The sequence below is a fragment of the Oncorhynchus tshawytscha genome, linkage group LG01, assembly GCF_018296145.1.
Source record: "Oncorhynchus tshawytscha isolate Ot180627B linkage group LG01, Otsh_v2.0, whole genome shotgun sequence".
NCBI lineage: Eukaryota > Metazoa > Chordata > Actinopteri > Salmoniformes > Salmonidae > Oncorhynchus > Oncorhynchus tshawytscha.
The window spans coordinates 46,734,051-46,878,229 of record NC_056429.1 but is presented as its reverse complement, the minus strand read 5'-3'; the positions used below and the strand labels follow the sequence as shown (position 1 = coordinate 46,878,229).

Below are 144,179 nucleotides of genomic sequence, written 5' to 3'. Positions count from 1 at the left end.
TGGGTGACCTATTCAGAGACCAGAGAGAAAGGGAAAAAAGAGAGAAGAAAGAAGACTGGAAAATGATGTATACATTATGACAAGAGAGAAGAGGAAGTTGATAGAAGATCTGCAAGTGCTAATAAGATTAAAGAGACACAGACGAGGTGGACGAAAGTAAAAAGCTAAAAGAGGAAGTCAGAAAAGCCACGGATATGGTAAGACAATACCAGAGGGAGGTAGAAGAGTGTGAAGAGGAACTGAGAGATTTAGGGAGAGATAGAAAGGGAGAGGCATATTCCATGATACCCTTGGTGCATTGTACAGGTCCTGGGGGGACAGGTGACTCGGGAATACAAGGCTTGGGGTTTTGGAGACCTGAAAACAGCAGTAAAAGGCATGCCCAGGATCTCAAAAGGAGCGGATGGGTGGATACAGACTGTTGAGCATTTACACGGGCACAACGAAAAGCAGCGCCTGGGGGACATCAAGGCGCTGCTGGTGAGGATGATGATACCAGGGCAATTGGAGACACTATTGTTGAGAGCCCTCATCGATGATGCTCCACCTGAAACAGTATTGCATGAAGTCCGAGCACCCCTATGGAGGACTCTAAGATATGAATACCCCACTGTAAGAGATATGACCAGACTAAGCCATGTGGCCCTCGACGAAAACACAGATTTCGCAGAATGGCTTGAAAAGTTTAAAGCAATATGGAATGAGGAACTCAGAGAAAAATATGACAAGAATGACACTGGAGAATGCATGTTCTATGATTATACTTCCAAGAATTTCCCTGAACCCATCAGAAAAAAGGTTGAAGATGAAACAGTCACATCTGGCACCCGTGAACCTGGTGCCTGCAGGGAATGTGCCTTTCCCCATTCAGCCTTATGGCGACTTAAAAATATGGTTTGGAAGAGGATATGGGCCCGCCAGAGCTCCTCGTGACTGGAACAGTCAATGCTGGACCTGTGGGCAGTTGGGACATATGAATTTGCAGTGTGTGGGACATGGAAGAGGAAGGGGTTACAGCAGGGGCAGAGGAAACCTTGGGCCTGGCAGAGGAAATTTTGCTAATGCACATTCTGAAGTGTACTACCCACCATGGCAACAGTATGCTCCTCAGCCACAGTACCAGTCGCCCGGAGCTGAAAATGCTCCCCAGGGGCCACCTATGCCCTATGGACAAGGAGGACAAGTTCATGACAGAGGACAGCCATGGCCAATGGGAAATCAGAACATCAACCGTTCTTATTTCCCTCAGAATCAACAATGAAGGTGCCTAACTCCCCTGCTCCAGTGTCACCGGTACGAATTCAATGATGGAAGAGAAGAGCCAATGGTTACTCTTAATGTTAATGGACATGACCTACCATTTCTAATAAACACTGGAGCTCACTGTTCCTGTTTCGGCAAACCTGGACAGGTTGTTTGGGCTTCTCTGAGCAAATCATCAGTAACAATAACAGGGACATCTGGACAGCCCAGGAATGTGTACTGGACAAAGACTTGTTTGATGAACCTCTTCTTGAATCTGACATGGTGCTGTTCGTTGTTGGTTCTGCTTACATAGATCAAAGCACAGGGAAGAAACATGTAGGATTTGCTGTAGTAAATGTGGAAGGTGATATTGAGGTTATACAGCCCCTACCAGAACATTTATTAGCGCATCAGGCAGATTTATTAGCTCTGAACACAGCTTGTGAATTGGGGGAAGGGAAGGCCCTTACTGTCTACTCAGATTCAGCACATGCTATTGGGGTTTGGAGAGCAGGACGGTTTACTTATACAACGGGCACACCTATTAAAAACAGACCTTACATTGAACAGTTGATTGAGACTGAAAACCTACCAAATTGGCTATTGTTAAGGTTGAGGCACACACAGGTTGGTGTGATTATGCTAGTATCAGTAACAGTATAGCTAATGAGGCAGCCACATTTGCTGCTTCCTGTTGTCACACACATGCATTCTATTTTTAGTCGTTTGTGTCCATCTGAAACTACTGATCTTGAGAAACAGCATCAGGCTGATATTCTCAATCACCATGTGTGGAGGGAGAGAGTGTGCTCTCTGTCCTAGGTCTGGCTTATGGCTACATATTTTGTCTGTCATGCCCTGTTTACCATCAACCATGATCTTTAATATTTGCCGATTGGCTAATGGATTGAGCCATTCGTCAAGGGGGATATGGAGGAGGAGAAGATTTAGGAGGAGAAGAGTTCAGCTCAATGGTTTTGCCAAAATTTGAATCAGCACATAAAAAAGTGAATTTTTCATTGCGTGACATATCTGTTATATAACATAGACAAGGGAACTCCACTGCAACCAGGGAAGTTCCCCACTCCAAAATGACTTTTGTCCACCTTGCTATGACTTTCATAGACATGGCAGAGCGAACAGAAAGCAAGAGATACTGCCTGGTGATAATTGACAGGTTCACCAGGTAGTTTGGAAGTATTTCCCACCACCAACTGTGTTGTGCGAACAGTTGCAAAATTGCTAGTCAGGGAAATCATACCCAGGTTCGGAATGCCTGAGGTTTTGTCTGCAGACAATGGGACCCATCCCATAGATGTGGTTGCCCAAGTGGTTTTCTTTGCTAGGATCACTTAAGGGTACGAGCAAAATACCAGCCTTGGTAAAGTTTAAAATGTACCCTGAGGCCTTTGGCTCTACAGCTACCGAAATCACCAGTTTCTCCCCAGAGGTCCATAGGTCATCCCTGTAGACTGTCCGAAGCTGGATCTTTAAAACGTATAATTTATTTATCAACTTAGGATAGTGCCCTAAGCACCACACAGCTAATTAGGAACATCCTAGTTATGACATTAGACACAGTGCCATGACCTTGGACATATATAGAATACAATCCAATTAGACAATCAAGGTGTGGTAACTATATTTTGTATATCTTTTGTTTATGCTTTTATTCATTCTTTTTTTCTTTAACACTTAGGAAGTGATAGAGCCATAAACAAGTTTCCCATACAACCATCAGTTAGTGCCACAATGCCACTCATTTGGGTAAGAAATGTAATTATGTATTTCGAGATCTACCCGCCTGAACGACCAGACGACGGGTTCGGAATGGCGATCCCCAACCCGGACATCCGATTCCCATTCTTGTGGTGGACTGCTCCGTTGGCAGAAACCCTACCAGGGTAAACCACCAGAGGGGGATCGCAATAGCGATCACCAACCAGGACATCCCCTGGCCATTCTTGTGATGGTTTGCAGCTTTGCAGTTAATTGTTACATGATTAATTTCATTGAGTAATAATTAAAGGTAGTAGGTAATTATTCGATGAATAGCAGTCATCACATTAATGATAGTCACGTCACTGCTGATGATGATGCCCCTGAAAATGCCGCTGATGCGGTGGCACTGGACTCTGACCCTAATTAATAGTCTGGTTCAGCACAGAGACTGGTCTGTGTGCAGCTGAAACCACCTCTGAATACTCGCTCTGCTTAACACAAAGTTAACATTAGTTGGATATAGAGACAAGGGAAAAGCATTAACCGACTTGATCAAATTTGAATGTCTCTAGTTTAAATAGACAGGTAGTCCAGGACATTTAGCTAAGGGTAATTCAGATACAGATATGTATGACTAGTTTGAACGTATGCTTTCCGTAAACCAAGTAGCTGTAAGAGTCTTGTCATTGTGGATACATGTAACGTTGCCTACAGCTAGCTAACTGGAGACATTCGTGATGTGATTTTAGTCCTAATGGCCTATTTCAGCGTGACTTGGTTTAATAAAAACATACCGACAACCCTACGGCTGGCAATGGCTAGCCACAGGCTGGCTGCGACCATGTAGTGTCTTGCGATTCATTCCATTTCGCTAGCTAGTCAGACAACTTAAGGCCGCCGACTAAACAATATAGTTAAGTAACGTACGTCAATAGTCACAGATCAAAATACACTGAACAAAAATATAAAGCGCAACATGTTGGTACCATGTTTCATGAGCTGAACTAAAAGGTCCCAGAAATGTGTTTACATACCTGTTAATGAGCATTTCTCCTATGCCAAGATAATCCATCCACCTGACAGGTATGGCATATCAAAAAGCTGTTTAAACATCATGATCATTACACAGGTGCACCTTGTGCTGGGGACAATAAAAGGCCACTAAATGTGCAGATTTCTCACACAATGCCACAGATGTCTCAAGTTGAGGGAGCATGCAATTGGCATGCTGACTGCAGGAATGTCCACCAGATCTGTTGCCAGAGAATTTAATGTTAATTTCTCTACCATAATCCGCTTCCAACGTCGTTTTAGGGAATTTGGCAGTACTTCCAACCGGCCTCACAACCGCAGACTATGTGTATGGGATTGTGTGAAATCAGTAAAATTGTTACATGTTGCGTTTATATTTTTCTTCAGTATATTAAGTGTCTCGTTCTACAATTTAGTGGATGGTATCAGGCAAGATTGTGTCTAGACTTCAGTTATTGTTATGTGTATAGCTATTTAGGGTTGTGGCTGTTTAATCTCACTCTCACACTCCAGGCAAACTTTTCACTATGGCTAGCAGTGGCTTGCTGTAATGTTACAGGCATGCAGTTTTGCGATTCATTCCATTTGGCTAGTTTGACGCCAAAGTCAGCCAACAAAGCTAACGTACTTCAAAATTGTCAGTCACGTAATATATGGATATTAGAAGCGTGTCTAATACATTTAATAACAAACCATGTACCTACTTAGGTAAAGATATGAATTACCTGTTGCCCAAAGTTCGCGCAACTGTTAGTAAGTGGTTCGCCATGTTCAGAACATGCGGCCACAGGGGGAAAGATGTGGCGTGTAGTGGTGACGTCAGACCGTCTGGTTAAGTAGCCCAAAAAATTTGTGGACCAATCATTGTCTACACCTCCCTCTAAACCCTGCCCATCACAACAACAAAAAGCCAAAACTCACAAAAAAAACTGACAGTGAAAACAAAGAAATCGAGAGCCAAGACATGAGTAGCATAACCAAAAGGTAGTAATTGCAGCCAAGAGCATAGTGGAAATGGATTCAATAGGATTGGTTGTTGGGGAAGTTGAACTGAAAACATTTTTGCATTGGTTTTCAAATACGTTTTTCAATCATTTCAAGAGTTTTTGCTCTCGCTTTAAAATTGTCTTTGCAAGTTTTGGGGTTTTGCTTTTGATATACACTGCTCAAAAAAATAAAGGGAACACTTAAACAACACAATGTAACTCCAAGTCAATCACACTTCTGTGAAATCAAACTGTCCACTTAGAAAGCAACACTGATTGACAATAAATGTCACATGCTGTTGTGCAAATGGAATAGACAACAGGTGGAAATTATAGGAAATTAGCAAGACACCCCCAATAAGGAGTGGTTCTGCAGGTGGGGACCACAGACCACTTCTCAGTTCCTATGCTTCCTGGCTGATGTTTTGGTCACTTTTGAATGCTGGCGGTGCTTTCACTCTAGTGGTAGCATGAGACGGAGTCTACAACCCGCACAAGTGGCTCAGGTAGTGCAGCTCATCCAGGATGGCACATCAATGCAAGCTGTGGCAAGAAGGTTTGCTGTGTCTGTCAGCGTAGTGTCCAGAGCATGGAGGTGCTACCAGGAGACAGGCCAGTACATCAGGAGACGTGGAGGAGGCCAACAACCCAGCAGCAGGACCGCTACCTCCATCTTTGTGCAAGGAGGAGCAGGAGGAGCACTGCCAGAGCCCTGCAAAATGACCTCCAGCAGGTCACAAATGTGCATGTGTCTGCTCAAACGGTCAGAAACAGACTCGATGAGGGTGGTATGAGGGCCCAATGTCCACCGGTGGGGGTTGTGCTTACAGCTCAACACCGTGCAGGACGTTTGGCATTTGCCAGAGAACACCAAGATTGGCAAATTCGCCACTGGCGCCCTGTGCTCTTCACAGATGAAAGCAGGTTCACACTGAGCACATGTGACAGACGTGACAGTCTGGAGACGCCGTGGAGAACGTTCTGCTGCCTGCAACATCCTCCAGCATGACCAGTTTGGCGGTGGGTCAGTCATGGTGTGGGGTGGCATTTCTTTGGGTGGCCGCACAGCCCTCCGGAGGTAGCCTGACTGCCATTAGGTACCGAGATGAGATCCTCAGACCCCTTGTGAGACCATATGCTGGTGCAGTTGGCCCTGGGTTCCTCCTAATGCAAGACAATGCTAGACCTCATGTGGCTGGAGTGTCAGCAGTTCCTGCAAGAGGAAGGCATTGATGCTATGGACTGGCCCGCCCGTTCCCCAGACCTGAATCCAATTGAGCACATCTGGGAGATCATGTCTCTCTCCATCCACTAACGCCACGTTGCACAACAGACTGTCCAGAAGTTGTCGGATGCTTTAGTCCAGGTCTGGGAGGAGATCCCTCAGGAAACCATCCGCAACCTCATCAGGAGCATGCCCAGGCGTTGTAGGGAGGTCATACAGGCACATGGAGGCCACACACACTGAGCCTCATTTTGACTTGTTTTAAGGACATTACATCAAAGTTGGATCAGTCTGTAGTGTGGTTTTCCACTTTAATTTTGAGTGTGACTCCAAATCCAGACCTCGATGGGTTGATAAATTTCATTTCCATTGATAATTTGTGTGATTTTGTCAGCACATTCAACTATGTAAAGAAAAAAGTATAAGAATATTTCATTCAGATCTAGGATGTGTTATTTTAGTGTTCCCTTTATTTTTTTGAACAGTGTAGTTTACAATTCTATACATTTAGCTTCAAATCATTTGGTTTTTGATTAATATCAATTTCACTCCTCCTCAAAATAATGTTACATTAGTAACTTTTATGTTTACGATGCATTTCAATTCAATGGCGTGAAATTGGCCACATAAGGTACGATTGATTTAGTTTCTCCCAGTTGCTGACCCACAATCCAGTACAGTAGGTGGCAGTAATGCACCATAAGGTTGGATGCCAACCAATGATGAACCTGGTAATTTAGATTATTAAACAGGATGACACTAAATGTTTAAAAACAAAACTTTATTTCAGGAGAATCAGAACAATTCCATTGAGGGTTCCCCAGTCTTGCTTTAAAGAATAAAAATGAGCAATATTTGCCAACTCTTGGACATGCACTTTGCAACACATTTCCTTACTCCCGCAAACATTTTCAATAACCAGGTTTCCAGCCAACCTTTATGTGAGTAAAGGACATCAGATACAAAAAAGTAATGACAGGCCGTAGACATTTTTGGGGTAAATTATCCAAATGTCAAAACAAAAAAAACACACTAGACAAATTGGAATATTGTAAGTAAAATTAATTAGAAAAACAGTGGAAATGCTTTTATGCGCAAATATTGATACAATAACAATCATATTGAAGTAAACTTGGAGTCATGTGGTCCTCCCACAACAACTAGTCGGGAAAGCATGCTGTTCATTAAACTACAGATGAAATAAGTGAACTTCACAGGGTGGTGAAAGTGCAAGGTAATTAGCTTGATGCTACTAACCAATAAATATCTAGGGTCTTCGTCTGGTGACATGATAATCTATGCTTGGTTGTTAAAAAAACTATTGTCCATATGATGTCATCTAGGCAATATATGTGTTCTAGCCAACAGCACACAGATCGTGCTATTGGTTAGAGCACACATGCCAATACCAAAGTGAGCACACTCACTATAACGCAATCAGTGGAGTTGAAAATGTGATGAAACCCATTTACCTAGTTTTTCATTTTGATACATGGGAATTTAACCACAAAATGCTTTTAATTTGCACTACATCACACAGCCTTTTATTTGCAACAAGTCAATAGGATGGAAACATGCGCATAATGTTTTTAGGCAGATTCAAGAATATGTGCATGAAAATCTGTCGCCAATTGAATGGAAACCTAGCTGTTGCTGTACATTTTCTTGAGGGTAGACATGTGTGTCCAGACAGTTGAGTAAGATGTTCTCACTTAAAGTAAAAGGAACATGAAGGCTCCAAAATTATGAAGGAAAAAAAATAATCTAACAATAGGTTAGGGTACTGCTTTGTGGGATCATGGACTCATACAAATCACATGGGGGGGAAATGTTAAATAAAACCAAAACGTAACCCCAATTTAAAAAAAACAACAACCCAAAACAACCCTGGTTGAATAAAGAAAAATACACCAACTGAGATTAAGAAAAAGAGAAACAAATATTTCACCCTAACTACGCCATCTCTGCCTCGCTCGTGAAAGGATTGTAAATCAGACAATTAAGTACTTTACAGAGCAGAATGTGAGATTAAAGTTCCGGTTGGGGGAGAGCGTGAATGTTAAGGGACAGTGAGCACCGTTCTCAGTTTGGTACCGAGGGACGGGTTTGAAATAATTGTGGTGTGGACCTCGTCCTTGGGGTTCAAATACAGAAGAAACAAAACCCTACATAACCCATAAAACGGACAGTTTGTTTCTTATGCCTACACTGCGCCGTTGTGGTTTCTAACAGGGCAGCAGCTCATTACAATATCCTTCACACTATAACAGGGAAGGGGTATGTGGGTTTGTGTTGGATACATTTATTTTTTTAAAGAAAATTAGTAAAGATGGCAAAGCCCCTCTTAATACTCTTCTGCCTGGGTCTCTACCTTGTAGCCGTTCTCATTGGAAACGTAACCCTCCCCCGATTGCACCGACTCTTGGTCCATCATCAACCCATCCTGGCTGTTCTCCTCTGGCTGGGGCGGCGCGTCGCCCTCCTCCCCGTTACCCACGTCGTTCTGCTCGGCCGAGGGGAGCAGGAGAGAGCCATGCCGGTCCTCCCTGCGCTCCCCGCCACCCCGCTCCCTGTCTCTCTTATGCTCCCTGTCTTTCTCCCTGTCGCCCCTGTGCCTCTCACGGTCCCTCTCACGGTCCTTGTCCCTGTGGCTGCGCCTCCGGTCACGGTCCCGCTCCCTGTCTCTGTCACGCTCCCTCCCGCCGCGCTCCTCTCCCACTTCCTCACCCACACTAGGCTCTTCAGGCATCCTCTCTCCTCCCTCCCCTATCATACCATCTCCTAGCACCAAGCCCTCATCACCTTCGCCACCCTTGCCCCTCTCCCGGTCTCGCTTGCGCTCTCGACTGCGGCTCCTCCTCTTCCTTTCACCTTTGTCTCTGCTCCTCTCCCTGCTATGACTGTCTCCCCCTGGCCCTCCTCCCCCCCGCTCCCTCTCTCGGTCTCGTCTCCTGCCACCCCCTACGCTCTCCTCTGCGGGCCCAGCCTGGACCAGACCCCTGTCACCCCTCTCCCTGGAGCGAGAGCTGCGCCTGCGTCTTTCCCGGGACCGGGACCTCCGTCTCTCGCCACCGCGCTCTTTCTCCACCCCCCGTTCGCGCTCACGGCTGCGCTCTCTGCGTTCCCCTCTGGGCTCGGGTCCACGTTCGCGCTCACGTTCCCTGAGGTGAAGAGAAGGGCAAAAATAAGTCAACTGTCAAACCTCTATACAGAAATATCAAGTCAGTCAAACAACAAAATGTCCAATCCCAAATCTACCACTTGCCCATACACTCTACACAGATCTAAAATAAATTGGATTGATGTAACTAGGGAATATGGTAATAAATCTCTCGCCTTCAGATTATCCAATTCTTTCAGGTCTAATGGGTAGGGCCTATTTAAAATAGGGTGACAACCCTCCCTTAGCAAACCACCCCAAGGGCCCAGTGTAGGTACTCACCCTCCAATTGGGGGGTGGTCATCATAACGTGAGGTGTCGTCTCTTCCAGAGTGCTTGATGTTGACGTCAGCCCCACCTCTCCTTGTCCCACCAAGACCACCGCCTGGTTGGGGACAGAAAACAGGGCTCATTGTGATACCAAAATCATTCACAGGAAATGAAAGCATTTAAAAACTGACAAAATATTTAAAAAGGATTCAGAAAATGACCAATGTCAATATGAGAATCATCCATTCCAAAACACTCAGTGAATTCAGTGTTAAGATTTTAAATGGCATGACTGTAGTGTGGATAATTATGCACCGTTACAGAGATCATGTGCAGTTCCTCACCTAGCCTGCGGGGATGCCATCCCTTCACAGTGCGGCCTCTCTCCACATCCACCAGCACTCTCCTTCCGTCGATCTTCTTCCCGTCTGCATGCTTGTAGGCAGCTGGGGGAGGGGGGTGAGAATAAGGTAGAGAAGGGTAAGTTGGAGATCTGCGGTTTTAAAGGTAAGGTTAACAAAGAGTGCATGAATATACTGACCAGGAGCAGGTGAGGTAGTGTGGGGCTGCTCTCTGGGCAGACAGACCATGTAGTAGTAGACCTTTTTCCACCACTAAATGCTGCATTTACCTGCACATCGCTCTTTTTCGAAGATGCACCACAGTTTAAGTATTTTGTTGTGCAAGCACTTTACTTCAGTAAATCTTTATTTTGAAATGCTAAAGAGGGATAGAATAAAGAAATTCATTCTAGCCTAAAATCACAAGTGAGCCGGTATAGCAGATAAGGTTGACAAAACCTGGGGCCTCCTGGGTGGCACAGTGGTCTAATGCACTGCATCGCAGCGCTAGCTGTGCCACCAGACACCCTGGGTCGAGTCCAGGCTCTGTCGCAGCCGGCAGCGTCCGGGAGGTCCATGCGGCGACGCACAATTGGCCCAGCGTCATCCGGGTTAGGGAGGGCTTGGCCGCACTAGCAAATCCTGTGGCTGGCCGGGCGCAGTGCACGCCGACCAGGTCGCCAGGTGCACTGTGTTTCCTCCGACACATTGGTGCGGCTGGTTGGAAGTGTGTTGTGTCAAGAAGCAGTGCGGTTGGGTTGCAATTTCAGAGGACGCATGGCTCTCGACCTTCGCCTCTCCGTACGGGAGTTACAGCGATGAGACAAGACTAACTATTACCAATTGGATACCACGAAATTGGGGAGAAGTTGACAACTTCCATTGAAAGCATTTATTATTAAAATCTCAAACCTTATATTTTATTATATTAAGTTTGCCATATAATATATTCAAACAAAACATTGAAGTTTGGCATATAATGATTGCTCTCTATTCAGGTGTGGTTTCTGTGGAGCACTAGAGACCGATAATTTAAATCTTAAATCGGTTAAGAGCGTTGGGCTAGTAACCGAAAGGTCGGTGGTTCAAATCAGAGTAGACTAGGTGACAAATCTGTCAATGTGCCCTTGAGCAAACCCTAATGGCTCCTGTAAGTCGCTCTGGATAAGTGTGTCTGCTAAATGAATAAAATGTAAACAAAGTAGTCCAAGCAGTTGACAGAGTGCGTTGTGGAGTGCGTTTGAGAGCCTGCTGTGAAAAATGCTTGCGCACTTGAAATTAAAATCAGATGACAGTAATTCATGTCGCACAATATTTATGTATTTCCGCATTTTCACATCAACCTCTTACCCAGAAGGAACAGTGAATACGCGTCACCATGCGTCAAATCAGACACCCACCTCACTTACCAAAGCACGTCTAACCACTTACAGGTGGAATTGGGGATTTTTCTACCAGTAGCTATGTTTCCATCCAATTGGCGACAGATATGAATGCAAATATTCTCAAATCCAAAGTAATTGCAATTTTTCCCACCAAACTGACTTGTTGAGGATTTAAAAAAAGGTGCGTGACGTAGTGCACACAACTTAATTTTTCGCTTAAGTTCTGATGTATAAAAATGTAAATTGAGTGGTCACAAACCTGCGTTTTAATAGCAAATGTGCCTACACTGGTATTGGCATGTGTGCTCTAGCCAACAGATTGCATATACAATACGGATAGGCTAGTCTACACGAGATAATGGATGAGAGAATATTTTGTCACGGCAGTCAAACATCGATCATCATGTCACAAGCATAAGACCCTCGATATTTATTGGAAAGGAAAATCAAGCTTATCACGTGCACTTTTCACCACACATATTTTATCGGTAGCCTATTAAACTGCATGGTTTCCCCAAGTCGTAATGGGAGGACCACACACACACTATATAGTCATTTGATAAGATTATAATTACAATCAATATTTTGCACAAAAGGCATTTACACTGCTATTTCGCACATAATTCAATTTTATAGACACAAAGATCCCACCATGCCAAACTAACAAATTCTGTGACACATTGGTTTGAGTTCCTGAATATTTACTCTGATTGCCAGAGTACACAACCTTGTAAGGCAATGCTGCAATCTTCTTACCCAATATATGTTGTGCTTCAGACTATATCGAGACTAGAGTAAATTAGGTTGCCTTACATACAACCTCTGACCTTGTAATACTGGTCTAGAGGGGGAGATATAGGGGAGGGGTCATCTCAATACGAGCAAATGTTAAATGTGACCATGTTCACATACCTTAGTGGGAGTTTTATGGGCTGCTGTGTTTGTTTTTCACCAACTATCTTACCACCGCCTGGACACGAGCGCAGTGTCGGACTCAGAACCTCCCAGAGCATAGGGCTTCCAGTTGCAAGTCAACATGGCAGGCTCCTGCCAGATTTACCACCACATAGAAGCTGCAGCTTCTGAATCAAACTCAGAACACACACAAATATATACTCCCTTGGCCCAGACAGTCTTGGGATCAGTCTATTATGACCGAAGAATTCGGCGAGATCCATGATGACCCATCCTGGCCTCTACACTGGTCTGCTCTGCTGTGGTAGACGATCCAATGGGAAACGGCACAGAGGACTCTTTCCTCTTTATATCCAATCAGAGGGCCTTACCAGAACCACTCACTTTCATAGCCAATCTGAGGGCCTTACCAGAACCCTCTCTAGATCATGGCAAATTATCACTGTACTTTAATGACATCTCACACGTTTATACTACCAGGGGGCCTTACCACAACCCCTCACTAACCTAACCAATCCAGGTTTGTCTTACCACAAACCATAACCTTCTCAACCAATCAGACAGGACTTTACTCAAAGGGGGGTTGCCTTACCTCGACCCCAAAAACGACTCGAAAACATGGCCTAAATATAATCTTACTATACAAGCACACATACGGTGCATATCAAAAAAAAAAAAATTTAAGAAACAGAAAGGTATGTATCTAGAGAAAATTGGATGTGTTTGGTGTAGGCTAGAATAAATGTAGGCTAGTAACAGTGGTGACATGTTTCCTCACTAGACTGGTTCTATTAGCTGTATACACCGGATCCTTGCTATCAGCTGTGCTAAAGAGATCTGGGGGTGAGATGACTGCCATGTCTGAATGAGCTACCGCTATGCTCTTGTTGGCATCTGCTCTTGCCTAGTTATATAGTAGGGACAAAGCTACATGTGCGCATAAGTATGTGCCTTGCTGTAAAAGTGTTTAGAGTCCCTTCGTAACCCTATTCCATTAAAGCCAGCTCAACGCACACAAGAAAGGACCTTAACTTACAATCCTAGGGGATTTTGTTTTGGACGTGTGGCCTTTGATGCAATGTTATGCAAAATATTGCCCGTTTCTTAATGATTATGCAAGAGACAACTTGATAAAATGACGTTTCAGACAACTAAAATACTCAAATAGTAAAAGCACTTCAGTCTATTTGTAAAAAAAAAAGGTGCTAAAATGGATACATCTGAGGTGGCTTTAACACAAAAGGAAAACTCATAGGGCACCCATTAACTGACTAATGGCCTGGGGGGTGCATTCAATGGTCAAAGCACCAGCCATCTTATCAATGTTAATATTGTTCAAGCAACATAAGCAGCTTCAAACAAAAATGTGCTTTGCCCATTGAACGTAGCTCCTCTTCCCTAAATAGGATGGAGGGTGGAAAGAAAGCTTACCCATCATACAAACCCATCATACCAACCATATACTGAGCTGTGGTAGTAGGGTGTAGATGTATCATAACCATCATCATCATCATCATCATCATCTGCAAGCCAGCTCTGGCCAATAGCCATCACAGATAGGCGGCTGCAGTGGCAATGAGAACAACAAACAATTAATACACTGCAGAGCCAGCATAGACATCCCCTCAAGTCAACCCTCACCTGAGTCACATCATACCAAGGGTGGGCGACCCTGGTCCCAGGGAACACTACTCCCTGCCTGTTCATTGCACCATGGGTGCATGAAACTAAGTGCTCCAATTAATCAGTGGCTGCGTTTCAGGCCAGCTACATTGCAGTCGCTCTGTGTGGATACTTGCCTCATCACCAACTAGCAGTCAGGCTTCAGATTCTTATTTTATATGATTAGCTGATATGTAAAACACCTACCCAGGGGATGTGATATCTGGCAAGTGACTGCAATGTAGCCGGCCTGGAAGGTAGCCAGTAAGTAGCAATCTTAGAGGCCAGATTTAGACCGGGAACACCTGTCTGCCTGATCATTTAAATACGATAATTTAAATACGATAAATGACAATAATAACAGCAGGCATGGTAGCTCGCCAGGACCAGGGTGGAGGACCACTGATATGAGCTGATAGAAATGGCCTAGTGTCACACAAAAGCACAGAGAGGAGGGTACCCAAGTTAACCAGACAAGTTGGGAGGGGGGGGTACTAGCCTGTTGGTGGCCTGTAGCTTACCGTTGGTGGTCCAACCAGGGAACCCACCCGTTCCACAGAGGACTTAACACTAACCATTACAGGCCTAACCTAATGCAAGCAAAGGCATTCAAGGTGACCAGAAGAACAAGGCTTAGAAGTTGTTTATACATACAAGACATAGGCCAAATCTTCCCACCGAATGGCACCGCCACATAGAAGTGCCATGGCTGGACTAACTGCACTCACTCAGACAAGTGCAGTACAGAAACCCTTTCTTGAGTTAGTCAAGAGGTCATCATGCTCCACAAACACAAGACAGACGTCACACAAACCTCACTCAGCACCTTGTTTCCCCTAATTAATAACATAGCCATTCTAAACTCAAAGTTCTGAAAATAAAAAGGATGGATGGATTTTGGTGACCCTTGTGTTCAGAGTTATACCTTCAACTTGTATGGACTGTGGATCCATATTTGTAACCCCCTTGCCAGTAGGCTTGGGCGTTATACCGGGGTATTTGGAAAAAGACAAGGATGGTTTTTCCATACTGTTGAAACAAATTCCTTGAAATTTGATAAATTTTAACATTTGTAGCTACTTAAGTAAATACCTGCAGTCAACTTGTACAATACGTTAGGAGATAAACATTGAGTTCTTAATTTCACCAGTTACATTATAATGAAGCTTACTGTAGTCCCCTGTCATGTGGTGTTTGTTTACAAGCACACAACTACGAGAGACCGGAGCCTTGGGAGTCATTCACTGTTGTGCCGCATGAGCCAGGTGATCTAATTACAGTAAGTCTAAAAGTTCTCCTCTATGTTTGGTTGGCTAATTTAGTAGCTAGTTAGCCATCTAGCTAAGTGGTTAGCTTCTTCCAAAAACAAGCATTCGCTTGGTAACAGCAGAGAATCCCCTCCTGGATCAAGAGCCTTGTTGGCATATATTGGTTTTGTGCATGCAGCAAACTGTGTAGCATTTGAGTTACTTGTATAGTTTAGGTCAGAAACTGTACAAAATGTTCACAATGCGTTTAGCATTCTATGGAATTTTACATGTACTTGTTAGCAATGCTAACCTTCAGATTAGAGTATCAGTGGGTTTTGAAAACAGCACCGCTTGGGTTCAGTGCCAGTATTACCGAATATCCCAGTATGACAAGGTCGGTATGAAAGCATGACAATCTGGATACCGCCCAAGCCTACTTGCCAGCTAGTTCTTGTCCGACTCTTTTCATACCATTGTTCCAAACCATACTCTGGATACTTTCCATTCAACATGTCCTTGCAGTATAATCAGACCAGCGCAGAACAGCTCAGTGTGCCTCAGCAGTGTGAACATTTTTAAATTTTTTATATTTGGCAGATATTAAGAGTGGGCCTAGACCTATGGATAAATGTAAAACCAACACCCATCCTGGCCCGTCAATGGGAAATCACACCAGGGACAGCATAAGCTGCTAGTGCAGTACAGAAAGAAAAAAAAAAAAAAACATTTTAAAAAACGGAGCCTAGTCAGTTTGCACCATAAAAAAGGTGCTATTCAGTCAAGAGGCTTCCTCGTACACTGGGCAAGAGTACAAGGTGCTGATGTTAACTAATAGTCAGCAACACCAACTGCTACAACTTCTAAAGCTATAGTGAAATTACAACCATTTGTAAGCTGCCACAATCTGGTGCCTTTGTCATTTCTCACTTACACAAGTCCTTCAACAAATACTATCCCACCTACGTACCCTCCCAGCATTCAGACTCCCATTTGAGATGAGGTGGGTTATAAGGGGGTTGGTCTCTCGTGGTACTCACAGTGCATGTCTCTCTCGTGCTCGTACTCTATGAAGGCGTAGCCTCTGGGCTTCCCTGACCGCTTGTTGTAGACTATGTAGATCTGGAAGAGAGAGCGACTATAATAAAGCTAGCTGAACAAGCTGGGGGGGCAAGAGGACCAACTGCCACTAACAAATGTCCAATAAGTTGTATTGTAAAACCAATGGGTGGTTTGGGAGACAAAACTTACCCTTTTGATGGGTCCATAGACCTCAAACTCACGGCGAAGCTTGGATTCCGTTGTGTCATAATTCTGCAGCAATGATAACAGTTAACATCGATCACATGTGCCAAATACAAAAGGTGTAAACTTCACTGGCAGCCTGGTCTTAGAATTGTCCTCAGAACACACTTCTGTCTTTCATACCATTCGATAACAAAGCATCTGCATTTTCTTTCATTATATTGTGGTGTATGTGTGCTTCATTTGTTATTAATCACTACCCGGTTTAAGTATCAATGGCCAAAACAGGATGGAAGGCAAAGATGCCATGGAAGAGCCTGCATAATGCACACTTACAACACGAGCCACAAACAGGGTCTTGAAGGCATCCCCCTGAGCATTGGGGTCATTGTGTGGATCCCCTAGAAGGCAGAAGCCAATATTACAACATGACTTCAACTTTCAGTAAATCCTATAAATGTCACAAGCTCATCATGTCAACTTACAGAGTTTTAGTTCTGTCTCCACAACCGTCTGCCTCCTCTCGATCTTCTCCCTCCTCTGTAAAACAGAAACAGGTTAGCTAGGCCCCTCAGACGCAAACCCCAAATGGGTACTGTACATGTACATTAAAGCCATGTACTAGTACAACCTACTGAAGATTCGTTATCCAATCTCATTCAGATACGCATTGAGGTTTCAGAGACTAAAAGTGAAAGAAAATGTCTAAAACAAAGTAACCCCTCTTCCAATTGTCTCACCTTTCTCTCCAACCTCTCATCACGAGTTTCTGCCCTAGTAGGGGGAGGGGCATCTCTGGGATCCTATCAAAACAGTCCAAAAGTTAGGCTAAGAAAAGCTAGAGGGCCAAAGGCATTCAATCAAATAGCCAACTATCCATCTCATTCATGAAGAGTAATTGCACAAGAACTAGGTAGGTTTGCCTTACTTCAAAGTGCCTGATGAAGGGAGCAATTCCACAGTATGGCTGGTTGTGGTGTTTCTCATGTGGAAGCTTCTCCAACTGGGTCAGAAATGGTATGGGGTCCCGCGGCGCAAATAGGGCCAGCAGATTGGGGGGTAAAAACTGGGTCATCTTTCACCTGCAGCGAGAAAAATACATGTTTAGTTTACAAACTACATAGTAACTAATAATATGCAGACATGGAGTTGGTTGCATCAGTGTTGTCATTAGGCAGTGTGGACAGAGCCACAAAGGCTTGGAAGACCATTGCGATAACCATGTGCAGCTCAATTTCTTCTGCAAAGCTAGCTAAATTATTTCCATGTATCTAGCAAGGTAAGGCAACATCTTATTTTGATGTGTGGAACTAGCTTCGAAGCTAGTGTCGAAAACTGATCAATGTTGCCGAACAATGATCAAATCTTCCCATTTTCAAGGAAAATGAAGGCCGCAAAGTCACAGGTTAACGTTAACTCGCCAAAATGAGATTTCTCCACCAAAAACATTTACAAGGATAGCTAGCTAGCAGAAATAGTGAATGCTTTAGGCTGATACACCAAAAATAAAAACACAACAACTTAAGATTTTACTGAGTTACAGTTCATATTAAGGAAATCAGTCAATTGAAATTTAAAAAAGCATTAGGACGTAATCTTTGGATTTCACAACTGGAAATACAGATGTAGCTGTTAGCGATACCACGCAAAGAAGGGCGTGGATCAGAAAACCAGTCAGTATCTGGCATGACCATTTGCCTCATGCAGTGCAGTTGATTGTGGCCTGTGGAATATTGTCCCACTCCTCAATGGCTGTGCGAAGTTGCTGGATATTGGCGGGAACTGGAACACACTGTCGTACACGTCGATCCAGAGCATTCCGAACATGATCAATGGGTGACATGTCTGGTGAGTATGCAGGCCATGGAAGAACTGCGACATGTTCAGCTTCCTGGAATTGTGTACAGATCCTTGCGACATGGGGCCGTGCATTATCATGTCGTGCCATTCATCCATCACTTCATGTTTCGACAATGGGCCTCAGCATCTCATCACTGTATCTCTGTGCATTCAATTTGCCATCGATAAAATGCAATTGTGTTAGTTGTCCGTAGCGAATGCCAGCTCGTACCATTAACCCACCGCTATCATGGGGCACCCTATTCACAATGTTGACGAACCGCTCACCCACACATGCTGTCTGCAATCTGCCCATTACAGTTGAAACAGGGATTAATCCATGAAGGGCACACTTCTCCAGCATGCCAGTGGCCATCGAAAGGGTGCATTTGCCCACTGAAGTCAGTTACAATTTGGACATGTTGCAGCAGTATATAAAATGGAGATCGCACAATATGAGAAATGTACAGGAGGGCATAGTCAGTGTACAGTTAGGATAGAGAAAGCACTGTGGGGGTGCCCATGCACTTGGGGATCAAAAGTGCCCCGAGAGACAGGTTGAGATTGCCAGAGTTCGAGTGGTGCAAAAAGCAGCCTATGTTGAGGCAGCGAATAGAGCAGAGAATAGCCCGAGGGTGAGAGATTCGACTGGGAGCCCCCGAGTGAGTAGGATTTCTTGCATTTAGAGCCATGGTGATCAACTACACTGATTAGAGGTCGACCAATTATGATTTTTCAATGCCGATACCGATTATTGGAAGACCAAAAAAAGCCGATGCCGATTAATCTGCCAATTTTATTGATATACACACACACACACACACACACACACACACACATACATAAGTGGGGCAAAAAAGTATTTAGTCAGCCACCAATTGTGCAAGTATGCACGACAAAATGAGGGGGGAAAAAAAATAAAAATCTAGAAAAATCACATTGTAGGATTTATGAATTTATTTGCAAATTATGGTGGAAAATAAGTATTTGGTCAATAACAAAGGTATATCTCAATACTTTGTTATATACCCTTTGTTGGCAATGACAGAGGTCAAATGTTTTCTGTAAGTCTTCACAAGGTTTTCACACACTGTTGCTGGTATTTTGGCCCATTCCTCCATGTAGATCTCCTCTAGAGCAGTGATGTTTTGGGGCTGTTGCTGGGCAACACAGACTTTCAACTCCCTCCAAAGATTTTCTATGGGGTTGAGATCTGGAGACTGGCTAGGCCACTCCAGGACCTTGAAAGGCTTCTTACGAAGCCACTCCGTTGCCCGGGCGGTGTGTTTGGGATCATTGTCATGCTGAAAGACCCGTTTCATCTCCAATGCCCTTGCTGATGGAAGGAGGTTTTCACTCAAAATCTCATGATACATGGCCCCATTCATTCTTTCCTTTACACGGATCAGTCGTCCTGGTCCCTTTGCAGAAAAACAGCCCCAAAGCATGATGTTTCCACCCCCATGCTTCACAGTAGGTATGGTGTTCTTTGGATGCAACTCAGCATTCTTTGTCCTCCAAACGCAACGAGTTGAGATTTTACCAAAAAGTTCTATTTTGGTTTCATCTGACCATATGACATATTCCCAATCTTCTTCTGGATCATCCAAAAGCTCTCTAGCAAAACTTCAGATGGGCCTGGACATGTACTGGCTTAAGCAGGGGTACACGTCTGGCACTGCAGGATTTGAGTCCCTGGCGGCGTAGTGTGTTACTAATGGTAGGCTTTGTTACTTTGGTCCCAGCTCTCTACAGGTCATTCACTAGATCCCCACGTGTGGTTCTGGGATTTTTGCTCACCATTCTTGTGATCATTTTGACCCCACGGGGTGAGATCTTGCGTGGAGCCCCAGATCGAGGGAGATTATCAGTGGTCTTGTATGTCTTCCATTTCCTAATAATTGCTCCCACAGTTGATTTCTTCAAACCAAGCTGCTTACCTATTGCAGATTCAGTCTTCCCAGCCTTGTGCAGGTCTACAATTTTGTTTCTGGTGTCCTTTGACAGCTCTTTGGTCTTGGCCATAGTAGAGTTTGGAGTGTGACTGTTTGAAGTTGTGGACAGGTGTCTTTTATACTGATAACAAGTTCAAACAGGTGCCATTAATACAGGTAACGAGTGGAGGACAAAGGAGCCTCTTAAAGAAGAAGTTACAGGTGAGAGCCAGAAATCTTGCTTGTTTGTAGGTGACCAAATACTTATTTTCCACCATAATTTGCAAATAAATTCATTAAAAATCCTACAGTGTAATTTTCTGGATTTCTCATTTTGTCTGTCATAGTTGAAGTGTACCTATGATGAAAATTACAGGCCTCTCATCTTTTTTAAGTGGGAGAACTTGCACAATTGGTGGCTGACTAAATACTTTTTTGCCCCACAGTACATACACACAAAATAATGACAATTACAACAATACTGAATGAACACTTATTTGAACTAAATATAATACATCAATAAAATCAATTTAGTCTCAAATAAATAATGAAACACATTAAATTTGGTTTAAATAATGCAAAAGCAAAGTGTTGGAGAAGAAAGTAAAAGTGCAATATGTGCCATGTAAAAAAGCTAACGTTTAAGTTCCTTGCTCAGAACATGAGAAAGCTGGTGGTTCCTTTTAACATGAGTCCAATATTCCCAGGTAAGAAGTTTTAGGTTGTAGTTATTATAGGACTATTTCTCTCTATACCATTTGTATTTCATATACCTTTGACTATTGGATGTTCTTATAGGCACTTCAGTATGGCCAGCCGAATCTCGGGAGTTGATAGTCTTGAAGTCATAAAAGTCAGGAAGTCATAAACAGAAGTCAAACAGCACAAATGTTTGAAGCATTGAGAAGAGCTGCTGGCAAACACAGTAAAGTACCACATATACCCTGACTCTGTTGCACAGAATGCAAGAGAAGTGACAATTTCCCTAGTTAAAATAAATTAATGTTAGCAAGTAAATATTAACTAAATATGCAGGTTTAAAATGTTTTACTTGTGTATTGATTTTAAGAAAGACATTGATGTTTAGGTACACATTGGTGCTTTTTTCACAAATGCGCTTGTTAAATCACGCATTTGGAGAAGAAGACTGTGATTCAATGATAATCAATGCGGTGCCTGTGAATTTATATGCCAGACAGGACAAGCTAGATAAACTAGTAATATCAACCATGTATAGTTAACTAGTGATTATGTTAAGATTGGTTGTTTTTTTTATAAGATACATTTAATGCTAGCTAGCACCTTACCTTGGCTCCTTGCTGCACTCGCATAACAGGTAGTCAGCCTGCCACGCAGTCGCCGCAATGTAATCGGCCATGATCGGTGTCCAAAAATGCAGATTACCGATTGTTATAATAGGCCCTAATTGAATCAGCCATTCCGATTAATCGGTCAACCTCTAATACTGATGGAGCAGAAATCACAGAAGATACATGGTAGTTGCAGCAGCAGATAAATATTTGGGTGTAAGATTTTAACACAGAAGATCTGCAGGACGTTGAGAGAAGGGGTTCCATTCTCCCAGGCCTAGTGTAGGATAATTTAGGGTCAAAGTAGTGGGATGGGTTGGTCAGTTTTGGGGGATAGTTTTTTAGGTGTAAGGTAAGGTTAAACAGTGGTGCAATTGAAGTTCCATTCGCTTTTTATTATATTTTCTCGGTGACCAAAATGTGCAATCCACACTGACCTGTGAAAGCAGACAGTCTACTTCTGCTGGAAAGCCACACAATGAGAACCCGCTATTACACAAACAGTTAATTTTAGAATCCCTACTGTTGACCAATGAGCAACGAAGGGGCGTTGACTTTGGCCCTGAACTTCGGCTTGTATTGTGAAAAACAAATGTTCGCACGAACAGCCTAAAAAATTAAATAACGGGATGCCCCCCCCCCCTCCCTCAAGCATCCCATTCATCTCTGCGTGTACATAGCGCAGGGAGAGTCCTTCGAATTGCACCTTCAAGACTAAAATGAACAAAAATGTCACAAAATTCCGTAATATATGCACCAACTGTTCCGGATAAGGACGCCTTTAGAACAAACATTTCGTTACACATGGTTAGCAAATGATATTGCGAGTGTATGTGACCAATACAATTTGATTAGATTAGTCTGGCTTCCGACGAGACACCTCAGTGGGCCAACTGAGGCTAACAACGCAGTCAAACAATGGACCTTAGCCAATCCACCAAAGCTTTAAGCTAGTTAATTACAGAAAGACCAGATACCTAAAATAAAATATGGTGCAAATGTGGTACATTTTAATAGGTCTAGTTCGGTTAACTAAACGGGAATATTTAACGTTATCTACCAAAACGCTAACCACTGTCCAGCGTAGGCCTCGTGCCTCCACTCAGGGACACTACACATTTCTGGCCCACTCACCTTAACTCTTCATTCAATCCCTTTAAAACTCAGAGAGCCCGAATCAGGCAACGTGGAATAAGAGCGTGCACTCTAATTGTTCCACGCAAGATGTTTCCCCACAGTTGAATATACTTGAGCTTCAGCTTGGTTAGGTTCTTGCCAGGAATAAATATTTGTCCTCAACTTAAAATGGCGGGATGACGTAAAGCGACAACACTGTCGCGACAGTTCCTCTAATGTTTCACGAAGCTTCGGGCTAATTTACGTGAGACCTGGTTTCCACAGAGAGGATGGGGAAGAGAGAGGCCCAACTCCGCGGAAAATCTGTCTCCCTCCAGCAGATGGCGATTTTTCGTTGTTTCTCCGATCAAGCAAAGACTTTCTGTATGGAGGTCAATGAAAGTGTTGAAATATGGCTTATTTGCTACGTGAGGTTTATTTGATTGAATAGATGTTTCATACTGCTTACGTTGTTACGAATGTACTGATATAAATAGGACAGGTAAAACCCTGGCAGCTTTGTGAAAAATCGGAATGGTCTCGAGATGGATATGCATATTCATGGTATGAGGCTAGTAGCATAGCATCTCTCTCCATTAAATACAGGTCGTTGATATCAAAAACCCTGAGTGATTATTCAAAAAAGATTACAATAATGAGATGTATCAGGAGACTGAAAAGATTTGGCATGTGTCCTCAGATCCTCAAAAAGTTGTACAGCAGCACCATCAAGAGCATCCTGACTAGTTGCATCACTGCCTGGTATAGCAACTGCTCGGCCTCTGACGGCCCAGTACATCACGGGGGCCAAGCTTCCTGCCATCCAGGATCTCTATACCTGGCGGTGTCAGAAGAAGGCCCGAAAAATGTTCAAAGACTCCAGCCACCCTAATCATATACTGTTCTCTCTGCTTGCGCACGGCAAGAGGTACCGGAGCACCAAGTCTAGGTCCAAAAGGCTTCTTAACAGCTTCTACCCTTGAGCCACAAGACTCCTGAACAGCTAATCAAATGGCTACCCCCCGTTGCTACTCTCTGTTTATTATCTACTTTAACTCTACCAACATGTACACTACCGGTCAAACGTTTTAGAACACATACTCATTCAAGGGTTTTTCTTTATTTTTACTATTTTCCACATTGTAGAATAATAGTGAAGACATCAAAGCTAATAAATAACACATATGGAATCATATAGTATTAAAAAAAAGTGTTAAACAAATCAAAATCTATTTTATATTTCAGATTCTTCAAACAGCCACCCTTTGCCTTGATGACAGCTTTGCACACTCTTGGCATTGTTGGCACAATAAAATAACAATAATGAGGCTATATACAGGGGTTATGTGCAGGTTAGTCGAGGTAATTGAGAAGATGTAGGTTCGGGTAAAGTGACTATGCATAGAAAATAAACAAAAGGGACTAAAGGGAAAATGTATAGCTCTCATAGTCGATAAACTATATTGATACCCAAATGTTTCCGAGACACCAAAACGACACCATGGCTACTCTAAATATTACAAAGTTGCCATAGAGGAGTCGAATAATGGAACACTCAGTAATATCCATGGTGAGGATTTAAAAAAATATATTTAAAAAATAAATATATATATAGGAAAACAATAAAATAGTACACTATAACAATCAAGACAGGGAATGTTGTAAAATGATTAGTATTCAACTTTCAATTTATAAAATTGTATAAATAGATAAGATAGTATTAGAAGAAAGGATCATTATCGAAATAATACATCTTCAAATATAAGGAACTGGAACAACAAAGGTACTCAGAATCAACATGGTAGGGATAAAAACACAGCAAACAGAGGACTTAGAAAGCACAATATGTGGGTATGTACATGTGTATTGTGATGGAAGGTGGGGTGTGTGTTTTTGTGTTTGGAAAAGTGTGGAGTTAAGGTTTGAAAAAAGAATGGATGCGAATAACAGAGCCCATGTGTATCTGAGCAGGGGTTGTGAGAGAGCTTTCAATTTTGTGCAGATATGGGATATACATTTTAAAATAAATTATAAATATAGTTTAGTTATTTATTGTCCTATCATGATGGAACGGTCCCCAACCCTATAAAACTAGACACCCACCTGAGTGACCCGTACACTAAGGAGAAGTCTTTATCTGTTTTATGGGTCTACCATAAGTAGCCTATACGCAGCCAAAACAGGAAGATAAATGCGGTCAGAGACCAACTAATGCAGCACCGCCCCCTCAAGATTCTGAGCCTGCCTGGCAGTGTTGGGCCTACAAAGCCAAAGTGCCCTGATGGGTGAGCATAATATACAAGGAATTTCTCAAAGCTGTTAATGAGAACCTTGACAACCTTGTACCTAGCCAGTGGGGATTTGGGTGGGGTGCCCCCACCAAGGTAGTGGCAGTGCTGGCAACACTAGCTGCAGTAACCCATGGGGAGGGGGTCACACTCAGACAATCAGAGAGAGGATAAATTACTGTGGCCCTGGTGGCACGGAATAGTCAAAGGTCTGACTGCACAGAGATACTTGGGGAAATGATCACAACGGGGGACCAGCGTGTGTGTGTTTCAGGGGAACGGGGTGTACCTGATCTCCAACAGCTAGGACTTGACATTGATTAATACAATTGACATATTTTTGCCAATTTTTTTGCTAAATTCTGCATGCCTTCTCAAACAACTGCAACTCTATTCACACATCAAGGCCTTTCTTGAGTTGGGCTCGGGGATGGAACAACTGTTGAATATCTGAGCTTGTGGTTGTTTGTGGGGGAGAGGGGTCGAGTTTGTACGAGTACGTGTGTGTGTGTATGTATCCCACATCTGTTGCTATGGGGTTATGATGTTAGGGACAATATAGGATGAATCACAATAATTGTTTCCTAAAATAATAATTGCTTGCCAAAAATGTAACCTTTGTAATGGCAATAGTGCTTATAGGTAACAAACCTTTGCATGAACTGCCTGTCACGCCCTGACCTTAGATAGCCTTTTTATGTCTCTATTTGGTTTGGTCAGGGTGTGATTTTGGTGGGCATTCTATGTTCTGTTTTCTATGTTTTTGTATTTTTATGTTTTGGCCGGGTATGGTTCTCAATCAGGGACAGCTGTCTATTGTTGTCTCTGATTGGGAATCATACTTAGGCAGCTTTTTCCCTTCTGCCATTGTGGGAGGTTGTCTTTGTTAGGGGCACTATAGCCTTTGTAGCCTCCCACCACCAAGGGACCAAGCAGCGTGGCCAGGAGGAGCATGGATCCTGGGCCCGGAAGAAGAGCGAGTGGAGGACATCTTGGACATGGGAGCAGGTTATGGCAGGGGACAAGACCCTGCCATGGAAACAGGCGGAAGTAGCAAGGGAGGAACGGCAATGATACCAGGAGTCACTGCAATGTAGCAGGCACGAGAGGCAGCCCCTCAAAATATTTTTGGGGGGCACACAGGGAGATTGGTGGAGTCAGGTTATAGACCTGAGCCAACTCCCCGTGTTTACCGTGGGGAGAAGCGTGGTACTGGTCAGGCACCTTGTTATGCGGTGAAGCGCACGGTGTCTGCAGTGCGCGATCACAGCCCGGTGCGCTACATCCCAGCTCCCCGCATCTGCTGGGCTAGGGTGAGCATCCAGGACAGATGGTGCCTGCTCAGCGCGCCTGGTCTCCAGTGCGTCTCTTCGGCCCAGGATATCCTGCGACGACTCTGCGCACTGTGTCTCCGGTGCGTCTACACAGCCCAGTGCGTCCTGTGCCAGCACCCCGCATTTGCAGGGCGAAGATAACCATCCAGCCAGGACGGGTTGTGCAGGCTCTACGCTCGAGACCTCCAGTGCGCCTCCACGGCCCAGTGTATCCGGTGCCTAAGCCAAGAACCAAGCCTCCAGTATGTCTCCCCAGCCTGGTGAGTCCTGTGCCTCCTCCCAGAACCAGGAATCCTGTGTGTCTCCCCAGCCTGGTAAGCCCTGTGGCAGCTCCACGCACCAGGCTGCCCATACGTCTCCTCACTCCAGTGATGATCCATGGCACGAAGCCTCCAGTGATGATCCATGGCACGAAGCCTCCAGTGATGATCCATGGCACGAAGCCTCCAGTTAAGAGTCATAGCACGAAGGCTCCAACGACGGCCACCACTCCAGAGTCCCCCAGCGACGGCCTCCAGTCCGGGGCCCGCAACGAGGGTCCCCAGTCCGGGGCCCGCAACGAGGGTCCCCGCACCAGAGGTGCCACCAAAGTGGGGTGAGCCAGAGGTGGAGCGGGGTCTACGTCCCGCACCAGAGCCGCCACCGCGGATAGATGCCCATCCGGACCCTCCCCTATAGGTTCAGGTTTTGCGGCCAGAGTCTGCACCTTTGGGGGGGGGTACTACTGTCACGGCCTGACCTTAGAGTGCCTTTTTTTGTCTATTTGGTTTGGTCAGGGTGTGATTTGGGTGGGCATTCTATGTTTTATTTTCTATGTTTTTGTATTTCTATGTTTTGGCAGGGTAAGGTTCTCAAACAGGGACAGCTGTCTATCGTTGTCTGTGATTGGCAATCATATTTAGGCAGCCTTTTTCCCTTCTGTCATTGTGGGAAGTTGTCTTGTTAGGGGCACTATAGCCTTTGTAAGCTTCACGGTCGTTTTTATTATTTCTTGTTTTGTTGGCGACATTTTAACAAATAAAAGAAAATGTACGCTCACCACGCTGTACCTTGGTCTCATTCCGACAACGGCCATGACGCTGCCTACATTATTACGCATATTATTTGTGAATTGTGGAAATTAAGATAAGCAAAAAAATTATTATATATACACTACAGTTCAAAAGTCAACTGGCAGCTTCATTAAATAGTACCCGCAAAGCACCAGTCTCAGTGTCAGAGGCGACTCCGGGATGCTGGCCATCTAGGCAGAGTTCCTCTGTACAGTGTCTGTTCTTTTGCCCACCTTAATCTTTTCTTTTTATTGGCCTGTCTGAGATATGGCTTTTTCTTTGCAACTCTGCCTAGAAGGCCAGCATCCCGGAGTCGCCTCTTCACTGCTGACGTTGAGACTGGTGTTTTGCGGGTACTATTTAATGAAGCTGCCAGTTGAGGACATGTGAGGAGTCTGTTTCTCAAACTAGGCACTCTAATGTTCTTGTCCTCTTGTGCAGTTGTGCACCGGGGCCTCCCACTCTTTCAATTCTGGTTACAGCCAGTTTGCACTGTTCTATAAAGGGAGTAGTACACAGCGTTGTACGAGATCTTCGATTTCTCTGCAATTTCTCACAAGAAATAGACGAGTTTCAATAGAAAGTTCTTTGTTTCTGGCCATTTTGAGCCTGTAATCGAACCCACAAATGCTGATGCTCCAGACACTCAACTAGTCTAAAGAAGGCCAGTTGTATTGCTCCTTTAATCAGAACAACAGTTTTCAGCTGTACTAACATAATTGCAAAAAGGTTTTCTCATGATTAACTAGTCTTTTAAAATGATAAACTTGGATTAGCTAACACAACGTTCCATTGGAACACAGGAGTGATGGTTGCTGATAATGGGTCTCTGTACGCCTATGTAGATATTCCATGAAAAAAATCTGCCGTTTCCAGCTACAATAGTCATTTACAACGTTAACCATGTCTACACAGTATTTCTAATGTATTTGTTATTTTAATGGGCAAAAAAGTGTTTTTCTTTAAAAAATAAGGCCATTTCTAAGGGACCCCAAACATTTGAACGGAAGTGTATGTATTGATAACTATATAAACTTAGCAAAAAACGAAACGTCCCTTTTTCAGGACCCTGTCTTTCAAAGATCATTCATAAAAATCACAAAACACTGTTTCCAATGCTTGTTCAATGAACTACAAACAATTAATGAACATTCTCCCGTGGAATGTTCGTTAAGACACTAACAGCTTACAGACTGTCCGCAATAGGCTGAGAGAGGCTGGACTGAGGGCTTGTAGGCAGGTCCTCACCAGACATCACCGGCAACAAGTCGCGTTTGGGCACAAACCCACCGTCACTGGACTAGACAGGACTGGCAAAAAATGCTCTTCACTGACGAGTCGCGGTTTTGTCTCTACATGGGTGATAATCGGATTCGCGTTCATTGTCAAAGGAATGTGCGTTACACCGAGGCCTGTACTCTGGAGCAGGATCGATTTGGAGGTGGAGGGTCCATCATGGTCTGGTGCAGTGTGTCACAGCATCATCGGACTGAGCTTATTGTCATTGTAGGTAATCTCAACGCTGTGCTTTACAGGGAAGACATCCTCCTCCCTCATGTGGTACCCTTCCTGCAGGCTCATCCTGACATGACCCTCCAGCATGACAATGCCACCAGCCATACTGCTCGTTCTGTGCGTGATTTCCTGCTAGACAGGAATGTCAGTGTTCTCCCATGGCCAGCGAAGAGCCCGGACCTCAATCCCATTGAGCACGTCTGGGACCTGTTGGATTGGAGGGTGAGGGCTAGGACCATTCCCCCCAGAAATGTCCGGGAACTTGCAGGTGCCTTGGTGAAAGAGTGGGGTAACATCTCACAGCAAGAACTAGCAAATCTGGTGCAGTCCATGAAGAGGAGATGCACTGCAGTACTTGATGCAGCTGGTGGCCACACCAGATACTGACTGTTACTTTTGATTTTGACCCCCCTTTGTTCAGGGACACATTATTCCATTTATGTTAGTCACATGTCTGTGGAACTTGCTCAGTTTATGTCTCAGTTGTTGAACCTTATGTTCATACAAACATTTACACGTTAAGTTTGCTGAAAATAAACGCAGTTGACAGTGAGAGGATATTTCTTTTTTTGCTGAGTTCATAATACAAATCGAGGTGAGGGCGTTGGAAATGCTTTGGCAGTTGATCTGCTTCTGATCTGTGGGTGGCACTGTGTGCTCTTTTCAAAGTTTGGGTCCCGGTGTCTCGGGGGCCCTGGGACCTCATGGCTTGGTTTTTGCTCTGACATGCACTGTCAACTGTAGACAGGTGTCTGCCTTTCCAAATCATGTCCAATCAATTGAATGTACCACAGGTGGACTCAAATCAAGTTTTAGAAACATTTCAAGGATGATCAATGGAAACAGGATGCAATTGAGCTCAATTTCCGAGTCTCATAGCAAGGGTCTGAATACTTATGTAAGTAAGGTATTTAAAAAAAATTATACATTAGCAAAAATTCTAAAAACTGTTTTTGCTTTGTCATTATGGGGTGTTGTGTGTAGATTGATCAGGAAAATTATTTAATCAATTTTAGAATAAGGCTGTAACGTAATAAAATGTGTAAAAAGTCAAGGGGTCTGAATACTTTCCGAATGCACTTTAAATGGAGGCTTAAATATCCAGGCCTAGTGAGATATACATGGCAGAGGCTCAATCAAGCTAGTCATCTTGACTACTTTCTTATGTCATTCTCGCTGGCATAAAAAGTTTAAAATGTGTTGATAGGGGACAGAATGTGGTCAAATAATTGACATATATTACTCTTACAGAATTTCCATGTACGCAAGGATATTGGAAATTGAATCAGCCTATTGGATGATAATTTGTTTTTAACTAGGGCATAAGAATTTATAAAGGACATGACATAGGTACAGCAGATCCCCTTATTGTATGAATGTGCCTTTAGAGGCCATGCAATTCAGCACTCATCTCTAAAACAAAAGCAATTTAGGTCAAAAGAGTCCATATTAACAAAGCAAATGGAAGGACTAATAGTACAGATAGATAGCAATAAAAACTGTACCATAGAGGCACATAATAAGTTAGAGGAAAAACAAAAAGAAATTGAGGAACTTATTCAAGAAAGATCAAGTGAAATATATAATAAAAAATAGAGCAAACTGGATGGAATATGGGGAAAAATGCACCAAATTGTTTAGAAATGCCACCAAAAATAATTTACTGAAACTTGTGACAATGATGGAGTCACCCATGATTCACCAAACAATATTTTGAACGAGGAAGCAAGTAGTTTAAGCACATTTTAATTTCAGTCTCCTAATTAGCCGTCTCGATGATTCCCAGAGTGTTGATGAAAGCAGTGTAGTCGGCGATGATTTGAAAAGAGTAACCGGATGGTCCTACTTAACTGTTTTAGATACAGTACCTAGAACAGCACCTCAACCGTAACATTGACTGTTAGAGGCTACTTCATCTTCTTCAACCTTGTGTTGATTTTCAGGGTCGTGACTAATGTAGATCTAGCTGCAGCTTGTGGTCCTTATAGTCTGGTATGTTAATTCTTAATTTATACCCCAAGGAAAAGGGGCGTTTTCGTCATGCTGACACGCTCTCTGAGCTCCCTGGGGCGTGGCTAGTTACGAGGCAAAGTATCATCAGTACTATGATCTCGTTAGAGAACTCAAATAACATTCCTAGTTGACCTATTTGCTATCCTATTTGGTCTTGCTTACATCCAGCGACCTGTTTTTTTGTTGTTGTTTTTTTTCATTTTATGAATTTTATTTGGAACAGCAAGTCAGACAAAATTAAAATGGCCTATTTATATAATGAATATGAATTCAGAGGGCAGAAATTATTTGACCTCTCACTAAAGGTGTCAGTCATACAAAAGTTATATTTAAATCCAAAGTGATTCTATAGCAGATTAGAAAGAATGTCTCACCCCATGTTCAAGAATGGCCTTTTTCCCTTTATTCAGATGACAACCTCTCACTTTCGGTTATTTGAAAATTAAATAATCTCCAAGACATCGCTATCTTTAAAACAAGCCATAGAAAGTTGGTTGCAATTCTAGTTTAATCCACCAGAAAAGACAGAACAAATAATTCAACAAATATTGTGGTTAAACTCAAATATACTAATTGATTTTAAAAAATCATTATTTTTCAAAACAATGTTTAAAAAGGTGTGATCTTTGTAAATTATATCATAAATAGGACCAGTGGCATTATGTCACACATGCAGCTAACAAAAATATATGGAAATGTGTCAGACCCTTGATCTGTTTCACCTGTCTTTGTGATTGTCTCCACCCCCCTCCAGGTGTCACACATCTTCCTCATTATCCCCAGTGTATTTATACCTGTGTTCTTTGTTTGTCTGTTGCCAGTTGATTTTGTTTTGTGAAACCTACCAGCGTTTGTTCCCTTGCTCCTGTCTGTTATGTTTCACTACATTGGATCACTCCAATATATTGGTATCAGTCCGAGGCGGAGGGATACATCCGAGGTGAGGATTTACAGAGTTACTCCCGTATACACCTGTGTCACGGTTAGGGTCCGCCCCTATATATAGACCCCATGGCCGCGACACACATTCTTTTTCATTTCTCACTGGGCGTCCGTATGGTTTGAGGTAAAACTTTCTGAAGTTCGCTTGGTAAGTCACTGGTAAGTGTAATATCTTGCGTGGAAGTATACTCACTGGCTGTTTGCAGCCTGGAGCAGCTGGCCACATGGCCAGCCCCTCTTCTTGAGTGCTCCACTTGCTGCACACGGTTGATCTGTATCTTCCGCCCGTGGTTTGTCGTGCTTGTGTTTCATTAGCATTAGTCTACAACTCCAAGTGCATCCATTAATATATTGTTGGTTCTTGCTGCCACATACTGTATTTACCTTACACAACTTGCTGACTGGCTTGTTCTGTGTGTGTTGGGAATTGCTTTAGTTACCCTGCAGGTTTTTTTCTTCTTGTTCTTTCCACTGCCGAATGTAAGAGTATCGTGGTGGGCTTCCACTACATTGAGACATTAACTTTGGAGTTCCTTAACGGAGTTACTCCATCATATGGTGCTGTTTTTTGTTTTCTGCTTGGATATTAAACCTGCTAGGTAATATTGCAGTTGGCGTAAAACAAAAAAACCACATAAATCAAGTCCATTGCCTGGTTGCTGTTTTTTTTGTCTGCCTGCTTTTCCCACACAAATCTTCCCCATATTTTGCAGAGGTACCGGGTAATTTTTCCCTCACCGGGTACCTATTCCTCCAAGCAAGTCATGAAATAAGCTCTCCCAGGGCATCGGAACCCTGCTCCGTGTCCTTGGTGGCTTGGCTGAGCTTATGGCTTCTCTTTGTGACAGGTGTGATGGTGGCATCCCCCCTAGAGATCCGCATACCTTGTGTGTGCACTGCCTAGGTTTGAGCCACTGTTTTGTGTGGTGTTCTCAGAACGCCTGCGCCTAGCGCGATTGGAGGCCATGTGTGAGTGGGTCGGCCAGGCTCGGGCCCAGGCTGGTGACGAGCTCCCTCCCTCAGGAGTGGTGTGCCAGCGAGCTGTTAGTCCCTCTACTGGGCCCAGTACCCCTCCCGGGAAGCGTGGCCGGGGCCCCCGAAGGCAGAGCCCATCTGCTGCCAGTCCTGGACGGGGGCAGGTGTCGGACCACTGGGACCGAGGAGGGCGCATGCCCTGCATCAGGAGGCGACAGCCGTTCCCTGTTGGCCAGTGATAGGCTGTTTTGGGGGGATGATGCTGGCACTGTTCACCACCGTGAGCGGGGCTACCAGGCTAACAAGCCATCAGTAGCCGGCAGTGGGGCTTCAACGCCCCCAGCGGCTCGAGAGGCTATGAGGGGCCTACTCACTCAGTTAGCCAATGCACTTGGACATCAAACTGGTGGACAGTGATGACTCTCCATCTGTCCCCATCTCTGTTGAGTTCAGCGAGGCCTTTCAGGAAAGCTGGGCCTCTGCCAGGGGGCGCTTCCGACTCACAGCAGAGACTGGACCAAGAAGTTATGTTGTTGGCACATTTGCCACTCTACCCATCACTCCGTGGCTGACGTTTGGCCCAGGGGTTAATGACATTCTGGAGCAGACTGATAAGGTTCATAGCATCCGGGAAACCTTGAGACAGTTCATACCGCCTTTGGTCTCCTTGGCACCCCACATTTTCACAAAGTGCATGGACGCTGTCCTGGCACCTCTCACGTGCCGAGGATTGTTGATCCTCAATTACCTGGACGATTGGTTGAATTGTGCCCCGACCAAGACCCAGAGGCATGCTCCTGACCCACATCGGTGGGCTGGGCATTACTGTAAACAACAAGAAGAGTCGTCTGATGCCTACCCAGAGGGTGGCATTAATTGGCATGGAACTGGACTCAGTCCTCATGAGAGCACGCCTGCCCACCAGAAGGGTTCAGGCAATCTTATCTTGCCTCGACCGCTTTCAGCAGGGGTGGGTGGTTTCTGCCCTAACCTGCCAACGCCTGCTGGGCTTGCAGACGTCTGGACTCGTTGTTGATTGAGTCCCCTGGGCCTGCTCCATCTCCGGCCTCTTCAACAGTGGTTCAACTCCCACTGGCTGCACCCGAACCGCCACCGTCACCGCCAGCTGCGGGTGACCGCACAGTGCCTCAGGGCATTGTTGAGGTGGTGCTGTCACTCCTTTCTCTCAGGTGGGTGGAGATAATGAGGATGTGCTGCTGGGAGCTAGTCAGCACGGCTGAGGGGATGTGACCAAGGGCAGATCGGCCAACGGCTGTTGGCTACCCCCTTGGAGCGGCAGGCACATCAATATACTAGAGCTCTGAGCTGTACTGCTGGCCCTGCAGTCTTTCCTTCCACATCTGAAAGAAAGACATGTCCTGGTGAGAACGGACAATACCACAGTGGTGGCTTACATCAACCATCAGGGTGGACTAAGGTCCCACCGCCTCCACCTTATGGCACGAGAGCTACTTCTTTGGGCTCAGGGATGTCTAGCATCTCTACGCGCAACCACGTACCTGGCACCCTGAATGTGGCAGTGGAAATGCTCTCGAGGGAGGGCCCGCCACCTTGGAACTGGAGCCTACATCCCCAGGTGGTGCAGCACCTGTGGGATAAGTTCGGAAGGGCACAAGTGGACCTCCCTGGACAATGCACACTGCGCCCTGTGGTACTCCATCTCGGAGCCACCAGGGCCTCTGGGCTTGGATGCTCTGGCTCATGATTGGCGGGGCTGGAGCTTTACACATTCCCTCTTTTCCCCTGATCCAGGCTGTGCTGGACAGGACCATGATGGCAGAGCATCATCTGCTTCTGGTGGCCCCATACTGGCCCAGATGACCCTGGTTCAGCCTTCTCCTATCCCTGTTGTCTGGGACACCTTGGCAACTTCCTCTGAGATCGGACGCGCACCGCCTGGGTCTGTGGGCTTGGCCACTGAATGGCACCAATGGTCCATGTTAGGACTACAGGAGGGTGTAATGAACACCATGCAGAGCGTAAGGGAACCAGCTACAACTGCGGCATACCAGTTGCGCTGGTGGTTGCTCTACTCTTGGTGCACTGGTATTGAGGTTGTGCCCGAGTCATGCGGGATGCAGTATGACCTCCAATACCTGCAGTCTCGCTTGGATGAGGGCTTGGCAGCCTCTACACTGAGAGGGTATTTGGCCGCTATATCTGCCTGCCATGTGGGGTGGATGGACAGGCCAGTGGGGTGCCATCCCTTGGTCTCCAGGTTTATGAAGGGGGTTCATTGCCTGCGTCCAGCTAGGACCCATTCAACGGGGAGCTGGGATTTGGATGTGGTCTTGGCAGCTTTGGCAAAGCCACCTTTCGAACTGTTGGAGTCTGCCTCCCTGAAACACCTCTCTATGAAGGTGGCTTTCTTGGTAGCAATTACTTCCATGAAGAGGGTGGGTGAAATCCATGCTATTTCGGTAAGTTCTGAGTGCTACCGGATGGACCCCTGGGGGAGGAGTATATCTCTCCGCCCCAACCCTTTTTTCCTCCCGAAGGTTCTGTCAGACAGGCATGTGAACATCCCTTTTATCCCGTCTGCTTACGACCCCCTGGCAGTTGCGGGGGAGTCTGGGCCTCCCTTCGGCATGCTGTGCCCTATGTGGAGCGGACACGGTCAGTGAGAACAACAGACCAGCTCTTTGTCTGCTATGGTGAGAGAGTCCTAGGGGTGTGGCCATCAAAGCAGAGGCTCTCTCACTGGATAGTGGACACGATTACGACAGCATATCGCCTGGCTGGCAGGCCAGTGCTAGGATCTGTGGTGGCCCATTCAACATTAGGTGTGGCTGCGTCCTGGACTCTACTGAGATGAGTGCCCCTCGCTGATATCTGTGCTGCGGCCAGCTGGGCTTCCTCTTGCACCTTTGCTAGGTACTATCGGGTAAATGTGGCACCTCCCTCTGCAGTTGGTTCAGCGGTCCTGGGCGTCGCAGGTGCATCCTGTTTCCATTGATTATCCTTGAGATGTTTCTAAAACTTAATTGGAGTCTACCTATGGTAAATTAAATTGATTGGACATGATTTGGAATGGCACAACTGTCTATATAAGATCCCACAGTTGACAGTGCATGTTTGAGCAGAAACCAAGCCATGAGGTCAAAGGAATTGTCCGTAGAGCTCCTAGACAGGATTGTGTCAAGGCAAAGATCTGGGGAGGCGTGCCAAAAAAAATAATGCAGCATTGAAGGTCCCCAAGAACACAGTGGCCTCCATCGTTCTTAAATGGAAGAAGTTTGGAACCACCAAGACTCTTCCTAGAACTGGCCGCACAGCCAAACTGACCAATCGGTGGAGAAGGGCCTTGGTCAGGGAGGTGACCAAGAACCCACTCTGACAAAGCTCCAGAGTTCCTCTGTGGAGATGGGAGAATTTTCCAGAAGGACAGCCTTTATGGTAGAGTGGTCAGACGGAAGCCACTCCTCAGTAAAAGGCATATGACATCCCGCTTGGAGTTTGCAGAAGGGCACCTAAAGGGCATTCAGACCATGAGAAACAAGATTTTCTGGTCTGATGAAACCAAGATTCAACTCTTTGGCCTGAATGCCAAGCGTCACGTCTGGAGGAAACCTGGCACCATCCCTACGGGGGAACATGGTGGTGGCAGCATCATGCTGTGGGGATGTTTTTCAGCGGTAGGGACTGGGAGACTAGTCAGGATTGAGGGAAAGATGAACGGAGCAAAGTACAGAGAGATCCTTGATGGAAACCTGCTCCAGAGCACTCAGGACCTCAGACTGGTGCAAAGGTTCACCTTCCAACAGGTCAACGTCCTTAAGCAAACAGCCAAGACAACACAGGAGTGGCTTCGGGACAAGTCTCTGAATGTCCTTGAGTGGCCCAGCCAGAGCACGGACTTGAACAGGTGTACCCAAGAAGACGCGAGGCTGTAATCGCTGACAAAGGTGCTTCAACAAAGACCTGAGTAAAGTGTCTGAATACTTGTGTATATTTGTTATTTAAGTTTTTTATTTTTAATAAATTAGCAAACACTTCTAAAATCTGTTTTTGCTTTGTGATTATGGGTTATTGTATGTATATTGATGAGGGGAAAAAACAATTGTATACATTTTAGAATAAGGCCATTACGTAAGGGGTCGGAATACATTCCAAATGCAGTGTATAGTGAATTTACAACGTAGCTTATTTGAGTCCTTTACTATGTCACTTTGATTACTATGTCACTGTTGTTGTCATTTGACTGTGAGAAGCCTGTCAATTAAACATTTAATTTGACAGGATTTAGTTCTTATTATATCACTTTAGTGTACTGAGAACCAAATCCAAATCACATTTACATTTTTATTGACATAATTATCACACAGTGTAATGGCAACAAAAGTAACATAGTAATAAAAGTGACATAGGTTTCCACCGGAGATATCTCTTGTTTCCACTAGTTTCCACAGCCATGAAGTCGAAATAAGGTTAGGGTTAGCAGTGTGGTTAAAGCTAGGGTTAAGATTAGGTTTTAAGAAGAGAAATTATAGAAATGGTCAGGTTTATGAAGCTAGTGAAGACCATTCTTTTTGTCTACATGATAAAATCGGAGAGGGGACTGTGTATCTGTCTCTGTCCGTGCGTACCAGGGGAGATCGACCGACCGCACTCATTGGAGCCGGGGAAGTTCATAACCGACCAAGGTACTGCAGGCATTGTTAGCAAAAAACAGGATCCCCCATTATAGCGAATGGAAATAAAAATGAAAATAATTCATAGACAATCATGGTACCAATAATTGCTTCTCCACAAGTAATCTTATGGAATAGTAGTTGAACTGTTGTGATACTCTGAATGACTTGTGGTTATTTCAATGCACACACACAACATTCAGTTATTCGTGTTACTGCCCACAATAAAAAGTATTCAGAAAACATGCCTCTTCTCTCTTCGGACAGTGATAACACTCTGACCTGAGTGGGTGGGTGCAGTGTTCAGACACGCTTTTCCAAGCACTCTGATTGGTTGGGAATGGCATGAGTGAAAACTAAGTTAGACTGAGCAGACAAATGAACAGGATTTAAGGGAAACTAAGTGGACTGTGAGGGGATGTTGGGTAGAAAGGTGGGGAGCAGGACGGCCTTTTTTACAAAAGCACAAAGTAAGCTCCACTCATAATTGCCTCATTGCCTGCATCCGTAATGGGTCAGCGGTCAAACGACCTCCACTCATCACTGCAAAACGCTCCCTGAAACACTTCAGCGAGCAGGCCTTTCTAATCGACCTGGCCGGGGTATCCTGGAAGGATATTGATCTCATCCCGTCAGTAGAGGATGCCTGGATATTTTTTTTAAATGCCTTCCTAACCATCTTAAATAAGAATACCCCATTCAAGAAATTTAGAACCAGGAACAGATATAGCCCTTGGTTCTCCCCAGACCTGACTGCCCTTAACCAACACAAAAACATCCTATGGCGTTCTGCATTAGCATCGAACAGCCCCCGTGATATGCAGCTGTTCAGGGAAGCTAGAAACCATTATACACAGGCAGTTAGAAAAGCCAAGGCTAGCTTTTTCAAGCAGAAATTTGCTTCCTGCAACACTAACTCAAAAAAGTTCTGGGACACTGTAAAGTCCATGGAAAATAAGAACACCTCCTCCCAGCTGCCCACTACACTGAAGATAGGAAACACTGTCACCACTGATAAATCCACCATAATTGAGAATTTCAATAAGCATTTTTCTACGGCTGGCCATGCTTTCCACCTGGCTACTCCTACCCCGGTCAACAGCACTGCACCCCCAACAGCAACTCGCCCAAGCCTTCCCCATTTCTCCTTCTCCCAAATCCGTTCAGCTGATGTTCTGAAAGAGCTGCAAAATCTGGACCCCTACAAATCAGCCGGGCTAGACAATCTGGACCCTTTCTTTCTAAAAATTATCTGCTGAAATTGTTGCCACCCCTATTACTAGCCTGTTCAACCTCTCTTTCGTGTCGTCTGAGATTCCCAAAGATTGGAAAGCAGCTGCGGTCATCCCCCTCTTCAAAGGGGGGGACACTCTTGACCCAAACTGCTACAGACCTATATCTATCCTACCGTGCCTTTCTAAGGTCTTCGAAAGCCAAGTCAACAAACAGATTACCGACCATTTCGAATCTCACCATACCTTCTCTGCTATGCAATCTGGTTTCAGAGCTGGTCATGGGTGCACCTCAGCCACGCTCAAGGTCCTAAACGATATCTTAACCGCCATCGTTAAGAAACATTACTGTGCAGCCGTATTCATTGATCTGGCCAAGGCTTTCGACTCTGTCAATCACCACATCTTCATCGGCAGACTCGACAGCCTTGGTTTCTCAAATGATTGCCTCGCCTGGTTCACCAACTACTTCTCTGATAGAGTTCAGTGTGTCAAATCGGAGGGTCTGCTGTCCGGACCTCTGGCAGCCTCTATGGGGGTGCCACAGGGTTCAATTCTTGGACCGACTCTCTTCTCTGTATACATCAATGAGGTCGCTCTTGCTGCTGGTGAGTCTCTGATCCACCTCTACGCAGACGACACCATTCTGTATACTTCTAGCCCTTCTTTGGACACTGTGTTAACAACCCTCCAGGCAAGCTTCAATGCCATACAATTCTCCTTCCGTGGCCTCCAATTGCTCTTAAATACAAGTAAAACTAAATGCATGCTCTTCAACCGATCGCTACCTGCACCTACCTGCCTGTCCAACATCACTACTCTGGACGGTTCTGACTTAGAATACGTGGACAACTACAAATACTTAGGTGTCTGGTTAGACTGTAAACTCTCCTTCCAGACCCATATCAAACATCTCCAATCCAAAGTTAAATCTAGAATTGGCTTCCTATTTCGCAACAAAGCATCCTTCACTCATGCTGCCAAACATACTCTTGTAAAACTGGCCATCCTACCAATCCTCGACATTGGCAATGTCATTTACAAAATAGCCTCCAATACCCTACTCAACAAATTGGATGCAGTCTATCACAGTGCAATCCGTTTTGTCACCAAAGCCCCATATACTACCCACCATTGCGACCTGTACGCTCTCGTTGGCTGGCCCTCGCTTCATACTTGTCGCCAAACCCACTGGCTCCATGTCATCTACAAGACCCTACTAGGTAAAGTCCCCCCTTATCTCAGCTCGCTGGTCACCATAGCATCTCCCACCCGTAGCACACGCTCCAGCAGGTATATCTCTCTAGTCACCCCCAAAACCAATTCTTTCTTTGGCCGCCTCTCCTTCCAGTTCTCTGCTGCCAATGACTGGAACGAACTACAAAAATCTCTGAAACTGGAAACACTTATCTCCCTCACTAGCTTTAAGCACCAACTATCAGAGCAGCTCACAGATTACTGCACCTGTACATAGCCCACCTATAATTTAGCCCAAACAACTACCTCTTTCCCTACTGTATTTAATTAATTAATTAATTTTGCTCCTTTGCACCCCATAATTTTTATTTCTACTTTGCACATTCTTCCATTGCAAATCTACCATTCCAGTGTTTTACTTGCTATATTGTATTTACTTTGCCACCATGGCCTTTCTTTGCCTTTACCTCCCTTATCTCACCTCATTTGCTCACATCGTATATAGACTTGTTTATTCTGTATTATTGACTGTATGTTTGTTTTACTCCATGTGTGTCTGTGTCGTTGTATGTGTCGAATTGCTTTGCTTTATCTTGGCCAGGTCGCAATTGTAAATGAGAACTTGTTCTCAACTTGCCTACCTGGTTAAATAAAGGTGAAATAAATAATAGTATACCTGATGCACTATGTAAAACGCCTTAACTATAGCAGTCTGTATGTGTGATGACATGGCAGATTATCCCGGACAACTGGTTGGATTGGATTTTGTGTACTCTGCTCTCTCTACTCCCTGTAAAAGTCTATAAAAACGAATGTTTCCATCCCCCTATCCCAAGGTGAGTCTTCTGGACTATAGAACTCTAGAGCACCACATAAAAAATCCTGCCACCCTGTTGTCAGTTATCTGCAGACAGTTCCTTGAGGAAGAAGGATGCACCTATCAAGCTTTTAAGTGGCCACATTTTGGGGATGAACAAATACAATAAGGTTTTGCATAAACAACTAATTTTCATTTTTCAGTTGTTAGATTACAAAACAATAACTTTTTCATAGCATGTTTGGCACATTGGTCTTCACATTTTTTAAAATTAACTTCTATGGTAAATTCAACATCAAGACAAAACGTAGAGCTTATGACTCAAAACTTTGAAAATCAGTACATGTCCAGAGTGAATACATGTTTATTAATGTACAGTACCAGTCAAAACATTTGACACACCTACTCATTCAAGGGTTTTTCTTCATTTTTACTATTTTCTACATTGTAGAATAATAGTGAAGACATCAAAACTATGATATAACACTTATGGAATCATGTAGTAACCGAAAAAGTGTTAAACAAATCAAAATATATTTTAGATTCTTCAAAGTAGCCACCCTTTGCCTTGATGACAGCTGTGCACACTCTTGGCAGTCTCTCAACCAGCTTCATGAGGAATGCTTTTCCAACAGGCTTGAAGGAGCTCCCACATATGCTGAGCACTTGTTGGGCGGCTCTTCGTTCACTCTGCGGTCCAACTCATCTCTAAGCATCTCAATTGGATTGAGGTCGGGTGATTGTGGAGGCCAGGCCATCTGATGCACCCTCCATCACTCTCATTGGTCAAATAGCCCTTACACAGCCTGGAGGTGTATTTTAGGTCATTGTCCTGTTGAAAAAAAATGACAGGCCCACTAAGCGCCAACCAGATGGGATGGCTTATCGCTGCAGAATGCTGTGGTAGCCATGCTGGTTATGTAACGGTTTTCTTCTGGGGAAAGAGAGGCGGACCAAAATGCAGCCTGGTTAGTTTTGTCCATCTTTAATAAAGATGAAAATACAACAATCTACAAAACAAGAACTGTGAAAAAACCAAAACAGTCCTATCTGGTGCCACAAAGACAGGAACAATCACCCACAAGAGACCTAAAGAATATGGCTGCCTAAATATGGTTCCCAATCAGAGACAACGATAAACACCTGCCTCTGATTGAGAACCACTCTAGGCAACCATAGACTTACCTAGAGTACTACTCTAACCACAATCCCATACCTACAAACAATCCCAGACAAAACAAACCACATAAATCCCCATGTCACACCCTGGCCTAACCAAAATAATAACGAAAACACAGAATACTAAGGCCAGGGCGTGACAGGTTAAGTGTGCCTTGAATTCTAAATATATCACAGACAGTGTCACAAGCAAAGCACCCCCACACCTCCTCCTCCATGCTTCACGGTGGGAACCACACATGCAGAGATCATCCGTTCACCTGCTCTGCGTCTCACAAAGACACAGCGGTTGGAACCAAAAATAAACAAATTTGGACTCATCAGACAAAAAATTCCACTGGTCTAATGTCCACAGGTAATGTTTTTTGGCCCAAGCAAGTCTCTTCTTCTAATTGGTGTCCGTTAGTAGTGGTTTCTTTGCAGCAATTCGATCATGAAGGCCTGATTCAAATCAAATCAAATCTTATTGGTCACATACACATGGTTAGCAGACGTTATTACGAGTGTAGCAAAATGCTTGTGCTTCTAGTTCCGACAGTGCAGAAATATCTAACAAGTAATCTAACAATTCCACAACACCATACCTAATACACACAAATATAAGTAAAGGAATGGAGTAAGAATATATGCATATAAATATATGGATGAGCAATGACCGAGCAGCATAGTCAGATGCAATATATGGTATAAAATACAGTTTATACATTATATGAGTAATGCAAGATGTGTAAACATTATTAAAGTGTCATTATTAAAGTGACTAGTGATCCATTTATTAAAGTGGCCAATGATTTCAAGTCTGTATGTAGGCAGCATCCTCACTGTGTTAGTGATGGCTGTTTAACAGTCTGATGGCCTTGAGAAGCAATTTATCAGTCTCTCAGTCCCAGATTTGATGCACATGTACTGACCCCGCCTTCTGGATGGTAGCGGGGTGAACAGGCAGTGCGGGTGGTTGTTTGTCTTGATGATCTTTTTGGCCTTCCTGTGACATTGGGTGGTGTAGGTGTCCTGGAGGGCAGGTAGTATGCACCCGGTGATGCGTTGTGCAGACCGCACCACCCTCTGGAGAGCCCTGTGGCTATGGGCGGTGCAGTTACCGTACCAGGCGGTGATGCAGCTCGACAGGATACTCTCAATTGTGCATCTGTAAAAGTTTGTGAAGGTTTTAGGTGACATGCCAAATTTCTTCAGCCTCCTGAGGTAGAAGAGACGCTGTTGCGCCTTCTTCACCACACTGTCTGTGTGGGTGGACCATTTCAGTTTTTCCGTGATTTGTACGCCGAGGAACTTCAAACTTTCCACCTTCTCCACTGCCGTCCCTTCGATGTGGATGGGGGGTGCTCCCTCTGCTGTTTCCTGAAGTCCACGATCATCTCCTTTGTTTTGTTGACGTTGAATGAGAGGATGTTTTCCTGACAACACACTCCGAGTGCCCTCACCTTCTCCCTATAGGCTATCTCGTCGTTGTGGGTAATCAAGCCTACTACTGTTGTGTCGTCTGCAAACTTGATGATTGAGTTGGAGGTGTGTATGGCCATGCAGTCATGGGTGAACAGGGAGTACAGGAGGGGGCTGAGCATGCACCCTTGTGGAGCATTATTTGAGAATTAGCAAAGTGGAAATGCTGTTTCCAACATTCACCACCTGGGGGCGGCGGCCTGTCAGGAAGTCCAGGACCCAATTGCACAGGGCGTGGTTGAGACCCAGGGCCGCAAGCTTATTGATGAGCTTGGAGGGTACGATGGTGTTGAATGCTGAGCTGTAGTCAATGAACAGCATTCTTACATAGGTATATCTCTTGTCCAGGTGGGATAGGGCAATGTGTAGTGTGATGGCGATTGCATGCCTGTGGACCTATTGGGGCGGTACGCAAATTGAAGTGGGTCTAGGGTGACAGATAAGGTAGAGGTGATATGATCCTTGACTAGTCTCTCAAAGCACTTCATGATGACAGAAGTTAATGCTACGGGGCGATAGTAATTTACTTCAGTTACATTTACCTTCCTGGATACAGGAACAATGGTGGCCATCTTGAAGCATGTGGAGACAGCAGACTAGGATAGGGAGAGATTGAATATGTCTGTAAACACCAGCCAGCTGGTCTGCACATGCTCTGAGGACGCCGCTAGAGATGCTGTCTGGGCCGGCAGCCTTCCGTGTGTTAACACGTTTAAATCCCTACTTACGTCGGCCACGGAGAAGGAGGGCCCACAGTCCTTGGTGGCACTGTATTATCCTCAAAGCGGGCAAAGAAGGTATATACTCTGTCTGGAAGCAAGACGTCGCTGTCCGTGACGTGGCTGGTTTTCTTTTTGTAGTCCGTGATTGTCTGTAGACCCTGCCATTTATGTCTCATGTCTGGGCCGTTGAATTGCGACTCCACTTTGTCTCTAATCAAATCAAATCAAATCAAATTTTTATTTGTCACATACACATGGTTAGCAGATGTTAATGCGAGTGTAGCGAAATGCTTGTGCTTCTAGTTCCGACAATGCAGTAATAACCAACAAGTAATCTAACTAACAATTCCAAAACTACTGTCTTATACACAGTGTAAGGGGATAAAGAATATGTACATAAGGATATATGAATGAGTGATGGTACAGAGCAGCATAGGCAAGATACAGTAGCTGATATCGAGTACAGTATATACATATGAGATGAGTATGTAAACAAAGTGGCATAGTTAAAGTGGCTAGTGATACATGTATTACATAAGGATGCAGTCGATGACATAGAGTACAGTATATACGTATGCATATGAGATGAATAATGTAGGGTATGTAAACATTATATAAGGTAGCATTGTTTAAAGTGGCTAGTGATATATTTACATCATTTCCCATCAATTCCCATTATTAAAGTGGCTGGAGTTGAGTCAGTGTCAGTGTGTTGGCAGCAGCCACTCAATGTTAGTGGTGGCTGTTTAACAGTCTGATGGCCTTGAGATAGAAGCTGTTTTTCAGTCTCTCGGTCCCAGCTTTGATGCACCTGTACTGACCTCGCCTTCTGGATGATAGCGGGGTGAACAGGCAGTGGCTCGGGTGGTTGATGTCCTTGATGATCTTTATGGCCTTCCTGTAACATCGGGTGGTGTAGGTGTCCTGGAGGGCAGGTAGTTTGTCCCCGGTGATGCGTTGTGCAGACCTCACTACCCTCTGGAGAGCCTTACGGTTGAGCAGTTGCCGTACCAGGCGGTGATACAGCCCGCCAGGATGCTCTCGATTGTGCATCTGTAGAAGTTTGTGAGTGCTTTTGGTGACAAGCCGAATTTCTTCAGCCTCCTAAGGTTGAAGAGGCGCTGCTGCGCCTTCTTCACGATGCTGTCTGTGTGAGTGGACCAATTCAGTTTGTCTGTGATGTGTATGCCGAGGAACTTAAAACTTGCTACCCTCTCCACTACTGTTCCATCGATGTGGATAGGGGGGTGTTCCCTCTGCTGTTTCCTGAAGTCCACAATAATCTCCTTAGTTTTGTTGACGTTGAGTGTGAGGTTATTGTCCTGACACCACACTCCGAGGGCCCTCACCTCCTCCCTGTAGGCTGTCTCGTCGTTGTTGGTAATCAAGCCTACCACTGTTGTGTCGTCCGCAAACTTGATGATTGAGTTGGAGGTGTGCGTGGCCACGCAGTCGTGGGTGAACAGGGAGTACAGGAGAGGGCTCAGAACGCACCCTTGTGGGGCCCCAGTGTTGAGGATCAGCGGGGAGGAGATGTTGTTGCCTACCCTCACCACCTGGGGGCGGCCCGTCAGGAAGTCCAGTACCCAGTTGCACAGGGCGGGGTCGAGACCCAGGGTCTCGAGCTTGATGACGAGCTTGGAGGGTACTATGGTGTTGAATGCCGAGCTGTAGTCGATGAACAGCATTCTCACATAGGTATTCCTCTTGTCCAGATGGGTTAGGGCAGTGTGCAGTGTGGTTGAGATTGCATCGTCTGTGGACCTATTTGGGCGGTAAGCAAATTGGAGTGGGTCTAGGGTGTCAGGTAGGGTGGAGGTGATATGGTCCTTGACTAGTCTCTCAAAGCACTTCATGATGACGGAAGTGAGTGCTACGGGGCGGTAGTCCTTTAGCTCAGTTACCTTAGCTTTCTTGGGAACAGGAACAATTGTGGCCCTCTTGAAGCATGTGGGAACAGCAGACTGGTATAGGGATTGATTGAATATGTCCGTAAACACACCGGCCAGCTGGTCTGCGCATGCTCTGAGGGCGCGGCTGGGGATGCCGTCTGGGCCTGCAGCCTTGCGAGGGTTAACACGTTTAAATGTCTTACTCACCTCGGCTGCAGTGAAAGAGAGACCGCATGTTTTCATTGCAGGCCGTGTCAGTGGCACTGTATTGTCCTCAAAGCGGGCAAAAAAGTTATTTAGTCTGCCTGGGAGCAAGACATCCTGGTCCGTGACTGGGCTGGATTTCTTCCTGTAGTCCGTGATTGACTGTAGACCCTGCCACATGCCTCTTGTGTCTGAGCCGTTGAATTGAGATTCTACTTTGTCTCTGTACTGACGCTTAGCTTGTTTAATAGCCTTGCGGAGGGAATAGCTGCACTGTTTGTATTCAGTCATGTTACCAGACACCTTGCCCTGATTAAAAGCAGTGGTTCACGCTTTCAGTTTCACACGAATGCTGCCATCAATCCACGGTTTCTGGTTAGGGAATGTTTTAATCGTTGCTATGGGAACGACATCTTCAACGCACGTTCTAATGAACTCGCACACCGAATCAGCGTATTCGTCAATGTTGTTATCTGACGCAATACGAAACATCTCCCAGTCCACGTGATGGAAGCAGTCTTGGAGTGTGGAGTCAGCTTGGTCAGACCAGCGTTGAACAGACCTCAGCGTGGGAGCCTCTTTTGTTTTAGTTTCTGTCTGTAGGCAGGGATCAACAAAATGGAGTCGTGGTCAGCTTTTCCGAAAGGGGGGCGGGGCAGGGCCTTATATGCGTCGCGGAAGTTAGAGTAACAATGATCCAAGGTCTTTCCACCCCTGGTTGCGCAATCGATATGCTGATATAATTTAGGGAGTCTTGTTTTCAGATTAGCCTTGTTAAAATTCCCAGCTACAATGAATGCAGCCTCCGGATAAATCATTTCCAGTTTGCAGAGAGTTAAATAAAGTTCGTTCAGAGCCATCGATGTGTCTGCTTGGGGGGGATATATATGGCTGTGATTATAATCGAAGAGAATTCTCTTGGTAGATAATGCGGTCTACATTTGATTGTGAGGAATTCTAAATCAGGTGAACAGAAGGATTTGAGTTCCTGTATGTTTCTTTCATCACACCATGTCACGTTAGTCATAAGGCATACGCCCCCGCCCCTCTTCTTACCAGAAAGATGTTTGTTTCTGTCGGCGCGATGCGTGGAGAAACCCGCTGGCTGCACCGCCTCGGATAGCGTCTCTCCAGTGAGCCATGTTTCTGTGAAGCAAAGAACGTTACAGTCTCTGATGTCCCTCTGGAATGCTACCCTTGCTCGGATTTCATCAACCTTGTTGTCAAGAGACTGGACATTGGCAAGAAGAATGCTAGGGAGTGGTGCACGGTGTGCCCGTCTCCGGAGTCTGACCAGAAGACCGCCTCGTTTCCCTCTTTTTCGGAGTCGTTTTTTTGGGTCGCTGCATGGAATCCACTCCGTTGTCCTGTTTGTAAGGCAGAACACAGGATCTGCGTCGCGAAAAACATATTCTTGGTCGTACTGATGGTGAGTTGACGCTGATCTTATATTCAGTAGTTCTTCTCGACTGTATGTAATGAAACCTAAGATGACCTGGGGTACTAATGTAAGAAATAACACGTAAAAAAACAAAAAACTGCATAGTTTCCTAGGAACGCGAAGCGAGGCGGCCATCTCTGTCGGCGCCGGAAGTACTGACATTTTGCTTGTTTGATTGCTTGCGGAGGGAATAACTACACTGTTTGTATTCGGCCATATTGCCAGTCAACTTTCCATGGTTAAATGGGGTGGTTCGCGCTTTCAGTGTTGCGCAAATGCAGCCATCCATCAATGGTTTCTGATTAGGATATTTTTTAGTCACAGTGGGTACAACATCTCCTATGCACTTCCGTATAAACTCACTCAACGAATCAGCGTATACATCGATATTATTCTCTGAGGCTACCTGGAACATGTCCCAATCTGCGTGATCAAAACAATCTAGAAGCGTGGATTCTGATTGGTCAGACCAGAGTTGAATAGTCCTTGTCACGGGTACATCCTGTTTGAGTTTCTGCTGAAGGGAGGAGCAAAAAGGAGTTGTGGTCAGATTTGCCGAAGGGAGTGCGGGGGAGGGCTTTGTATGCATCGCGGAAGTTAGAGTAGCAGTGAACCAGAGTTTTGCCAGTGCGAGTTCTACAATCAATATGTTGATAGAATTTAGGTAGCCTTATTCTCAAATGTGCTTTGTTAAATTCCCCAGCTACAATAAATGCAGCCTCAGGATATATGGTTTCTAGTTTGCATAACGTCCAGTGAAGTTCCTTGATGGTTGTCGTGGTATCGGCTTGAGGGGGGATATACACAGCTGTGACAATAACCGATGAGAATTCTCTTGGGAGATAATACGGTCGGCATTTGATTGTGAGGAATTCTAGGTCAGGTGAACAAAAGGACTTGAGTTCCTGTATGTTGTTACAATTACACCATGAGTCGTTAATCATGAAACATACACCCCCGCCTTTCTTCTTCCCGAAGATATGTTTATTTCTGTCGGCGTGACGCACAAAGAATTCCGGTGGCTGTACCGACTCCGACAGCATATCCCGAGAGCCATGTTTCCGTGAAACAGAGTACGTTACAATCCCTGATATCTCTCTGGAAAGCAACTCTTGCCCTAATTTCGTCTACCTTATTATCTACAGACTGGACATTAACAAGTAATATACTCTGAAGCGGTGGATGGTGTGCGTGCCTCTGAAGTCTGACCCGTCTCCCTCTTCTGCTGCGATGTTGTTTTGGGTCAGCCTCTGGAATCAGTTCAGATGCCCTGGGTGGTTCTGACAAAGGATCCGCTTTGGGAAAGTCGTATTCCTGGCCATAGTGCTAGTAAGTTGATGTCTCTTTGATATCCAATAGTTATTCCCTGCTGTATGTAATAACACATTTTCTGGGCTAACAATGTAATAAATAATACATTTTAAAAAATGATACTGCAAAGTTTCCTAAGGACTAGAACCGAGGAGCCCCTCTCTGTCGACAACATCTTGAACACACAATCTCCTCTGAACAGTTGATGTTGAGATGTGCCTGTTACTTGAACTCTGTGAAGCATTTATTTGGGCTGCAATTTCTGAGGTGCAGTTAAGTCTAATGAACTTATCCTCTGCAGCAGAGGTAACTCTGTGTCTTCCTTCCCTGTGGCGGTCCTCATGAGATCCAGTTTTATCCTTGCGCTTGATGGTTTGTACGACTGTACTTGAAGAAATGTTCAAAGTTCTTGAAATGTTCCATATTGACTGACCTTCATGTCTTAAAGTAATGATGGACTGTCGTTTCACTTTGTTCATTTGAGCTGTTCTTGCCATAATAGGGACTTGGTCTTTTACCAAAAAAGGCTATCTTCTGTATACCACACCTACATTGTCACAACTAAACTGATTGGCTCAAACTCATTAAGAAGGAAAGAAATTAACTTTTTACAAGACACAACTGAAATGCATTCCAGGTGACTACCTCATGAAGCTGGCTGAGAGAATGCCAAGAGTGCGCAAAGCTGTCATCAAGGCAAAGGTTGGCTACTTTGTTTAACACTTTTTTGGTTACTACATGATTCCATATGTGTTATTTCATAGTTTTGATGTATTTTCTATTATTCTACAATGTAGAAAATAGTAAAAATAAAGAAAAACCCTGGAATGAGTAGGTCATTTTGACTGGTACAGTATATCAGACACATCACACAGGTGTGTGAACTAAAATATATATCCCAGTCAAGATTGAAGAACGGGACAAATAGACAAAATGAATATAAGTCAGTGCTTTTGCCCGTGGAAGTTTGTATTTGACCATTCAAATTCATACAAGCTTCTACAGGCGAAAGCACTGACATATTCACTTTGTCTATTTGTTCCATTGTTCAATGGGAAGAATACATGTTGACAGAATGGCTGTGTGAGAGAGAGGGTTTTGCTGCAGTCCCTTGCTTCCGGTAGCACTGAAGGCCACAGTATTCAGTCAGGCAGCTTGAAAAAGATGTCTCACCATCCAGGCCCATGTCACAGCATACATTGATTAGACTGACAGGGAGATTACAATAAATACATTATGTACCTTTAATCACAAAAGCCGTGTTAGTATTTACTGCACGTTACTGACAATCCAACCCTTTCTTAAGTGTCATTGATATATTTATTTTGATTTTACCTTTATTTCAACAGGGGTTCCCATTGAGACCAAGGTCTCTTTTACAAGGGAGCCCTGCATTTTACAATTTACACATTTTATAGAATACAAGCAACAGTTACAATACACAAATCAAAAATACAATCATAGATAACATCTACATCTCTCAGCTACCAGGTATTCAATCAATACACTAAACTGCCTGAGTGGCCACCAGAACATCCAATTTCAACGAGATCTGCAGATTGTTCCAGCAGCCGGGCACATAAAAACTACAAGCACATCTACCCAATTCGGTGGAGACCCGAGGAACCAACTCGAGACAACCAACCCTTTGAGTGTGTTTTGTAACATGTCTTTATACTTCAACAACAAATATATGGCAATTTACATACAATATTCAGTTAATAATCATTGACTGTAATACCTCTAGGGTACTATGGTGAAACGACTGCTGTGCAAAGTATTGGGTAACAGCTTTCTTCCAGGGCCAATATCCACAAAGTGTCTCAGAGTAGGAATAGTGATCTCTGATCAGCTCCCCCTTGTCAATGTATTTGTACTCTGTGTGAAGGCAAAACTTATCCTAAATCACCACACCTACTCTGAGATGCTTTATGAATGTGGGCCCTGGACGGTCAGCAGCATGCTGCTCTCTGTGATCCCACTCACTCTCCACCTGAAATGCAACAACAACAAAAACATGAATAAGAATAAGCCTAGTCAGTCAGTAACTTAGCTAACTAATGAAACACTCAGCTAAATGTGCACAAGCCAAATCACCCAAATTATTTGCAGTGAAATCAAGAGGGGCATTTATATTGCTAACTTTTTCAGTCACCGATTCATCAATAAACAGGCAGGGGAACAAAGTAGTTTGACTAAAAGTGTTCAATATCAGTAACTAGTCTTTAAAATATAACTAACAATTATATAGCTAGTTGTTATTTTCTAGAAACCTAGCTACAGTCCACTTAGCTAAGGTGAACTCAACTCAGACTGATGGTGGGAGTTAACATCAGCAAAGGTTAGCTAGCTTTCCCCCAGCAGTTTCAATCTTGTGAACTATGGCATTTTCTTTACTTCATCAGTCAGATGGAAAGCTAGCAAAAAATACAGAGTGCACAAAACATTAGGAACACCTTCCTAATATTGAGCTGCACCCTCTTTTGCCCTCAGAATAGTCTTAATTCGTTGGGGTATGGACTCTACAAAGTGTCGAAAGCGTTCCACAGGGATACTGGCCAATGTTGACTCCAATGCTTCCCACAGTTGTGTCAAGTTGGCTGAAAGAAAACAAGAAAAAACAAAACAATGAGCCTTTCCTCCTATAGCTCCTCCCACCAGCCCCCTTTGGGTCATATTCACTCTAACCTACTCAGATGATATGACCATCCAGGCCAGACAAGTTGTCAATTCAGGCAAGAGAGTATCGTAAAGTATATATGACCAAGATTCATTGCATAGTAGATCAGAGTGTACAATACCCTCTAGCCAGAGTTGTCCACATAGGCCGATAAATATCTAATATTCTATACTTCAATCCACTTCATCCACATTGGGACATAAAGTCTAATATCTGGGCATTCTGAGAATATGGCCAAGCAATCAGTCATAGTCTCTTGATGTGCTGTGGTGTCTGGAGAAGTGAATATACTGTAATTTTCCCAAACATTATCCAAATGGCCCGCCCGGCAAAAAAATGTGCCCTGTGTGAAAAATTCTATGAGCAACGGTAACATACTCTCTGAATGACCTAAGCTGTACTGTGCAAGTATATTGATACAATGGCACTGGGTGAGATGGCTGTGGTTTTACTAACCAATTGTACTATTGTGTGTGTTTTTTCACGTTATTTGTAACTTATTTTATACATAATATTTCTGCCACCGTCTCTTATAACCGAAAAGAGCTTCTAGATATAAGGACAGCGATTACACACCTCATACTGGAAGAATATTTTTTCTTTAACGAGTCGGACGCAAAGGATTTACTTCAGACACCAAACAAGGCCCTCATCCCCGTCATTTAAAAGGAGAAAGAGACGGAAATATCGGGGACGTAGGTCGGGTGCCTTGTAAGGATCCAATGGCGAGTGGGTAATCTCCCTTTACCATCAGTCCTATTAGCCAACATACAATCACTGGATAACAAAATAGATTAACTATGATCACATATTTCCTACCAACAGCATGTTAAAAACTGTAATATCTTATGTTTCACCGAGTCGTGGCTGAACGACGACATGAATAACATACAGCTGGCGGGTTTTACGCTGCATCGGCAATATAGAACAGCTGACAAGGAGTGGGGGTCTGTGTATATTTATAAACATGCCTGGTATGGCAAATGCTCGGTCTCCGACCTCAAGGCACTACAGAGGATAGTACGGCCCAGTACATCACTGGGATCAAGCTTCCTGCCATCCAGGACCTCTATACCAGGCAGTGTCAGAGGAAGGCCGTAAAAATTGTTAAAGACTCCAGCCACCCTAAAAGTTGTCAAAGACTTGCGCCACCCTAGTCATAGACTGTTCTCTCTGATACCGCACATCAAGCGGTATCGGAGCGCCAAGTCTAGGTCCAAAAGGATTCTTAACAGCTGCTACCATCAAGCCATAGGACTTTGTTTCTGGCCATTTTGAGCCTGTAATCGAACCCACAAACGCTGATGCTCCAGATACTCAAATATTCTAAAGAAGGCCAGTTTTATGGCTTCTTTGATCAGAACAACAGTTTTCAACATAATTGCAAAAGGGTTTTCTATCAATTAGCCTTTTAATATGATAAACTTGGATTAGCTGATAATGGGCCTCTATACGCCTATGTAGATATTCCATTAAAAAATCAGCTGTTTCCATCTACAATAGTCATTTACAACATTAACAATGTCTACACTGTATTTCTGATCAATTTGATGCTACTTTAATGCACAAAAAATAGCTTTCCTTTAAGTGCATATATACAGTACCAGTCAAAAGTTTGGACACACCTACTCCTTCCAGGGTTTTTCGTTAGTTTCACTATTTTCTACATTGCAGAATAAAAGTGAAGATATCAGAACTATTAAATAACACATATGGAATCATGTATTAAATAACACATATGGAATCATGTAGTAACCAAAAAAGTGTATATATTTTATTTTTGAGATTCTCCAAAGTAGCTACCCTTTGCCTTGGTGACAGCATTGCACACTCTTGGCATTCTCTCAATTAGCTTCATGAGGTAGTCACCTGGAATGCATTTCAATTAACAGGTGTGCCTTGTAAAAAGTTAATTTGTGGAATTTCTTTCCTTAAAACGTCTTATGGCTGCAGGGGCAGTATCGAGTAGCTTGGATGAAAAGGTGCCCATTGTAAACGGCCAGCTCCTCAGTCTCAGTTGCTAATATATGCATATTATTAGTAGTATTGGATAGAAAACACTCTAAAGTTTCCAAAACTGTCAAAATATTGTCTGTTAGTATAACAGAACTGATATTGCAGGCAAAACCCTGAGGAAAATCAAACCAGGAAGTAGCTTCTATTTTGAAAACTCTGTGTTCCATAGCCTCCCTTTGCTTCATTTAAAGGGATATCAACCAGATTCCTTTTCCTATCACTTCCTCAAGGTGTCAACAGTCTTCAGACATAGTTTCAGGCTTTTATTTTGGAAAATGAGCCAGAAAGATAACATCGCGTCAAGTGGTCGCATGAGTTTTGCTCGCGCAACAGAGTTTGGACAGCCATTGCTTTTCCCTCTCTTACTGATAAAAACAATTGCGGTTGATATATTATCGATTATATATTTTAAAACAACCTGAGGATTGATTATGAAAAACGTTTGACATGTTTCTGTGGACATTACGGAAACTATTTGGAATTTGTCTGCGTTGTCGTGACCGTTCTTTCCTGTGGATTTCTGAACATAACGCGCCAAACAAACGGAGGTATTTTGGATATAAAAATCATCTTTATGGAACAAAAGGAACATTTATTGTGTAACTAGGAGTCTTGTGAGTGAAAACATCGGAAGATCATCAAAGGTAAACGATTAATTTGATTGCTTTTCTGATTTTCGTGACCAAGCTACTTGATGCTAAGTGTACTGAATGTTTTGTTGAGCGATCGATAAATTTACACAAATGCTTGGATTGCTTTCGCTGTAAAGCACATTTTCAAAATCTGACACGACAGGTGGATTAACAAAAGGCTAAGCTGTGTTTTCCTATATTGCACTTGTGATTTCATGAATATAAATATTTTTAGTAATATTCATTGAATGTAGCGCTATGCAATTCAGCGGTTGTTGATGACAATTATCCCGTTAGCGGGATTGCAGCCATAACAAGTTAATGTGTTTGAGTCAATCAGTTGTGTTGTGACAAGGTAGGGGTAGTATACAGAAGATAGCCCTATTTGTTAAAAGACCAAGTCCATATTATGGCAAGAACAGCTCAAATAAGCAAAGAGAAACGAGAGTCCATCATTACTTTAAGACATGAAGGTCAGTCAATACTGAAAATGTCAAATACTTTGAAAGTTTCTTCAAGTGCAGTCCCAAAAACCATCAAAGCTATGATGAAACTGGCTCTCATGAGGACGCCACAGGAAAGGAAGACCCGAGTTAAGACCCAGAGTCATCTGCTGCAGATGATAAGTTCATTTGAGTTACCAGCCTCAGATTGGAGACCAAATAAATGCTTCACAGAGTTCAAGTAACAGACACATCTCAACATCAACTGTTCAGAGGAGACTTCGTGAATCAGGCCTTCATGGCCGAATTGCTGCAAAGAAACCACTACTAAAGGACACAAATAAGAGACTTGCTTGGGCCAAGAAACTCAAGCAATGAACATTAGACTGGTGGAAATCTGTCCTTTGGTCTGATGAGTCCAAATTTGAGATTTTTGATTCCAACCGCTGTATCTTTGTGAGACGGAGAGTTGATCAACGGATGATCTCTACATGTTTCAACCGTGAAGCATGGAGGAGGAGGTGTGATGGTGCTTTGCTGATGACACTGACAGTGATTTATTTAGAATTCAAGGCACACTTAACCAACATGGCTACCACAGCATTCTGCAGCGATACGCCATCCCATCTGGTTTACGCTTAGTGGGACTATCATTTGTTTTTCAACAGGACAATGATCCAACACACCTCCAGGCTGTATAAGTTCTATTTGACCAAGAAGGAGAGTGATGGTGTGCTGCATCAGATGACCTGGCCTCCACAATCACCTGACCTCAACCCAAGTGAGATGGTTTAGGATTAGTTGGACCACAGAGTGAAGGAAAAGCAGCCAACAAATGCTCAGCATATGTGGGAACTCCAAGACTGCTGGAAAAGCATTCCAGGTGAAGCTGTTTGCGAGAATGCCAAGAGTGTGCAAAGCTGTCATAAAGGCAAAGGGTGGCTATTTGAAGAATCTGAATTGTTTAACACTTTTTGGTTATTACATGATCCCATATGTGTTATTTCATAGTTTTGATGTCTTCACTATTATTCTACAATGTAGAAAATAGTAAAAAATAAAAACTCTTGAGTAGGAGTGTCCAAACTTTTGACTGATACTGTTTATCTGCAGTGCATTCTTAAAGTATTCAGACCCCTTGACTTTTCCCAGATTTTGTTATTTTACAGCCTTATTCTAAAATGGATTAAATTGTTTTTTTTCTCTCCTCATCAATCTTTTATTTTATTTATTGAACTTTTATTGAACTAGGCAAGTCAGGTAAGAATAAATTCTTATTTACAATGACGACCTACCCCGGCCAAACCCTAACCCAGACGACGCTGGGCAAATTGTGGGCCGCCCTTTGGGACCCCCAATCACGGTCGGTTGTGATACAGCCTTGAATCAATCCAGGGCCTGTAGTGACACCTCTAGCACTGAGATGCAGTGCCTTAGACCGCTGCGCCACTCGGAAGCACAATTTGATACACAATACTCCATAATGACAAAGCAAAAACAGTTTTTGCACATTTTCATTACATGAAATATCACATTTACATAAGTATTCAGACCCTTTACTCAGTACTTTGTTGAAGCGCCTTTGGCAGCTATTACAGCCTCAAGTTTTTGGGGGAATGGCGCTACAAGCTTGGCACACCTGTATTTGGGAAGTTCCTCCCATTCTTCTCTGCAGATCCTCTCAAGCTCTGTCAGGTTAGATGGGGAGGGTCGCTGCACAACTATTTTCAGGTTGATCGGGTTCAAGTCTTTGGCTGATCATGTCAACATCATACTTTCACAATCTTAGCTAGCAAGCTAGACAAGCAGTCATTATCATGAATCATGTTGACAATCTACTGGCAAATCCTTTTCAATCCTTGTTCCATTGAAGTGAAATTATAGATAAAACTTAATCGGTGCTCTCGCCATAAAGTTGGAAATCACAAATTCAACAATGAGTGGTTTAGAAGGAATCAGCGGCTAGCTGCAAGCGATATAAAGCAATCACTATTTTGTTTCCCATGCCTGCTATTCAGTGGAGAGGGTTTGTGGTCGAAGTCTGGGTTCAATGGTCTCTTCTCCAAGCTTAAAATAAACATTCACACGCAACACCATGGGCCAGAAAAGGTTGAATACATTGGCCATGCTGTCAATCCAGCATGATTTTTGCCGCCTACAAAACAACTGGACACTCGGAACTGGGAAATCTCAGACTTCAGTGAGTTCAAGACAACTGGGAACTCTGAAAAAAAATTTGCTCCGACTGGGCAAATAGGTTTTGAACAGTCATCCAACACGGAATTCCAAGTCAGGAACTCTCGCCTCTTTCTAGAGCTCCGACCTGAAGATCACTGACGCCGCAATTCTATCTTCCCAGTTGTCTTGAAAGCTCCATAAATCCAGAGAATGCCAGACTTTGATGACTAAGTTTAACTATTTAACTAGGCAAGTCAGTTAAGAACAAATTCTTATTTTCAATGACGGCCTAGGAACAGTGGGTTAACTGCCTGTTCAGGGGAAGAACAACAGATTTGTACCTTGTCAGCTCGGGGATTAGAACTTGCAACCTTTCGGTCCTTTAGTCCAACTCTCTAACCACTAGGCTACCCTACCGCCCTCATATGCAACGCAGGACACGCTAGATAAACTAGTAATATCATCAACCATGTGTAGTTATAACTAGTGATTAGGATTGATTAAGTTTAATGCTAGCTAGCAATTTACCTTGGCTTCTTACTGCATTCGCGTAACAGGCTGGCTCCTCGTGAGGCAGGTGGTTAGAGCGTTGGACTAGTTAACCGCAAGGTTGCAAGATTGAATCCCTGAGCTGACGAGGTAAAAATCGGTTGTTCTGCCCCTGAACAAGGCAGTTAAATCACCGTTCCTAGGCCGTCATTGAAAATAAGAATGTGTTCTTAATTAACTGACTTGCCTAGTTAAATAAAGGTAAAATAAAAAATATATAATCGATGCAGTGCGCATTTGCGAAAATGGACTATCGTTGCTCCAACGTGTACCTAACCATAAACACCAATGCCTTTCTTAAAATCAATACACAAAAGTATATATTTTTAAACCTGAACATTTTGCTAAAAGAAATCCAGGTTAGCAGGCAATATTAACCAGGTGAAATTGTGTCACTTCTCTTGCGTTCATTGCACGCAGTCAGGGTATATGCAACAGTTTGGGCCGCCTGGCTCATTGCGAACTAAGATGTCGTTCCCATAGCAACGATTAAAACATTCCCTAACCAGAAACCTTGGATTGATGGCAGCATTCGTGTGAAACTGAAGGCACGAACCACTGCTTTTAATCAGGGCAAGGTGTCTGGTAACATGGCTGAATACAAACAGTGCAGCTATTCCCTCCGCAAGGCTATCAAACAAGCTAAGCGCCAGTACAGAGACAAAGTAGAATCTCAATTCAACGGCTCAGACACAAGAGGCATGTGGCAGGGTCTACAGTCAATCACGGACTACAGGAAGAAACCCAGCCCAGTCACGGACCAGGATGTCTTGCTCCCAGGCAGACTAAATAACTTTTTGCCCGCTTTGAGGACAATACAGTGCCACTGACACGGCCTGCAACGAAAACATGCGGTCTCTCCTTCACTGCAGCCGAAGTGAGTAAGACATTTAAACGTGTTAACCCTCGCAAGGCTGCAGGCCCAGACGGCATCCCCAGCCGCGCCCTCAGAGCATGCGCAGACCAGCTGGCCGGTGTGTTTACGGACATATTCAATCAATCCCTATACCAGTCTGCTGTTCCCACATGCTTCAAGAGGGCCACCATTGTTCCTGTTCCCAAGAAAGCTAAGGTAACTGAGCTAAACGACTACCGCCCGTAGCACTCACATCCGTCATCATGAAGTGCTTTGAGAGACTAGTCAAGGACCATATCACCTCCACCCTACCTGACACCCTAGACCCACTCCAATTTGCTTACAGCCCAAATAGGTCCACAGACGATGCAATCTCAACCACACTGCACACTGCCCTAACCCATCTGGACAAGAGGAATACCTATGTGAGAATGCTGTTCATCGACTACAGCTCGGCATTCAACACCATAGTACCCTCCAAGCTCGTCATCAAGCTCGAGACCCTGGGTCTCGACCCCGCCCTGTGCAACTGGGTTCTGGACTTCCTGACGGGCCGCCCCCAGGGGTGAGGGTAGGCAACAACATCTCCTCCCCGCTGATCCTCAACACTGGGGCCCCACAAGGGTGCGTTCTGAGCCCTCTCCTGTACTCCCTGTTCACCCACGACTGCGTGGCCATGCACGCCTCCAACTCAATCATCAAGTTTGCGGACGACACAACAGTGGTAGGCTTGATTACCAACAACGACGAGACGGCCTACAGGGAGGAGGTGAGGGCCCTCGGAGTGTGGTGTCAGGAAAACAACCTCACACTCAACGTCAACAAAACTAAGGAGATGATTGTGGACTTCAGGAAACAGCAGAGGGAACACCCCCATCCACATCGATGGAACAGTAGTGGAGAGGGTAGCAAGTTTTAAGTTCCTCGGCATACACATCACAGACAAACTGAATTGGTCCACTCACACAGACAGCATCGTGAGGAAGGCGCAGCAGCGCCTCTTCAACCTCAGGAGGCTGAAGAAATTCAGCTTGTCACCAAAAGCACTCACAAACTTCTACAGATGCACAATCGAGAGCATCCTGGCGGGCTGTATCACCGCCTGGTATGGCAACTGCACCGCCCTCAACCGTAAGGCTCCAGAGGGTAGTGAGGTCTGCACAACGCATCACCGGGGGCAAACTACCTGCCCTCCAGGACACCTACACCACCCGATGCTACAGGAAGGCCATAAAGATCATCAAGGACATCAACCACCCGAGCCACTGCCTGTTCACCCCGCTGTCATCCAGAAGGCGAGGTCAGTACAGGTGCATCAAAGCTGGGACCGAGAGACTGAAAAACAGCTTCTATCTCAAGGCCATCAGACTGTTAAACAGCCACCACTAACATTGAGTGGCTACTGCCAACACACTGTCAATGACACTGACTCTACTCCAGCCACTTTAATAATGGGAATTGATGGGAAATGATGTAAATATATCACTAGCCACTTTAAACAATGCTACCTTATATGTTACTTACCCTACATTATTCATCTCATATGCATACGTAGATACTGTACTCTATATCATCGACTGCATCCTTATGTAATACATGTATCACTAGCCACTTTAACTATGCCACTTGGTTTACATACTCATCTCATATGTATATACTGTACTTGATATCATCTACTGTATCTTGCCTATGCTGCTCTGTACCATCACTCATTCATATGTCCTTATGTACATATTCTTTATCCCCTTACACTGTGTATAAGACAGTATTTTTTTTTTTGGAATTGTTAGTTAGATTACTGGTTCGTTATTACTGCATTGTCGGAACTAGAAGCACAAGCATTTCGCTACACTCGCATTAACATCTGCTAACCATGTGTATGTGACAAATAAAATTTGATTTGAGCAAGGAACTTAAACGTCAGCTTTCTTACATGGCACATATTGCACTTTTACTTTCTTCTCCAACACTTTGTTTTTGCCTTATTTAAAGCACGTTTCATTGTTTGAGGCTAAATTGAATTATATTAAGTGTTCATTCAATATTGTTGTAATTGTTATTACAAATACATTTTAAAAATCAGCCGATTAATCGGTATTCGCTTTTCTGGCCTCTAATAATCGGCGTTGAAAAGTCACAATCGGTCAACCTCTATCCAAAATACTTCAAATGGTAAGCTCAGTGAGTCTGTGTAGTAACTTAAAGAGTACAGTTAAGGCCTCAACATCTTTCTGAACATCTGTAGGCCTCTGTTTAAGTGCTTGCACACATACTTTGAGCTAAGTGTAAATAATGTGTGTGTGTGGGGGGCTCATAACAATTGGCTAGTGGGTTGGTTTGTGCACTCCCAGGCCCACCCATTGCTGCACCCCTGCCCAGTCATGTGAAATCCATAGATTAAGGCCTAACACATTTATTTCAATTGACTGATTACCTTCTATGAACTGTAACACAGTACAATTGTTGCATTAGTTTAGTATAGCAGATTGTTGAGACACCCACTGCTTAAAAGACTGTTGCATGTTAACACAAACCTGAACCAATTTATTTTCAAACAGTCCCCACTGTTTTGATGACAAATGGACTCTGATAAGCCAAGTAGTTTAATTAAGGGAGTACACAAATCCTGACAGGTGTAAGCAACACTGGCCATGTGTCCTCTATTTATGAATGGTTTCTTCAGAGTAAACTCTATTCCAATTGCCATAAAGACATGAGCCAATACAAATATTCTGAACAGAAAAAAATAAAATAGACATGATATTTTCCCATTTCACTTTATTAAAAAAGAAAAGATAAATAAAATTTAAAAGTATGTTGGGTCCGCACTCAAGCAGCAAGGCCAAAAAAGACATAACATGAAACAGTCCGGTCTGACCCATCTCCACCCTGCATAGCCAACTGGTAATAACCAATCTCAGAGGTAGACATCTGCCACTTCTGGCTGGCGGCCTGGCTATATTGGCACACGTTTCAGATTTAAGTGCTGCACTTTGCGCTAGAGGGCAAACAAGGGTCCCTGGGTTCGGCTAAACCAATGCTACGGAATCCAGGCGATGACGACAATAGGGTAGAGGAATCTCGTTTACTCCTGCACTGGGAAGAGTGGACGCTTTGCTGTGGTCCCAATAAACCAGCCATCCAGGTCTAGCACTAAGGTACACAGGGCTAAACTCCTCTAATCAAAACACACTTGTTTGCTTTTCTTAGTAGGGGGTTCTTATGAATTCTGATTGCTAGAACAGGTTCAGCAAAGACCAATCTGAAAGAGGGGGACATTATAACTGATTCATGGTTAGACTACATCACCCCCACCTGCTGGATGAGAACAAACCGCTTACGGTCAGTCTTGTGCAAGATCATCAGCACAGACCTACCCAATCAGACATGATGATCCATGGGGCCACTCAGCTCATCTTGAGGCAGGCCCCATGTCATGATAGTCATATCACAGCTACAATTGTAATTGGATTTCCTCCAATTACTCTCAATCTGAATTTTTAAATACACCAATGGCTGATTTGCATCCCCCTAATAGACAATTAATTGGCTGGCGGGGGGACAGAAACCAGTCACAGGAGGCACTTCTTATGAAAATGGGGGGGGTTCTGCCAAATCAACAAGACCCAGGACTGTAAAAAAAAAAAAAAAAAAAAAAGGCCAAAATAACTGAACAATAACACTATGTACAGGCAGGTGAGGGGGTCAGCGTGTGTGTACGCTTCGAGTTTAAGCACAGGCTAAGATCGAGCTGAACGTAAAGACATAAGCACATGTAAAAAAAAAACAATTTCAGTGACAATTGCACAATGAGTCGCCATGTCTTTCCACTGGTTGTTTTAAACCTCAGAACATCTGATTAAACGTTACAAGAAGGCAAAACAGAATATTTCAAATATTGCTTAAGAGTACTAGTTTTGGAGGATGAGAATTAAGTGATCATACAGACACACACACTGACCGCTGCTCTTCCTTCAGCACTCCCCCTTTCACAAAACACACAAGGTGTGGGAGAAGGGGGCACCTAACGCATTCTGTACTCTGAGGTCTTGGACACCTCACAGAGCTGACCCTTGAAGTCTATGTCAACAGTGAAGTCGAGGTCCCTCTGCAAGCAAAACATACAGAAACAGGTTAAAAGAGTGGGCACTGGATAAACTCCCAGCTTTAAACCACAGAAGATTAATCATTTCTAGTTTTGGAAAATTATACCAAGGAAAAGCGTAAACAGCCTTATAAGACCGACAAACCAACGGAAGGCAAAAAAAAAGGGTGGGCTTGGAGACTAAAAAGGTATCCCAACAAACTAAGACTGGGAGGTTTTTCCTCTCTTACGTTGTTTTTGACATTGGGCTTCATGTTGATGTTGCCGAAAATCTCCTCTCCAGTCTTCACAGTCAGATAGTCGTCAAGGTAGAATACAGTCTGCTTCCAGTGGGTGTAGGGGGACTCTGGACCTGGGAAGAGGAGAAACAGGTCTAATATGACTTCACGTAACAGAAAAAAATATAGCCCTTAAGAGTCAAACGTATTCTCTCAATTATTAAAGACTACTTGTGTGCTGTCATTTACCATAGACTTAAATTTACGAGGATTCAGTGAACAAGTCTATTATTGTAGTGCAGACTGTTTACGGGGGGCTAAAGACTCACTGGTGGAGAAGCCCGTCCTCTTGTGACAGCGAGTGAACTCGATGTTGAAGTAGGTGACGAGGGCGTGAATGTAATCGTTCCTCTTCACCTGCAGGCAGAAGGGCGAGGTGAAGGACAGGTCGTCGATCTTCACCGTGTAGATGTCCACCTCCTGGGGACAATGTAGGGAGGGGGGAAGACTCAGATGACAGGGCAAAATCCTCTGTTTGAACTGGAGATATGGTGCCAATGCAAAGTCACAGAACTATATTGGGGAGGCTGCTGAGTATGATTGACTCACCTTGATGAGGCAGGCGCTGCTGACCAGCTGTTTGGGGTCCACCACGTCCACTAGGGGCTCCTTGATGGCCACCTCCTTGATGCAGGACATATCGAAGCCGTACACGTTCTCCCACCCTGTTACAGAGAAGGGGTTACCACCACAACTGGGCAGACGGCGAGTTTAGAAAGTAACTTTATTAAATTGTCATCCAGGCATTGCTCTTTGAAGGAAAAGGAAAGCTTTGCTAGGTCTAGAAATGCACACTTCAAAGTCCAGACTAGTTAGCTAGCTAGATCAGCATTATGGCTAACTATTACAGGGGTAGCAGGTAGCCTAGCAGTAAGGATTGCTGGTATCAAATCAGACACCATTGCGCAAGGCACTTAACTCCCCAGGCACCCAGTGCGGCATCTCACCGCAACTCTCCAAAACACGTGCATGTATCTTTCGGAGGGGTTAGGTTAAAAGGGAGTTACATTTTGGTTGGACCTTGCATGTAATTGACAAATAAAGTGACCTTAATACAAACACAGAACAAGTAAATGTTATTTCCCAAATTGCTGATGACAGTCAGTAAAAGTAGCTTTTGGCTCCAATGACAGACTCCACCTTGAGAGTTAGCTGAATCTGTTCAATAAGGGCCATGACAGTCCTTGACCACAGAATCCAATCTGACACTCAAAGTCCCCTGACTAGCTCCTCTCCAACCAAAAACATGGGTACAACGCTGGCCAAATCACACCAACTACATTACCCCAAAATTTAGAGGAATTCTCACAGTGGATTTTATAGTCCTTGTACTGCCTGTCCTCAATGGCTGTGACATACAGGGTAGCCCTGTCTGGGAAAATCAGGCCCTCTGGTTTCTGGAAGAAAGAAAGGGAGAGGGAAAAAGAGCATGGCAGGTTAATACACTTAGGAATGACAGATTAGCAGGCTATTCAGAGGCCTGACATTTTGTTGCAGCTGTGTGGAATCATGGCACAATGACTGCTGGTTGTATGCATGCATCAGTCTGCAAGGGGAGTTGAGCCCCCAAAAGAGGGAAGCCAACTCCAGACAAAGTCTAACACTGATCTAAAACACTTCACAATTGCATAATTTGATCAGATTGAATATTGTTACAGGACAAACACTTATCCATGGTATGGACAACATTTGAGTTTACACCAGTGCAAAAGCTGAAATGTTCCCAATAAGTCACCCCAGCATGGCGCTGGCGAGATCCACTGGAATGAGTTTTACTTTATGGCCAATTCCACAGCAAGTCAGGAACTGAATCTCCTAAAAGCCTTGGTATATGGCCAAACAGTTTAACACTTGTCCCTGAAAATTTCAGTATAGGGAAAGATGGCAATTAAGACATTCAAACAAGCATTTAAGTCTATTCCATCATGTACTAATTAAATATACGGACAAGAACATACCAGCCACTTGTCCCTGGCGTAGATGACAGTGTTGAGCATGGACTCATAGAAGAGGCAGTAGCCCATCCACTCGGAGATGATGATGTCCACTCCCTCTACAGGAAGGTCCACCTCCTCCACCTTCCCCTTGATGATGGTCACAACTGAAGGAGAAGGAGTTACAACTAAATAGCCACAACATTGTTTCAAGCCAGGTTGAAGCATTGTGAAGGATAGGTGCGACTGAAGAGGCAGGGGAAAAGTACTGACTTACTGTGGTCCATTTTGTTGGCCTTGACGATCTTCACGGCATAGTCAGAAATACTGCTGCACTCAATCTGAAAGCACAGAAGCGAGGGTTAGACAGCAGGCCTTTGGGTGTCTCAAGTAATGACAACTAACCAGAACCATGGTATCCTTTAGTGCACCAATCAAGGGAATTGAAGTCCACTTGGAATTCGTGGGCTTTCTATGTTCATTATGATTAAGCAAATAAAACAGGGCTAGATGCAAAGCAGTCCCATCTGTGCTAGATTAAGAACATGTGTGCCTCACACAATATGGTATGACAATGGGGACATGTCACACACAGCATATAGAATGGTAAGCTGTATCACAAGTTCTAAACGTACTACAGACTATTGACAATGCATGGCAGTAAATGAGGCGTGTGTGTATGAGTCTCTTCTCCATATGCAAACAAGGTGGGGATACTTACGCCTATGACCTTCTTGGCACCAGCTTTGGCTGCAAACATGCAGAGGATTCCAGTCCCACTGCCCACGTCCAACACCACCTTGTCCTTGAACAGGTGCTTGTTGTGGAACATTGAGTTCCGGTAGGTCAGGGTGCGCACCTCATCTTTCAGCATCTCCTACAGAGCAGGACATGAGGAACATTAGTTAAGGCAACACTTACTGAGGTGAGTCACTCCAACTGGGATGTATACATGACAGAACATTTGACAAAATGTACTACCCATTGAAGACTATTAGCCCCATTGTATTTTGGTACAGATATGCTGACCACAATTCAGTATAAGGCAGTGTGACAGGAGTCCCCACATTTCAACCATTTTGGTTGTGGTACCAATTCTCACCAAATAAAAACTTACATTTGAATTCGGCAGTTTACATACACCTTAGCCAAATACATTTCAACTCAGTTCCACAATTCCTGACATTTAATTATAGTTTTAAAAAATCCCTGTTTTAGGTCAGTTAGAATAACCACTTCATCTTAAGAATGTGAAACGTCAATAATAGGGGAGAGTGATTTATTTCAGCTTTAGTTTTTCATCACATTCCCAGTGGGGCACAAGTTCACTCAATTAGTATTTGGTAGCATTGCTTTTACATCGTTTAACTTGGGTCAAAACGTGTCAGGTAACCTTTCACAAGCTTCCCACAATAAGTTGGGTGAATTTTGGCCCATTCCTCCTGACAGAGCTTGTGTAACTGAGCCTGGTTTGTAGGCCTCCTTGCTCGCACATGCTTTTTCAGTTCTGACCACAAATGTTCTATAGGATTGAGGTCAGGGCTGTGTGATGGCCACTCCAAAACCTTGATTTTGATGTCCTTAAGCCATTTTGCCACAACTTTAGAAGTATGCTTGGAGTCGTTTTCCATTTAGAAGACCCATTTGCGACCAAGCTATAACTTGACTGATGTCTTGAGATGTTGCTTCAATACATGTACAAATTTCCTTCCCCAGGATGCCATCTATTTTGTGAAGTGCACCAGTCCCTCCTGCAGCAAAGCACCCCCACATGATGCCTCCAACACCGTGCTTCACGGTTGGGATGGTGTTCCGTGGCTTGCAAGGCTCCCCTTTTTCCTCCAAGCACAACGATAGTCATTATGGCCAAAAAGCTCTATTTTTGTTTCATCAGACCAGAGGATATTTCTCCAAAAAGTACAATCTTTGTCCCCATGTGCAGTTGCAAACCGCAGTCTGGCTTTTTCATGGCAGTTTTGGAGCAGTGGCTTCTTCCTTGCTGAGCGACCTTTCAGGTTGTCAACATAGGCCTGGTTTTACTGTGGATATAGATACTTTTGTACCCGTTTCCTCCAGCATCTTCACAAGGTGCTTTTTTGTTTTGTGATTGATTTGTACTTTCCGCACCAAAGTACGTTCACCTCCAGGATACAGAACTTGTCTCCTTCCTGAGTGGTTTGACGGCTGTGTGGTTCCATGGTGTTTATACTTGCGTACTATTGTTTGTACAGATGAACGTGGTACCTTCAGGCGTTTGGGAATTGCTCCCAAGGATGAACTAGACTTGGAGGTCTTGGCTGATTTTTTTAATGTTCTCATAATGTCAAGAAAAGTGGCACTGAGCTTGAAGGTAGGCTTTGAAACATCCACAGGTACACCTCCAATTGACTCAAATGATGTCAATTCAGAAACTTCGAAAGCATGACATTTTCTGGAATTTCCCAAGCTGTTTAAAGGCACAGTCAACTTAGTTTATGTAAACTTCTGACCCACTGGAATTGTGATACAGTAAATTAATCTGTCTGTTAACAGTTTTTGGAAAAATGACTTGTGTCATGCACATAGATGTCCTAACAGACTTGCGGTTAAGAAGACATTTGTGGAGTGGTTGAAAAACTAGTTAATGACGCCAACCTTGGTGTATGTAAACTGCTGACCTCAACTGTAAATGTATGACAACTACCATTTTTTCCCAAATATACCTACCTCATGGATACCGAAGTGGGCGTATGAGTCAAAGTAATAGTCCTTAGAAGTCATGTCTTCTGCTGCTGGCTTGGCCGAGCTCTCCCCCTGAGAAATCTCACCAAAAGAGATAACAGTCACAACCAGCACGAGATTGGCAACAATGAACATGTATGAAGGTTCTCCATCCAAACCATTTACAGCCAGGCAGAACATGCTGATCAAATAACTCTTGAACAGATGTGAAGTGTGTTCATTTCTTTAAGTAGCTAAAAACTTAAAATGTAATGTTCATAGGACAATACTTCAACTTTTTGGTTACATTTGAGAGTACGGGAGTGCGGTGTTAAATTCACGTAGTTGTAGTTAAGCCCAAATTCAGTGTAGTGCATGAAGCTTTCCTTTTCTCCGAGCACAAAGGGAGAGAGAAAGCACATGGTGATTTAGGCCTTCACTGACAGATGTGAAGTTGGGACAGTAAATAAACGTAGAACACCATTAGTTAACCGAATGGTGCGCGCTGAACATAAGAACGTTACTTGCGAGCTCCCCTAATGAAAATGTGCCATGCCTTATTCAAGGAACATAGTTATCTAGCTAAAATAGTGGCGTCTAAATCCTCCCGGGCTGCCGGTTAGGTTAACGTAAGTAGCACAACTTAGAGCTAACACCAATGTCTAACAATTATTAAATTGATTTAGTTATCGACACTTAATTGATGGATTAAAACAGAACTTGGACAACAAATCAAATGCCGGCACAGTGCCAGATGTGCCTTGTGAAATGCTAGTTAGCATTACCAACCTGGCACCCATGCGGGCTCTACCCGAAGCACGAGCTAGCGATGGCTTGATAATGATTAGATCACAACACATATACATATACATATACATATATGTCATTACTAATCAATTACCCAATTGCATTCATAATTCAGTAACTATAATTACATGACAACCGCGTATACACAGTAAGAATTTGCTGTACTAGCAAACGTGGCGACAAATGAATGAGCCTACGTTATATGGTGCCTGGCTAAAATGGATGCTTTGATAGTGAAGTGCGTGTGTTCTCTGAACTAGCAGGCTCCGCGGCCTACGGTGCCATTGGACATATATTTACTTTTGCTTAGTGAAAATACTTACATTTTAACCTACAGAAACAAATTATATGTTGTTTAAAGTGTATTCGACCGCTGCGCTTACCTCCATTCTATCAGTTGTCTCCGCCATTTCAATTCCGTGTGGTCCTGGACGCAGACTCATAGTGGTATTAAAACGCACAGCTTTGAGCCCCCACCCTTTGACGCAAAATACAGTTCGTAATTGGATACGTGTTGCAGGCACCTCCCAAACGACAGCCCCAGTTTTGCATAAAGATTTATCATTGGTTCACAATTTCACCTCGAATCAAATCAAATCAAATTGTATTAGTCGCATGCGGCGAATACAACAGGTGTAGTAGACCTTACAGTGAAATGCTTACTTACGAGCCCCTAACCTACAGTGCAGTTTCAAGAAATACGGATAAGAATAACAGATACAAGCAACAAGTATTTAAAGATGAGCGGTAAAAATATATATATACAGGGGGGTGCTGGTACAGAGTCTGTTAGTTGAGGCAGTATGTACATGTAGGTAGAGTTAATTAAAGTGACTATGCATAGATGACAACAGAGAGTGGCAGTGGTATGGAGAAGGGAGGGGGGCAATGTGAATAGTCTGGGTAGCCATTTGACTAGATGTTCAGGAGTCTTATGGCTTGGGGTAGAAGATGTTTAGAAGCCTCTTGGACCTAGACTTGGCACTCCGGTACCGCTTGCCGTGTGGTAGCAGCAAGAACAGTCTATGACTAGGGTTGGCTGGAGTCTTTGAACATTTTTAGGGCCTTCTTCTGACACCGCCTGGTATAGAGGTCCTGGATGGCAGGAAGCTTGGCCCCAGTGATGTACTAGGCCATTCGCACTACCCTCTGTAGTGCCTTGCGGCCGAGCAGTTGCCATACCAGGCAGTGATGCAACCAGTTCTCGAGGGTGCAGCTGTAGAACATTTTGAGGATCTGAGGACCCATACCATATCAGTCTCCTGGGGGGGAATCGGTTTTGTTTTGCCCTCTTCATGACTGTCATAGTGTGCTTGGACCATGTTAGTTTGTTGTTAATGTGGACACCAAGGAACTTGAAGCTCTCAACCTGCTCCACTGCAGCCCAGTTGATGAGAATGTGGGCGTGCTCGGTCCTCTTTTTTCTGTAGTCCACAATCATCTCCTTTGTCTTGATCACGCTGAGGGAGAGGTTGTTGTCCTGGCGCCACACGGCCAGGTCTCTGACCTCCCTATAGGCTGTCTCGTTGTTGTCATCGTTGTGTCATCATCAACTTTAATGATGGTGTTGGAGTCATGCCTGGCTGTGCAATCATGAGTGAACAGGGAGTACAGGAGGGGGCTGAGCACGCACACCCCTGAGGGGACCCTGTGTTGAGGATCAGCGTGGCGGATGTGTTGTTACCTACCCTTACTACTTGGCGGCGGCCCGTCAGGAAGTCCAGGATCCAGTTGCAGAGGGAGGTGTTTAGTCCCAGGGTCCTTAGCTTATTGATGAGCTTTGAGGGTACTATGGTGTTGAACGCTGAGCTGTAGACAATGAATAGCATTCTCACATAGGTGTTCCAAATTGGAGTGGGTTTAGGGTTTCTGGGATGATGGTGTTGATGTGACCAGCCTTTCAAAGCACTTAATGGCTACAGACGTGAGTGCTACGGGTCGGTAGTCATTTAGGCAGGTTAACTTTGTGTTCTTGGGCACAGGCACTATGGTGGTCTGCTTAAAACATGTTGATATTACAGACTTGGACAGGGAGAGGTTGAAAATGTCAGTGAAGACACTTGCTAGTTGGTCAGCGCATGCTCGCAGTACACGTCCTGGTAATCCATCTGGCCCTGTGGCCTTGTGAATGTTGACCTGTCTAAAGGTCTTGCTCACATCGGCTGAGGAGAGCGTGATCACATAGTCTTCCGGTACAGCTGGTGCTCTCATGCATGTTTCAGTGTTATTTGCCTCGAAGCGAGCATAGAAGTAGTTTAGCTTGTCCTGTAGGCTCGTGTCAATGGGAAGCTCTTGACTGTGCTTCCCTTTGTAGTCTGTAATGGTTTGCATGCCCTGCCAGCTATGGTTGCGTTTGGCTAAAACTGCTGCACTTCTGACTAATGAAAGATTATTGGATTAAGATCTTTGCGCAATCGATCAAACAAACAAAATGTAAGTAGTGCTCATCAACAACTAACTATATGACTAAGTATACTTAGAGCTTGTGGGATATACCAAGGCTGTAGGCTTTATCCCAGCAGTGAATATTACAATGGCAATTTTTATTTATTTATTTAACTAGGCAAGACACTTAAGAACAAATTCTTATTTACAATGACGACCTACCCCAGCCAAACTCTAACCCAGACGATGCTGGGCCAAGTATGTGCCGCTCTATGGGACTCCCAATCATGGCCATTTGTGATACAGCCTGGAATCTAACAAGGGTCTGTAGTGACGCCTCTAGCACTGAGAGGCAATACTTTAGACCGTTGCGCCACTCGGGAACCCCACTTGCAATTGCAGATGTTCTTATACACCTTTATTTGAACAGGAAAGCGTTGCAGTGGAGCCAACAAGCTAGGGACACTGAAGGTATCAGGGGTGTCAAGGGCTTTTAAGTCCAGCAATGCTCTGGAAAACTGTCCATAAATAAGTCAGAACAGATTTTCAATTGGAGGTCTCATATGAAAGATGGAAAATATTGACCACCACCTTTCCCAGAGGACGATACCACTCACAAAAATAGATAATTAACCTGACCATGGTGCATCATCAATTTATTTCACCTTACAATTGGTCATAAATATGTTTGTTTTTTAAAAAGGGTTTCAATGGTATGCTCAATATTAGGCTTTAGTTTCAATTTGGTCAAGCGCTTCATTTGTTTAGTATTTGCAGAAAGTGCAGAGCAGACATTATTGATGAGGCTTAGCAGTAGTACTAGCTAGTAACATTGAGCTGACTGCATGCCACATTTGCATGGAGGGGAGGGGGGGCAAGAAACCAACTTACTTGAGTTAAAAATTCTCCTTTTATAAAACAATTGTATTATCTCTTTCAAATCTTTGTCATTAAAATAATATACACTTAAACTGATTAAATACGGCAGATTTTGTTCCACCCAAGGGTCCAACTTTGAGATGAGCAAATAGTCAACATTCCACCAATCAGTTTTTGTGTTTTGAGCTGAGGCCGAGATGTGTGTGTCGTGAACAACATTAGTGTGAGAAACAATAGTGAAATCGGCTGTTCGCCATCAAATTAAAAGACCTTGATTGAAATGGGTTCAAACAGATAAAAATAGTATCATCATGACACAATTGGTCTAGATAATGCAACAAAAAGTTGGAATGTTGTTATATAAATAATATAAATAATTGCAATTCAGAATTGCATTGGGGGCATACTTATATACACATTACAGCCTAACCTATGACTTGTGCACCTGTGAAATGATGTATCAGCCTACTCAGTGACACCCACAGAAAACAACTATGTAGAGTTTACACATATATTAGAATCTTAGCTCTTATTGCAGGATTTTGATTGTGGGAAATCACCTTTCCAGTCAGTCTATTGTGTGTATAGGACATTCATATTGAGCTGTACAGCCTAACCTATGGATTGTGCACCTATGAAATGGTGTATCAGTCTACTCGGTGACACCCACAGAACACAACTGTTAAGAGTTTAAGAGTTTACACAAGTATTAGCATCTTAGCTCTTATTGGGGAACATTAACTGTGGGAAATCAGCTCACTTTACAGCCTATTATGCCTGTTTAACATTCATATTTGACTGTACAGCCTAAGTTACAGATTGTGCACCCATGAAATGGGGTATCATCCAACTCGGTGACAGCAACAGAACACAACTATGTAGAGTTGACACAAAAATTTGTGTCTTGGATGACTGTTTAAAGCAATTTTTCCCAGTTCGATCTTGTTTTTCTCTGAGTTCCCAGTTGTCTTGATCGCTCTGAAGTCTAAGATTTCCAAGTTCCCAGTTGTTTTGAACATGGCATTATGCCGCATTCAAAACAACTGGGAACTCGGAACTGGGAAATCTCAGACTTCTGAGTGTTCAAGACAACTGGGGAACTCTGGACAAAATGATCTCCGATCATCATCAAACTCGGAATTCCAAGTTGGCCTTTTTCTCGAGCTCCGACTTTCCGACCTGAAGATCACTGACATCATGGTTCGACCTTGTTTGTTTCCGAGTTCCCAGTTGAACCATAAATCTTAGCTGAGGGAGAGAGACATGGTCCCTGCTCTCTCCTTCCTTTCCTCAGGTGAGACTGACCAGAGAGAGGGGACACCGTTTTTTGCCTCATGGCGAAACTCGAGTCGCTCTGGCTCTGCATCTGCCTCATGTACAAATTCATGTTGTTCCTATGACCAAAGAAAGTGAAATATTCTTCCATTTTAAAATGGATACGACGAGCTGCTAATAATAATAAAAACGCAGGGCTATTGATACACTTGGCTACTCATTCAATGCAGCTGCAGCTCGAGTGGAAGTAGGGAGATGAGCATTTTATGTTTTGTAATAGTGCTGAATAAAACCAGTTCTGAATAAATACTTAAACATGAACTCACTCATAAAAACAGCAGCTCTTGCTGTATTCTTTACAGTCTCCCTCTGGTCATTGTTTAAACAGTTATGAAATCTCCAGTAGGCTAGTATAAAACCTTGCTGTGGCCATAAGATCATGGAAGTTGTAGGCACTGTGATTTGAGCTATCCAGATTGGCCAGCAGTAGATACACTCGATTTTGCCACAGATCTCCCGGTCCTCCAGGCAGCCAGAGTTAGTATTTTCAGACAAATGAAATGGTTAAATAATGGGAACACTTTGCCTACCCGGTGCGCAGGGCTTCTGAATCAAGTGCACTGACCGCCATCAGTGCAACACAAATAATACAAAAAGGCAAGCCTTTATCATTGTCTTTTCTACAGAAATGTTTGGTGATCGACGAGGAATGCCTTGAAGATCGACCAGGTTGGTGACCACTGGTTTAGGCTGTACAGTGCAGTATGAATGTCCAAATACACACAATAGACTGACTGGAAAGTTGATTTCCCACATTCAAATTCCTGCGATAAGAGCTAAGATGCTAATGTTTGTATAAACTCTACACATTTGTGTTCTGTGTGTGTCACTAAATAGGCTGATAGATTAGATTACGTGAGTTTATTAGTCAGATGCACAGGGGTATTAAGTCTAGGGGACATGGGGAGCAGTTGGTAACTATTCAGCAGCCTGATGGTCTAGGGGTAGCCCAGTGGTTAGAGTGTTGGACTAGTAACCGGAAGGGTGCAAGTTCAAACCCCTGAGCTAACACGGTACAAATCTGTCATTCTGCCCCTGAATAGGCAGTTAACCCACTGTTTCTAGGCTGTCATTGAAAATAAGAATTTGTTCTTAACTGACTTGCCTAGTTAAAAAAAAAGGGGTAGAAGCTATTGGCCAGTCTCACAGTTTTTGCCACGATGCTACTATACTGTCGCGCCTTCTTAACCATGGTGTCCTTCTGGTTTGACCATTTCAGTTCCTCTGAGATTTGTAAGTCGAGGAACTTGACATTTTTGACCATCTCCAGGCTGCTTCATTGATGAGGATGGAGGTGTGCCCAGCTTGGTTCCTTCTGAAGACCACAATCAGCTCCTTTGTTTTGCTGACGTTGAGTGAGATGCTGTTTGCCAGGCATCACACTGTCAGAGTGCCTACCTTCTCTCTGTAGGCCGCCTTGTCACTGGTAGTATTCAGGCCTACTAACATTATGTCATCAGCGAACTTGATGATGGAGTTGGAACTGTGAGGCTATGCAGTTGTGGGTATATAGGGAGTACTGGAGGGGACTGAGGATGCACCCTTGTGGGGTCCCGTGTTATGGATCAGTGTGGTGGAGGTAATGTTGCCTACCTTCACCACCTGGGGACTGCCCGTCAGGAAGTCCTCTTGGGAGGAGTTCAGTCCCAGGGCCATGAGCTTTGTGGTGAGCTAGAGGGCACTATGGTGATACCCCATTTCATGGGTGTACAATCCATAGGTTAGGCTGCACAGTGTAATATGAATTTTCAATATACTGGCTAACTGGTGAGATTAATGTTGCTCATTTCAGTGGTTTAAGAGCTAAGACGCTAATATTTGTGTAAACTTTTTTGAGTCAAATTAACTAATAATTGTCTTTGTTGAAGTTATATAACAACATTCCCACCTTGTTTTGCATTATCTAGTCCAATTGTAGCATGATTACACAATTTGTATCTGTTTGCGTCAGTTTCAATGGGGAACTGTTATTTTGAAGGCGAACCGCGGATTCCGCTATTGTTGCTTACGCGAATGATGTTCACAACACACTGGTGAGTACAAGACGAAGGAAAAAGAAGCGCCAGAGTCTGCGCAAAACGAACACGTCTCGTGGTCGCGCTGCTTGTGCTGTCACGAGCCTTGTCCAAGGCTACTGAGTAGTGAATTGACATAAATTATTGACGAAATCGAATTGCCTTCGTTTAGCCATCGGACATACGTCATTATTGGAATAGATACATTGTGGAAATACGATGGTATGCTGACTGATCACGGTCAACTGGTGATGTTTTCCAAGATTTGATATAGCTAGCTAGCCAGCTAACGTTAGCTGTTTAGCTAGCTTGCGTGCGTGACTCACTGACAGAGTCAGAGATCAGACTGAGTGGCATTTTTTTGGCATTGTGCTTTTTCTCTGATATCTGGATATATAACGTTAATATATTTAGCGGATAGATGTAGTTAGTTACAACTGCGTGTACTTTAACAGTCATCTGGTCGTGAACGAAGAGAAGGTTTGAATGAATTTGCTAGCCAGCGGAAACGTCTGCTAGTTAACACGGATACACTTGGAGTAACCATACTGCTAGTTTGCTGAATTGATCAACGGCACTGTCATCCAAACTAGCTAATCTACATTGCTAGCAAGCTATTACAAACCTGTTATCTTTGGTAAAACGCCAAGGAACATAAACGGTTAAAAGTTGGTTCCTGGCTAACTAGCTAGGAAACAAGCTAACACACCCTGTACTGTAACACCTAAACGCCAGCTGACGTTTGATAGCTGACCATCGACAATTATTGTTTTACGGGAAAGGCCGGAGTGAGGACAGAAACCAGCAAAAATGCCGGCTGTGTCGAAGGGAGATGGGATGCGCGGATTAGCGGTGTTCATTTCGGACATACGGAATTGTAAGTGTCTTTTTCCATCATTGATTGGCTTTTCAACGTGCCATGTTATTATAAACATTTGCATGGTGGGCGACATTTGATCAACAGACATTTGTTTTCAAGTGTACCCTGAAATGTAGTGGTGTAAAGTGAAACAGCTAGCTCAATGGTATGGAGAGGTCATTCGCGGGTACAGTTGCTGCTGCACCGCATCCCTTTTCCATTTGCTCTGTCTACTACTGTGCTTGGTGGTTATACACGGTCGACCGTGATGATATGTGTTGTGTGTCAGACTCGTAGCATACTACTAGGCCGCTACCCATGAGATGCTGTCACTGCTGTTCACGTCATCCGTACCAGAACAGAAGCAGAGTAGCTGACTTGTTATCGCGATGGGCCACCAGGGTTTAATTTTGCCCAGTTTTTTTGTTGTTGTGATAAAACATTTATCAGGCAGTCGCATAGGGCGAAATGTAGCAGGGCTGGATGGATAGTTATGTTGTCTCGCTGTTGAGAGAACGTTACAGTAGCTAAACCAACCGGTTGAACTACTGGGTCGATTATAATTGGTCGCCACTCACAGCATAGTAGTCGATCATATGTTTGCTCCTACCTTGTTTAGTGATATTAATGTATTGTCAATAGTTGGAATAATATACAAATGTTGCTAATCCAGTTTTTCTAATTTGAGGCCTGGTTTATTCTGAGTGCATTGTCTGTCATAGCGCACACATACACGCCCATACATTATACAGATATTGTGCATGACACTGCCATTTTTCATAACCACTGTCATGATAGAGCAGAATAATCTTTCTCACTCACTCAAAATACACACACACACACAATGTGCACATTAACCCTTACCAAAAAAAGTTTGCAGTCAGAGTGCAGTATAACTGCAGTATGCTGCAAATACTGTGTCCAATATACATTTTTTACTGCAATAGAAATACCACAGTCGGCTGCAGTTACTGCACTTTTACTGCAGTTTCAAACCTGCAATCTTTTTTTCTAAGGGAAAATGCAGGCTTTAAGAATACTAGACAGTGTCTTGCTTGCAGCCTGTTTCATGTAAAGCTGGCCCTTACAAAAAAGTGCAGTAACAGCAGTCGACTGTGGTATTTTAGACGCAGTTATACTGCAGCTACACTGCAAAATTATTGCAGTAAAAAAATTGCATGGTACTTCAGTTTACTGTGCTCTGACTGCAATATTTTTTCATAAGGGGGCACCGCATGGCATTTAGGGTACCTTTCCCCTCTTTCAAACATGATAAACAACAGAAACAAGACCTGAAGAGGTTACAAGACTGCTAGTGGTGTTGTGGGGTTAGCATAAGATTGATTTGGAATAGACTGCTGTCTGAGATCACAAAATGACATCATAGTAGTCCAGATTGAAAAGTTGGAAAACTCAAACAGCACACGCATTACCTTAGTCCAGCGTCTAAACTGAAATGGCAAGGACTGCCTCTATTTGAAATGGACACAGTCATACACTAATATCTTGAATTTCACCCTTATTCACCCCCGCCCAGCCCCGTCCCACCTCCAACTCTTGTCCTCTTCCCATCCATCCCTCTGATGATTTGTACAGTATGGCTTTTCCTCTCTTCTCCCTCTGGAACATTGTGTTCTCCTTGATCTCTCCTTCCCTACTGTTCCCCAATTTAGTCGCTGTTCCTGTTATTCTATTAGTTAACTCTCAAGTTCTTTGCTTATTTATTTATTCCTCATAAATACATAGCCTAATTCTCCAACATTCTCCAAGATTCACCCTATCTAAGAACTTTACACATGCTATGCCCTATTTCTTTCAAGTTACTCAATAGGCTACTCACCCCTTTCTTTCCCCCACATGGCCCTATTCCCTCTATGAGATATGAAGGAGAGTCTGAGGAGTGGAGAAGCAATTCTCCTTCCTTCCTTGCCTTGCCTTCCGTTGTGGCTGGCAACGTGACATTCTTGGTCCACAACTCAAATTGACTGTAAATATCACAGTTAGCCAAGCCAGTAAACCACAAACTTATCTTCTAAAACATATTACACTATTGAATAAGGCAACCAAACCACATTGCACTCTTGAATAATGCAACAATTCACAAGCAGGTGCAGACAATTTAAAAGGTATATTTTCTCCTCTGTAGTCTACACTCATTACATTTTAGCTTCAAGACAAATGGCATGTGTTCATCAAGTCACGTTAGCTTTAAAAAAACAACAACAATTAACCCTCTCATACGAATATAAAAGTACAGTAGGCCTACCTTACAACATTACAACAAATCAGACATTTTTTATCAATATCATGCAAATGTGGTAAAAGCAAATTGTGACTGAAAACAGGGGTGTAAGTGAATTCACAGTGGAGTTGCAATGAGCTGTTTTATGTGTAAGCCCATACCTGCCACACAAAATAAATGCTTAATGATTTGTGAAGGTGCACAATTAGTCTGTGCTTCAGTCTGATCAACTGTAGCCTACTGATATCGACCACAGCTAAAGGTAGCCTAGAGAAGCCTATGCACTCTGATCTCATCTGGACCAAGGGGAAAGAAACTTCATGTTTTTATAGCCTAAGCTTTGTATTTATAGAATCAAATATTCCCATTTTATTTGTGTTCTTGGAGAATATGATCTAATTTGGTTTATATTAAAACTTTGGGTGCTACGTTACAGGAGACAAAGGGCTGTGAGACAGGTTTAATCTGTGACACATGAAAAGTGGGATGGTACGGTGCAACAGACGCTGAACAGCAGAGGGACTAATGATCTTGGAGATGGGGAAAGGTCAGATTTTTAAAATTGGGAAAGTTTGCGGGGACTCCACTCGGAGGGGCAGGTCATGAGTGGACAGCCAAAACCCTCTGCCCGAGACGATGCCGGGGCCCGGTAGCGGTTTGCTTGTCGTCGATACCTGGAGATGTTCTTGAGAAGAGCCAACCGGGCTCTCTTCCAGGTATGGCAACAGCGGAGGACAAACATCTGGGCCGAGGGTATGCCGACCTCTTGCTCCGGGAAGAGTGGGGGCTGATACTCCAGGGAACACTCGAAAGGCGAGAGCCTGTTGGCAGCCTGAAGGAGTGGGTCCACTCCAGGACCTAGGAGCGGACAGCGTCATGTACAAACATCTGGTTATCTGGGCCAGATGTTTCCCAGCCGAACCGCCCCACTGGGAACACTGCCTCACTGACCTGCTTCTCTATTCCCCAGCTGAGTGCCGTCGCCAGACACGAGGTGGGAAGGATGATCACGAGGTGGGAAGGATGGTCACGAGGTGAGAAGTTAAACCGAGTGAAAAGCAGGGCCCGCATAGCTTGCCTGAAATTGAGCCACTGGTGGCGCGAAGATATTCCAGGTTCTTGTGGCCCGTCCACACAATGAACGGATGTTCCTGCCCCCTCCAACCAGTGTCTCCACTCCTCCAACGCCATCTTCACCGTGACGATCACGATTCGTCACGATTCCCCACATCGTAGTTCCTCTCCATGGCGTTGAGGTGATGGGAAGAGGCGCAGGCATGTAATTTTAGGTCCATGGCAGAACGCTGGGACAGGACAGCCCCCACTCTGCTTTTACGAAAAGCTGGTTCTCCAGGAGGCTGTAGAGGGCCTGTTGGACGTGAAGCACGTGTTCTTGGGCTGAGTGGGAGAAACGAGGATGTTATCGAGGTAGACAAATTAACCGGTTCAACATGTTCAAATGGCACGACCAGGTATTTGTAGTGGCCGCTGGCTGTGTTGGAGGTAGTCTTCCACTCGTCCCCTTCCAGTATCCAGTTCCTGGTACTCCGTGGTTATGGTGGAGAGGTCCGGGGCAACCTCCGAGCCCACAGGAAGATATCCCGGGGCAGGCTGTGCTGACTTCAGACGATGGGCGTGGCAGAACGGGCTCCAGCTCATAATGGCACCAGCAGTTTAGTCTGAGGGGATTGTAGCTGGAGCCAAGGGAATCCCCTTTACCACAGAAACCTGAAGAGACTTAGTCAACATAAATTGGATTGCCTCGCTGGTTCCCTGACACTCGCGACAGGGCACAAACTCCCTGCTACATTCTCTAAGCCACCCATCGATCCGCATGGTCAAGCCTATGAGGGAGTCAAAGTCCGTGGGCAGCTCCCGGGCTGCGAGCTCGTCTTTGTTCACCTTCAATAATCCGTGAAGGAACATTTCGAACAATGCTTCCGGGTTCCAGGCACTCTCAGCCACCAATGAGCTAAAATCCACCGTATAGTCTGCCACACTACGGGATTCTTGACATAGCTGGAGCAGCTTACGAGCAGCCTCTCTCTCCCGGACAACAGAGAATCAAACACCTTCCAAACATCCGTCACTAACTCCTCAAGACTGAGGCAGACGGCGGACTCTCTCCCACACTGCCGTATCCCCGGCGAGTGCCCTCCTGGACGTCAGCGCTATGATGTACTCTATCCTTGAGCAGTCCGAGGGGAATGAAAAAGGCTGCAGCTCGAAGGCGAGGGAACACTGGGCGAGAGAAGCCCGGCAGGTTCCATATTCTCCAGCGTAGCGCTCCGGAGCAGGTAAGCGGGGTTTTTATGACACTGGGGTAGGCTGGGAGATTACTGGTGTGACCCGCTGCCCAGTAGGGAATCGGAATTGCTCCAGCAATGTATCGAAAGTCCGGTCATGGTGTTCTGCCAGGTTATGGAGTCCCTCTGTAAAGACATTGCAGTAGCTCCTCGTGTTTTCCAATGGTGGCTCCTTGCAGGGAGACAGCATTATGACAGCATTATGGATCTGGTCTGAGTCTGCTTGGTCAGTACGAACTAACCATGACTATCAGAACTAGAGGTCGACCGATTATGATTTTTCAACGCAAATACTGATTTATTGGAGGACCAAAAAGAGCAGATACCGATTAATCAGCCATTAAAAAAATATATATATATATATATTTGTAATGAAGACAATTACAACAATACTCAATGAACACTTATTTTAACTTAATATAATACATAAATACAATCAATTTAGTTTAAAATAAATAATGAAACGTGTTCAATTTGTTTTTAATAATACAAAAACACAGTATTGGGGAAGAAAGTAAAAGTGCAATATGTGCCATGTAAGAAAGCTGACGTTTAAGTTCCTTGCTCAGAACATATGAAAGCTGGTGGTTCCTTTTAACACGAGTCTTCAATATTCCCAGTTAAGAAGTTTTAGGTTGTAGTTATTATAGGACTATTCTCTCTACCATTTGTATTTCATATACCTTTGACTATTGGATGTTCTTATACGCACTATAGTATTGCCAGCCTAATCTCGGGAGTTGATAGTCTTGAAGTCATAAACAGCACAATGCTTGAAGCACAGCGAAGAGCTGCTGGCAAATGCAGGAAAGTGCTGTTTGAATGAATGCTTACGAGCCTGCTGCTGCCTGCCACCGCTCAGTCAGACTGCTCTATCAAATCATAGACTTAATTAGAATATAATAAACACACAGAAATACGAGCCTTAGGTCATTAATATGGTCAAATCCGGAAACTATAATTTAGAAAACAAAACGTTTATTCTTTCAGTGAAATACAGATCCGTTCCGTATTTTATCGAACGGGCGGCAACCCTAAGTCTAAATATTGTTGTTACATTGCACAACCTACAATGTTATGTCATAATACTGTAAAATTCTGGCAAATTAATTAGTCTTTGTTAGAAAGAAATGGTCTTCACACAGTTTGCAACGAGCCAAGCGGCCCAAACTGCTGCAGTTGCTTGCACAGAACGCAAGAGAAGTGACACAATTTCCAGAGTTAAATTAAATTCATGTTAGCAAGGCAATATTAACTAAATATGCAGGTTTAAAAAAGTGTACTTGTGTATTGATTTTAAGAAAGGCAGTGATGTTTATGGTTAGGTACATTGGTGCAACCACAGTGCTTTTATTCGCGAATGTACTCGTTAAATCATCACCCGTTTGGCGAAGTAGGCTGTGATTCGATGATAAATTAACAGGCACCGCATTGATTATTATATGCAGCGCAGGACAAGCCAGATAATCTAGTAATATCATCAGCCATGTGTAGTTAACTAGTGATTATTTTAAGATTGTTTTTTTTATAAGGTAAGTTTCATGCTAGCTAGCAATTTACCTTGGCTCCTTGCTGCACTCATGTAACAGGTGGTCAGCCTGCCACTCAGTGTCCTCGTGGAGGAAAAGAAGACAGGTATAAATACCCGGGGGATAATGCGGAAGATGGGTGACACCTGGAGGGGGGTGAAGACGAGCACAAAGACTGGTGAAACAGATCAGGGTGTGACAGTTGTCTAATGTTTCGATCATCCCTATAGCCAGGAGTTTGTCTAGATTTTTTGTTTTACCATATGACCTAATTAGAACAAATCTGGTCCCATCATAGCGCATATGAAACTGCTTTTTACAGCTGATTTATTACTATGACATACACTACAACAAGTGTCTGGAGTTGGTTAGATTAGGCTACTGGCTTCAAATGCCTTCTGTTTTAAATTTTTACTGTATGTATATTATTTTACTGCTCTAGGGATATAATTATTGTTTGGATAACCTTATTTACTATTATGTATTGATATGTACCTTGACATTTTTTCACTCTTTATGCGATGCGTGCTGCGGAGAACACCGGAAGAAGAATTACCACAGTGAATTATTGTAATGTTTGTGTGAATTAATCCCTTAAGAGATGGGTTGCCAATAGGCAATTTGACACGAAAATAAAATGTAATTCATTCACCAGATCAGTACAAACTGGGTTGTAAAAAAAAACATTTCCTCCCACCACTCTGGGACCTATAGCGCCACCCCTGAAATCATCACACAATGTTACAAATGAAAAAACATATCCTATTTGTATGATCTACATAAAAATAAATCAATTGGTGTTGGATGGGCTTTGATAGTTTTGTGGCTCAGTGCAGCTGGTGGCTGCTGCGACAAATAATGTAACTGTTCCTGCAATTTCAGGTAAAACTCAATAAAACAAGTCTCATATTAGGAAAATGTCTACATTTCAGCAGTTTCAAAAATATTGCTCTGCTGCTACCATTTAGACTGAGTGTTGGCTCAGTGAAACAGTTCTGTTTACATTGCCCTGCTTCAAGGGGGCAACTGTCGGGCGAGTTTGTGCGCTACCTCTGGAGGTAGAGGTTAAGACATAGAAAGTTTACATTTGAGTAATATGTGTAGGCAATTGTATTTTTACAAACATTGTACAAGTCTGAAGAGGTTCCAAGAGCATTTTACCCACCTCCTCACTCTTGAAAATAGTCGCCTCTTCACCACACCCTTCACACAATTTTTCTCTTGTCTAAGCATTCCTTAAATTTATGTCTCAAAATTTAAAAGGTGTGGTTTCCTCAAACCTTATTGGTCATGCATCGGACCTGCATATTTGTGTCCACTTGCAGCATGTTATTGTTTCCAGACATTTTGTGCAAACTGAACAGATTATCTGAAATGAGTTAGTGTAAAGCTATTCTATTGAGGGCTGGTTTAACGGACTCGGATTAGACCAATCCAGAGTAGGCATTTATTCTTCAGTTTAGTCAAAGAATGTAGGCTAAACCTTTAGATCAACCTTGGATTATGTAGGCCTACTTTTTAAACTTCAGATTCTGTGACTTGGATCTTTTAGCCCAAAAATTTGTCATAGTTCAGGAGCATATTAAGATGAATCCATGAAACCATAAGGTGAATTCAATTCCTTTTGACAGCATCCCTTTTGATTTAAACAACTTTCCGTACGTGTTTGCCCATAGAAGAAGTGGTCAGAAAGTGACTTTTTGGACCTGAATGCCACAATCTTTAGCATTTAAAGGTGCTTGAAGTCTTTTGTTATTGACCAAATACTTATTTTCCACCATAATTTGCAAATAAATTCATTAAAAATCCTACAATGTGATTTTCTGGATTTCTCCCCCCCCTTCATTTTGTCTGTCATAGTTGAAGTGTACCTATGATGGAAATTACAGGCCTCTCATCTTTTTAAGTGGGAGAACTTGCACAATTGGTGGCTGACTAAATACCTTTTTTCCCCCACTGTACGTCAAAGGGCAATTCCACCACTTTTCAACCTAATATTCATCACCTCCAGCACCAAACGGGTGTCGATGTGAAAATGTTTCTATGATCTGTTGCTAAAAATATAAGTAGGAAGGTCTAAACTACAACGTATGCAAATGTTTTTTTCAATGCTTTTTAGATCATTAATGTTAAAGGTTAAAAAAGACATGCATTTTGATAAAACATTTTTTCCCCAGAAATGATAAAATAGTTTGACAACCCTGTTTGTAACTTTGTTTGTAAATTAAATCAGTCTCAACCTTTTATCTTTTGCAGTGATGAAGACATGGATGTCTAATCATATGGTGGGGTATGCAAAATGGGTCAACTTTGAGCACCTTTTATCTCTTGAATGTTTTGACTTTGAGGTCCAAAAATTCAATTTCTGAGCACTTTTACAATGGGCAAATATGTATGGACGGTTTTATTAAAATCAAAAGGGTGATGTCAAAAAGTGATTGGATTAAAATGGATTTACTCCATACCATTATTATCTTTCAATGAGTGCAATTATTTCCAGAGAGTAGTCTAGATATAGGCCAGCCTGATCTAGACCTTTTATGGTCGTGTGTGGTAACATCTAGGTTACACGATATACAATCTTGACGATTGTATATCGTGTAACCTAGATGTTACCACACACGACCATATTTATATTGCAGATTATGAACTTTCCTAACATATGTAATGTCTTGATTGTATGTAACAGCTATGCAAATGAATGTATTCAGGGCTCGACATACAGGGCTGCCTGCTAGCCAGTTGAGCATCTCCATCAGTGGCCTACTTGGGCCAGTGAAAAAAAAAGATTGTAATAATGCTATTTTTTATCAAGGCTATATAATTGATTAAACTACCAGCTTCGGGATTATAATTTTTTAATGTTGATTATTGTGTAAACGTGCTGCGCACATAGCCTTGTTTGTGGTAATCTGTTGGGCAGAGAGGGCGCTCAGCTCTCAAACAGCTGGTTGTTGCAAGGAGCAGCTCACCAAAGACCGACACCGGTAGGGGTAGGAAAGATGTTCCAAGTGATATCTACCAGTAAATGCAAAGGCAAGAATGGGTTTGCAGAATGGGAATGAAAACCAGGTATTTAAAAAGTTAAAAGTCTTGGTTGAATATTTGCGATGTGCAATGGTCACCATGGAATAGCCTATCTTGAAAATCTGACACTTCCATATGGTATTTTGTCCTTAGTCATTGTAGCTAATTTGGAATATCTACTGCTCTAATATAATTATTGTAATTTTCATTTCTGATCAGTTTTTATGAGAGAGGTAGCCACTTTCGTTTGTTTCCTGGCGTTTCAATTGGAGTTTTTTTGCGGTACTCTGTTGCGTTACCCATGTGTGGTTATTATGAGCAAGACAACATCAGAAGATGGAGCCGACAGACATGGCAGCTTTGCTTCTAGCGCCTAAGCAACTTCACACTATTTCATTTTTTTATTTCTTAGATTATTAGCCATGAATGTTTTTTTGTTTGTTGTTATTACATAGTCAGAAAATACTTTTGGATATCAGAGTAACTCAATAGCATTACGACAAGAAATATGACTTTCCCGAATTAGATCTTTTGTTTTTTACCCCCCCAGGGCACTTTAACTTTTTAAAATGTATTTATTTTTATTTCACATTTATTTAACCAGGTAGGCAAGTTGAGAACAAGTTCTCATTTACAATTGCGACCTGGCCAAGATAAAGCAAAGCAGTTCGACACATACAACAACACAGAGTTACACATGGAGTAAAACAAACATACAGTATAAACAAGTCTATATACGATGTGAGCAATGAGGTGAGATAAGGGAGGTAAAGCCAAAAAAAATGCCATGGTGGCAAAGTAAATACAAAATAGCAAGTAAAACACTGGAATGGTAGATTTGCAGTGGAAACGTGTGCAAAGTAGAAATAAAAATAATGGAGAGCAAAATAAATAAATAAATAAAATACAGTAGGGAAAGAGGTAGTTGTTTGGGCTATGTACAGGTGCAGTAATCTGTGAGCTGCTCTGACAGTTGGTGCTTAAAGCTAGTGAGGGAGATCAGTGTTTCCAGTTTCAGAGATTTTTGTAGTTCATTCCAGTCATTGGCAGCAGAGAACTGGAAGGAGAGGCGGCCAAAGAAAGAATTGGTTTTGGGGGTGACTAGAGAGGTATACCTGCTGGAGCGTGTGCTACAGGTGGGTGATGCTATGGTGACCAGCGAGCTGAGATAAGGGGGGACTTTACCTAGCAGGATCTTGTAAATGACATGGAGCCAGTGGGTTTGGTGACGAGTATGAAGCGAGGGCCAGCCAACGAGAGCGTACAGGTCGCAATGGTGGGTAGCATATGGGGCTTTGGTGACAAAACGGATTGCACTGTGATAGACTGCATCCAAATAGTTGAGTAGGGTATTGGAGGCTATTTTGTAAATGACATCGCCGAAGTCGAGGATTGGTAGGATGGTCAGTTTTACAAGGGTATGTTTGGCAGCATGAGTGAAGGATGCTTTGTTGCGAAAAAGGAAGCCAATTCTAGATTTAACTTTGGATTGGAGATGTTTGATATGGGTCTGGAATGAGAGTTTACAGTCTATCCAGACACCTAAGTATTTGTAGTTGTCCACGTTTTCTAAGTCAGAGCCGTCCAGAGTAGTGATGTTGGACAGGCGGGCAGGTGCAGGTAGCGATCGGTTGAAGAGCATGCATTTAGTTTTACTTGTATTTAAGAGCAATTGGAGTCCACGGAAGGAGAGTTATATTGCATTGAAGCTCGCCTGGGGGGTTGTTAAGTGTCCAAAGAAGGGCCAGAAGTATACAGAATGGTGTCGTCTGCGTAGAGGTGGATCAGAGACTCACCAGCAGCAAGAGCGACCTCATTGATGTATACAGAGAAGAGAGTCGGTCCAAGAATTGAACCCTGTGGCACCCCCATAGAGACTGCCAGAGGCCCGGACAACAGACCCTCCGATTTGACACACTGAACTCTATCAGAGAAGTAGTTGGTGAACCAGGCGAGGCAATCATTTGAGAAACCAAGGCTGTCGAGTCTGCCGATGAGGATGTGGTGATTGACAGAGTCGAAAGCCTGGGCCAGATCAATGAATACGGCTGCACAGTAATGTTTCTTATCGATGGCGGTTAAGATATCGTTTAGGACCTTGAGCGTGGCTGAGGTGCACCCATGACCAGCTCTGAAACCAGATTGCATAGCAGGGAATGTATGGTGAGATTCGAAATGGTCTGTAATTTGTTTGTTGACTTGGTTTTCGAAGACCTTAGAAAGGCATGGTAGGATAGATATAGATCTGTAGCAGTTTGGGTCAAGAGTGTCCCCCCTTTGAAGAGGGGGATGACCGCAGCTGCTTTCCAATCTTTGGGAATCTCAGACGACACGAGAGGTTGAACAGGCTAGTAATAGGGGTGGCAACAATTTCGGCAGATAATTTTAGAAAGAAAGGGTCCAGATTATCTAGCCCGGCTGATTTGTAGGGGTCCAGATTTTGCAGCTCTTTTAGAACATCAGCTGAACGGATTTGGGAGAAGGAGAAATGGGGAAGGCTTGGGCGAGTTGCTGTGGGGGGTGCAGTGCTGTTGACCGGGTAGGAGTAGCCAGGTGGAAAGCATGGCCAGCCGTAGAAAAATGCTTATTGAAATGATCAATTATGGTGGATTTATCAGTGGTGACAGTGTTTCCTATCTTCAGTGTAGTGGGCAGCTGGGAGGAGGTGTTCTTATTCTCCATGGACTTTACAGTGTCCCAGAACTTTTTGAGTTAGTGTTGCAGGAAGCAAATTTCTGCTTGAAAAAGCTAGCCTTGGCTCTTCTAACTGCCTGTGTATAATGGTTTCTAGCTTCCCTGAACAGCTGCATATCACGGGGGGCTGTCCGATGCTAATGCAGAACGCCATAGGATGTTTTTGTGTTGGTTAAGGGCAGTCAGGTCTGGGGAGAACCAAGGGCTATATCTGTTCCTGGTTCTAAATTTCTTGAATGGGGCATTCTTATTTAAGATGGTTAAGAAGGCATTTAAAAAAATATCCAGGCATCCTCTATTGACGGGATGAGATCAATATCCTTCCAGGATACCCCGGCCAGGTCGATTAGAAAGGCCTGCTCGCTGAAGTGTTTCAGGGAGCGTTTGACAGTGATGAGTGGAGGTCGTTTGACCGCTGACCCATTACGGATGCAGGCAATGAGGCAGTGATCACTGAGATCTTGGTTGAAGACAGCAGAGGTGTATTTAGAGGGCAAGTTGGTTAGGATGATATCTATGAGGGTGATATCTAACACGGGGTTTAAGGCTTTGGGGAGGTACCTGGTAGGTTCATTGATAATTTGTGTGAGATTGAGGGCATCAAGCTTAGATTGTAGGATGGCTGGGGTGTTAAGCATGTTCCAGTTTAGGTCGCCTAGCAGCACGAGCTCTGAAGATAGATGGGGGGCAATCAGTTCACATATGGTGTCCAGAGCACAGCTGGGGGCAGAGGGTGGTCTATAGCAGGCGGCAACGGTGAGAGTCTTGTTTTTAGAGAGGTGGATTTTTAAAAGTAGAAGTTCAAATTGTTTGGGTACAGACCTGGATAGTAGGACAGAACTCTGCAGGCTATCTTTGCAGTAGATTGCAACACCGCCCCCTTTGGCAGTTCTATCTTGTCTGAAAATGTTGTAGTTTGGAATTAAAATTTCTGAATTTTTGGTGGTCTTCCTAAGCCAGGATTCAGACACAGCTAGAACATCCGGGTTGGCAGAGTGTGCTAAAGCAGTGAATAGAACAAACTAAGGGAGGAGGCTTCTAATGTTAACATGCATGAAACCAAGGCTGTTACGGTTACAGAAGTCATCAAAAGAGAGCGCCTGGGGAATAGGAGTGGAGCTAGGCACTGCAGGGCCTGGATTCACCTCTACATCGCCAGAGGAGGAGTAGGATAAGGGTACGGCTAAAATAAATAAGAATTGGTCGTCTAGAACGTCTGGAACAGAGAGTAAAAGGAGGTTTCTGGGGACGATAAAATAGCTTCAAGGTATAATGTACAGACAAAGGTATGGTAGGATGTGAATACAGTGGAGGTAAACCTAGGTATTGAGTGATGAAGAGAGAGATATTGTCTCTAGAAACATCATTGAAACCTGGAGATGTCATCGCATGTGTGGGTGGTGGAATTAATAGTTTGGATAAGGTATAGTGACCAGGACTAGAGGCTCTACAGTGAAATAAGCCAATAAACACTAACCAGAACAGCAATGGACAAGGCATATTGACATTAAGGAGAGGCATGCTTAGTCGAGTGATCAAAAGGGTCCAGTGAGTAGAGAGGTTGGTTGGGGTCACGGCGATTTAGACAGCTAGCCGGGCCATCGGTTGCAAGCTAGCATAGGGTGGAGGTATGTTATTAGCCACCTCGTGCGTTTCCGTCGGTAGGATTAGTGGGGTTCCGTGTGGTAGAGAGGGATGAATCCAAATCACACACAAAAAAAATATATATATATATAGTTATAGAGGCCCAAGAATAAATAAATAAATCGTCCGATAGGTCTTTTCAATTGTCCGATAGCAGCCGATAAGACAGCTAACGGTTAGCGGACCGCAGATGGGCGTTCAGGTAACTTAACCCAGAGGCTGCTCCAAGATGATGACGGCGGTGGAGAGGAGGTATTCCGAGTGGACTTCTAGTCTGACTCTGGAGGCGTACACATCATCCACCACTTCCGAGTATATTACTCGCTTATGTTCAGTCCCTGGACCATAAAGTAGATTAGCTCAAGGCGAGAATCCCCTCCCAGAGAGAGATCAGGGACTGTAACATACTCTGTTTCATGGAATCATGGCTCTCTCCGGATATACTGTCCCTGTTCATACAGCCAGCTAGGTTCTCAGTACATCGCGCAGACAGGAATAAAGAAGGGAAGAAGAAAGGCAGTTGTGTATGTTTCACGATTAACTACTCATGGTGGGATTGTGATAACGTACAGGAACTCAAGTCTGTTTGTTCACCCAACCTAGAATACCTCACAATCAAATGCTGACAATATTACCTCCCAAGAGAATTCTATTTTGGTTGTAGTCACAGCCGTGGATATTCCCCCTCAAGCCGATACCATGACGGCCCTCAAGGAACTACACTGGACTTTGCAATCTGGAAACTACATATCCTGAGGCCGCATTCATTGTAGCAGGGGATTTTAAACAAAGTCCTCTCAACAAATTGCCTGTAGTACTCGCGCTTCAAAAACTCTCGACCATTGTTACTCTCCCTTCCGGGATGGCTACAAGCCCCTCCCCCGCCCTCCATTAGGCAAATCCGATCACAAATCCATTCTGCTGCTCCTTTCTTATAGGCAGAAACTCAAACAGGAAGTACTCGTGCTAAGGTCAATTCAATGTTGGTTTGACCAATCGTAATGTTTGCCTCTGAGAATAACATTGACGTATACACGGACATGGTGACTGTGCTCCTAAGGAAGTGTCTAGGGGATGTTGTTCCCACTGTGACTATTAAAACCTACTCAATCCAAACACCGTGGATAGATGGCAGCAAAACTGAAAGTGCGAACCACCGCATTTAACCACGGCAAGGTGATTGGGAATATGGTTGAATACAAACAGTGTAGTGATTTCCTCCGTAAGGCAATCAAACAGGCAAAATATCAGTACAGAGACCAAGTGGAATCGCAATTCAACGGCTCAGACACAAGGCGTATGTGAGAGGGTCTACTGACAATCATAGATTACAAAGGGGAAAACCAGCCATGTCACGGGCACCGTTTTACTCCCGGACAAGCTAAACACCTTTCCCCACTTTGAGGATAACACAATGCCACCGACGAAGCCCGCTCCCAAGGACTGTGGGCTCCCGTTCTCTGTGGCTGACGTGAGTAAGACATTAAATATGTTAATCCTCGCAAGGCTGCCGGCCCAGACGGCATTCCCAGCCGCGGCCTCAGATGTCTGCCCCAGGTGGTGAAGGTAGGAAACCACACACTACGATGATCCTCAACACAGGGGACCCACAATGGCGCGTGCTCAGGCCCCTCCTGTCCTCCCTTTTCACCCATGACTGAGTGGCCACGCACGCCTCCAACTCAATCATCAAGTTTGCAGACGACACAACGGTAGCAGGCCTGATTACCAACAAGGAGGTGAGGGCCTTGGCGGAGTGGTGCCAGGACAATAACTTCTCCCTCAACGTAAAGAAAACGAAAACGCTGATCATGGACTTCAGGAGACAGCAGAGGAAGCCCGCCCCTATCCACATCGACGGGACCTTACTGGAGAAGGTGAAGAGCTTCAAGTTCCTTGTCTTACACATCATTGACTAACTGAAATGGTCAACCCACACAGACCGTGTGATGAAGAAGGTGCAACAGTGCCTCTTTAACCTCAGAAGGCTGAAGAAATGTGGCTTTTTTTGTAAATGTATTTTAGATATATATATTTGACCTTTTATTTAACTAGGCAAGTCGGTGAAGAACAAATTCTTACTTACAATGACAGTCTTCCCTGGCCAAACCCCTTGGCCAATTGACCGTGGGCCAATTGACCATGGGCCAATTGTGCGCCACCCTATGGGACTTCCCGGCCGGATGTGATACAGCCTAGATTCTAACCAGAGACTGTACTGACGCCACTCGGGAGCCCTAAGACCCTCACAAACTTTTACAGGAGCACCATTGAGAGCATCCTGTCAAGTTGCATCACCGCCTGGTATGGCAACTCCACTGTCCGCAACCACTGGGCTGTCCAGAGGGTGGTGCAGTCTGCCAAATGCATCACCGAGGGCACACTGCCTGCCCTCCAGGACACCTACAGCACCAGATTTCACAGGAAGGCCAAAAAGATCATCAAGGACATCAACCACCCGAGCCACGGCCTGTTGACCCCTGCTATTATGCAGAAAGTGAGGTCAGTACAGGTGCATCGAAACTGGGACCGAGAGACAGAATCTGTTTTTCAATCTCAAGGCCATCAGACTGTTAAAAAGCCATTGCTAGCTGGCTACCACCCGGTTACTCAAACCTGCAGCTTAGAGGCTGCTGCCCTATGTACATAGACATGGAATCACTGGTCGCTTTAATAATGAAACACTAGTCAGTTTGTTTACATACTGTTTTACTCTTTTCAAATGCTGTATTTTTCTGTATTTTCGTCAATGACACTCCGACATTGCTCGTCCTAATATTTATATACAGTGAGGGGAAAAAGTATTTGATCCCCTGCTGATTTTGTATGTTTGCCCACTGGCAAAGAAATGATCATTCTATAATTTTAATGGTATGTTTATTTGAATAGTGAGAGACAGAATAACAACAAAAAAATCCAGAAAAACGTGAAAAAAATGTTATAAATTGATTTTAAGAGGGAAAGTTCTTCGTATGGCCCACGAGAGTACTCGCCCCTACCGGTGAGGCTGGTCTTTCAGTGGACTGGAGGATACGAAATTACCAGACGCAACTCTTCATGTGAAGCCGGTGTAGACGTTTGGCTGGGGACAGCCAAGTTGCGTCGACTCGGGAAAAGGTGAATCGTCAGACTTCGGAGACTCTCAGGGGAACTCCGGTAGACTCGGGTCCTCTCTGTCAGGGAGACGTCGAGGACGTCCGGGATGCCTCGGAGGCGTGGTGAAATTGGATATCCTCACTTACCTATATTCCTGTAGCTGCCCATCAATTCAGGTGGTTAAGGCAATGAGCTAGTCGAGATCCGTCGGTAGTTCCCGGGCTGCTAGCTTGTCCTTCACTTCCTCCGATAATCTGTGCAGGAACGTGTCAAACATCGATTCCGGGTTCCAGGCACTCTCAGCTGCCAACGTGCGGAAATCCACTGCATAGTCTCCCACACTGCGGGAGTCTTGCCGAAGATGGAGTGACTTCAGGCAGCCTCTCTCCCGGACAATGGAGAATCAAAAACCTTCACTTCTGCCACGAGCTCCACCAGACTGAAGCATACGGCTGACTGTTGTTCCCACACAGCTGTAGCCCAGGTGCGAGCATTCCCGGACATCAGTGATGAGGTACGCTATCTTCGAGCGGTCCGATGAGGGCTGCAGCTCAATGATGAGAGAACACTGAGCGAGAAATGCCCGACAGGTTCCAGACTCTCCAGCGACGCCTTCTAGAGAAGGTAAGTGGGGTTCTCGGGAATCCGGGGTGGCCGTGCTGCTAACAGCCAGGTTACTTAGGGGCTGAGAGGTTACCGTCGTGGTAGGCTGCCTGACAGACCAACTGCGTAATTGCTCCAGCAATGTGTTCAACGTGCGGCCATGGCGTTTGGCTAAGGTCTGGAACCCCTCCATAAGACCATGCAGCAACTCCTTGTGCCTTCCAAGGGTGGCTCCTTGGGAGGAGACGGCATTGCGGAGCTGGTCCGAGTCTGCTGGGTCAGTCATGTCCAGTTCGTACTGTCAAGGCTCAGGAGAAGACCCAGATGCAGACAGTTTCGAAGTAACCAAAGATAATTACAAAACGGTGGCAGGCAACGACAGGTCAAGGGCAGGCAGAGGTCAGTAATCCAATGGAGAGTCCGAAAGGTATAGAACGGCAGGCAGAATGGTCAAAACTGGGATAACAGAAACTAGAGAAAGACGGGAGCATGGGAAAACAAGCTGGCAACAGACAAAGAGAACATGTATAAATACACTGGGGATAAGGGTGAAGACGAGCACAAAGACAGGTGACACAAATCAGGGTGTGACAGTATTTGGGGAGTTTCTCCCATTCTTTGCTGCAGTTCCTCTCAAGCTCTGTCAGGTTGGATGTGGAGCGTCACTGCACAGCTATTTTCAGGTGTCTCCAGAGATCTTCGATCAGGTTCAAGTCCGGGCTCTGGCTGGGCCACTCAAGGACATTCAGAGACAACTCCTGTGTTGTCTTGGCTGTGTTTTTATGGTCGTTGTGCTGTTGGAAGGTGAACCTTCGCTCGAGTCTAAGGTCCTGTGCGCTCTTGACAGGTTTCCATCAAGGATCTCTGTACTTTGCTCCGTTCATCTTTTCCTCAATCCGGACTGGTCTCCCAGTCTCTGCCACTGAGCAACATTCCCACAGCATAAGGCTGCCACCACCCTTCTTCACTGTAGGGATGGTGCCAGGTTTCCACCAGATGTCACGCTTGGCATTCAGGCCAAAGAGTTCAATCTTGGTTTCTTCAGACCAGAGAATCTTGTTTCTCATTGTCTGAGAGTCTTTTGGGTGCCTTTTGGTAAACTCCAAGCGGGCTGTCGTTCCTTTTACTAAGGAGTTGCTTCTGTCTGGCCACTCTACCACAAAAGGCCTGATTTGGGGGAGTGCTGCAGCGATGGTTGTCCTTCTGGATGGTTCTCCCATCTCCACAGAGGAACTCTGGAGCTCTGTCAGTCACCATCGGGTTCTTGGTCAAGGACCAAGGTCCTTCTTCCCCGGTTGCTCAGTTTGGTCGGTCGGCCAGCTCTAGGAAGAGTCTTGGTGGTTCCAAACTTCTTCCATTTAAGAATGATGAAGGTCACTGTGTCCATCAATAATCCAGAAATGTTTTGGTACCCTTCCCCAGATTTGTGCCTTGACACAATCCTTTGCTCTGATATGCACTGTCAACTGTGGGACTTTTTTTTATATAGATGGGTGTGTGCCTTTCCAAATCATGTCGAATCAATTGAATTGACCACAGGTGGACTCCAATCAAGTTGTAGAAACATCTCAAGGATGATCAATGGAAACAGGATGCACCTGAGCTCAATTTAGAGTAGCATATCAAAGGGCCTGAATACTTATGTTAATAAAAGGTATTTCTGTTTTTATTTTGTAATACATTTGCAAACCTTTCTAAGAAACTGTTTTCACTTTGTCATTATGGGGTATTGTGTGTAGATTAATGAGGAGAGAAGGTTTTATCCATTTTAGAATAAGGCTGTAACGTAACAAAATGTGGAAAAAGGGAGGTTGTACTTTCCGAATACACTTGTTTATGGATGATTTAACAGTTAGGTCGATAAATAATAGCCTAATTTCAATTTGTTTCCTATCTCCTGAGTTTTCTTAGACAATTAAGCTAAGGCAAGGTCTGTTTCCTCGTCTCTGCTACTGCTGCCTCCATCGCATTGTTTTCAATCCTAATATGTTGGGTAACTTTGATATTATGCGCCTAGCAACATAAGGAAAGGCAGCAATTCTACGGTATACTGAAGAATATCTTACAGAACCACAAACTGCAACCGTATCCAACAGCGGGAGAAAGCGCATTTGTTCTAAAATAATATTAGATTGATTTGTGTTGCACGATTATTTTTGCTTAATAACCATATACAATTTCAGTATCACATGTCTTCGAGTGACTGCCGTCCCCGTGGCCTCAGCAATGGATTAGTCCATAGAGACAGGCGCAAATCATACCAATGTATTTTTTTTCCCAATAAAAAAAGATCTAACAATTTGCACCTGCTCAACTAAAGAGATCTTGGTCGACCAACAGCCTATCGACAAAACAATCGACTAAACAATCAACCAGTCGACTAAATGGGGTGTCATTTGGGTGATAAAACCTAAAGAGACCGCATTCCAGAGCATAAGTTAATGTTTCTGTTCTATATGGTACCAGGGAGAGATGACCCAGACCCTGATCTCTACACAAAGATAACTGTTTTTACAGCAGATACTGTCTGCTGTGAAATGTCTTTCATACAAATCTTAACCTTGTGACCCATTCTGTACATCTGTTGTTCGTCATGTAGGTTGAAAGGGGTGTATCTTGGCTATAAAATACCTTTTGTACTTTTTGTCTCACGGCTCTCAATGAATCATCTGAGGGTGTTTCGTTGACCAGCCATCATTATCGTAGCACACTCAATTGATTCACTTTATATGTGTGCGTTATGTTGACCTGCTCCCTTATTAATAAGTGATTCAAGATTTAGTATTACTCTGACTTGTGTGATAAGTTTGTCTCTCATTTGATAGTAAATAAATGTACCTGAATGTTGATCCCTGGTATGTATATGTGTATCTTTTTGTCACTTTTTTAAGAGCCGCATTAAATCTAATTCCTTACATCTTTGGTTGGTATGGCAATAAAGTATTAGAACGTTAATCCAAACTAAAAGGGCTGCACTTCTTCCCCAGGTAAGAGCAAGGAGGCAGAGATCAAGCGGATCAATAAGGAGCTGGCCAACATCCGCTCCAAGTTCAAGGGGGATAAGGCACTGGACGGCTACAGTAAGAAGAAGTATGTCTGCAAGCTGCTCTTCATCTTCCTGCTGGGACATGACATCGACTTTGGACACATGGAGGCTGTCAACCTGCTCAGCTCCAACAAGTACACAGAGAAACAGATCGTAAGTGAAGTGTGTATGTGAGAGAGCACCAAACTTTGTATGAATGAAAAATGTGTGTGTGCTATAGCTATGTCTGTCTGTGTTTGGTTGTCTGTGTATTTTCAGTTTGTGGCACTCCATTTCTCATTGTCTATGTCTGTCTGTATCATGGTATCCCAGTCTCTGTTTTTTTGTCAGTAGTTTGTCACTGGTTGCCTGCCACTGTTTTTCTTTTTCTCTTAAACTGTTCTTTCAATGTTGATACAAAACATACACTGATGCATTTACTAAACAAATTCTGGGGTCCTAGTCTTGTCTGTCTATATTTGCAATACAACAGATCATTGAACTTAGTGTCATTCATTTCAACACCAAGCTCTGCTTTTGTGTTCAGATATTCCGGAACATTCAATTGCCAGAGCAAAGACTTATAAGTAGTTATAAATATGTCTGTATGACTATTGGGGTATATAAAAAATATTTAGGTCTAAGGTTGACCTGACAGGGCCTGTTTCAGTACAAACTCTTTCACAATGGTAGCCTTTGGTCTGGTTTGAATACTTTGAAAATGCTTCTTCCTTCCTTCCTCCCTTCCTTTCCTTCCTTGATAATGTTGTGGAAACCACACATTCACTCTTGCCATGTCAGATTAGTGGTTTCCTTGAGGAAAAAGGATGGCATGCAATACGGTACGTAGTATTTTTACAAGGCCACATTGCACATTCAGTAGGGTACAACATTGTGGAATGTTCACATAGAAAAATACTGTGAAGACTAGCCTCTGTTTACAGTAAGAAATCATATCATCTATTCACTCTAACACAACCCAGGTTCAGGGGGATAGAATTGAAATGATTATATCATGCCTCTTCAGCATTTGGTGGAGTAGTTCACTGAGAAGCATTCCAGGTGAAGCTGGTTGAGAGAATGCCAAGAGTGTGCAAAGCTGTCATCAGGGCAAAGGGTTGCTACTTTGAAGAATCTCAAATATGTTATGATTTGTTTAAACCTATTTTGGTTACTACATGATTCCATATGTTATTTCATAGTTGTGATGTCTTCACTATTATTCTACAATGTAGAAAATCGTAAAAATAAAGAAACTCTTGAATGAGTCGGTGATCAGACTTTTGACTGGTACTGTGTGTAAATGTGATATTTTCGTTTTTACATTTATACAAATTTGAGAACATTTCTGAAACCTGTTTTTGCTTTGTCATTATGGGGGTATTGTGTGTAGATTTAGGGGGGGAAACAATTTCATCAATTTTAGAGTAAGGATTTGACGTAACAAAATGTGGAATGAGTCAAGGGGTATGAATACGTTCCAAATGCACTGTTATGCATGTATAAAAACAACATTATTTTTTTCAAATTTTAGAAATTCTCCCGCGATCCTTTTTTCATATCTCCTTGTTTGGAACTGCTGCCGTAGTGAGTGCATACATTTTGTACTGGTCCATACTGGTGTTGCAAACACCATGCTCTACCAACTGAGCTACACGAAACCAATCATCTTATTTTTTATTTAACCTTTATTTAACTAGGCAAGTCAGTTAAGAATAAATTCTGATTTACAATGACGGCCTAGACCGACCAAACCCTAACGCAGACGACGCTGGGGCAATTGTGCGCCACCCTATGGGACTCTCAATCACGGCCGGTTGTGATACAGCCTGGAATCGAACCTGGGTCTGTAGTGACGCCTCTAGCACTGTAATGCAGTGCCTTAGACCGCTTAGACCGCATTGAGACGACTAGATAACTTGAACTGTGCACTTTCTCCCCTTCTGAATCGTACAGTAAATAGCAGCCTATCTGTTGGCTCTTGGTGTTGTAGCCTGGCCTTTTAACTTTTAGTTCTGTCATTTTAATTCAGTCTTCCATCGAGTCGCCTTGATATCTCCTTATAACTTTCCTACTACCGGTTTGATGATTTGTATGACAACAACAACAACAAGCTACACGTGCCGCTCTTGTGAATAGCAAGAGCACCAGCAGCATAAATTATAACATTTTCTCTCTCCAACGGGAAGTGCGATGTAGACCATCTGCATTGTGAATTCATGTGGGATTGTATGAATTTTCTGAAAGATTAACAGAAAAAAATAAATGTAAACGTTAAGAAAAATTGCCCATTTGTCACATCCCTATCTCAAACGGTACCCCATTTCCGTTTGTAGTGCGCCACTTTTGACCAGGGCCCATAAGGCTGTGGGCCTCATTTCCCAGTTGCGATGTAACTTAAGCATTACGATGATCCTACCAAATGCAATCGTTATTTACAAGCCAACTTTTTAAGTGTTTCCCAAACAAGCACGTATAGAGAACGTTCTCTAACTGCGTTGTCAGACCATGTGTCGATACTAATAGGATCGACGGAAAAGCAGCGCTACGCTCTTTTAATTTTCTTTTATTGTTTGGCTAATTGACATCATTTGAGTCCATTGGAGGTGTGGATGTATTTCAAGGCCTTCCTTCAAACTCAGTGCCTCTTTGCCTGACATCATTGGGAAATCAAAAGAAATCTGCCAAGACCTCAGTCTGGTTCATCCTTGGGAGCAATTTCCAAACACCTGAAGGTACCACGTTCATCTGTACAAACAATAGTACGCAAGTATAAACACCATGGGACCATGCAGCCGTCATACCGCTCAGGAAGGTGACGCGCTCTGTCTCCTAGAGATGAATGTACTTTGGTGCTAAAAGTGCAAATCAATCCCAGAACAACAGCAAAAGACCTTGTGAAGATGCTGGAGGAAACAGATGCAAAAGTATCTAATATCCACAGTAAAACAAGTCCTATATCAATCTAACCTCAAAGGCCGCTCAGCAAGGAAGAAGCCACTGCTCCAAAACCGCCATAAAAAAGCCAGACTACGGTTTGCAACTTCACATGGAGACAAAGATCGCACATTTTGGTCTGGTCTGATGAAACAAAAATAGAAATGTTTGGCCTTAATGACCATTATGTTTGGAGGGAAAATGTTTGCAAGCCGAAGAACACCATCCCAACCCTGAAGCACGGGGGTGGCAGCATCATGTTGTGGGGGTGCTTTGCTGCAGGAGGGACTAGTGCACTTCACAAAATAGATGGCATCATGAGGGAGGAAAATTGAGATGGCTTCAATATATTCACATAGACATCAGCCAGGAAGTTAAAGCTTGGTCGCAAATGGGTGTTCCGAATGGACAAATGAACCCAAGCATACTTCCAAAGTTGTGGCAAAATGGCTTAAGGACAACAAAGTCAAGTTATTGGAGTGGCCATCACAAAGCCCTGACCTCAATCCTATAAAAAATTTGTGGGCAGAACTGAAAAAGCCTGTGTGAGCATGGAGGCCTACAAACCTGACTCAGTTACACCAGCTCTGTCAGGAGGAATGGGCCAAAATTCACCCAACTTATTGTGGGAAGCTTGTGGAAGGCTACCCGACACGTTCGACCCAAGATAAACAATTTAAAGGCAATGCTACCAAATACTAATGGAGTGTATGCAAACTTCTGACCCATTGGGAATGTGATGAAAGAAATAAAAGCTGAAATAAATCATTCTCTCTACTAATATTCTGACATTCCAATCATTTAAAATAAAGTGGGGTTCATCACTGACCTAAGACAGGGAATCTTCACTAGGATTAAATATCAGGAATTGTGAAACTGAGTTTAAATGTTTTTGGCTAAGATGTATGTAAACTTCTGACTTCAACTGTATGACTGCAAGTAGACTATGAGGCACTTAATTATGCTTACCAAATAATGATGCACTAAATCACAGATTGGTCACATCATGAAACACGTTGAGACTTAAAATTAGACAGTAGCCTTGTCGCAAAATAGAACTCAATTGATTTCAATATGATTTGAAATAGCCTATATACAGTCGTGGCCAACAATATTGGCACCCTTGCAGAAAACTGTTGAAATTAAAACGTATTTTGATATCCACATATGTACAGTTGTGGCCAAAAGTTTTGAGAATGACACATATTCATTTTCAGTCTGCTGCCTCACTTTGTATGATGGCAGTTTGCGTTTGAAGAGTGATCAGATGAATTGCAATTCATTGCAATGTTCCTCTTCGCCATGCAAATGAACTGCAAAAAACATTTCCACTGCATTTCAGCCCTACCATAAAAGGACCAGTTGACATCAAGTCAGTGATTCTCTCGTTAACACAGGTTTAAGTGTTGACGAGTACAAGGCTGGAGATCACTCTGTCATATGCTGATTGAGTTTGCATAACATACTAAAAGCTTCAAAAGGAGGATGGTGCTTGGAATCATTCTTCTTCCTCTGTAAACCATGGTTACCTGCAAGGAAACACGTGCCATCATCATTGCATTGCACAAAAAGGGCTTCACAGGCAAGGATATTGCTGCCAGTAAGATTGCACCTAAATCAACCATTTATCGCATCATCAAGAACTTCAAGGAGAGCGGTTCAATTGTTGTGAAGAAGGCTTCAGGGCGCCCAAAGTCCAGCAAGCGCCAGGACCATCTCCTAAAGTTGATTCAGCTGCGGGATCGGGGCATCTCCAGTACAGACCTTGCTCAGGAATGGCAGCAGGCAGATGTGAGTGCATCTGCACGCACAGTGAGGCGACGACTTTTGGTGGATGGCCTGGTGTCAAGAAGGGCAGCAAAGAAGCCACTTCTCTCCAGGAAAAACATCAGGGACAGACTGATATTCTGCAAAAGGTACAGGGATTGGACTGCTGAGGACCGGGGTAAAGTCATTTTGTCTGATGAATCCCCTTTCCGATTGTTTGGGGAATCCGGAAAAAAAGCTTGTCCGGAGAAGACAAGGTGAGCGCTACCATCAGTCCTGTGTCATGTCAACAATAAAGCATCCGGAGACCCTTCATGTGTGGGGTTGCTTCTCAGCCAAGGGAGTGGGCTCACGCAAAATTTTGCCTAAGAACACAGCCATGAATAAAGAATGGTACCAACACATCCTCTGAGAGCAACTTCTCCCAATCATCCAGGAACAGTTTGGTGACGAACAATGCCTTTTCCAGCATGATGGAGCACCTTGCCATACGGCAAAAGTTATATGTAAGTGGCTCAGGGAACAAAACATCAATATTTTGGGTCCATGGCCAGGAAACTCCCCAGACTTGAATCCCATTGAGAACTTGTGGTCAATCCTCAAGAGGCGGGTGGACAATCAAAAACTCACAAATTCTGACATGCTTCAAGCATTGATTATGCAAGAATGGGCTGCCATCAGTCAGGATGTGGCTCAGAAGTTAATTGACATCATGCCAGGTTGGATTGCAGAGGTCTTGAAAAAGAAGGGTCAACACTGCAAATATTGACTGTTTGCATCAAGTTCCATAGTAATACCTAACAAAAATATCTAAAGACATTGAAGCAGCAAACTTTGTGAAATTTAATATTTGTGTCATTCTCAACTTTCGGCCATGACTGTGACTCAACCCACTCAAGTGACGCACCCCTCCTAGGGACGGCATGGAAGAGCACCAGTAAGCCAGTGACTCAGCCCCTGTAATAGGGTTAGAGGAAGAGAATCCCAGTGAAGAGAGGGGAACTGGCCAGGCAGAGACAGCAAGGGCGGTTCGTTGCTCCAGTGCCTATACGTTCACCTTCACACTCCTGGGCCAGACAACACTCAATCGTAGGACCTACTGAAGAGATGAGTCTTCTTCTAGGTCTTGGGATCTAGGTCTTGGGACCTAGAACAAGCATCTTGGTTTTGTCTGAGTTTAAAAGTAGAACATTTGCAGCCATCTGCTTCTTTATGTCTGAAACACAGGCTTCTAGCGAGGGCAATTTTGGGGCTTCACAATGTGTGTCCTCCGCATAGCAGTGAAAATTAACATTATGCTTCCGAATGACATCCCCAAGAGGTCAAATGTATAGGGAAAACAATAGTGGTCCTAAAACGAAACCTTGAGGAACACCGAAATGTACAGTTGATTTGTCAGAGGACAAACCACCCACAGAGACAAACTGATATCTTTCCGACAGATAAGATCTAAACCAGGCCAGAACTTGTCCGTGTCGACCAATTTGGTTTCCAATATCTCCAAAAGAATGTGGTGATCGATGGTTTCAAAAGCAGCACTAAGGTCTAGGAGCACGAGGACAGATGCAGAGCCTCGGTCTGACGCCATTAAAAGGTAATTTACCACCTTCACAAGTGCAGTCTCAGTGCTATGATGGGGTCTAAAACCAGACTGAAGAGTTTCGTATACATTGTTTGTCTTCAGGAAGGCAGTGAGTTGCTGCGCAACAACTTTTTCAAAAACTTTTGAGAGGAATGTGAGAGTCGATATAGGCCAATAGTTTTGTATATTTTCTGGGTCAAGGTTTTGCTATTTCAAGAGGCTTTATTACTGTCACTTTTAGTGAGTTTGGTACACATCCGGTGGATAGAGAGCCTTTTATTATGTTCAACATGGGAGGGCCAAGCACAGGAAGCAGCTCTTTCAGTAGTTTAGTTGGAATAGGGTCCAGTATGCAGCTTGAAGGTTTAGAGGCCATGATTTTTTTCAGAATTGTGTCAAGAGATATAGTACTCCCAACACTTGAGTGTCTTTCTTGATCCTAGGTCCTGGCAGAGTTGTGCAGACTCAGGACAACTGAGCTTTGGAGGAATACACAGATTTAAAGAGGAGTCCGTAATTTGCTTTCAAGTGATCATGATCTTTTCCTCAAAGAAGTTCAAATCAAATCAAATTTTATTTGTCACATACACATGGTTAGCAGATGTTAATGCGAGTGTAGCGAAATGCTTGTGCTTCTAGTTCCGACAATGCAGTAATAACGAGCAAGTAATCTAACTAACAATTCCAAAAAAAACTACTGTCATACACAGTGTAAGGGGATAAAGAATATGTACATAAGGATATATGAATGAGTGATGGTACAGAGCAGCATAGGCAAGATACAGTAGATGATATCGAGTACAGTATATACATATGAGATGAGTATGTAAACCAAGTGGCATAGTTAAAGTGGCTAGTGATACATGTATTACATAAGGATGCAGTCGATGATATAGAGTACAGTATCAACGTATGCATATGAGATGAACAATGTAGGGTAAGTAACATTATATAAGGTAGCATTGTTTAAAGTGGCTAGCGATACATTTACATCATTTCCCATCAATTCCCATGATTAAAGTGGCTGGAGTAGAGTCAGTGTCACTGACAGTGTGTTGGCAGTAGCCACTCAATGTTAGTGGTGGCTGTTTAACAGTCTGATGGCCTTGAGATAGAAGCTGTTTTTCAGTCTCTCGGTCCCAGCTTTGATGCACCTGTACTGACCTCGCCTTCTGGATGGCAGCGGGGTGAACAGGCAGTGGCTCGGGTGGTTGATGTCCTTGATGATCTTTATGGCCTTCCTGTAGCATCGGGTGGTGTAGGTGTCCTGGAGGGCAGGTAGTTTGCCCCCGGTGATGCGTTGTGCAGACCTCACTACCCTCTGGAGAGCCTTACGGTTGAGGGCGGTGCAGTTGCCATACCAGGCGGTGATACATCCCGCCAGGATGCTCTCGATTGTGCATCTGTAGAAGTTTGTGAGTGCTTTTGGTGACAAGCCGAATTTCTTCAGCCTCCTGAGGTTGAAGAGGCGCTGCTGCGCCTTCCTCACGATGCTGTCTGTGTGAGTGGACCAATTCAGTTTGTCTGTGATGTGTATGCCGAGGAACTTAAAACTTGCTACCCTCTCCACTACTGTTCCATCGATGTGGATGGGGGTGTTCCCTCTGCTGTTTCCTGAAGTCCACAATCATCTCCTTAGTTTTGTTGACGTTGAGTGTGAGGTTATTTTCCTGACACCACACTCCGAGGGCCCTCACCTCCTCCCTGTAGGCCGTCTCGTCGTTGTTGGTAATCAAGCCTACCACTGTTGTGTCGTCCGCAAACTTGATGATTGAGTTGGAGGCGTGCATGGCCACGCAGTCGTGGGTGAACAGGGAGTACAGGAGAGGGCTCAGAACGCACCCTTGTGGGGCCCCAGTGTTGAGGATCAGCGGGGAGGAGATGTTGTTGCCTACCCTCACCACCTGGGGGCGGCCCGTCAGGAAGTCCAGTACCCAGTTGCACAGGGCGGGGTCGAGACCCAGGGTCTCGAGCTTGATGACGAGCTTGGAGGGTACTATGGTGTTGAATGCCGAGCTGTAGTCGATGAACAGCATTCTCACATAGGTATTCCTCTTGTCCAGATGGGTTAGGGCAGTGTGCAGTGTGGTTGAGATTGCATCGTCTGTGGACCTATTTGGGCGGTAAGCAAATTGGAGTGGGTCAAGGGTGTCAGGTAGGGTGGAGGTGATATGGTCCTTGACTAGTCTCTCAAAGCACTTCATGATGACGGATGTGAGTGCTACGGGGCGGTAGTCGTTTAGCTCAGAACAATGGTGGCCCTCTTGAAGCATGTGGGAACAGCAGACTGGTATAGGGATTGATTGAATATGTCCGTAAACACACCGGCCAGCTGGTCTGCGCATGCTCTGAGGGCGCGGCTGGGGATGCCGTCTGGGCCTGCAGCCTTGCGAGGGTTAACACGTTTAAATGTCTTACTCACTTCGGCTGCAGTGAAGGAGAGACCGCATGTTTCCGTTGCAGGCCGTGTCAGTGGCACTGCATTGTCCTCAAAGCGGGCAAAAAGTTATTTAGTCTGCCTGGGAGCAAGACATCCTGGTCCGTGACTGGGCTGGGTTTCTTCCTGTAGTCCGTGATTGACTGTAGACCCTGCCACATACCTCTTGTGTCTGAGCCGTTGAATTGAGATTCTACTTTGTCTCTGTACTGGCGCTTAGCTTGTTTGATAGCCTTGCGGAGGGAATAGCTGCACTGTTTGTATTCAGTCATGTTACCAGACACCTTGCCCTGATTAAAAGCAGTGGTTCGTGCCTTCAGTTTCACACGAATGCTGCCATCAATCCACGGTTTCTGGTTAGGGAATGTTTTAATCGTTGCTATGGGAACGACATCTTCAACGCACGTTCTAATGAACTCGCACACCGTATCAGCGTATTCGTCAATGTTGTTGTCTGACGCAATACGAAACATCTCCCAGTCCACGTGATGGAAGCAGTCTTGGAGTGTGGAGTCAGCTTGGTCGGACCAGCGTTGGACAGACCTCAGCGTGGGAGCTTCTTGTTTTAGTTTCTGTCTTATCACTGCTGAAGTGAAAGTCATCTTCTATTGGGGAATGCTGCTTTTTAGTTAGCTTTGCGTTTGAAGTATAACTATTTTAGGTTTGATGAATACTAGCTCCAAACGAATGGAACATCGATGGGCTCCACATTCGCTCAGAGCTATGCAAACCTTTGTGGGTCTTTTTGAAGAACGTTTTGTTAATAATGAAAACGAAAAATAAATTTTTGAATAAAGTCCTGAAGTGGTATCGATAAATTGACAACATTTTTTGAGTATGGGAAATTACTGAACAAGTGCTGTCAGATTTTATGGCACTACTCAATGACATTGACCCCAATCTCAAATTCACTATTGAATGTGACACTCAACGTGTTCATTACCTCTATGTGGATTGAGAAATCAAATGGAACCCTGTTTACAACTCTGTATAGAAAATAAACAGACAGAAATACTCTCTGACAGGGGGACAGCTTCCATCCTGAGCCATTAAAAAGAGGACTTCCAGGAAGCCAATTTTTTAGACTGCGCCGTATATGCCACTCCACAGAGGATTATCTAGAAAATGCAGGGGAGATGGTTTCTAAGAAGAGGCTATTCGCCACAATGTGTGGATGAAGCTCATAATTTGGCATTGGGAAAAACACGAGATGAACTGTTGCAAAAAAGACCCGCTAAAGAACACTCTGTAATGTTCACAACTACATATACTTTGAATTCGCGAAAAGTGGGAGGTGTGGTCAAGAAACAGTGGCATATTTTATCATCGGACCCAGCTTTGCCAGCCGAATTTAAAAATCCACCACTTACTGTGTATCGGAGAGGTCGCAATTTATGCAATAAATTGGTTCATGCCAACTGCCAGTCACAAAAGAAAATCAGCCAGGCTCTTTTACGCCCTCTACCAAATGGTAGCTATAAATGCAGAGGATGCGCACAGTGCAACAATATGATGAAGTGTGAATATTTCTGCCACCCACACACAGGAAAACGGTTCCAAATAAATGACATCATTACGTGTTCTACCACCCATGTTATTTACATTATTAAATGTCCATGTGGGCTCTGCTATGTCAGTAAAACCTCTCGTGCTCTCAAACAGAATTAGTGAACATAAAAGTTCAATCAGGAGAAACAACAGGGATTATCCAGTCGCAGTACATTTTAATGACAAAAACATGACATTTTGTGGCATAGAGAAAGTTAAGATATCAGACAGGGGAGGTGATATAAATAATACTCTGAGCAAAAGATAATGTTTTTGGATTTTCACCCTCCAGACATTATTTCCTAAAGGACTTAATGATGAAATGCCTTTCTGTTCTTCAGGCTTATCAGTGGTTTGCATCTTGTAGTGTACCCTCTGTAGTCCTGCTGGTGTAGTCTTCTACGTATGGTAGACTTTGACACATCTTCACCTGCATCCAGGATAGTGTTTTTGATCTGTTGGGCTGTTGTCATGGGGGGTTCTTCACCATAGAGCGTATTCTCCGGTCATCCACTACAGTGGTCTTCCTCGGTCTACCGGGTCTTTTGACATAATTGAGTTCACCGGTGACTTGGGCATGCCCAGGGTTTTTGCAATGTTCCTGATTGATTGATTTACATTTCTGAGCCTTATGACGGCCATCTTCATTTGCATCGACACGGCTGTCTTCCTCATATTGTCACACCCCAACAACAACCTCCAAAGGCAATAGCAAAGTCTAGAATCCATACTATTCATCATCAGCTCTCCTGCATTCACTAACGACACAAATGAATACACCTGCCTAACGACAGACAGCTGTGAAGCCAATTCAACAAATGCTTATTGTACCTTAAAATGTGGGGACCATGTACAAAAGTTGCTGTCATTTCTAAACGGTTCATCCGATATGTATGAAACTAGCCTCAAATTAAAGCTGACAGTCTGCACTTGACCCTCATTACCATTGTTTCCTTTTAAACTCAAAGTGCTAGAATACAGAACCAAAAAAAATTGTCCAATGAATTATGGTGCTCACTGTATGCACACACCACTTCATTTTTTTTATTTATAATTTTTTGAAACAAGTAATTTTTTTTCACTTCACCAATTTGGACTATATTCTGTATGTCCATTACATGAAATCAAAATAAATTACATTGATATTACAGGTTGTAATGAAACAAAATAGAAAAAACACCAAGGGGGGTGAATACTTTTGCAAGGCACTGTACGTAGGCCCCTAACACGCTGTCATTCAAATGACAGCGTTTTGTATGCCTGTGATAGCAATCACTACAAATGAATTGCTATCGATCTTTCTCACCCTCATCAAAGTAGAATGTACATTAAGTGGCAGCCAGTGGGAGGCTACTAGCTGACAGAGCCATAGAGTTCTGCTATGTTTGCGCCTTTTGAATATTAAATTGATCAATTCATTGGATTCTCTCTCTAAATATGGCTCTGCTAGCCGTTATGGCTTTGGGATCATTCCCCTTAACAGCATTAGAAACAAGTCCCAATTCGCTATCCTTCTCCCGAAGTGTGCAATTGCATACATTCTCACATGGATTTGACAGTGGTGGAAACTCCCCTCCAGCCAATTCTTACACCAATTCCAAGCTTTTAAATCAATGACGAGGAGTGTGCAAGTGCTCATTTCTGGAAAATAGTGGAGAATTGGGGCATAGCCATAGAGACACAGGAGACGAGCATTAGGCCCCCTAACAGCATAGCAATTCACTCATATTTAGCATTAGAGTACATTAGCCTACAGTCACAATACACTCCAAACATTCTGGGGCCTGTCTTTCTATGCTACTGCTCAACAGCTTATTTGCAGCTTATTCTGCTGTGTAATGGCTGAGAGTGTTTTCTGTCTGAGGAGAGGATGTCTGGCTAATGAAGAGGGGGATGGGGAATGGATAGATGGGTGAATAGATAGGTAACAATACTTTATTCTATTAACACATTTGGGAACAAATTGATTGTATCTTTCCACATTTTTCCACATTTTGTTATGTTTTGTCTACACACAATACCCCATAATGTCAAATCGAAAGACAGGTTTTGGAAAAATGTAAGTACACATGACATTTACATAAGTATTCAGACCCTTTACGCAGTACTTTTTTGAAGCACCTTTGGCAGTGATTACAGCATCGAGTTTGGCCCATCTGTATTTGGATAGTTCCTCCCATTCTCCTCTGTAGATCCTCTCAATCTCTGTCAGGTTGGAGGGGGAGTGTTGCTGCACAGCTATTTTCAGGTCTCTCCAGAGATGTTTGATCCGGTTCAAGTCCAGGCTCTGGCTGGGCCACTCAAGGACATTGAGACTTCTCCTGAAGCCACTCCTACGTTGTCCTGGCTATGTGCTTAGGGTCGTTGTCCTGTTGGAAGGAGAACCTTCGCCCAAGTCTGAGGTCATGAGCGTCCTGAATTTCCGTCAAGGATCTCTCTGTACTTTGCTCTGTTCATCTTTCTTTCGATCCTGACTAGTCTCCCAGTCCCTGCCACTGAAAAACATTCCCACAGCATGATGCTGCCACCACCATGCTTCACCGTAGGGATGGTGCCAGGTTTCCTTTGACATCATGGCTTGGTTTTTCCTCTAACATGCACTGTCAACTGTGGGACAGGTGTGTGCCTTTCCAAATCATGCCCAATCAATTGAAGTTACCACAGGCGGACTCCAATCAAGTTGTAGAAACATCTCAAGATGATAAATTAATACAGGATGCACCTGTGCTCTATTTCGTGTCTCATAGCAAAGGGTCTTATGTAAATAAGGTATTTCTGTTTTTTTACTACATTTGTAAAAAGAAACAAACTGTTTTTCACTTTCATTATGGGCATTGTGTGTAGATTGCTGAGGATTTATTTTTATTTTTTTAATCCATTTTAGAATAGGGCTGTAACGTAACAAAGTGTGGAAAGAGTAAAGGGGTCTGAAAACATTCCGAATACACTGTATACAGGAATGAGTGTGTTATGGAAGGAATATGATGTGAGAGGAAGTGGCAGGCAGCCACGGTTCAGGCGGTGAGACTGCATCGTAATGATGGCCTACTCCGTCTCTCTGAGTCTCAGCCACATGAAAGTGACACAGACGAACAGCAGGGAGGTAATGAACCCTGCACAAGGCGTCCTGCCATCACTCCCTACTGGTTCCTCAAGGTTTCTTCCTTTTAGGAATTAACACATTTTTCCTTGCCACTGTGCTGCTGCTTGTCGGGTTACTGTGAACCACTTTGTGTCAAATGTTGTTGTAAAAAGGCTATACAAATAAAATATGATTGACTGATCTCTCTCTTCCCCCTCCCAGGGCTACCTGTTCATCTCGGTGCTGGTGAACAGCAACAGCGAGTTGATCCGCCTCATCAACAACGCCATCAAGAACGACCTGTCTAGCCGCAACCCCACCTTCATGTGCCTGGCCCTGCACTGCATCGCCAACGTGGGCAGCCGCGAGATGGCCGAGGCCTTCGCTGGAGAGATACCACGCATTCTGGTGGCCGGGTAAGAATGGAGGGGATGGAGAAGGGGAAAGGGAGAGGGGGGTAGTGGAAGGGAGGGTGAGGAGACCAGAGAAGCAAATGGGGGAGGGGGACTGAGGACACAGAGAGGACATGATTTTCTTTGTATTAATTTGCTATAACAGCATGATTAAACAAAATCTGCGGCACAGACAATATCTTTCCAGGACCGGAGATGTTGGAGACTGGTAGCCCTTTATAGTGAGCATTGTGTTATTTGTGATGTGATTGCCAGGGACACCATGGACAGTGTGAAGCAGTCTGCTGCCCTGTGTCTTCTGCGTCTGTACAAGGCCTCCCCAGACCTGGTTCTGATGGGGGAGTGGACCTCCCGGGTGGTGCACCTCCTCAACGACCAGCACATGGTGAGAGACGGGCCATACATTTCTGCTCCAGCCCAACACTAGCACACCTGGGGTGTATTCACCTAGGAAGCAAACAATGAAGACGGGGAGCGACTAAACTGAATTGTCTAATTAGAAACGTTTGCTTTCGTTTCAAAATGTTTTCCATTGTAAAGCGGTTTGCTACACTAAGGAATACACCCCTGATTTATCAGGTTGAATCAGGTGTGCTAGTGCATTTATCTTCCAGGCCGTAGGTGTGCTAGCTAAATAGCTCTGTTACAATATCCACACTAGTCTAGAATGTGTTCACACAGGCAGCCCAATTCAGATTTTTTCCAAACGAAGCCAGAGTAACCTAACGTAGCAGGCATAAATGCCTGAAAATAGATGCCTCAGATATTGGTCTTGATGAGAAAAAAATAAATGTCAGGGGAGGCTCTTCTGCACTGTTCAAACAATCCAGAAAATGTGGAGGAGTTAAATGGAGTGTCGCCTTGTTAATGTCCAAAAGCGGAAGTTGGGTTCCAGGTTCTTTTCCATTTCCCCTGAAAACCGTATGCATCCGTTTGCTGACATCCCCTCTCAGGGCGCTTTCTTAGTATGAAGCAAGGCATTGCATATGTTTTTTTAAGTGCTGGTATGGATATTGAAACGTAACTACTGACTTCATTGAGACTGTAAGTTTGAGGTTTATGCCTTTTAGGTGTTACTGTTGTTTCTGATGATGAGCGTGTGTCTCTCTCTCGCAGGGTGTTGTCACAGCAGCCATCTCCCTCATCACCTGTCTCAGCTCGAAGAACCCAGATGAGTTCAAAACCTGTGTGTCCCTGGCTGTTTCTCGTCTGAGCAGGGTGTGTGTGTCTGCGCACGTGTGCATGTATACCTATAAAATCATGTATGTCAGTCCAGCGATCCATCCTCCCTTTGCCTTTCTCCTCCAGATTGTGTCGTCAGCCTCCACTGACCTGCAGGACTACACCTACTACTTTGTCCCGGCCCCGTGGCTGTCCTGTAAACTGCTGCGCCTGCTGCAGTGCTACCCCCCGCCAGAGGATGGCGCCGTGAAGGGCCGCCTGGTGGAGTGTCTGGAGACCATCCTGAACAAGGCCCAGGAACCACCCAAGTCCAAAAAGGTGCAGCACTCCAACGCCAAGAACGCCATCCTGTTCGAGGCTATCTCACTCATCATCCACTACGACAGGTGAGGAGGCTGTATGTCACTCTAGGGGTCTTTATTCTTCTCGCTCTCTTTTTCTCTCCCTTTTTCAGTATCTCTGTATATTTCTCTCTCTCATATACACTAAACAAAAATATAAACGCAACATGCAACAATTTCAAAGATTTGAATGAGTTACAGTTCATGTAAGGAAATCAGAAAATGTAAAAAATAAAAATAATTAGGCCCTAATCTATGGATTTCACATGACTGGGAATACAGATATGCATATGTTGGTCACAGATACCTTAAAAAAAAAAGGAAAGGGTGGGGATCAGAAAACCAGTCACTATTGGATGTGACCACCATTTGCCTCATGCATTGCGACATCTCCTTCGCGTAGAGTTGATCAGGCTGTTGATTGTTTCTTGTGGAATGTTGTCCCACTCCTCTTCAATGACTGTGCGAAGTTGTATATCAGAGCATCCCAAATATGCTCAATGGGTGACATGTCTGAGTATGCAGGCCATGGCAGAACTGGGACATTTTCAGCTTCCAGAAATTGTGTACAGATCCTTACAACATCGGTGCGTGCATTATCATGCTGAAAAAAATTAGGTGATGGCAGCGGATGAATGGCACGACAATGGGCCTCAGGTTCTTGTCATGGTATCTCTGTGTATTCAAATTGCCATTGATAAAATGCAATTATGTTCATTGTCTGTAGCTTATGCCTGCCCATACCATAACCCCACCGCCATCATGGGGCACTCTGTTCACAAAGTTTACATCAGCAAACATTTCGCCCACTCGACGTGGTTACACGTGGTCTGCAATTGTGAGGCCGGTTGGACGTTCTGCGAATTGCCTAAAATGTCAGCGGTGACTTATGGTAGAGAAATGTACATTAAATTCTCTGGCAACAGCTCTTGTGGATATTCCTGTAGCCAGCATGCCGATTGGACGCTCCCTCAACTTGAGACATCTGTGGCATTGTGTTGTGTGACAAAGCTGCACATTTTAGAGGGGCCTTTTAGTGTCCCCAGCACAAGATGCACCTGTGTAATGATCATGCTGGTTAATCAGCTTCTTGATATGCCACACCTGTCAGGTGATCTTGTCAAAGTAGAAATGCTCATTAACAGGGATGTAAACAAATTTGTGTACAACATTTGAGAGAAATAAGCTTTTAGTGCGTATGGAAAATGTCTGGGATCTTTCAGCTCATGAAACATGGACCAATACTTTACATGTTGTATTTATATTTTTGTTCAGTATGTGCATATAAACACTGAGTATACCAAACATTTGGAACAACTTCCTAATATTGAGTTGCACTCAGAACAGCCTCAATTATTTGGGACATGGACTCTACAAGGTGTCGAAAGCGTTCCACAGGGATGCTGGCCCATGTTGTGGCTGGTTGTCCTTTAGGTGTTGGACAATTGTTGATGCACACGGGAAACTGTTGAGTGTGAAAAACCCAGCAGCGTTGCAGTTCTCTTTTTGTGTGGTTTTTACCACTTTTTCTTATTAACCTAATTGACAGAGTGAAAAGGATGCCTGTACAGAATAAAAAATATTGCAAAAGGATGCATGTTTTGGAATAAGGCACTAAAGTAAAACTGCAAAAACATGTAGCAAAGAAATTCACTTTATATCCTGAATACAAAACATTATGTTAGGGGCAAACGCAACACGTTACTGAGTACTGTTCTTCATATTTTCAAACATGGTGGTGGCTGCATCATGTTATGGGTATGCTTGTCATTGGTAATGACTAGGAGTTTTTGAGGGGATAAAATTAAACGGAATAGAGCTTAGCACAGGTGAAAACCTGGTTCAGTTTTCCAACAGACACTGGGAGACATTCACCTTTCAGCAGGACAATAACCTAAAACACAAGGCCAAATATATACTGGAGTTGCTTCCCAAAACGACATTGAATGTTCCTGAGTTGCCTTGTTTCAGTTTTTCCTTAAATCGGCTTGAAAATGTATGGCAAGACTTGAAAATGGCTTTCAAGCAGTGGTCAACAACCAACTTGACAGAGCTTTAAAAATAATAATGTGCAAATGTTGTACAATCCAGGTGTGCAAAGCTCTTAGACTCAGCCAGAAAGACTAACAGATGCAATCGATGCCAAAGGTGATGATAACATGTATTGAATATTTTATGGAATACTGTATTTCATGGAGTATTCTTAGTAGATTGGTGAGAGAAATATATTTTATCAATCCTGTAATACAACAAAATGTGGAATACTTTTACACACACACACACACACACAGTATATTCTTCTTTCTACTCTCTCTGTCTCTTTCTCATCCTTAACCTAAAGAATGGCAATTATGGTGTGGCTTACTAATTTTTTTCTCCCTCCTACCTCCCCCTCTCCAGTGAGCCCAACCTGCTGGTGCGTGCCTGTAACCAGCTAGGTCAGTTCTTGCAGCACAGAGAGACCAATCTGCGCTACCTGGCTCTGGAAAGCATGTGTACCCTGGCCAGCTCGGAGTTCTCCCATGAGGCCGTCAAGACGCACATTGAGACCGTCATCAACGCACTCAAGGTCCGTCTCTGTCAAACACACGCACGCTACACACACACACTGTTCAGATGAGACGCTGCTTTTTTGATTAACACTTTGTTTTAAAGTACTTTGGTGTTTGTAACACATTTTCTACCTTTTTTTTCTCTTCAGACTGAAAGGGATGTGAGTGTTCGCCAGAGGGCTGCTGACCTGCTCTACGCCATGTGTGACCGTAGCAACGCCAAGCAGATAGTTGCCGAGATGCTCAGCTACCTGGAGACAGCCGACTACTCCATCAGAGAGGAGATGGTATGCGTCTGCGTGTGTGTGTGTGTATGTGTATTGTATGTTTTCCCCCTCTGAGTGCCTCTGTTTGTGTCTGCGTTAAAGAGTGTGTAACCCAGCGTCTCCCAAACTGTGGGTCGCCTGATATGAAAATGGTGTCGTGGGAGAATTTATAAAATTCAGAATTAAAAAAAATATATGTAGATATATATTATCTTTGTATCTCAAAATCATTGTAATGTGGTTAATCTTAAAAATCTAAATGAAAATGTTTTTCAATTGACTGCCATAGCCCCAAATAAAAACGTACAACTTGGCTGTTGTACTTAAAAATATCACATGGGTGGGGCTAAAATAAGTTCAGATATCAAAATGGGGTCATAGGCCTAAAAGGTTTAGGAACCCCTGGTGTAACCTCTGCTCCCTTCTCTCCCAGGTGTTGAAGGTGGCCATCCTGGCAGAAAAGTATGCCGTGGACTACTCATGGTATGTTGACACTATCCTTAACCTCATCCGCATTGCCGGGGACTATGTCAGTGAGGAGGTGTGGTACCGCGTCATCCAGATTGTCATCAACCGCGATGACGTGCAGGGCTACGCCGCCAAGACTGTCTTTGAGGTATGGGTTCCCCAAGCCGGATACAGATCCAATGTGCTCTTTTTGTCTCAGCTTGGAAATTCCTCAATCATATTCCCTGGTTGAGTACATTACGGTGAAAACATTTTTAAAACTATTAAAATGTATTATAAAAAAATATATGTTTATAAAGTCCTCCCCGTTTGAGTAATTTGTTTCTGTTTGGTGCCTACTGAACACAGCTCTGAAGATCCATAGCATTTGGCTATCATAAAATCTGTTCAAATTACTTACATTTCTAACTGTCCCCTCCTCCCCCTCTCCAGGCGCTGCAGGCCCCAGCCTGTCATGAGAACATGGTGAAGGTGGGGGGGTACATCCTGGGAGAGTTTGGAAACCTCATCGCCGGGGATCCCCGCTCCAGGTGAGTGGTGTCCTCTCCCACACCAGTGACATCTCAACCTGAGACGCACACAAATATGCGGGGTGCTCTTATTTTCTGATGTATTAATCAGGTTTTTCTTCCTCATCTTTCTCATTTCTTTTTATGGTTCTACCTCTTTGTCATCCTTCTCTCCCTCTTCTCCTCCATTCTCATCCTCTCTTCCCACGATCATTTTAACTCTTTTACCGCTCCTCTCTCTCTCTCTCTCCCTCTTCTCCCTCTTTCTCATCCCTCTCTCCAGCCCTCTGGTCCAGTTCAACCTGCTCCACTCAAAGTTCCACCTGTGTTCGGTGCCCACGCGCGCCCTGCTGCTCTCCGCCTACATCAAGTTCATCAACCTGTTCCCCGAGACCAAGGCCACGATCCAGGAGGTGCTTCGCTCTGACAGCCAGATCAGGAACTCAGACGTGGAGCTGCAGCAGAGGGCCGTGGAGTACCTCAAGCTCTCCTCCATCGCCAGCACCGACGTCCTGGTGAGCTTTTGGGGTTTTTGATTAGCAAAAAATAGAGATCTATATATTTGTAGGTGTTCTGACACTTTGTGACACTTTGTGACAGGTTGGAAGGGTGGGTACAGGGATTGAACCCTGGTCTCCAGTGTGAGAGTCGTATATGTGACTGTGCCAGGGAGTGTTATCACTGCACACACAGCGCTTGCCTGGCTACCCATCCACATCGCTCTGACCAACTGAAGTTTCTTTTCCACAATGAGTCTGGATTTGCCACTCTCCCCGACGATTTCTAGAATGTGAACACATTCTTACCGTTCTGATTGGTACCAGAAACTGATGGGTTGGGCCAGAGCCGAACTACAAGATGTCCTGATAAATTTTGATCCTCTGGTTAGATTTGATACACTATCCAATCACTGATTTAAATTGTTTTGTACCACACCCTTCATTTTAAAGTCATACAAACGACTTCTACGGTAGCAGTTTCAGACTTTCTGTAGCGAACAACAGAGCAGAGGAAGAATTTAGTGTGAGGTGTAAGGCTACCGCAGCTCTGCACGTGTTTTTGTTATTTCACTTCTTTATTTTTTATTGTTTACTGTAAAATGTTGCCATTTTATATGCACTTACAGTGCCTTCGGAAAGTATTCATACCCCTTCACTTATTTCGCATTGTTACATCCTGAATTCAAAATGGATTAAATAGATTTTCTCTTTCTTTACACACATTACCCCATAATGTCAATGTGAAAACATGTTTTTAGATATCTTTGCAAATGTATTGAAAATAATAAAATAAAATACAGAAAGATCAAATTTACATAAGTATTCACACCCCTGAGTCAGTACATTTTAGAATCACCTTTGTCAGCGATAACAGCTGTGAGCCTTTCTGGGTAGGTCTCTAAGATATTTGCAGTCCTGGATTGTACACGGTTTGCCTATTTGATTATTTTCAAAGTTCTTCAAGCTCTGTCAAATTGATTGTTTATCATTTCTAGACAGCCATTTTAAAATCTTGTCCTAGATTTTCAAACAGATTTAAGTCAAAACTGTAACTAGGTCAGGAACATTCACTGTCTTCTTGGTAAGCAACTCTTGAGTAGATTGTGTTTTAGGTTTGTTTTAGTCCTGTCTGGTGGAAAGCAGACAAACAGGTTTTCCTTTTGGATTTTGCCTGTGCTTAGCTCCATTCCGTTTCTGTTTTTTATCCTGAAAAGCTCTGCAGTTCTTAATGATTACAAGCATACCCATAAAATTACACTTTCTATTCTGTATAAAAAGTTAATGGACTTGCCTAATTTTAGCAGTATTTTTTTTAGTGCCTTGTTGCAAACAGAATGCATTTATTTAATGTCTGCTTTTTAAAATTGTTACCATCTACCAATAGGTGCCATTACGAGGGATTGGAAAACCTCCCTGGTCTTTGTGATTGAATCTGTGTTGAAATTCACTTCTCAACTGAGGGACATTACAGATAATTGTGTGGGGTACAGAGATGAGGGTAGTCATTCAAAAATCATGTTAAACACTATTATTGCACACAGAGTGGGTCCCTTCAATTTATTATGACTTGTTAAGCACATTTTCACTCCTGAACTCTATTTAAGCTTACCATAACAAAGGGTATTGGATACTTATTGACTCGAGACATTTCAGCTTTTCGTTATGAATTAATTTAGTAAAAATGTTCCTGTAACACAACAAAATGTGGAGAAAGTCTAGAGTTATGAGTACTTTCTGAAGGCACTGTAGAATACCTTTTGATTTGACTGCGGGCCACAGAGCAGCAACAACATAACCTTGCCGTGTTCAGATGCGGTTCAGTGTTTCAAATGTAAACCTCAACCACGGTTATGGCCATTGCTATACGGTCACAGGCCTGACCTCAGTGACTGGTTTAGTCACATTGTCATAACTGTAACCATATCCCTCCCTCCCCCCTCTTCAGGCCACTGTGCTGGAGGAGATGCCTCCCTTCCCAGAGAGGGAGTCATCCATCTTGGCCAAGCTGAAGAAGAAGAAGGGTCCGGGTGCCGTGTCGGTGGAGCTGGAGGACGGCAAGGAGAGAGGAGAGCTCAACGGTGGAGGGGACAGGGGGGGCGACGCTGCCATCGCAGCCTCTAACGCTGTGAGCATTCAATTCAATATATTTTCTCTGCACCCCAAATGGCACCTATTCTCTACACCCGCGGAAATCTAATTAGCATAATCAAAAAATCCTCAACAAAATCCGTCTAAGTTTTTTTGAATGGGCTGCATCTCAATCCACCAAAGGTGGCCTTCTGCAGTGGAAGGTGGCCAAGCTACAGCTGTGTTTGTCAGACCATGAGACATCCCGAAAACTCCTGTAGCGTCCAAACCACTCTACGAAAAGATGAAACTCAAGAACACGATGGTGTTCTCTGTTTTGCTCCGAAGTCGCTATTGTTGATCTGCCAACCTCTGTCTGTAGTTCCCGATCAGTTTTGGGATTACACACTGAGACTCTCACGAACACGTACATGTTGGTTATTGGACTCCTCTCAAGGTAGCGGTACCAGTTTAAAAAATTAATGGAAGTAAATATGGAAGAAGTTTAGTGACAAAAAAAATGTGTGAAATATGGGTCAAACTAAATAAAAAATTATTTCCTGATCTTTCTTATACACTATTTAAACAAAAGTATGTGGACAAATTAGTGGATTCAGATATCCCCTTCAAATTAGTGGATTGCGCTATTTCAGCCACATCCGTTGCTGACAGGTGTATAAAATCGAGCACACAGGCATGCAATATCCATAGACAAACATTGGCATTAGAATGGCCTTACTGAAGAGCTCAGTGACTTTCAACGTGGCACCGGCATAGAATGCCATCTTTCCAACAAGTCAGTTCGTCACAAAAAATGTCTAAAAAAATTGCCGGCCCTCAGTTGCAACACTCACTACCAAGTTCCATATTGCCTCTGGATGCAACGTCCGCACAATAACTGTTCATCGGGAGCTTCATGAAATGGGTTTCCATGGCCGAGCAGTCGCACACAAAAGATCACCACGTGCAGTGCCAAGTGTCGGCTGGAGTTGTGTAAAAATCTGCGCCATTTGACACTGGAGCGGTTCTCTGGAGTGATGAATCACGCGTCACCATCTGGCAGTCCCATGGACTAATCTGGGTTTGGCGGATGCCAGGAGAACGCTACCTGCCGGACTGCATGGTGCCAACTGTAAAGTTTGGTGGAGGAGGAATAATGGTCTGGCGCTGTTTTTCATGGTTCAGGCTAGGCCCATTAGTTCCAGTGAAGGGAAATTGTAACCCTACATTATACATTGACATGCTAGATGATTCTGTGCTTCCAACTTAGGCAACAGTTTGGGGAAGGCTCTTTCCTGTTTCAGCATGACAATACCCCCGTGCACAAAGCGAGGTCCATACAGAAATGGTTTATCGAGATCGGTGTGGAAGGACTTGACTGGCGTGCACAGAGCCCTTGACCTCAACCCCATCGAATACCTTTGGGATGAATTGGATCGCAGACTGCGGGTCACGCCTAATCGCCCAATATCCGTGCCCAACCTCACTAATGCTCTTGTGGCTGAATGGAAGCAAGTCCTCGCAGCAATGTTCCAACATCTAGTGGAAAGCCTTCCCAGAGGAGTGGAGGGTGATATAGCAGCAACTCCATATTAATGCCCATGATTTTGGAATGAGATGTTTGACGAGCAGGTGTCCACCTATCTCTCAGAAGACGGACATTTTTAAACAAACATCCTTTTATTATTTATTTATTTGACTGTTATTTGATCTGTTATTCAATGTGTTTCTATGGGCTAATGGCAGTAAGGCCAAATTCAATGTTTCATAACAATCTTTACAAATATTAATTATACCTAAATGGGTCCTTAAATTCAAAATCAAGTAATTAAATGATACTTGGTATGACCATCTTAATGGATAGCTTAGTAGACCCCCTTGCCCTTATCATCATTGTTTTTCTGTGAAGGGACCATTTTGTTTTGTAGCAATTACAAGACACAGCACAATGACATAAATCACTTGTATTCAAAGACTGGCAGCAGTTGAAGAAAAGCAAAAGATGCATACAGTTTATATGATTCAAGGCTATATCTTCATAGACAGTGAAAATCAAATATTTAATGCATAATGCAGTGCATGCAACAATGGAATTGAATAAAATAAGCATTAGTTATTAGTTATCTATCACACTCCAATGGATCAGCATGGTGGAAATAACTATTTCTAGAAACTAAAATTAGCATATCTTGTTGGACAAATCCAGGTAGTGACTCCTGGTTTAAGTAAAATGTATTCCGTTGGTACCTAATGAACATAACCCGAGACAAACGTCATGATTCCACTATTTATAAGGCAACTCCTATAGTCTCTCTGCCATTAATAACACCATACCTGCTATAGTTCCTGACTATTATCACTATCATCAAAAACGAATCAGAAAGAACGAAAGAATCAGAACAACAGTTTAGCTCAGTTCATTTCTGATTCAGGAAATCCAGACAAGCATTGGCTATATGATAAATTATTACGTTTACCAATTATTCTTAATATCAATGTCTAAACGTATGTCAAAGAGAATAACACATTATATTGAAACAACATTTTTTTTCAAATTGGCTTATACTCCACATCACACTGTCAACTTCATCGCAGAGCCACAGGATCAGGAAGATAGACCACATCCCAACCATCCAGCAGACCTATTCTGGTGAGATTTGTATCAGAACAGAACAAACAACACAACTATACATTCCTTCATGTCACTCAATACACTTCTATATATCACGAAAGGCGTGTAAACTTCAATCCAAAACCTCAGAGGACTGTTACCTCACCCCCTTTTTGATGCATGACTCCCAGTGTGAGTAATGTGTATTAAAAAAAACACTACTACTGGTTAAAAATAAAACAAAATTATTTCAAATTATTTAATTAGAATCACTATCCTTAACCACTCCATAAAGAAAAATAATTGCACCTATACGGTCATAGTAAAATAGACTTAAGCCTACCCTTAGTCAAAGGCAGCACCCTCTCCTTCTTCACATTTGTCCAAATCACAAATATGGCTAAGAACTATAAACTTCATCATAATTATCAATATTACAAATTACCTTCAAATTAGTATTACAATAGACCTTAAATTCATTATCCAAATGGCTTTCCAATGAGGGTGATCAAACCACACTGGAAAGTCAGGACAGATGTCAGAGGTCATACAAACCCTTCAAAGAAGTGTTTCTTACTATATTAGACTAAGTAATGAAAAACAGTCAATGTCATACATTTAGTTTCCAATAAGTTTCCAGTGTATCTTATCAAAATATTTAACTTGTGTTCAATTAAAACTCAGAAAATAAAAACTTCAGAAAATTCCATTTGTGTGTGCGTGTCCCTTTAAGATACCTTGGCACAAAGACAAATGGAAAACTCACTAAACCCAAATTTTATTTTATTTGACCTTTATTTAACTAGGCAAGTCCGTTAACAAATTCTCATGTTCAATGACGGCCTAGGAACAGTGGGTTAACTGCCTGTTCAGGGTCAGAACGACAGATTTGTACCTTGTCAGCTCAGGGATTTGAACTTGCAACCTTTCAGTTACTAGTCCAACACTCTAACCACTAGGCTACCCTGAAATAGAACACTCACAATAAATCAAACAGTATTTTAAAAACACTAACAAATAGTCATAAACAAGTGTGTTGTGTGTGGGTTTGCAAATCTTAAGGTAAAAACAAACAAAAATGGCCAGGCCTTATTTAATTTGGTAGTTTCGGTCTCAGTCACACTCACTGCTCTCGCCAATACCATAGCCCCGGGGAAACATTTCAAAGAGAGAAATTGACAACCCCCATTCTTAACCTAGAGAAAGTGTACATTTCATCAATATCCACTATACTACATCTTAATCAGCAACCCAAAGTTATAACTACAAACATAACATAATAAGTCCACTGTACTCCCTCAAATCATTTTTGTTTTAATGTACCCCAACTTTTGTGTGCTTAATTTAGCATTTGCTACCCTTAGACACAGCAAAATCTGTCTCGCCACTAACGATTCCCTCCCATATCATATTATATGACTGGTCTCTCGTTTCCATAACCATATAACGTTATCCTGGTATCGTTACTAAATGTAATACTTTTTTTCCCGGTCACAAATGTAGTCAATTTCTCAGCGTAAGGAATCAGTGATATTTGATCTCAGGCATCTATGAAACAGTTGTTTGAGACGTGGTCTCCTACGTCTCCCTTAACATACATACTGCTTGACTAGTTGGGCCCAAGCTTGCTGTACAACATTAAAACCCATTCAGTCTGTCTACAAACAGGCTCTCAAAGTGCTTGTTAGGAAGCCCAATTGCCATCATCACTGTTACATCCTTGGAAAGCATGAGCTCCTGAGTTGGAAAAATCTTGTGCAATACACTGACGTATGTCTTGTATTCAAGATCCTAAATGACCTGGCTCCCCATCCACTCAGTACTTTTGTTAAATGAAAACTCAAACCTATGGCAGCAGAGCCACAAGGTCTGCCATGAGAGGTGACTATAGTTCCCTTAAGGAAAAGCACCTTTAGTCGATCTGCTTTCTCTGTGAGAGCTTCCCATGTCTGGAATACACTGCCATCAGAGAGACACAACTGTACCACCTTTCACACCTTCACAAAAAACATGAAGACATGGCTAAAAGCCAATCAGACTAGTGAATATTATCCCTAGCTGTGTATTGCCGCTTTCCATGTTGTCTGTAGCTTGTGAGTTGTGGAAACACTTTGTTGCTTTTATGTGTTTTGTTGCTTTTTGTGCTATTGCTCTGTCTGCGTGCGACATGTTGCTTGTTCTATGTTGCTCTGCATGTGCTCACTGCTCATTGATTGTCTGTACTGTAATTGTTTTTAATAACCTGCCCAGGGACTGTGGTTGAAAATTAGCCGGCTGGCTAAAACCGGCACTTTTATTGAAACATTGATTAATGTGCACTGTCCCTGTAAAAATAAACTGGAACTGCAATCCACTTTAATGACCGACACTGTTCCACATAATGGAAACATATTATAATGTTAGAATACATTAACTACCTGCTCAAATTCACTGGTGTTACATAAACTATAAAACTCTGCAACATTAATCAGAAATGATTGAAGAACGTTTCCGATTTAACTATTCAGACCTACTGTATCCCTTACGGCCCGATATAGCCCAGCGAGCACGACTCGCTTTCACCAGTGGACTAAAACATGGAAACTCTTACCAAAAAGAATATATATATATATATATATATATATATACATATATACATACGCGCACACAGTGGGGAGAACAAGTATTTGATACACTGCCGATTTTGCGGGTTATCCTACTTACAAAGCATTTAGAGGTCTGTAATTTTTATCATAGGTACACTTCAACTGTGAGAGACTGAATCTAAAACGAAAATCACATTGTATGATTTTTAAGTAATTCATGTTACGGTTTTCTTCCGTTGAAGGAGAGTCGGACCAAAATGCAGTGTGGTAATTTAGATACATGTTTAATAAACGAATAAACACAATAATACAAAAACAAGAAACGGAACGTGAAAACCTATACAGCCTATCTGGTAACAATAAACACAGAGACAGGAACAATCACCCACGAAACACTCAAAGAATATGGCTGCCTAAATATGGTTCCCAATCAGAGACAACAAGAATCACCTGCCTCTGATTGAGAACCGCCTCAGTCAACCATAGACTATGCTAGAAAACCCCACTAAGCCACAATCCCAAAACCTACGAAAAACCCCCAGAAAAAAACACAACACAAAATAAACCCATGTCACACCCTGGCCTGACCAAATAAATAAAGAAAACACAAAATACTAAGACCAGGGCGTGACAATTCATTTGCATTTTATTGCATGACATAAGTATTTGATACATCAGAAAAGCAGAACTTAATATTTGGTACAGAAAACTTTGTTTGCAATTACAGAGATCATACATTTCCTGTAGTTCTTGACCAGGTTTCCACACACTGCAGCAGGGATTTTGGCCCACTCCTCCATACAGACCTTCTCCAGATCCTTCAGGTTTCGGTGCTGTCGCTGGGCAATACGGACTTTCAGCTCCCTCCAAAGATTTTCTATTGGGTTCAGGTCTGGAGACTGGCTAGGCCACTCCAGGACCTTGAGATGCTTCTTACGGAGCCACTCCTTAGTTGCCCTGGCTGTGTGTTTCGGGTCGTTGTCATGCTGGAAGACCCAGCCACGACCCATCTTCAATGCTCTTACTGAGGGAAGGAGGTTGTTGGCCAAGATCTCGCGATACATGGCCCCATCCATCATCCCCTCAATACGGTGCAGTTGTCCTGTCACCTTTGCAGAAAAGCATCCCCAAAGCATGATGTTTCCACCTCCATGCTTCATGGTTGGGATGGTGTTCTTTGGATGCAAACATGACGAGTTGAGTTTTTACCAAAAAGTTCTATTTTGGTTTCATCATACCATATGACATTCTCCCAATCTTCTTCTGGATCATCCAAATGCTCTCTAGCAAACTTCAGACGGGCCTGGACATGTACTGGTTCAAGCAGGGGGACACGTCTGGCACTGCAGGATTTGAGTCCCTGGCGGCATAGTGTGTTACTGATGGGTAGGCTTTGTTATTTTGGTCCCAGCTCTCTGCAGGTCATTCACTAGGTCCCTCCGTGTGGTTCTGGGATTTTTGCTCACTGTTCTTGTGATCATTTTGACCCCACGGTATTTCCTCGAATAAAGCGTATGACGCGTATTACCTTGAATAAATTGACCTTTTAATTTGAACTAAGCAAGCTGCTAAAACGTTCAGTTTGTATCTTAAACACTGCCGGCAGTTTCTGTCTAGGCAAAACATACCAATACTTGATTTACAAACAGAAACCCATATTTTCGTCAATATTATAGACCAATGCTATTGAAATGACGAAGAAATCCCACAAATAACCCAATTACAATGGTTTGTAGTATTAACATCTGGCACATAGTAACGACATAATTCCCAGGAAATAGCCCTACAGGTCCACACGTGTCTCCGCAGAGATTCTCACATGCGCAAAAGGAATAGATTAGCAGTCAACGAGTTAAATCGACATTCATTGATTAGGAAACAGATTTTTCGCTTTTTAATAAAAGCAGATTGTTCTCTCATGCAATATATTTTATTTATTGAACTACATCACATTAATCCAGCAATGATCGTTTGATGGATACCCTAGGCTTTGTACGACGTTATAAGTTACGTCGAGATTCAATCTTAATTCGCTCGAACTTGATGTAAAAAGGTTTATTCAATAAATATAGCAACTCCTCTCATACTGGGAAGAAGAAGAAAAAAAATGGCCTTAAGGGCAGTTTTATTTCAAATGTAGTACCCGGATGGAGAAAATCCAATAAGCGTTTTATAGTGACATCATTAGGGTAAGTTAACCAAAAGTGGAAACACTCAAATCATTTTCTGAGACAATTGCCCAGACTATGTAGACAGTTTTAATAATGTTAAACCTCATCTTTATCAAATGATCCATTAAAGGGACCAACTCAAAACCTACGTAGGTCTACGTATGGGTTGTTTAAGTTGCATCTCGTTATTTTCCCAGAATTACTTTATAAAATCTCTAGTAATCGATTATACACACATACAATTCATCATATTTTCATATCTTCACAGAATCCATATAGAACGTTAGAAATTCTTAGGTACTCACATCAACCAAATCCATTGGTTCAGCGGGTCGTTGGAATAATGCTCTTCAGGTATAAAATAACATCCTGCTCTCAATACCACCCGGTGATATTCTATGATGGGAAGTAATGGATGGAACCCCAAAATAACATCAACATTTATTAACCAAATTTCAATCTTATTATATACATTTCTACATCTTATTTCCACACTCACAGAACTTTCATATCACATTCACACAGCACTGTTCCCAAACACACTTAATATTTATCGCCTGACGGAATATTTTCTTACTTCTATAGGTAAATTTGGTTTACAGCTTTCACATATGTACCTAACTATTTTAAACCATTGCATATAATTAACTTATCTCCTAATTATTATTTATCTCAGGCTTACACAGAACCTTAAAGATCATCCACACAGGATTGATCAAATGCTCACACAGAACATGACTAAATAACCATCCACAGAGGAATGGTCAGACCACTCACACAGACTTGGTCAGAACGCTTCTACAAAGATTACCCACACATGATTTCAAACCTTGTCTATATGAACAGGAAAACGCATAACATTATCAAATGATTACCTAATTAGTGGTCCAAACAACAAATAAACTCACACTAACCTCTTTGCAATTGTAACCCAGGTCATACCTGTTTAACTAATTTATCAAAACATTTCATGTTATAATGTTAACTTCAGTAAGCCAAATGCCCTCGCAAGGCGCCACCCGCACTCTGGTTCCTCGATCAATACCTTAACCTCACCAGTCCTACTGTGATCAACCAGTACCACGGATCTGGACTTTTGGAAGCCCGCAACTGATACCTCACTTAAGAACACTCTTATCAACTCCTGCTAGTTACCCCAGCTGTGGCCATCTTAAGGAAGACCTCGCTCTGAGAGTACCTTTCAACAGGGGCTTTTATGTTTTGTTTTGTTATTTTAATTTTTTCTTAGCTTATCACTTATTGATTGTCCATTCCGACGTCAACGTTCAATGTAATGTCTAACTAGTACTATCAATTGTGCACTTTCAAATTCAATTATTGAAGAAAAAAAGTCTCCTCCCTAATCCAATTCGGGTCAAAATGATGTATCCATTCAGCTGACGCTCCCAGCCATGTGGGGATCCGATCTGCTCCAAATAGGGGAGAGTGTCTTTCCCCAGCTGCATCTAATGCAACTCCCCGTACACGGTTAACCTTGAATTTCACTGGGAACAATCAGAGAAATGAAGTTCATCATCCCATCCTCGTCACCAAAATTGTTGTGGAATTATTGTAATCAAAAGGAGAGACTTTTAAATTTCTTAAAAGCAAGTTATCGTTATTGTTTAATTACTGCAATAATGGAGCTTGTCAATGATCCCCCCCATAGGTGATTTGTTGAGACCCCAGCCAGCAGGACTAAGCCACAGCATTTTATAACAAAGTCCATCCTCCGGGATTATCATGACAAATCACATATGAGAGAATTTATACAGAGGCACATTTTGCTCTCATGCAACAGACATCAAGCTTTACATGGCACCAAATATCTGTCTCTAGTTAATTTACTGCTTTCTGGTACAAAAATACTAATGCAACCTAGAATACTAAATCCTTTCTTTAAAGAAACTGGAGATTGGTTCTCCCTGTTACTGACTGACAGACACTAATCATGGAATGGGATGTTGTTTTATCACCAATCCTTCGTAAATCCACAGTCAGGGTTAATCTCTGAGACCCACTTTCAGTCCACACACACAAATGAGTGTTAAAAATAACTATTCTGTTGCATTAAACAACCATTTGATGTTATTATACTGTTATTGCAATCTTGTAATTTCTGTTCTGACAATTCAAAGACTGGCAGCAGTTGAAAGAGATGGTGATTGATTTGGAAAAACCACAATCACGGTCTGTGTAATGGATTTACTTAATATTGAGCAATATATTCTCAAAGCACTGCTATTATACAAATGATGTCTCTCTCTGTTCACTCGCTCTCTCGCTTTCTCTCCCTCTCTCTCTGTTCTCCTCTCTGTTCTCGCTCTCTCTCTCGTGCTCGCTCGCTCATTCTCGTTCTCTCTCTGTTCTCGTTCTCTCTCTGTTCTCGCTCTCTGTTCTCGCTCTCTGTTCTCGCTCTCTCTGTTCTCGCTCTCTCTGTTCTCGCTCTCTCTGTTCTCGCTCTCTCTGTTCTCGCTCTCTCTGTTCTCGCTCTCTCTGTTCTCTCTCTGTTCTCGCTCTCTCTGTTCTCGCTCTCTCTGTTCTCGCTCTCTCTGTTCTCGCTCTCTCTGTTCTCGCTCTCTCTGTTCTCTCGCTCTCTCTGTTCTCGCTCTCTCGCTCTCTCTGTTCTCGCTCGCTCTCGCTCTCTCTCTCTCTGTTCTCGCTCGCTCTCTCTCTCTCGTCTCTCTCTCTCTGCTCGCTCGCTCTCTCTCTCTGTTCTCGCTGCTCTCGCTCTCTCTCTCTGTTCTCGCTCGCTCTCTCTCGTGCTCGCTCTCTCTCTGTTCTCGTGTTCTCGCTCGCTCTCTCTCTCGTGTTCTCGCTCTCTCTCTCTCGTTCTCGCTCGCTCTCTCTCTGTTCTCGTCGCTCTCTCTCTCTGTTCTCGCTCTCTCGTGCTCTCTCTGTTCTCTCTCTCTCTCTGTTCTCGCTCGCTCTCTCTCTCTGTTCTCGCTCGCTCTCTCTCTGTTCTCGCTCGCTCTCTCTCTCTGTTCTCGCTCGCTCTCTCTCTCTGTTCTCTCGCTCTCTCTGTTCTCTCTGTTCTCGCTCGCTCTCTCTCTCTGCTCGCTCTCTCTCTCTCTCTGTTCTCGCTCTCTCTCTCTGTTCTCTCTCTCTCTCTGTTCTCGCTCGCTCTCTCTCTGTTCTCGTTCTCGTGTTCTCGCTCTCTCTCTCTGTTCTCGCTCTCTCTCTGTTCTCTCGTGTTCTCGCTCGCTCTCTCTCGTGTTCTCGCTCGCTCTCTCTCTCTGTTCTCGCTCGCTCTCTCTCTCTGTTCTCGCTCTCTCTCTCTGTTCTCGCTCTCTCTCTCTCTGTTCTCGCTCGCTCTCTCTGTTCTCGCTCGCTCTCTCTCTCTCGCTGCTCTCTCTCTCTGTTCTCGCTCTCTCTCTCTCGTTCTCGCTCGCTCGCTCTCTCTCTCTGTTCTCGCTCGCTCTCGCTCTCTCTCTCTCGCTCGCTCTCTCTCTCTGTTCTCTCTCTCGTGCTCGCTCTCTCTCTCTGTTCTCGCTCGCTCTCTCTCTCTGCTCGCTCTCTCTCTCGTGCTCGCTCTCTCTCTCTGTTCTCGCTCGCTCTCTCTCGTCTCGCTCGCTCTCTCTCTCTGTTCTCGCTCGCTCTCTCTCTGTTCTCGCTCGCTCTCTCTCTGTTCTCGCTCGCTCTCTCTCTCGTTCTCTCGCTCTCTCTCTCTGTTCTCGTGCTCTCTCTCTCTGTTCTCGCTCTCTCTCTCTCGCTCGCTCTCTCTCTCTGTTCTCGCTCTCTCTCTCGTGCTCGCTCTCTCTCTGTTCTCGCTCTCTCTCTCTGCTCGTTCTCTCTCTCTCTCTCTGTTCTCGCTCGCTCTCTCTCTCTCTCTCTCTGTTCTCGCTCGCTCTCTCTCTCTGTTCTCGCTCGCTCTCTCTCTCGTGCTCTCGCTCTCTCTCTCGTGTTCTCGCTCTCTCTCTCTGTTCTCGCTCGCTCTCTCTCTCTGTTCTCGCTCGCTCTCTCTCTCTGCTCGCTCTCTCTCTCTGTTCTGCTCGCTCTCTCTCTCTGTTCTCGCTCGCTCTCTCTCTCTGTGCTCGCTCTCTCTCTCTGTTCTCTCTCTCTGTTCTCGCTCGCTCTCTCTTCTCGCTCGTGCTCGCTCTCTCTCTCTCTGTTCTCGCTCTCTCTCTCTCTGTTCTCGCTCGCTCTCTCTCTCTCTGTTCTCGCTCTCTCTCTCTCGCTCTCTCTGTTCTCGCTCTCTCTCTCTCTGTTCTCGCTCGCTCTCTCTCTCTCGTGCTCGCTCTCTCTCTCTCGTTCTCGCTCGCTCTCTCTCTCTCTGCTCGCTCTCTCTCTCTCGTGCTCGCTCTCTCTCTCTCGTGCTCGCTCTCTCTCTCTCTCTGTTCTCGCTCTCTCTCTCTCTGTTCTCGCTCGCTCTCTCTCTGTTCTCGCTCGCTCTCTCTCTCTGTTCTCGTCTCTCTCTCTCTCGCTCTCTCTCTCTGCTCGCTCTCTCTCTCTCTGTTCTCGCTCTCTCTCTCTCTCGTGCTCTCTCTCTGCTCGCTCTCTCTCTCTCTCTGTTCTCGCTCTCTCTCTGTTCTCTCTCTCTCTCTCTCTGTTCTCGCTCGCTCTCTCTCTCTCGTGCTCGCTCTCTCTCTCTCGCTCTCTCTCTCTCTCGCTCGCTCTCTCTGCTCGCTCTCTCTCTCGTTCTCGCTCGCTCTCTCTCTGTTCTCGCTCGCTCTCTCTCTCTGTTCTCGCTCTCTCTCTCTCTGTTCTCGCTCGCTCTCTCTCTCGTGCTCGCTCTCTCTCTCTGTTCTCGCTCGCTCTCTCTCTCTGTTCTCGCTCTCTCTCTCTCTCTCTCTCTCTCTGCTCGCTCTCTCTCTCTGTTCTCGTGCTCTCGCTCGCTCTCTCTCTCTGTTCTCGCTCGCTCTCTCTCTCTGTTCTCGCTCTCTCTCTCTCTGTGCTCGCTCTCTCTCTCTGTGCTCGCTCTCTCTCGCTCTCTCTCTCTGTTCTCGCTCGCTCTCTCTCTCTGTTCTCGCTCGCTCTCTCTCTCTCGCTCTCTCTCTCTGTTCTCGTCTCTCTCTCTCTCTGTTCTCGCTCGCTCTCTCTCTCTGTTCTCGCTCTCTCTCTCTCTGTTCTCGCTCGCTCTCTCTCTCTGTTCTCGCTCTCTCTCTCTGTTCTGCTCTCTCTCTCTCTGTTCTCGCTCTCTCTCTCGTGCTCTGTTCTCGCTCTCTCTCTCTCTGCTCGCTCGCTCTCTCTCTCTGTTCTCGCTCGCTCTCTCTCTCTGTTCTCGCTCTCTCTCTCTCTCTGTTCTCGCTCTCTCTGTTCTCTCTGCTCGCTCTCTCTCTCTCTGTTCTCGCTCGCTCTCTCTCTCTCTCTGTTCTCGCTCGCTCTCTCTCTCTGTTCTCGCTCGTTCTCGCTCGCTCTCTCTCTGTTCTCGCTCGCTCTCTCTCTCTGTTCTCGCTCGCTCTCTCTCTCTGTCGCTCGCTCTCTCTCTCTGTTCTCGCTCGCTCTCTCTCTCTGTTCTGCTCGCTCTCTCTCTCTGTTCTCGCTCGCTCTCTCTCTCTGTTCTCGCTCGCTCTCTCTCTCTCTCTGTGCTCTGTTCTCTCTCTCTCTCTCTGTTCTCGCTCTCTCGTTCTCGCTCGCTCGCTCTCTCTCTCTCTCTGTGCTCGCTCTCTCTCTCTCTGTTCTCGCTCTCTCTCTCTGTTCTCGCTCGCTCTCTCTCTCTGTTCTCGCTCGCTCTCTCTCTCTGTTCTCGCTCGCTCTCTCTCTCTCTGTTCTCGCTCGCTCTCTCTCTCTCTGTTCTCGCTCGCTCTCTCTCTCTGTTCTCGCTCGCTCTCTCTCTCTGTTCTCGCTCGCTCTCTCTCTCTGTTCTCGCTCGCTCTCTCTCTCTGTTCTCGCTCGCTCTCTCTCTCTGTTCTCGCTCGCTCTCTCTCTCTGTTCTCGCTCGCTCTCTCTCTCTCTGTTCTCGCTCGCTCTCTCTCTCTCTGTTCTCGCTCGCTCTCTCTCTCTATCCTTTCTCTCTCTGTTCCCTGTCCATCTTTCTTTGTCTTCCAGTCCACACCCTCCCCTTCAGCGGATCTGCTTGGCCTTCGTTCGACCGCTCCTGTTAGTGGGACCACTCCCAGTGCAGGCAGCCTATTGGTTGATGTGTTTTCAGAGGCGGGGCCTTCTGCCACTTCTGCTGGCGTGAACGACGACGGCTTCCTGAGGTGAATGTTCACCCTGTGACTAGAAGACTCCCATAGACACAGATCTGGGATCAGCCTAGATTACCCCCACTCCAAGCCTACCCTTGGGGATAAATTCAAAACTGACCTAAGATCAGTGTCTAGTGGATACTTGATGTTTGTGGTGTGGCTGTTAAGTGTTTTAGTTGTCCAGATGCACTGTGGTAGAATATGAAGCTTGCTCTTGAAAATGAGCGTTGTTTTATTCTTGTGGTGCTTGCTGTCTGTGATATGTCTGTCCTCTGTCTCGGTCTTTATATCAGTCATTCTTCTTGTTTCCTCTGCGTCTTCTATGTGTAATCTTGTCTGTTCTCTTTTTATCTTGCTGTGTATGTGACCGTCTTTCTATTTTCTTACTTTCTCTCCTTCCCCTTTTCTATTTCCCCTTCTCTGTGTTTTGTGTGTGTGTGTGTGTGTGTGTGTGTGTGTGTGTGTGCGTGCGTGCTTGGTCCGGCAACGTGCGTGCTTGTGTGTCTCTTGTCCTCGATTGTGATTGGACATTGGCAGCGCTCTTCACGCTCCCGAGGCCTCTGACTCCCCATTGGTGGAGGGTCCTGGTGACTCGGAGTAAGGGGCCAGCAATAAGATGGCTGACTGTCATGTTGCACCCAAACACACATATGAACACTGTTGTTCTAATCTAAAGCTATTTAGGGAGGCTGCATGGGCACCTCAACCTTAAACTAGTCACATGGACACACATACCCTCTATTGCATGTAGGTTGTTGGATTATGTTATTGTAGTCTACCTATGCTGCTTATTCATACATACATGTACCACACACAAAAAAAATGTTTACAGGCAAAATACTTCTCATTGTTTTTGTTAATGCTGTCAGTTTTGATGAATTGGATCTAAGTACTCATACTAACCCACCTCTGCTTTTTCTCTTCTCCTTCTCCTCCTGTTTGTCATGCCTCACTGCTTTGGGTCTCGCTTGACACACTCTTTTCCTCCTCCTCTCTCTATCCCTTTTTCTATCTGTAATTCATTTTATCCCCTTCAAACACATTTTACATTCTCTCACACCCCCTGCCATTTTCTGTGGGTGCTGTCATCCACCTCTCCTCATCCATCCTTTCTCCATCCCTCCTTCCTCCTCTCAGCTCTGCTCCCCCTACTGTGGCCTCTGAGGATCCTGCCCCTCCTCTGCCCGAGTCAGACGAGCTTCTCAACAAGTAAGAGCTTTCTCTCGCTCCTCCTATCTCTCTCTTTCCGGCGGGGCTGGCTTGTTTTTGGGTTCTGTCACTCTTGAGCAAAGGTATCTAACAACCTACTGGATTGACACAAAACCAACTGTGTAGATGTCACTGACGTCTTATGTTAAGTCATTCACGTATGGTAAGATACGTATGTTTGTCTGCAAAGTGAATTGATATTGCGATAGGATGGCATGCCTGCAGAGTTCCAATAACTTGTAGGTAGTGTATGTACCACTTGATTGACATGTTATAAGCAGCAAATGATACATGATGATAAATCCTAACACTTTCATTCTCACTCACTTTCTCCCTCTCTCTCTCCTGTCAGATTTGTGTGTAAGAACAACGGTGTGTTGTTTGAGAACCAGCTGCTTCAGATCGGCATCAAGTCTGAGTACCGCCAGAACCTGGGTGAGTTTGGGCTACTAGACAATGCGGGGAGATGTGAAATACATTAACCTATATGCTTAAACCTATTTGAATTGATGTCTGTGCTATTCTATAGCATTGGTAAGTACCTCTGAGCGTGCACAGAATGTAATAGATGGCGTCATTTAGTATTTGTGTTCACATCCTAGCTTTGTCATGTCCATTTTAGTATACAGAATGTTTATTCAGTGGTAAGGTACGCTTCAGTTTCTATAATGCATTAGATGCTGGGTGAGTGAGCATAATGCATATCTTGGCTACGGCATGGGTGTATTTGCACGTGTGTATGACAAGTCATTTTTCCAACAATTGTTTACAGATAGATCATTTATAATTCACTGTATCACAATTCCAGTGGGTTTACATACACTAAGTTGACTGTGCCTTTAAACTGCTTGGAAAATTCCAGAAAATGATGGCTTTAGAAGCTTCTGATAGGCTAATTGACATCCTATGAGTCAATTGGAGGTGTACCTCTGGATGTATTTCAAGGCCTACCTTCAACAGTGCCTCTTTGCTCGACATAATGGGAAAATCAAAAAGAAATCTGCCAAGACCTCAGAAAATAAATTGCAGGCCTCCACAAGTCTCTAGTTCATCCTTGGGAGCAATTTCCAAACGCCTGAAGCTACCACGTTCATCTGTACAAACAATAGTACGCAAGTATAAACACCATGGGACCACGCAGCCGTCATACCGCTCAGGAAGGAGACGTGTTCTGTCTCCTAGAGATGAACGTACTTTGGTGTGAAAAGTGCAAATCAATCCCAGAACAACAGCAAAAGGACCTTGTGAAGATGCTGGAGGAAACAGGTACAAAAGTATCTATATCCACAGTAAAACGAGACCTATATCGACATAACTTGAAGGGCCGCTCAGCAAGAAAGAAGCCACTGCTCCAAAACTGCCATAAAAAAGCCAGACTATGGTTTGCCACTGCACATGGGGACAAAGATGGTACATTTTGGAGAAATGTCCTCTGGTCTGATGTAACAAAAATAGAACTGTTTGGCCATGAAGACCATCGTTATGTTTGGATGAAAACAGGGGAGGCTTGGCAAGCCGCAGAACACCATCCCAACCGTGAAGCACAGGGGTGATGGTTGGATTTGCGTTTATTGTTGAAGAAATTAGCGTTACACCAAGGCCTGCAATCTGGAGCAGGATCGATTTGGAGGTGGAGGGTCCATCATGGTCTGGGGCGGTGTGTCACAGCATCATTGGACTGAGCTCGTTGCAGGGAATCTGAATGCTGTGCTTTACAGGGAAGACATCCTCCTCCCTCATGTGGTACCCTTCCTGCAGGCTCATGCTGACATGACCCTCCAGCATGACAATGCCACCAGCCATACTGCTCGTTCTGTGTGTGATTTCCTGCAGGACAGGAATGTCAGTGTTCTGCCATGGCCAGTGAAGAGCCCGGATCTCAGTCCCCCATTCAGCACGTCTGGGACCTGTTGCATCGGAGGGTGGGGGCTAGGGCCATTCCCCCCCAGAAATGTCCGGGAACTTGCAGGTGCCTTGGTGGAGGAGTGGGGAACATCTCACCGCAAGAACTGGCAAATCTGGTGCAGTCCATGATGAGGAGATGCACTGCAGTACTTAATGCAGCTGGTGGCCACACCAGATACTGCCTGTTATTTTTGATTTTGACCCCCCCTTTGTTCAGGGACACCATTCCATTTATGTTAGTCACATGTCTCTGAAACTTGTTCAGTTTTTGTCTTGTTGAATCTTGTTATTTTTATACAAAATATTTACACATGCTAAGTTTGCTGAAAATAAATGCAGTTGACAGTGAGAAGACGTTTCTTTTTTTGCTGAGTTTATGTATGTGCTTTTACGAATGAGATGGGTGAGTTACCGACTGTGTCCATACGTTTTGTACTGTAGGTATTATGAATTATAATGCATTATAAATGGGAATGAGTTGGTGTGTAATGCTGCATTATAGCCTTAATACAGGATCATACATAACAGTACATAATGCATTACAACCTGTATGTTTTATTTTGGAAATGTCACCTAAATGTGTCCATTTGACATATCTTCTAACATGTTTTTTTTATATTTTTTTAGGGAGGATGTATCTGTTCTATGGCAATAAAACCTCGGTGCAGTTTGTCAGCTTTAACACCACAGTCAGCTGTCCAGGGGAGCTGCAGTCTCATATCCTTCAATGCATTTGCACACACACACACACACTGGCACACCCTTATCTTGCACACTATATCAATAGCAGAATTTTGACTTCGATACTGATACCACGTTTAGTATCACAATACGCGATACCATCACGATACTCGATACCACAATGATACCACTGCAAAAAAATAAGGTATATTAGCCAAAGTCAATGGCTGCCAATGGCAGATGATCCAGACAAACGCTGCTGCTGCTCTGTTCAGTATTTGGGCATCTTTTAAGTTCAATATCATTACATTTTTTTTTTTTTACGTCAACATATTTTTGGAGACAGACATGTATGCATTAAAGGGGAATGGAAACAATAGGCTTTAGAACACCAGCTAACTGTAAATCGCCATGTTGGCATTTTGTTGCATCACTGGCAGGAATTCCTGAATGTACTGGCCAGCAACACGAGGTATTCACCTGGAAAGCATTTCTGTTAACAGGTGTGCCTTGTTAAATTAATTTGGAATTTCTTTCCTTAATGCGTTTGAGCCAATCAGTTGTGTTGTGACAAGTAAGGAGTGGTATACAGAAGATAACCCTATTTGGTAAAAGACCAAGTCCATATTATGGATAGAGCAGCTTAAATAAGCAAAGACATTTGAAGAACTTTGAAAGTTTCTTCAAGTGCAGTCGCAAAAACCATCAAGCGCTATGAGGAAACTCTCATGAGGCCTGCCACAGGAAAGGAAGACCCAGAGTTAACTCTGCTGCGGAGGATGAGTTCATTAGAGTTAACTGCACCTCAGACATCTCAGGCCAAATAGATGCTTCAGAGTTCAAGTAACTGACACATCTCAACATCAACTGTTCAGAGGAGACTGTGTTAATCAGGCTTTAATGGTCGAATTACTGCGAAGAAACCACTACTAAAGGACACCAATAAGAAAAAGAGACTTCCTTGGGCCAAGAAACACGAGCAAAGGACATGAGACCGGTGGAAATGTGTCCTTTGTTCTGATGAATCTAAATGAGATTTTTGGTTCCATCCTCTGTCTTTTTGAGATGCAGAGTAGGTGAGCAGAAGATCTCTGCATGTATGATGCATGTATGATTCCCACCGTGAAGCATGGAGGAGGTGTGTTGGTGCTTTGCTGGTGACACTGTCAGTGATTTATTTACAACTAAAGGTATAGTTGAAGTCGGAAGTTTACATATGCCTTAGCCAAATACATTTAAACTCGGGTTTTCAGAGTAAATATTCACCACTTTTTTTTAAGAATGTGAAATGTTAGAATAATAGTAGAGTGATTTTATTTCAGCTTTTATTTCTTTCATCACATTCCCAGTGGGTCAGAAGTTTACACACACTCAATTAGTATTTGGTAGCATTGCCTTTAAATTGTTTAACTTGGGTCAAATGTTTCGGGTAGCCTTTCACAAGCTTCCCACAATAAGTTGGGTGAATTTTGGCCCATTCCTCCTGACAGAGCTGGTGTAACTGAGTCAGGTTTGTAGGCCTCCTTGCTCGCACACCCTTTTTCAGTTCTGCCCACAAATGTTCTATAGTATGCTTGGGGTCATTGTCCATTTGGAAGACCCATTTGTGACCAAGCTTTAACTTCCTGACTGATGTCTTGAGATGTTGCTTCAATATATCCACATAATTTTCCTTCCTCGTGATGCCATCTATTTTGTGAAGTGCACCAGTCCCTGCTGCAGCAAAGCACCCCCACAACATGATGCTGCCACCCCCGTTCTTCACGGTTGGGATGGTATTCTTTTTTTCTTCCTGTTTTCCACCAAACATAACAATCTTCCTTATGGCCAAACAGTTCTATTTTTGTTTCATCAGACCAGAGGACATTTCTCCAGAAAGTACCATCTTTTTCCCATGTGCAGTTGCAAACCGTAGTCTGGCTTTTCTATGGTGGTTTTGGAGCAATGGCTTCTTCCTTGCTGAGCGGCCTTTCAGGTTATGTTGATATAGGACTCATTTGACTGGATATAAGACTTGTGGAGTGTTTGAAAAACAAGTTTAATGACTCAAACGTAAATGTATGTAAACTTCCGACTTCAACTGTACACATAACCAGCATGGCTATCACAGCATTCTGAAGCGATACGCCATCCCATCTGGTTTGCACTTAGTCCCACTGTCATTTGTTTTTCAACATGACATTGACCCAACACACCTCTAGGCTTTGTAAGGGTTATTTTACCAAGAAGGAGAGTGATGGAGTGCTGAATCAGATGACCGGGCCTCCATAATCACCTGACCTCAACCCAATTGAGATGGTTTGGGATGAGTTGGACCACAGAGTGAAGGAAAAGCATCCGACAAGTGCTCAGCATATGGGGGAGGAGTGTGCAAATCTGTCATCAAGGCAAAGGGTGGCTACTTTGAATAATATAAAATATAGTTTGATTTGTTTAACACTTTTTTTTGGTGACTACATGATTCCATATGTGTTATTTCATAGTTTTGATGTCTTCACTATTATTCTACAATGTAGAAAATAGTAAAAATAAAGAAAAACCCTCGAGTGAGTAGGTGTCCAAACTTTTGCCTGGTACTGTATATTATTTAGTATATGTAAAGACAAGATTATATCAAGAATAGTGTGATGGGTGACAATATTAGCCACTCACTTGTGAATGATGCCCTGCTGTTTCACATGCTTTTTTCCACCTACTTTTTCCAAACCATAGTCGTGTAACAGTTTTTTTGCTTCCGTCCCTCTCCTTGCCCCTAACTGGGCTCGAACCAGGGACCCTCTGCACGTGGCAACAACAGTTACCCACGAAGCACCGTTACCCATCACTCCACTAAAGCTGAGGCCCTTGCAGAGCAAGGGGAACAACTGCTTCAAGGTCTCGGAGCGAGCGACGTCACCGATTTGAAACGCTATTAGCGCGCATCCCCTCTAACTAGCTAGCCATTTTACACCGGTTACACTCACCCCCCTTTTGACCTCCTCCTTTTCCGCAGCAACCAGTGATCTGGGTAAACAGCATCAATGTAACAGTATAGCTTCCGTCCCTCTCCTCGTCCCTACCTGGGCTCGAACCAGAGACCCTCTGCACATATCGACAACAGCCACCCTCGAAGCATCGTTACTCATCACTCCACAAAAGCCGCGGCCCTTGCAGAGCAAGGGGAACAACTACTTCAAGGTCTCAGAGTGAGTGACGTCACCAATTTTGAAACACTATTAGCGCGCACCCCGCTAACTAGCTAGCCATTTCACACCGGTTACAGTCACACACCTCATGTAGCCTTGCCCATAGGCCTATATGTTTTGATGACGTTTGCATCATAACTGATGTGGCCAAATAGCTTCTTAAAATGTAAACACATTAATCCGCATTACAACGGGTGTAGAACCTAACTGGCATACATACGCTGATCATTTTAACCATAAAAATATACCTTTTTATAATAAAAGCATTACACTCATAATCACATTTGTGGTCACTTTTGAGAATGCTGTTAAAGCTTTCAGTCTGTTATTCGAACTCAATCAGCATGACAGAGTGATCTCCAGCCTTGTCCTCGTCAACACTCACACCTGTTTTAACAAGAGAATCACTGACATGATGTCAGCTGGTCCTTTTGTGGCAGTGCTGAAATGCAGTGGAAATGTTTTGGGGGGGATTCAGTTCATTTGCATGGCGAAGAGGGACTTTGCAATTAATTTAAATTCATCTGATCACTCTTCATAACATTCTGGAGTATATGCAAATTGCCATCATACAAACTGAGGCAGCAGACTTTGAAATTTAATATTTGTCATTCTCAAAACTTTTGGCCATGACTGTACTGTGCAACACTACTATGTGTGTCCATTGGGTTGTAGTCTATACTGTTTAACACACATAGCTATATTCAATATTACAGTCCCACCCAGTGTAGTCTCTAGTCCCGGCTCTGTTCCTCTCCTTGACTGGCTTTCCCACAGCTCAACGTGCAGACCAAAACAGTGGAACCCTTAGTGGAGGGAGGAGCACAGGTGCAGCAAGTCATCAATATCGAGTGTCTGACCGACTTCATTGATGCTCCGCTGCTCAACATCAAGTTCAGGTGCACACGCGCACAGAATATTACACAGAACATATGATACAAATACCTCGCAATGATGCACGGAAGATCAGTAGTAACTCAAACATACACGCAAACATTTTCTGTTGTTGTTATCTTCAGTTTATTAAGTAGCGTGTGTGTGTGTTCCTCTCAGGTATGGGGGAGCCCTGCAGAATATCTCTCTCAAGCTGCCTGTCACCATCAACAAGTTCTTCCAACCCACAGAGATGGCCGCCGCAGACTTCTTCCAGCGCTGGAAACAACTCAGCCAGTGAGCGAGAGTGTGTGTAGGGTGCGAGCATGTAAGAGGGTGCGTGTGTGTATTTATGACTTCTTCTCTTTTCAGGCCCCAGCAAGAAGCACAAAAGATCTTCAAGGCCAGTCATGGCATGGACACAGAAGTGCTCAAGGCCAAGGTAGACACACACACACACACTTTAGGCATATTAATTTAATTCCTTTGCCTGCTGAATGTCTACCACATTCTACCCCCTCCCATTTTCTCTCTCCCCCCACCCTCCCACTCTTGTCTCTAGTTGCTGGGCCTGGGGACAGCCCTGTTGGAGAATGTGGATCCTAACCCAGAGAACTATGTGTGTGCTGGAGTCATCCAGACCAAGGCCCAACAGGTCGGCTGTCTGCTGAGACTGGAACCCAATGCGCAGGCCCAGGTACACACACACAAATGTATATGCATATATACACACACAAATGTACATGCATATATATATATATATAGATCTCACACACACACACACACACACACACACACACACACACACACACAGAGTCCGTCTGTCCTTCTCTGTGCTGCTCTCATTGCATCACTCACTGCTGTCTGTGTCTTTCTGTGTGCTGCTGCAAATCAAGCCTGGCGAGCAGGTAACACACAACTGTCCCTGTTCTCTCTCACTCTCGTTCTTTCTTTCTCATCCCCCTATTCTCTCTTTCACACCCTTTTTTCACGTTCTCATTCACTTTTCCCTCCACATTGATTCTTCCACACTTTCTCACTGACACCCCAACATTGAACACTTGGATCTCCACATTCTCTGTCTCTCTCTCTCTCTCTCTCTCTCTCTCTCTCTCTGTCTCTCTCGGTCTCTGTGCAGTGTTAGACTCGAGGTTGATAATGTGTCATCAGTGTAAATCCATTCTAAACTCATGTTAAAATTTTTGATGATCCAATATATACAATGCCTTAAAGTTTTCATACCCCTTGACTTATTCCACATTTTATTGTTAAGCCTGAATTCAAAATTGATTAAATGTATATTTCTTACCCATCTACACACAATACCTCATAATGACAAAGTGATTTTTATTTATTTTTTAATTACAGAAATATCTCATTTACGTAAGTATTCACACCCCTGAGTCTATACGTTATGGATTCACTTTTGGCGACGATTACAGCGTTGAGTCGTCTTGGAGAATGTGTCATTATTGTCTGTATCAGCTTTGTACATCAGAATTTGGGGATTTTCTCCCATTCTTCCTTGCAGATTTTCTCAAGTGCTTAAATTAGATGGGAGCGGCGGTAAACAGCAATCTTCAAGTCTTTACACAAATGTTCAATGTGATTCAAGTCTGGGCTTTGGCTGGGCCACTCAAGGACTTTCACATTCTTGTCCTGAAGCCATCCCAGCATTGCTTTCTCTGTATGCTTGTGGCCATTATTGTCCTGTTGGAACACAAATCTTCGCCCCAATCTAAGATTTCTCACTCTTGAAGCAGGTTCTCATCAAGGATTTGCCTGTATTTGGCTCCATTCATTGAAATGCATAGCATAGGGATGGTGTTGACAGGCAAGGACCTATGCCTGGTTTTCTCCAGACATAACACTTTCCATTCAGGCCAAAGAGATACATTTTTGTCTCACCAGAATCATATTTTGCCTTATGCTTTGAGTCTTTTAACGTGCCTTTTTGCAAACTCCAGGTGTGCTGTCATGTACCTTTTTCTCAGGAGTGGCTTCCGTCTGGTCACCCCTATAAAGCCCAGATTGGTGTGAAGTGCTTTAGAGACTGTTGTCCTTATGTCAGGTTCTCCCATCTCAACCAAAGAATTGTCAAATTGGTCATTGGGTTCTTGGTCACCTCCCTGACCAAGGTCCTTCTTGCCCAGTTTGGTCGGACGGACAGCTGTAGGCAGAATCTGGGTTGTTCCATATTTTTTTCGATTTCCCAATGATGGAGACCACTGCTCTTGCAAACTTTCAGCACTCTATACCCTTCCCCAGATATATACCTCATCACAATTCTATCTCTGAGCTCTACGGACAGTTCGTTGGACTTCATGGTATCGTTCCTGCTCTGACATGCACTGTTAACTGTGGGACCTTGTATAGAGTGTTTCTCTTTCTAAATCATGTCCAAACGGCAGGGTAGCCTAGTGGTTAGACCGGAAGGTTACAAGTTCAAACCCCCGAGCTGACAAGGTACAAATCTGTCGTTCTGCCCCTGAACAGGCAGTTAACCCACTGTTCCTAGGCCGTCATTGAAAATAAGAATTTGTTCTTAACTGACTTGCCTAGTTAAATAAAGGTAAAATAAAAAAAATAAAAACAACTGAGTTGGCCCCAGGTGTATCAAGGATGATCAAAGGAAATTGGATGCCCCTGAGCTCAATTTGGGGTGTCATAGCAAAGGTGTATAAATACTTATGTAAATTAGATATTTCTGTATTTGATTTTCTATCAATTTGCAAACATTTAAAAAAAATCTTGATTTCACTTCGTCATTGTGGGATGTTGTGTGTAGATGGGTGAGAAACTAAATGTAATCCATTTTTAATTCAGGCTGTAATGCAACATAATGTGGCATAAGTCCAGGGGCATGAATGCTCTCTGAAGGCACTGTATATATATTATGTGTGTTTGAACTTTACTGACCACCCTGTATGTTCATTTGTGTGTGTGTGTAAACACACACACACACACACACACGTTAAATCTGTGTCCCTCCTCTGTCAGATGTACCGGCTGACTCTGCGCAGCAGCAAGGACACTGTTTCCCAGCGCGTCTGTGACCTCCTGGCAGAACAGTTCTGAATCCCTGAGTCTAGAACTCACCCAACGCGCTCCAGGCCATCATCACCACGCTCTAGACGCCCAACACACCGAGACCAGTGTTTCAACCCCCCGAACAAAGAATCAACGAGAAGAAAGAAAAATACCTACATAAGGGAAAAAAAGCAGCCGTTGCCACTTGCACGACTGCCCTATTATTGTCATTTATTATTTTTGTCATGATTATAATTCCGATTCTTATTGTTATTACTGTTTATTATCATTGGCGCTACAATTCTTGTTTTTTTTCTGGTGTTTACGCGTGCGTGCGTGTCCTGTTCTTCTCCGTCCTGTCTGTTTAAGCCCTGAGTACTTGTGATGACAGCTGGTGCCTGTGTGATGCATCGGGGGAGGGTGGAAGAATCTGTGAGTTGATTCCGCAACATTTCAACCTTAGACTATTCCTGGGAGTTCTACACACACACACACGTAATACACACCCAGATACTCTCACATGTAGGCAGATACTTTACACGGACACTTAAGCATGTACAAATATATGTATCTGTATAGGGTCCTCCTTTAGTTGGAGGGAGGGGTAAAACGAAATCACTAAAGAAATGGGACTCTCCTGTGTAAGGGTCCAAAATGACACTCTAAACCCCCACCTTCACCCCAACCCCATCTCTTCTCCACCCTCTGCTGTCCCAGTCCCCCACCGGTTATACATTCCAAGGGCCTCTATCAGTATAATCCCTGAGATATAATATTACATTAAAAAAATCTCTGGCACATTCCCAAGTCTACAGTTCCAGCTCTATTCCAGTGGAAATGGCCAGTGCACTTTAGGTGGTTCTAAGAGACCTCAGTCCTTCAATACCCCTCAAACACATACACACACCACCCCTCTCCCACTTCCCCTGTCTTTCTGGTGTGTAACCATACTTTATACATAAACTCAAATGATTATGTATCTGTTCATGGAATATATATATAATATAATATATATATTCCATGAACAGGTACATAAACTCAAATGATTATGTATAAAGTATGGTTACACACCAGATATTTATAAAGAATGTAATTACTTTATCTTTTTTTGTTGTCTTTACTTTTATTAGTAGTGGAGTTATTGAAGTGTTTGTTTCTTTAATGGTGTAATGTTGTGTTGCTTCGTGTGTGTGAGAGAGAGAGAGAGAGAGCGAGAGTAGGGCTAGCCGTGTGTACCCTGCGAATAGGGTAGAGGGGTCAGCTCGAAGGAGAGCGAGATTGAGGGAGAGAGTAGCAGGGTAGCTGGTCTTGTTTACAGTGCTAATCAAACAGCGGTGAGGTTGACACTTGACTTAAACCTGTCATAAAGCCTACTTACCACCATTGTAATTAACTGTTTATTTCAGATTAGCAATGTTTTTTGGACACGAGGCAGGGAACATTGGTTGAGAACTGACATGGGCTGTTTTACGACAGTTTATGACATTTTTGTTGTGCGTAAGCAAGCAAGTCCCATTGATGGGAGTTCAGGTGGTAGTTGGAAGGAGTTAGAGGGCAGTGGGCCAGTCCGTGTTCACATGAAGAGTGAAGCAGCAGAGCAGAGGCCTAGTATTTGTTATTTTAATTTTTTCATGCTGAAAAGAGGGATGGGATTGGAGAGTAGAGTGCTGCTTGACACCGTGATTGAAAAAAGAGGAGTACCTCAGAACTTGATCTCTAAACACGCACAGGCTTGTGCACGCACACACACGTCACAAATACTTACCTTATGGTATTAATTGGGAGAAGATGGCAATCTGCAAATAGATTGATTATAATCTTTGAAAACACAACCAACCACAAAGACACTGGACAGCACTTATCTGTAAACTCACATTTCAGACACACGCACCAGCATGTCCATTCTTAGAGATGAGAGGGAGGAGAGAACTCAGACCAATTGTCAATCACAACTACCAGGATCTAATCATCAGGGGTGGGCATCGCGTGTGTGTTGGTGTACCACATGATAAAAATATCCTAAATTATCTTTGAGACATGGTCATATTAGTTTCAACAGGAGTCACTTATATGTCTAACCCATGCAACATTAGTGGGACAGTCTGATCATTGTAGTGGAAACTGTAGAATAATTTTATGTGTGTGTGTGTGCAGTATCCGCTAGCTAATGTATCGGTGTTAAACCTGTGAGATACCTGTGTTAGATTTAAGATTTACTCTGTACTGAATAATGTGAAAGTAAAACTATGCCATATACTCTACCACTGGCTCTCTATTTCTTGGTGGGAAAGTGTGTCTGTGTGTGAAGAGGAATTTCTTTCCAAAGCTCACCACAGTTCCACGTCCACAACAAAAAAACTGATGTGTTAGTGCTGGGCTTGAACAAAAGCCTGAACACCCAGCATCTCTCCAGAACCGTAGTTGGATGTATCACATAGTCCAATCAATAAGAACTCATCACATTGACTA

The 144,179-nt window shown here is 43.8% G+C and overlaps 3 protein-coding genes and 1 non-coding gene across 14 annotated transcripts; 1 reads left to right on the top strand and 3 right to left on the bottom strand.

Moving 5' to 3' along the window:
* Nucleotides 1–6,972: 6,972 nt before the first annotated feature.
* Nucleotides 6,973–22,849, bottom strand: LOC112252099 (U1 small nuclear ribonucleoprotein 70 kDa). The gene is made up of 10 exons (XM_024423050.1): nt 22,653–22,849; nt 17,364–17,517; nt 17,176–17,238; nt 16,921–16,975; nt 16,772–16,836; nt 16,442–16,504; nt 16,231–16,312; nt 9,985–10,086; nt 9,653–9,755; nt 6,973–9,371 (listed from the first exon to the last, which is right to left on the bottom strand). The coding sequence occupies exons 2-10, from the start codon at nt 17,508–17,510 to the stop codon at nt 8,555–8,557; spliced, it is 1,497 nt and encodes a 498-aa protein (XP_024278818.1). The 5' UTR covers nt 17,511–17,517; nt 22,653–22,849; the 3' UTR covers nt 6,973–8,554.
* On the bottom strand, nt 17,585–17,663 carry LOC112261846. The gene has a single exon (XR_002955229.1). It is a non-coding gene; the product is annotated as a small nucleolar RNA SNORD35 (small nucleolar RNA).
* Nucleotides 22,850–60,976: 38,127 nt separating the features above from the next.
* LOC112252080 (protein arginine N-methyltransferase 1) lies at nt 60,977–68,547 on the bottom strand. 4 transcript variants are annotated; one of them, XM_024423019.2, is made up of 10 exons: nt 68,423–68,547; nt 67,239–67,325; nt 65,254–65,409; nt 64,810–64,873; nt 64,557–64,699; nt 63,884–63,995; nt 63,148–63,263; nt 62,868–63,018; nt 62,551–62,672; nt 60,977–62,323 (listed from the first exon to the last, which is right to left on the bottom strand). In XM_024423019.2, the coding sequence occupies exons 1-10, from the start codon at nt 68,480–68,482 to the stop codon at nt 62,240–62,242; spliced, it is 1,095 nt and encodes a 364-aa protein (XP_024278787.2). In that variant the 5' UTR covers nt 68,483–68,547; the 3' UTR covers nt 60,977–62,239. The 4 variants fall into 4 exon arrangements, with proteins under 4 accessions (XP_024278787.2, XP_024278805.2, XP_024278778.2 ...); XM_024423037.2 differs by having other exon boundaries at nt 63,908–63,995; XM_024423010.2 differs by having other exon boundaries at nt 67,239–67,334; nt 68,423–68,528.
* Nucleotides 68,548–74,694: 6,147 nt separating this feature from the next.
* Nucleotides 74,695–143,971, top strand: LOC112251578 (AP-2 complex subunit alpha-2). 8 transcript variants are annotated; one of them, XM_042322109.1, is made up of 23 exons: nt 74,695–74,875; nt 95,641–95,852; nt 109,254–109,447; nt 109,700–109,829; nt 110,561–110,662; nt 110,753–111,012; nt 113,368–113,536; nt 113,669–113,806; nt 114,219–114,401; nt 114,686–114,783; nt 115,046–115,277; nt 117,208–117,387; nt 130,685–130,839; nt 131,365–131,424; nt 131,965–132,036; nt 132,389–132,471; nt 134,569–134,658; nt 138,583–138,706; nt 138,861–138,977; nt 139,053–139,122; nt 139,243–139,377; nt 139,577–139,588; nt 141,681–143,971. In XM_042322109.1, the coding sequence occupies exons 2-23, from the start codon at nt 95,802–95,804 to the stop codon at nt 141,756–141,758; spliced, it is 2,733 nt and encodes a 910-aa protein (XP_042178043.1). In that variant the 5' UTR covers nt 74,695–74,875; nt 95,641–95,801; the 3' UTR covers nt 141,759–143,971. The 8 variants fall into 8 exon arrangements, with proteins under 8 accessions (XP_042178043.1, XP_024278327.1, XP_024278337.1 ...); XM_024422559.2 differs by having other exon boundaries at nt 74,695–75,530; XM_042322111.1 differs by lacking the exon at nt 74,695–74,875 and adding an exon at nt 80,033–80,051.
* The last annotated feature ends 208 nt before the right edge of the window (nt 143,972–144,179 follow it).

Excerpts from the sequence above, each read along its gene's own strand:
- LOC112252099 (XM_024423050.1), bottom strand. The coding sequence starts at position 17,510 with ATGACCCAGTTTTTACCCCCCAATCTGCTGGCCCTATTTGCGCCGCGG. Across the intron at positions 17,239-17,363 it reads CCTTCATCAGGCACTTTGAA|GATCCCAGAGATGCCCCTCC; the intron begins GTAAGGCAAACC and ends CTGTTTTGATAG. Across the intron at positions 16,976-17,175 it reads ATGAGAGGTTGGAGAGAAAG|AGGAGGGAGAAGATCGAGAG; the intron begins GTGAGACAATTG and ends TCTGTTTTACAG.
- LOC112252080 (XM_024423010.2), bottom strand. The coding sequence starts at position 68,482 with ATGAGTCTGCGTCCAGGACCACACGGAATTGAAATGGCGGAGACAACT. Across the intron at positions 64,700-64,809 it reads GGCCAACAAAATGGACCACA|TTGTGACCATCATCAAGGGG; the intron begins GTAAGTCAGTAC and ends CTTCTCCTTCAG. Across the intron at positions 62,673-62,867 it reads GAGGACGGGCTTCTCCACCA|GTCCAGAGTCCCCCTACACC; the intron begins GTGAGTCTTTAG and ends TCCTCTTCCCAG.
- LOC112251578 (XM_024422559.2), top strand. The coding sequence starts at position 75,464 with ATGCCGGCTGTGTCGAAGGGAGATGGGATGCGCGGATTAGCGGTGTTC. Across the intron at positions 109,448-109,699 it reads CCACGCATTCTGGTGGCCGG|GGACACCATGGACAGTGTGA; the intron begins GTAAGAATGGAG and ends TGTGATTGCCAG. Across the intron at positions 138,707-138,860 it reads CTGCTCAACATCAAGTTCAG|GTATGGGGGAGCCCTGCAGA; the intron begins GTGCACACGCGC and ends TGTTCCTCTCAG.